General features: G+C 41.3%; 2 protein-coding genes across 2 annotated transcripts; both read left to right on the plus strand.

Annotated features, from left to right (window-relative positions):
- The first annotated feature begins 25776 nt into the window (after nt 1-25776).
- On the plus strand, nt 25777-88487 carry CNGA1 (cyclic nucleotide gated channel subunit alpha 1). The gene is made up of 9 exons (XM_089690121.1): nt 25777-25792; nt 59719-59835; nt 62491-62607; nt 64526-64588; nt 66713-66748; nt 70846-71037; nt 73091-73198; nt 74902-75008; nt 86206-88487. The coding sequence occupies exons 2-9, from the start codon at nt 59732-59734 to the stop codon at nt 87615-87617; spliced, it is 2139 nt and encodes a 712-aa protein (XP_089546247.1). The 5' UTR covers nt 25777-25792; nt 59719-59731; the 3' UTR covers nt 87618-88487.
- A 39858-nt stretch (nt 88488-128345) lies between these two features.
- LOC149451837 (NF-X1-type zinc finger protein NFXL1-like) lies at nt 128346-143935 on the plus strand (the record flags this gene model as incomplete). The annotated part of the gene is made up of 5 exons (XM_089690103.1): nt 128346-128478; nt 132602-132852; nt 134119-134295; nt 138968-139077; nt 143802-143935. Coding segments are annotated over exons 2-5 (644 nt in total), but the record flags the coding sequence as incomplete, so codon positions are not given.
- Nucleotides 143936-144179: the final 244 nt, after the last annotated feature.

A 144179-nucleotide genomic window follows, 5' to 3' on the forward strand; every position in this document is an offset into this window, starting at 1 on the left:
TTCGACCAGTAGGAGAAAAAACATGTATATTAAGTATATGACTAAAAGGCCTGTGGTTACATCTAGGGCTGCAATACTCTTAATATTTGCAATCACCTGTGTGTACAGTAGAGATGAGCGAATCGAACTAGGCGAACCGGAATTCGAGTCGAATTTCAGGAAATATTCGATTCGTGTCGAAACCGAAATTTTGCCTACTTCGGGTGCGCGAATCGAACATTTCCCGATCAGCCGGCAAAAGTGTCCCTGCAGTGAGCTCCGCTATTTCTGACAGTTCTCTGACAGAAGGAACACATGTTTAGCGGTTGAAACATTGTATCTATTAGTTTACATTTAGGATACAGATGTTTCAACCACTGTACATGTGAAGAAGTTGTGAGAGAACTGTCAGAAATAGAGGAACTCTGCACATACACTTTTTGCCGGCTTGGAATTATTCTTCTTTTCATCCTACTTCTTCTTCTTCTTCATCCTCAGAAGAAGAGGATGAGGATGAGGATGAAGAAGAAGAAGAAGAAGAAGAAGAAGAAGAAGAAGAAGTAGGATGAAAAGAAGAATAATTCCAAGCCGCCAAAAAGTGTATGTGCAGAGTTCCTCTATTTCTGACAGTTCTCTCACAGCTTCTTCACATGTACAGCGGTTGAAACATCTGTATCCTAAATGGAAACTAATAGATACAATTTGTATCTATTAGTTTCCATTTAGGATACAGATATTTCAACCGCTGTACATGTGAAGAAGCTGTGAGAGAACTGTCAGAAATAGAGGAACTCTGCACATACACTTTTTGCCGGCTTGGAATTATTCTTCTTTTCATTCTTCTTCTTCTTCCTCATCCTCATCCTCATCCTCATCCTCTTCTTCTGAGGATGAGGATGAAGAAGAAGAAGAAGAAGAAGTAGGATGAAAAGAAGAATAATTCCAAGCCGGCAAAAAGTGTATGTGCAGAGTTCCTCTATTCTGCAGATACACTTAGAGGAGCTCTGCAGATACACTTAGAGGAGCTCTGCACATACACTTTTTGCCGGCTTGGAATTAATCTTATTTTCATCCTACTTCTTCTTCTTCTTCTTCTTCTTCTTCATCCTCATCCTCAGAAGAAGAAGAGGATGAGGATGAGGATGAAGAAGAAGAAGAAGAAGTAGGATGAAAATAAGAATAATTCCAAACCGGAAAAAAGTGTATGTGCAGAGCTCCTCTAAGTGTATCTGCAGAGCTCCTCTAAGTGTATCTGCAGAATAGAGGAACTCTGCACATACACTTTTTGCCGGAAACCGCTGTATGGAGTGAATGTCCCAGAACTGTCAGAAATAGACTATTTATGACAGTTCTGGGACATTCACTGCATACAGCTGTTTTAACCGCTGTATGGAGGGAATGTCATGGAACTGTCAGAAATAGACTATTAATGACAGTTCTGGGACTGTCCTTCAATGCAGCGGTTGAAACATTGTATGTATTTGTTTCCATAAATGGATCCATTTATGGAAACAAATACATACAATGTTTCAACCGCTGCATGGAAGGACAGTCCCAGAACTGTCATTAATAGTCTATTTCTGACAGTTCCATGACATTCCCTCCATACAGCGGTTAAAACAGCTGTATGGAGTGAATGTCCCAGATCTATCAGAAATAGACTATTTATGACAGTTCTGGGACATTCACTGCATACAGCTGTTTTAACCGCTGTATGGAGGGAATGTCATGGAACTGTCAGAAATAGACTATTAATGACAGTTCTGGGACTGTCCTTCCATGCAGCGGTTGAAACATTGTATGTATTTGTTTCCATAAATGGATCCATTTATGGAAACAAATACATACAATGTTTCAACCGCTGCATGGAAGGACAGTCCCAGAACTGTCATTAATAGTCTATTTCTGACAGTTCCATGACATTCCCTCCATACAGCGGTTAAAACAGCTGTATGGAGTGAATGTCCCAGATCTATCAGAAATAGACTATTTATGACAGTTCTGGGACATTCACTGCATACAGCTGTTTTAACCGCTGTATGGAGGGAATGTCATGGAACTGTCAGAAATAGACTATTAATGACAGTTCTGGGACTGTCCTTCCATGCAGCGGTTGAAACATTGTATGTATTTGTTTCCATAAATGGATCCATTTATGGAAACAAATACATACAATGTTTCAACCGCTGCATGGAAGGACAGTCCCAGAACTGTCATTAATAGTCTATTTCTGACAGTTCCATGACATTCCCTCCATACAGCGGTTAAAACAGCTGTATGGAGTGAATGTCCCAGATCTATCAGAAATAGACTATTTATGACAGTTCTGGGACATTCACTGCATACAGCTGTTTTAACCGCTGTATGGAGGGAATGTCATGGAACTGTCAGAAATAGACTATTAATGACAGTTCTGGGACTGTCCTTCCATGCAGCGGTTGAAACATTGTATGTATTTGTTTCCATAAATGGATCCATTTATGGAAACAAATACATACAATGTTTCAACCGCTGCATGGAAGGACAGTCCCAGAACTGTCATTAATAGTCTATTTCTGACAGTTCTATGACATTCCCTCCATACAGCGGTTGAAACCGCTGTATGGAGTGAATGTCCCAGAACTGTCAGAAATAGACAGAAACTGTCACAGAACTGTCCTTCTTCTCATCCTTCTCCTTCTTCTCATCCTTCTTCTCATCCTTCTTCTCATCCTTCTCCTTCTTCTCATCCTTCTCCTTCTTCTCATCCTTCTCCTTCTGCTCATCCTTCTTCTCATCCTTCTCCTTCTTCTCATCCTTCTCCTTCTCCTTCTTCTCATCCTTCTCCTTCTCCTTCTTCTCATCCTTCTCCTTCTCATCCTTCTCCTTCTCCTTCTCATCCTTCTCCTTCTTCTCATCCTTCTCCTTCTTCTCATCCTTCTCCTTCTCCTTCTTCTCATCCTTCTCCTTCTCCTTCTCATCCTTCTCCTTCTTCTCATCCTTCTCCTTCTCCTCATCCTTTTTCTTCTCATCCTTCTCCTTCTCCTTCTTCTCATCCTTCTCCTTCTTCTCATCCTTCTCCTTCTTCTCATCCTTCTCCTTCTTCTCATCCTTCTCCTTCTTCTCCTTCTTCTCATCATTCTCCTTCTTCTCATCCTTCTCCTTCTTCTCATCCTTCTCATCCTTCTTCTCATCCTTCTTCTTCTCATCCTTCTCCTTCTTCTCATCCTTCTCCTTCTCCTTCTTCTCATCCTTCTCCTTCTTCTCATCCTTCTCCTTCTTCTCATCCTTCTCCTTCTCATCCTTCTCCTTCTCCTTCTTCTCTTCCTTCTCCTTCTTCTCATCCTTCTCCTTCTTCTCATCCTTCTTCTTCTCATCCTTCTCCTCCTTCTTCTCATCCTTCTTCTCATCCTTCTTCTTCTCATCCTTCTCCTTCTTCTCATCCTTCTCCTTCTCCTTCTTCTCATCCTTCTCCTTCTTCTCATCCTTCTCCTTCTTCTCATCCTTCTCCTTCTTCTCATCCTTCTCCTTCTCCTTCTTCTCTTCCTTCTCCTTCTTATCATCCTTCTCCTTCTTCTCATCATTCTCCTTCTTCTCATCCTTCTCCTTCTTCTCATCCTTCTTCTTCTCATCCTTTTCCTTCTTCTCATCCTTCTTCTTCTCATCCTTCTTCTTCTCATCCTTCTCCTTCTCATCCTTCTCTTTCTTCTCATCCTTCTCCTTCTCCTTCTTCTCATCCTTCTCCTTCTTCTCATCCTTCTCCTTCTCCTTCTTCTCATCCTTCTCCTTATTCTCAGCCTTCTTCTTCTCATCCTTCTCCTTCTCATCCTTCTCCTTCTCATCCTTCTCCTTCTTCTCATCCTTCTCCTTCTTCTCATCCTTCTCCTTCTCCTTCTTCTCATCCTTCTCCTTCTCCTTCTTCTCATCCTTCTCCTTCTCCTTCTTCTCATCCTTCTCCTTCTTCTCATCCTTCTCCTTCTTCTCATCCTTCTCCTTCTCCTTCTTCTCATCCTTCTCCTTCTCCTCATCCTTTTTCTTCTCATCCTTCTCCTTCTCCTTCTTCTCATCCTTCTCCTTCTTCTCATCCTTCTCCTTCTTCTCATCCTTCTCCTTCTTCTCATCCTTCTCCTTCTCCTTCTTCTCTTCCTTCTCCTTCTTATCATCCTTCTCCTTCTTCTCATCATTCTCCTTCTTCTCATCCTTCTTCTTCTTCTCATCCTTCTTCTTCTCATCCTTTTCCTTCTTCTCATCCTTCTTCTTCTCATCCTTCTTCTTCTCATCCTTCTCCTTCTCATCCTTCTCTTTCTTCTCATCCTTCTCCTTCTCCTTCTTCTCATCCTTCTCCTTCTTCTCATCCTTCTCCTTCTTCTCATCCTTCTCCTTATTCTCAGCCTTCTTCTTCTCATCCTTCTCCTTCTCATCCTTCTCCTTCTCATCCTTCTCCTTCTTCTCATCCTTCTCCTTCTTCTCATCCTTCTCCTTCTCCTTCTTCTCATCCTTCTCCTTCTCCTTCTTCTCATCCTTCTCCTTCTCCTTCTTCTCATCCTTCTCCTTCTTCTCATCCTTCTCCTTCTTCTCATCCTTCTCCTTCTCCTTCTTCTCATCCTTCTCCTTCTCCTCATCCTTTTTCTTCTCATCCTTCTCCTTCTCCTTCTTCTCATCCTTCTCCTTCTTCTCATCCTTCTCCTTCTTCTCATCCTTCTCCTTCTTCTCATCCTTCTCCTTCTTCTCCTTCTTCTCATCATTCTCCTTCTTCTCATCCTTCTCCTTCTTCTCATCCTTCTCATCCTTCTTCTCATCCTTCTTCTTCTCATCCTTCTCCTTCTTCTCATCCTTCTCCTTCTCCTTCTTCTCATCCTTCTCCTTCTTCTCATCCTTCTCCTTCTCATCCTTCTCCTTCTCCTTCTTCTCTTCCTTCTCCTTCTTCTCATCCTTCTCCTTCTTCTCATCCTTCTTCTTCTCATCCTTCTCCTCCTTCTTCTCATCCTTCTTCTCATCCTTCTTCTTCTCATCCTTCTCCTTCTTCTCATCCTTCTCCTTCTCCTTCTTCTCATCCTTCTCCTTCTTCTCATCCTTCTCCTTCTTCTCATCCTTCTCCTTCTTCTCATCCTTCTCCTTCTTCTCATCCTTCTCCTTCTCCTTCTTCTCTTCCTTGTCCTTCTTATCATCCTTCTCCTTCTTCTCATCATTCTCCTTCTTCTCATCCTTCTCCTTCTTCTCATCCTTCTTCTTCTCATCCTTTTCCTTCTTCTCATCCTTCTTCTTCTCATCCTTCTTCTTCTCATCCTTCTCCTTCTCATCCTTCTCTTTCTTCTCATCCTTCTCCTTCTCCTTCTTCTCATCCTTCTCCTTCTTCTCATCCTTCTCCTTCTCCTTCTTCTCATCCTTCTCCTTATTCTCAGCCTTCTTCTTCTCATCCTTCTCCTTCTCATCCTTCTCCTTCTCATCCTTCTCCTTCTTCTCATCCTTCTCCTTCTTCTCATCCTTCTCCTTCTCCTTCTTCTCATCCTTCTCCTTCTCCTTCTTCTCATCCTTCTCCTTCTCCTTCTTCTCATCCTTCTCCTTCTTCTCATCCTTCTCCTTCTTCTCACCCTTCTCCTTCTCCTTCTTCTCATCCTTCTCCTTCTCCTTCTTCTCATCCTTCTCCTTCTCCTTCTCCTTCCTCATCTCCAAGGGCATTTAAATTAAAGGTACAGTGTTCTGCACTAATTTAAAGGCTCTCTGAAGCCTAGAAACCCTTTAAATAAGTCATCTTCGTAGCGGAGAAATTCGCATCGAATCGAATTTCACACTGGAATTCGCCGAATCAGCCGAATCGAATTTTTCATTTCTTCGCTCATCTCTAGTGTACAGTTATGACATTGTCAGGTGACTGTTGAAAAATTCCCTTTCTAGGGCAAGGCACAAGAGTGGAAGTCTGTATCACTGCACCAGCTTTACTTAGATAAGAGTAGCAATGATAGTTATTTAACCCTTCATATGTCACTCAGGAGAACAGAAAGTAGATGGTGTCAGACTTCAGTCTGTCTCTCAGTGGGCCCCAGTAAAATTTAGCATTCATCTAGAAAAATGAAAGTATTTATAGCCCAATCTTTTTTTTTATAGTTGGAAAGAAGTAGAGATCCCAGTCCAGCAATTTTTTGCTGTCTGTGTATCACTGGAGAACTGTCACTTAACCTTCTGTCTGACAGATGAAACAGGATGTTTGTCAAATTCTCCCAAAGTGCGAGGAATTTCCTCTAAGATGGTTGCGCCTGGGACAGGTATCTCCACTGGAAGATTTATTTATTCATCTATTGTTCTGTGGGCAACTCTAAACTTTTAGATTTCCCCCTCACTTTCTTTGTCAGTAACAATGGTTACCAGGAAAAATAGGGGTCAATCTCTCCAATAAAGATGCAGACTGCAATAAAAACTTGGTATAGGGTCTAACCCTTCCCCATTCTGGCCAAAATAAAAAAAAAGGGGGGTTTTGCCAATAAATAGTCTTTATTCTTTCAGAGGTCACCCTTGGGTCGACAAAAGGCTGTCACCAAACTTGGATTTTTGACTGCAAGACCATATCTAAATTCCCCTGGGCTCTTTTGCAAAATGTTATCTTATGCTCTTATGTTAAATATTATAATTGTTAACATACAGGGGTTTATTTAAAGCTGGAGAGTGCAAAATCAGGCTTGCTTCTGCATAGAAACCAATCAGCTTCTAACCTCAGCTTGTTCAATTAACCTTTGGCAATCAAACCTGGAGGCTGATTGGTTTCTATGCAGAATTGAACCAGATTTTGTACTTTCCAGCTTTAGTAGATAAATCCCACAATGTCTTAACATTATGACAGTCTTGAAGTAGGCATAAAAGCTTTTCTCAACAGACAATCATATCATAATGAAGAGAAAAGAGATAAAAAACAAACTTTATGTACGAGAATCAGAAAAAAGCTCACATTGAACAGTGGTGGAGGGTGTATACCCCAATCTTTCTCCTTTAGCAAGCTGTTCCTCTGTTGTTAGAGAAGTACTATAAAAGCTGTAGTGAATGGCTTGAATTCAGCTTTGTCATCACCACCTGGCTTGAAAAAAGTTGGTTGTTCAATTGACTTTTGTTGAATGAACTGGGTAAAAAATGTCTGACTAAACAGCGCCTTTATTCAAGCAGATGAAGGAACTGTTTGGGTTATTCTGACATCCATCTGTCAGAATTCAATAGCTGGCAGGGGATATTTATCTATCTACCCTGTTTAGCTTTTCGTACCAAAAACTCCAGTGCTCAAGAAGAAAACAATGTAATTCCTTGGTTAATTTAGCAGTGTTAGGCTGGCTATATATGATTTTTTTTTTTCATTCAACCAGTGGGTTGAACTAGTTCCAAATACTCAGCTCTCTCTTTCCCCAGGCTGCAAGCTGGGAAGGTGCTGATCTGTCAGGACTATAGCCTTGTAGGCAGGCGCAGTGTGTCCTCCATCCAGTACACATGGCCCTGTCCCACTGTCCAGATGTAATGAAGGCTTAGAGGAACATTGTTCCTTTACAGATTCCATAGGTGTCTCTGGGAGATCAGCTGTCTGATTGGATTCTGCAATCCCTGGTAACCTTCTGTGGCTATCTTAGGTGGGGCAGTGCTAATAAATAGCATTGTCCTGATGGGTTTGGCGCACATCTGCAAATGGAATAGGTGAGGGAGAGATTCCTGCCCGTAAGGGGTCCCCCCACAACAACTAAAATAGGCAGGTGAGTAGGTAGGCACAAATTTAGTAATGCATTTGGGGACCAGATACTACTGTGTAAGTTCTTTCAATAGCGGATATGGTCTGAGAACAGAACTTGGTGGCCTCCCTAATTTCCATCCACTTCTCGGCCTCTAGAGTTTCAATTAGTCAGCTGCCCACTTGTTTATGTATGGGGGAGTTTGGTTAGGTCTTGTTGTTTATACAATCTGGAAATGAGTCCTAGGCAATGTAAGTCTTTGGTACGCATTTCTTCAAAAAACAAAAGTTGATCAAGAGATGTCCTCGATTGGACCATGGAGAGATAGAAGTGCTTAACTTGAAGATACCAAAACACTTTTGGGTCGGATTTTCTGGGAAGTCCTTGGTGTAGAGTTCCGATGTGCGTCCAGTGAGATTTTCTGCTCAGATTTTCCTATCATCTGTATGCGACTCTGGTGACTATTCTTAGTCTATGCTCACCAGCTCATTGGTTATTATTTGCTGTTAACGCAATTTATAGGGTCTCATTCCATCCCTTTTGAGATTGTGTTTTTGTACTCCGTTTCTCTCCCTGTCAATATTTCAGTGCATTTGTTATGTCCTTCACTAACAGAATTGTACACATTACTTTTTTGTATCAAGGAGCTTGTCTCTGACTGTTTCTTTGTTGTTGTGTTGTCTATAATAAAACTAATTGTAAAAGAAGATACCAAAACACCTCCGAATGGGGAAAGTTACAATTCTGCTGAAGAGCTGTAAATGGCAGAATCCTGAAAGAGCTGGCAAGTTGATATTTCAGGTGATCCCATAAGTGAAAGGTATGACAAGTAACAGAATTGACTAAGCATGAGTGTACTGAGGAGCTGAGCCAAAAGACATTATCAATGGAAAGAGGCAATCTGTTGCCTCAATGCCTACCCAGAGCGGGATTTCCCATGAAGCATGGTGTGTGGTTAATAGGCTAACTGTGAGGCAAACTAATATGTGGGGAAGTGGGGATGGCCCAGACCACCCCTCAATCTTTGTAGAAATAGAGTTTTCCTAAGCAATCTGGGTTTTAGAGAACCCCATACGAACTGTACTATGTGTACTATGTGAGAGACTTGTAAGAACTGTGCCGATATCGGAACTTGGAGCATGGAAAAGAAGTACAAAACTTTCAAATGTGATTTAATTTTGACTGCAGTCACTCTTCTGAGCCAGGATGTGCGCAGAGGGGAACACTGGGTAAGGAGAGAGGTTAACTTGCAAAGCATGGGTAGTTAACTCAGAAAAGGGTGACATGTTTTAATAAGATTAACACTTAGGTAGGGCATGCAATAAGGTTGCCATGTAAATTTAAACAAAATTTGTAATGACTGACGTTCCTGGGGGAAGACAGGGATATTAAGCACGCATGATTTAGCTTGGATGACCTCCAGACAGTACTGAAAGATTTTCAGGCACAAAGTCGTGGCTCTTTTTGTTAAAACGAGTGACCTGGAAGATAGGCATCTTCTGACTCACAACCTCTTTCCCAAGAAAAGAGGCATAAGTAGAGATGTCATTACTGTGGTCACAAAGGTTATGTCAAAGCAAGCCCTCCCCTGACATGAACTAAATGAAATTTCAGGCTCTGTATGTAGGGGGAAAATTCCTTTAAAAGTTTGTCCTTTGTCTGCTGCACTTGATTTTCCAGTTCAACCACAAGAAAGATTGTTGGCTACTAAAGGATTCCACTTTGTACATAGAGACAAATTACTATATTATGAAAAGTAATGACAACAAACATTATGTAATAGAAGGCTTTTCAAATGATTACAATAGTGGATAACCAAAAGCAAACTCAAAACAGATGTTATTGTCAAAGGCAATAACTAAGAAAACTTTATTCTGTAAATCATAATATCATGTGATTCTTGGCTGCTACTCACACTGTGAACTTTTTTATGTCCTGTAGTTTAGTTAATCCTGATTGTGGATGATAGCACAGATGTCAGATCATAGACAAATCTGCAGTTTATTGTGTTCAGGGTTTGCTAGGTAACAATTAATCTGAGAAGCTTCACATTTCACATATGCATACATACACTAGGTTAAGTCAGGGCTGGGCTGAGGAAGACGTGCTGCAGGGACTCAGCTAGGGTGGGAGCTTTTCCTGCCTCTGCATTGCATGGCTGTCTCTTGCATTGCCCAGATGTAGGTTGTCAAACTGATAATTTAGCCTTTCAGATTACACTGGGATTGCAGTAGGCAGCAGCAATCTGCTTCACTGTCAGTATGCCAGCCATCCACTCTACAGGTGAAACTCGAAAAATTAGAATATCGTGCCAAAGTTCATTTATTTCAGTAATGCAACTTAAAAGGTGAAACTAATCTATGAGATAGACTCATTACATGCAAAGCAAGATAGTTCAAGCCGTGATTTGTCATAATTGTGATGATTATGACTTACAGCTCATGAAAACCCCAAATCCACAATCTTAGAAAATTAGAATATTACATGCAATCAATAAACATAGAACAATATCGGACCTCTGAAAAGTATAAGCATGCATATGTACTCAGTACTTGGTTTGGGCCCCTTTTGCAGCAATTACTGCCTCAATGCGGTGTGGAATGGAAGCTATCAGCCTGTGGCACTGCTGAGGTGTTATGGAAGACCAGGATGCTTCAATAGCGGCCTTCAGCTCTTCTGCATTGTTCGGTCTCATGTCTCTCATCTTTCTCTTGGCAATGCCCCATAGATTCTCTTCGTGTCAGGTGAGTTTGCTGGCCAATCAAGTACAGTAATCCCACTGTCATTGAACCAGGTTTTGGTGCTTTTGGCAGTGTGGGCAGGTGCCAAGTCCTGCTGGAAAATGAAGTCAATATCCCCATAAAGCTCGTCTGCGGAAGGAAGCATGAAGTGCTCCAAAATCTTCTGGTAGATGGCTGCGTTGACCCTGGACTTAATGAAGCACAGTGGACCAACACCAGCAGATGACATGGCTCCCCAAATCAACACAGACTGTGGAAACGTCACACTGGACTTCAAGCATCTTGCAGTGTGTGCCTCTTCCTCCATACTCTGGGTCCTTGGTTTCCAAATGAGATGCAAAAGTTGCTCTCATCAGAAAAGAGGACTTTGGACCACTGAGCACCAGACCGGGTCAGTTTTTCTTTAGCCCACGTATGACCCTTCTGACGTTGTTTGTTGTTCAGGAGTGGCTTGACAAGAGGAATACAACATTTGAAGCCCATGTCCAGAATCCGTCTGTGTGGTGGCTCTTGATACACTGACTCCAGCCTCAGTCCACTCCTTGTGAAAGTCCCCAAACACTTTTGAATGGCCTTTTCCTGACAATGCTCTCCAGGCTGTGGTCATCCCTGCTGCTTGTGCACCTTTTTCTTCCACACTTTTCCCTTCCACATAACTTTCTATTAATGTGCTTTGATACAACACTTTGGGAACATCCAACTTCTTTTGCAATTACCTTTTGAGGCTTTCCCTCCTTATGGAGGGTGTCAATGATGGTTTTCGACACAACTATCAGGTCAGCAGTCTTTCCCATGATTGTGATTCCTACTGAACCAGACAGAGAGACCATTTAAAGGCTCAGGAACCCTTTGCAGGTGTTATGGCTTAATTAGCTGATTAGAGTGGGACACTTTGAGCCTAGAATATTGCACCTTTTCACAATATTCTAATTTTCTGAGATTGTGGATTTGGGGTTTTCATGAGCTGTAAGCCATAATCATCACAATTATGACAAATCACGACTTGAACTATCTTGCTTTGCATGTAATGAGTCTATCTCATATATTAGTTTCACCTTTTAAGTTGCATTACTGAAATAAATGAACTTTTGCACAATATTCTAATTTTTCGAGTTTCACCTGTCTATCCAGAGCTCTGTATGCTCCTGCTAAACAGTATATGGTTCCCAGCTGTCACAGAGTTCTGATGATAACACAGGTAGAGCCGGATTTTCCTTGTGTAATCTGTAAGATTGAGCTGTCAGTTTGACAGCTCAGGTCCTGCTCTGCATTCATTTAAGAATGAAGTCTTCATTTATGAATTAGTTATGTGTAAATAGGACAAACAAAAAAAAAATGTTAACAACATTTTAGCACATTAATAATCCTAAATTAATCCTAGTTAATTTCTTTATTAACTCCTTTATTCCCTTATTTCTTTGGCTTTTTTATCATTTGTATATAATCTTTTTCAGTTTGCACTCTTTCATGATTGCAGCATCAAAAAAAAAAATAAAAAAATAAAAGCTTTGAACCATAAACATGATTCTGGTGGCTTTATAAAATGAACAAATCACTGACTCAAACTTATAGTTAACCCTAACTAGTTATTTTAACCCTAAAATTTGTGAGTATATTTTTATTTAAACTTAATTATTTTATTAACTTCTTTTTTCTCAAAACATTTGCAACCATTTTAAAATTGTGCACGTTTCACATTAAAAAGCGGCTGTACTCTTTAAATAAATAAATATGTGTAGCACTACCCCTGTAGGGGTTGCTGTTGAATTAGGTCCTCCTATAGTTCTGCACAGCCAATCATTTAGCATTTCCCACACAAGCTTTCATCCAGAGACAGAAATCAGTCCTTGGTTGTGGGTTTTGTTGTTTATTTAGAGGATTAGAACTTGGATAGGGTAAGGGGGGTAAAGGATGCCCAAGGGAACCAAAATTTAAGGACAACTTCCTTAATTATTCTCAAGCTTCTCCTTCTCTGTTGCAATCTCTGTTGGAGTGCTAGTCAGCAGCTCTAAGTTGTACCACCCCATACCCTAAATGAAGTCCTCTTCACCCAGCAATCTGGAAACTTTCCCTGAGCAGGGGATCTGGTTCTTGTTCCTTTAAATGAGTAACAGTTACTAACGGGGCTAATCTGATTTCCCACCAGAGTGCTCCTTCCCCTATCTGCCCAGAGGGTGCAGGTGTACTCACTCAGATCCTCTCTTGTACTGCTTTCAGGATGGCTGCTGCTACCAGGCCTATCAGCTGGGCTGCTCCTTCCCTGCCATATAGGTGGTCCTCGTTCAGGGGGCCAGTGAGTCCAGAGTTTTCCTCCTTTTCAGCTCCATACTCTCAGGCAGGCCCCATCTCACCAGGCCTCCTGGCAGCCTTCTCCAGTCTCACATCTTCCTGCTCTTACACTTTTAAGGGAGTCCCAGCCCCTTGCCAAGACTTCTGTTGGGGATTGGCTAGGATCCCTCAAGAGTGCAACCAACCACTCCTTCGATCCACTCAATGCCTCCAAGGCCCTCTTCCAAAAGCCTCAGAGCAGGGGGAAATTCCAGAAAGGCAGGCCTGCAGAGTCTCTTAGTCCTGACCAGAATTTGACCCCTCTGGCTTTCTCACCTGAGCTGCTAACCAGCTCCTGATTAACCATTAGGGTCTACCCCCCCCCCTAGCCAAACTAGGAGGGTGCTATACATGTAGAAGTTGTATACTAATTGTCATTTAGTTGGTTATTAATCTATGTTTTCCACAGTCTAGTTGTATGGCAAATCCTGTGTATTCTTGGTAGTTAGTCTAGTTGAAGCATCTCTGTTCATAATACAGTCACTAATAAGGCTCAGTTAGTAAGCTTGGCTATGTATACAGTGCAATCATAGACAATATACGAGAAGTGTAGTAGAATAGGGTAGACAAAATATTGCACCGGTGACTCTTAAGCATCTTCCCAGGCCAATGTTTCCTTAAACAAGAACAGTCACATAGGGTTACTGTCTGTGTTTAGCATATGCAAAGGTGCTGGGACAACATGTGGCAAACACCTAAAGAATTTGCTTGAAGGCGGTGTGTGCAGGTACCAGGGATGAGCAAATCTGCCTGGATTTATGTCAAGCCAGGTTTGGCAAACCCAGTGGGAAGTCTATGAACTCCAAACTTAGCTCTGAATCTCCTTAAAGTCATTGCAAGGCAAAACTAGCTATTTTTTCTGGTTACCCTCTAGGATAATAGGCAAACTATTGTTGAAAAATGGACATGGGGAGCTGGGCACTGCTACAGGGAAACATGCACCCATGTAAACAATTACATAGAAATGCTATAGTGGGGAGAGGATCTTATCATGTGGCTTAAATGTTATTTAAACTACTACCACTTTTCATTAAAACAAGGCTAAAGTGTGTTACCCCAACATTTCATATTCCTGATATGTGTCTGTGTTACCATGTACTTGTGTTAAAAAGAGGTATCCTGTTCTCTTTGTATTTCTTCATCTGTGTGAAATACCTGGTGATCCTGCCAGTCCCCCTGGTTTCCTGTTTCAAACTGACCATACTAGGCATAGATGCACATCCTTCTCAGAATTGTCAGTTTTCTGGCTGTACTGGGAGTGCAGCGTGCCTGTACTTCAGTGGTCAGACTTGTGTTTAAGCCCCCCCCTGCGCACAGCTCTTCACTGGGTAGATCATTGCAATGCTCTGTCTCTTCCTCCTGTTGGCAAGCCTAGGTTAACCAAACTGCAGTCTCGACCTCCACCTCTCCAAGTCTCTTATGCAGCTGAGAAGAGAGATCATGTGATCATTTATAAAAAAAAGTATTCATAATAATATATATATATATATATATATATATATATACGCACAAACCTTTTGCCTTACATTTCTTATTTAAGTTTAATGGGTTCATATATAGTTTAATTAAAGATTATGATAGGCCATACTGTGATAAATGTATCAAAAACTGTGTATGTATATTTACTAAATAATAGCAATAATGTATAAAGAGCTTCCCTAGACACTGTAGTTCAAAGCAGCATGACAAGCAAATGCACAGCTGAAAACATCAAATACTGTATGTATCTACATATTTATATATAAAACACCAACTGATTTAAAAAAATCTATTGTTTTACTTTTTTACGGTTCATTATGGGAAAACGCGTATGCAGTACTTTGTCCTCTGTTTCTAAATGATTACTAACCCTAGTTATAAGGTCCGATCTCACCTCCTGCCACAGCTCATCCAACAATAGCTATGAAAGACGTTTAAGCTACAGCTTGCCTCAGCTATGTGCAGATTCCCAAGAAAAGTGATGGCGAGAGAAATGCAGAGGCTGGCCCTTCTCCCCCCTCCTGCATTCCTCTTGCTGTCGCCTTGTCTGGGGAAAGTGCTCACAGGTGAACTAATCGCAAACGTCCTACCCTCCTGATGAGATTTGCAGAAAGTGTTTCTGGGCGTATAAAGTACTGATTGTCACAGTCCCAGTCAACATGGAGCAGATGAGGGTAAATTCTACTATTTCACGGTGCAGTAATCCACTATAGAGGCATGTGTACAAGTACAGGAGAAGATCCACTACAAGATCCACTACAACAGTAACTTTCAGCTTTAGGGAAAATCTAATAAACGTCAATTAAAAGTCAGATGTATACCAAATAGGAATTGATTTAAAAAAAGGTAAGTCGACTGTGCACTTTGCAAATGCAATTGCACTCTGCAAGTGCAGTTGCTCCAGAGCTTAATAAATCAGGCAAAGCTTCATTTTGCAAAGAATACCCAATCACATGCAAAGAAAATAAAAAACAGCATTTTTGCTTGTACGATGTAAGTCAGCAAACCGTCCTCTCATTCACTAAGCTCAGAAGTAACTGCACTTTAAAAGTGCATAGCCTGTTTGCCTTTAGTAAATCAATCCCTATAGTCAGACATAAAATACAGGAATGCCATGTTCAAGCTATTATCAGTTCTGTTATCAGACCTTTTATTTCATTCAGTCATGTTTTTATGTGATAACAGAAGGATAATAACAGTTATTTGAAGTTCATTAGCGTGTAGACTCATACTGAAGAAGGACAGAAAGGAAGATGGGGGCACTCCTTTTTTTAAAGTTTCCTTTTTTTTTCACATGGATGTATTTATGGTCATTTGTGTACATTACCTGAGCTTTCCATGTAGCTGTTTAAAGCCAAATGGAAGCCATTTTCTATAATTTGTGTTAGTCATGCAGTTTTTTATGTATTTAGGTTTATTCAAACTATATTAAGCTGCTTGTATCGGCAACACAACAGAGAGTCAAACTGCTCCTCTGCATGTCAGGCCACAGGCATCCAGAACTGCTACACTCTGCAAGATGCTCTGTGATTGGTGAGATAAAGGGGAGTTTGTGACATTCATCCTTTCCTTCTCCAATCATAGATCTCCTTGCATTTACCAAAAAGAATGCAAGACTTTAGTGAATGGAGGAGTTGGAGTGTGAGACCCACTATGACTTCAGCACTCCAGCCAAAACTGTAACGCTAGCCATACATTAGTTGAAAAATCGTTTGAACAGGTTTCCAAAAAACGAACACACGGTCATGAGAGCAAACTATATTTCATCATGTAATGACCGAATTTCGAATGATAAATTGTTCAATGGATATAAAAGAATCATTTTTTTCGTCCGTTTTTTGCTTCTGGGTCACATACGCGCAGTACCAACAGTTTTTAATGGTTTTCCAAACATTTCCTTTGATTTTTTGGCTCAATAACATCCCTACCGATTTTAAGTTTGTGCCCATTAACTGGATGAAAAACAAACAAACTGTCCAAATGACAGATTTGCAAACGATTTCTCGTCTAGTGCATGGGCAACGTAAATCTCAGTGCCTAATGCTTGGTGCTGACTGCACTGTTGGGGGTGAACAAAAGTCAAAGTTATACATAACACTGAAAACTAGACACATGGGTCATACTTCATTAGTGTGGGTTTAATTTTATAGTGCACCTATCAAAAAATAGTTATTGGCCAGACTTCAACTTTAAAGAAATGTAATTGGTTGTTATAGAAAACCAAAGTTTTACTTCTATTCACTTTTCTCAAATCTACCCCCCCATTGGCAGATAGTACTGTCTGTTTTCTATGAGTAATTGGCACATAATAGAAAAGAGGAAGAGGAGGAATGAAAGGATTTCCTAATCCAACATTTAAATCTCTTTGAAGTCTCTGTTGTACAGGTGTTATGCTTCATCTTATCAGGCACTTAGGTTACAAAGTGTTCATTGTAGGTCGATACAGTTTAATCAATGCACCAATATAATATTGACCAATACAGTGGAAAATATATATAAGATGATTTATAATATGAACTAATGAACTCAAAATTCAAAGTCCATTGTGGTGATGACTTGCACAACCTTAGAGATCCACAAGCTATTGTGCAAAAATGAAATTTTGAATTCCTAATCTAGTAAATATCTGATTGAATAAAATAGAATAGAAAGTTTCAGCTTTCTAGTACTTGTCATAAGGAAGCCAATAGAAAAACAGATTTTTGATCAATTCAAAAGGAAAGTCAATCTCCTATTATCTATGAAATGGCTATAATCCAAAACTAAAGGTAATACACTGTATGAACTATTTTTACACAACCCCTTAAGGTCTTATGTTACCCTCTAATGTTAAAGAATTAGTCCAACCAAAATTAATATTTGGGAGGGGTACCAATAAGACTTATCTTTTCTCCTGTTATTTTCATAGCTTTGTCCCTAATGAAACACAAATACAAATCACCAGGGATGCTACTTTACAATGGCTGAGGCACATAGGGATCTATTTACTAAAGCTGGAGAGTGCAGAATCAGGCTCACTTCTGCATAGAAACCAATCAGCTTCTTACCACAGCTTGTTCAATTAAGCTTTGGCACTAAAACCTGGAAGCTGATTGGTTTCTATGCAAAAGTGCACCTCATTTTGAACTCTGCAGCTACAGTAAATAAACCCCATAGGGTTGATTTATTAGTGAGTGCTAAATCTGGTGCGGCTTTGCATAGAAACCAATCAGCTTCTAAAAAGCTTAATTGAACAAGCTGAAGTTAGAAGCTGATTGGCTACAATGCTCAGCTGCACCAGATTCTGAGTGCTTCAGTTTCAGTAAATCAACCCCCATAGGTAGAGCCAGGAACAAAAACACCGAGACGACGTTGGTGGTTGATACATCCCATCAGCATCCATTCCCATGTGAATGTTAGTTATATGGGGGGCTGACTATTGAAGGTAAAGTATTTTGAGATTCTAAAAAATTATTAAACCTTCAAAATGAGGTCTAAATTAGATTCATCCAGAAGACACCATCAGATTTAAATCATTGCGCTTAGAAGTAACATATGGAAACTTAAAGTGGGTGCTGCTATTACAAAACCACTGTAACTTATAACAAAGATTGTGATAAATAAATGAATTAAATATATGCGCCACAAATAATAGCACAACCCTTGACTATATAAATGATATAAATAATATTAATTCATATAAACACCACCATAAAGTACAATATTATTCAAATGAATCTGTTAAATCCTCATGAAGTCCATTCAAAAAAATCCATATCATATATGATCCTCAATTAATGAAGTAAACTTTCACCAATGTAGTTATCAGTGCTCGAAACATCCCATCAAAACGCACACTCACCAGAATCTGGTGAAAAACCAGCGTATCTGTATAGATCCAGCACTCCACCACTGAACTCCAGCTTATGGATATCCAAAATACTCCATATAGTGCATGCAGATAAAAAGAACACTCGTCAGCCACTTCCTCAGAAGAAGTCATATGACGAAACGCGTTAGGTAGTGGCTCGCCGGTGACGTAATCACAAATGCCAACCCACGTGTCCAGACCACGTGATCGCAACAACGCCATCTTGGTTGCAGGCAGGCTGGTGAGACGCTGGATTGAGAGCTCTGTGCGCCTAGTAACAATACGCTTGTTTATTTTGACTTTGTTATAATTTTGAGATTCTGTTGAGGTGTTTTAGCTGTTTATGTGCTTGTGCTTTCACCATGCGGTTATTGCATGTTACTCCTGGTTCACACTAGTGCAAGCCGTGCACCCCACGTTTGCATGGGCATAGCAGCCCATTGATTTGAATGGGCTGCTGTGCCCACGTTTCACGCAAGAAAAAAGGTGCATTCTCCTTTTCCAAAACACATCTGCTTGGAAACTGCATGATCTTTTTGACCATGTGGTTTCTGCACTCGTAATGCGGGATGAGATGCATTCATTCTGAATGGCACCCCCACTCTTCTCGCAAGAAGCTGCGAGGTGGTTGCAGGTGCAGGAATCACATTGATTCCCGCAACCAGCCAACAGGGTGTGGGCTAGTGTGGACCTAGCCTTATGTTAGAGATTTTAAGTTATAGAGCCACTAAGTCCCCGTTCTAACTGTTGCGCTGTAGTACCATACGATAATGTGCATTACACACACCAGTGTTTTGTGGGGTGACTAATTCTGAATGGCATCCCAACACAACTTCTCAATGAACTTGCGCTTGCACTTGGAGGATTGCCAAAAAGGCTACATGCATTTTTTTGGTGTGTTTTGGGGCAACACACATCAAATGTGTGTGCGCTTATGTAGAACAACAGTTTGAATTCAGCCTTATGGCTAGGAAGATAAGCCATGACTCTTTGTATAGTTTTGTTCACAGTGACCCTATTGGATATATTTATTGGATATATTTACAAAGAGGTATGACACGAAAAAAGGACCTTCAATATCAAGGGATCATACAAGTATACCTTCAGTAGAGTTATGCACCTCATCCAATGCAAAAAAGAACTTACATTGGACAGAACAGAAACAAAACAGGACAGAAATTGCAAACAAGTTTGAATTTGCACAGGCACACCAATAACCACTTGAAATCTAGAAGCTTTTACCTCCTTCATAACCAGGTCATTTTTTGCTATTCAGCACTGTGCTCTGATAATTGCACGGTCATGCAACACTGTACCCAAATGACATTTTAATAATTTCTTTTTCCCCACACAAAAAAAAAGCTTTTTTTGGTGGTATTTGATCACTACTGGGTTTTTTATTCTATAAATGAAAAAAGACAGAACATTTTGAAAAAAAAACAATATTTTCTAATTTGTTTTAAAACATATCCCATAAAAAAAATATTATTTCTTCATAAATTTAGGTCAAAATATATTTTGCTACATGTCTTTGGTAAAAAAAAATCCCAATAAGTGTATATTAATTGGTTTGTGTAAACGTTATAACATCTACAAACTATGGTATATACACTGCAATTTACGCAGCTATGATGCTATACTGGTAATGGCGGTGATCAGCAACTTATAGTGGGACTGTGATAGTGTGGCGGGTAATCTGGTACTAGCTGACGCTGGCTGGGAGGTATAATAACTGGCAATGATATCACCAGTGACATTAAAACAGTGATCAGATATAGTACTGTACACTGTCACTGTACTAATAACACTGGCTGGGAAGGGGGTAACATCAAGGGCTTAACTATGTGCCTATTAAGTATAATGTGTGTAATATGTGCTGCTTTTATTAAAAGATCTGGCTTTTTATTCTCCTTTCATTGCAGGGATTGGAAACAGCCAGATCACTGATCTGTGTACAATGCCCTGTGTGTTTATAAACACAGGACTCTGTTGTGATTGGCTGACAAAATCATGTTGTAACCAGCAACAGCACACACATGCGTGCCCCAAACCCTGAAGAGGCTGAATGACGTATATGTACATGATCCAGCCTGGCTGTGCCAACCGTCCACAGTAAATGTACTGTGGGTGGGTGGCAAGCAGTTAAGGAACATAAGGAAGATAATTTCTGCACACCTGAGGGACATCATTTCTCACAACCAGATCAAACCATGAAAGACATTAATGTTTTAGATCCTAAAGGGATCTTCAAAACTACTCAGGAAAGGAAAGCCTTTGAACTAAGAATGATAATTTTGTTTAACACAAAAAAATATTGGTCTAAAAGTGGACCTTGGTTTTTTAAAGCCTGCTACATACAGATAGATTTTTTGTAGTCAACCCAGTAGGCGGAATGAAAAAAAAACAAAACAAAACAAAACCTGAGGAGCTGACTGTACTAACTATGCAATGTTAGTACAGCTATATCCTCTCTGAGCTATTGTGTTCTGACTGCACCCCCCCCCCTTCCCAGCCAGAACACACCGGTCGGATGCCGATCGGCTGGTGGTTTTCCAGCATGCTCATTCAACAGAAGCCCGATATTAGGCTGGCTTTTGCCGGACAAGCTGCTATACACATGGGCCAAATGGTGGTTTCTGTTGGACTAGCCAATACTCGCTGATATTTGGCCCATGTGGCTATTTGACCCATGTGTACCAGCCTTTAATCATTATCCAACAGTTTTATGCCCCCCTTGTCACCTCTGTGACTAACTGTTAAGCCGAGTACACATGGCTAGTTTTTTTTTTTTTTTTCAACCCAGCATGCCGAACAAAAAAAAAACAAAAAACTGACAGATCACCATACCATCACAAGCATTGTTGGTGCAGCGATCTCCCCTGCTTCCTACTTTTGTATTCTGACAGGGGGACTCCCCCCCCCCCCGCCACAACACACTGATCAGGGCTGGCAGACATTGGCTGCAAGTACTGATCAGATGCTGGTTTCCCAGCCTGTCCCTTCTACAAAAGCTGGTTGATAGACCAGCTTCTTTCGAACAGACAGCTGTACACACTGACAAAATGTCAGTCCTGATGAAACAGCCGATTTTCAGCCCATATGTACCCAGCGTTACTCCTGCTAGTCTATAGCACTCTCCCTGCCTTATCTCACTAACTATCCAAGTATAATTACCATTACTGTATACGTTTGTTTGTGTGTGTTTTTTTTCCAGAGATTGTCTAATTAACAGTCTGCTGACACTTTGTGTTTTAGTACTGCTTGGACCTTAAAGAAGGAGGCACACCCTGAAAGCTTGTCCTGAAAATGTGGGCGTAGGTGCAATTAAAAAAAGCATCATGGTCTGTACTTAATTGTTCTTGTGACATTAACAAAACATTTAGTGTTTTTTTAAAGATATAATTTTAATAAGGTTATTATAATATGTAATAAAACAAAGATTCAATTCAATACAATATTAGAGGCATCTCATAAAATTGAAAAATATCAACAATTGTTCAAGTAAGTGTCAACAGAATAGTACAGACAGAGATGTATCTGTCAATGTAATTAATTGTGTTTTGTATGTTCTCTAGTGTTAATGACACTTTATCATTTTGTGGAATTTAAAAACATTAGATAGTTATGTCATTAATTACAAAATAGGATAATAGAGCCCCCTGCTGTTCAAACAGTGAAAAGTAAACACACATAATATACACTATGCAGTATTGCCAAAAGTATTGGGACACCCCTCCAAAACATTGGATTAGGGTGTTCCTAACACCTCCATGGCCACAGGTGTATAAAATCTAGGCATGCAGACTGCTTCTACAAATATTTGTGAAAGAATGGGTCGATCTCCGGAGCTCAGTGAATTCAAGTGTGGTACTATGATAGGCAGCTGCATCCAAACCTTACATCACCAAATGCAATGCAAAGCATCGGATGCAGTAGTGTAAAGCAGACTCTGGAGTGACGAATCACGCTTCTCTGTCTGACAATCTGATGGATGTGTCTGGGTTTGGAGGTTGCCAGGAGAACGGTACTTGCCTGACTGCATTGTGCCAAGTGTAAAGTTTGGTGGAGGAAGGATAATTGTGTAGGGATGTTTTACAGGAGTTGGGCTTGGTCCCTTAGTTCCATTGAAGGAAACTCTTAAGGCATCATGACTGCGCACGAGTGCACAAAGAAAGGTCCATAAAGACGTGGATAAGTGAGTTTGAGGTGGAGGAACTTGACTGGCCTGCACAGAGTCCTGACCTCAACCCAAGAGAACACCTTTGGGATGAATTAGAGCGGAGACTGCGAGCCAGGCCATCTCATCCGAAATCAGTGCCTGATCTCACAAATGTGCTTCAGGAAGAATGGTCAAACATTCCCAAAGACACACTCCTAAACCTTGTGGACAGCCTTCCCAGAAGAGTTGAAGCTGTTAGAGCTGCAAAGGGTGGGCCAACTCAATGTTGAACCCTACGGACTAAGACTGGGATGCCATTAAATTTCATGTGCGTGTAAAGGCAGACGTCCCAATACTTTTGGCAATATAAAGTATATGTGTGTGTATATATATATATATATATATATATATATATATACACAGTTGTGTTCAAAATAATAGCAGTGTGTTGAAAAAAGTGAATAAAGCTCAGAATCCTTCTAATAGCTTTTATTTCCATACACACAAATGCATTGGGAACACTACACATTCTATTCCAAATCAAAACATGAAGAAAAATATATCAAATTTGTGTTGTTCCTCTAAAAAAATTGAAGAAAAGTGAATGTTAGACTGTTCAAAAAAATAGCAGTGTTTGTATTCTTCTTTGCAAACTCAAACATTCGCTATATAAACTGAAAAATGTTTGAAGATTTTGCTTTCCTTTGAATCACTTAATGAATATTTAGTTGTATAAGCACTGTTTCTGAGAACTGCTGTACATCTGTGTTGCATGGAGTCAACCAACTTCTGGCACCTGTGAACAGGTATTCCAGCCCAGGATGATGGGACTACATTCCACAGTTCTTCTCTATTTCTTGGTTTTGCCTCAGAAACTGCATTTTTGATGTCATCCCACAAGTTTTCTATTGGATTAAGATTGGGCTGGCCACTCCATAACGTCAATCTTGTTGGTCTGGAACCAAGATGTTGCATGTTTACTGGTGTGTTTGGGGTCGTTGTCTTGTTGGAACACCTATTTCAAGGGCATTTCCTCTTCAGCATAAGGCAGCATGACGTCTTCAAGTATTCTTATGTATTCAAACTGATCCATGATCCCTGGTATGCGATAAATAGGCCCAACACCGTAGTATGAGAAACATCCCCATATCATGATGCTTGCGCAACCATGCTTCACTGTCTTCACAGTGTACTGTGGCTTGAATTCAGTGTTTGGGGGTCGTCTGACAAACTGTCTCCGGCCACTAGACCCAAAAAGAAGAATCTTACTTTCATCAGTCCACAAAATGTTGCACCATTTCTCTTTAGGCAGTCAATGTGCTATTTGGCAAATTGTAACCTCTTCAGCACATGTCTTTTTTTCAACAGTGGGACTTTGCGGGGGGCTTCTTGCAGATAGCTTGGCTTCACATAGGCGTCTTCTAATTGTAACAGTACTCACAGGGAACGTCACACCTTCTTTGATCTTCCTGGAGCTGATTGTTGGCTGAGTCCTTGCCATTTTGGCTATTCTTCTATCCATTCGAATGGTAGTTTTTCGCTTTCTTCCATGTCTTTCAGGTTTTGGTTGCCATTTTAAAGCATTTGCGATCATTTTAGCTGAGCAGCCTATCATTTTCTGCACTTCTTTATATGTTTTCTCCTCTCCAATCAACTTTTTAATCAAGGTACGCTGTTCTTCTGAACAATGTCTGGAACGACCCATTTTCCTCAGAATTTCAGAGAGAAATGCACTGTAACCAGCATGTACATTTGCTACCTTTCTTCCTTAAATAAGGGCAATAATTGCCACCTGTTTTTCAAAGAATGAATGATCTCACTAATAGAACTCCACACTGCTATTATTTTGAACATGCCCCTTTCAATTAGTGATTCAATTACACAGAATCAGCAGCATGCATTTCATGACTGTTGGGTCTGTTGGATTTCTATTACTCTACTACACCTGCTAGTAAATTATTTGCCATGTAGAAATATCATTTCTACCAAAAACAGTGATTGATCAGGTTAGTGATGTCTGACTGCTATTATTTTGAACACAACTGTATATGTATGTGTGTGTATATATATATATATATATATATATATATATATATATATATCTTTTTTATAACTGCCATTCTGAGTGATGAGTTACTTTGTAATGTTTGCTTTCAAATTTTATTTAAAGGGTTTCCAAATTTTGTATAAAAATATTTCTGCTCATCGTAAAGACATTTGAATCAGCAAATTAAAAATGATAATATTTAAATTTAAATTTTTCAAATTTTAGGTTTTAGTCATTTGATCATTTGAACCTGTTCTTATTGTATAGCATTTTATTGCTATATTATAGTGTTCACTGGAATAAACTGCATGCTTTATCTAATTCTATGAACAATTTAAGAAGAAATATATGTCTGTTTGTGTGTTATTTCTAATAATGTGTATGCTCATACTTCATTTCATATGTATACTTTCAATGTCATGATGATGAGAATATATAGCGATGGAGAGACTTAATAGGATTCTGCAGCATTACAGGAAGCTGACCGAGCAAAATAAAGGAACAGATTACTGAACTGGTGTAAGCATAATCCAAAGTTAGTGCAATTCCTGTCTGCCAAGGTTACATGCCAGCAGAGGTAGTCAACAAGATAAGATTTTTGCATATTACATTTATTAAATCTTCAAAAATGTTACTCTTTTTTCTTTTTTTACATTTGGGATTTTATTATGGTGCACAGTGAAAGATGAGATATAAAATTTAGTTACTCTTTTTTTTTTTTAAATTGGGAGGTCTTATTATCGTATTATAACGAAGTATGGGGTATGTAATGTAGCTTAATACTCTAAATACTTTTCTTAAAACACAAATAAAAGTTCTCTCCAGATAACATCAGCCAAATGTCACATACATCAGAAAATGGGGTATAAAAATGTTACTAGAACTTGCAATTAAATAATTAAGCAAAGTTTAAAAACATACAAAAACATTTTTTCCTTGCAACAAATATTTCCATTTTAATGTTTAAAGAGTAACGGAAAAAAATATAATGTTTATATTAAAAAAATAAATTATTGATTTTAATGAAAAAATATACTAGATAATAATGCATATCTCGGGTTGGCACTTTTTGGCATTTAAATGGTATTTAAAGTTCCCAGGTATAATTTTTTTTATTTATATATATATATATATATATATATATTTATTTTATTTTTTTATAAGATCCCAGGTATAAAAGTATAAAATCAACTCATAGACATGTTAGTATTCTGCCCCCTCATGAATATTCATATATGTGGTAAGCCTCTTCTCAGGTGAAAGGATAATGGTTTCTCTGACAGTGTGAGCTGCATCAATCCCCCAAATCCTAAATTAAACTCACTGCTGTGTCAGGGAAATTTTTGCTCCATTGCCAGATAGGGGCAATTTTCCTGTTCTAGGAATTGTACAAGTTTTTAATGGGTCTGGACCATTTTGTGAATTTTTTGGCTATGGTAAAATTTCATTTGAAACAGAGTTTAATTGCAGTGGATTTGCTGTTCGATGAGGGTCACAGCTTTCTCTAAAATAGGATTACACTACAGTGAGGTGAGTACCTTGTTTACAGCATATACCTTTTGTCTGACAAATAATTAGCAACGTATTGAAGACCACATATATGTGTAATGTATGTTGTGGGGGAATATGTATTTTACAATACAAAATGCTAAAATTACAGATACGAGAATAATGAAAATGGTGTTAAAAAATAAAACCTGTAAAAACAATATAGGAAGGGAGCTAATATATTTAATAATTTGAGTGTTTTATGCAGGTTTTATTGTTCCAGAATATGCATATGTCTATTAATATCTTATTTCATACTAAATACTATGTTTTTCTTGCAAGTAATTTAAAAATTTTGATACAAAAGATAATTTGCCATTGTGTATTTCTTATCTGATATGTATAAAAAAACACTAAAAATAACATTGTATAAATTTGTGTTTCTATGTGCTGTAAGATTGTTTCTCAGTTGTATGTGCTAAATCTCCAGATTAATATATAGTAGTTGGCGTTATTGCAAGAACGAAACATGGTAGGAATCAGGATTTTTGAAGAATGGTTAATGCACTTATAACACTTGTGATGAAACATCAGCATTGTCAACTTTTAAACTTTTATCCTGGGTTCACACTGATGCGGTGCGGAATTCGCAGCGATTTCTGTGCGAATTCCGCATCGCATTACAATTGCACCCTGTTCATGCGAACCGCTGCGGGTGTGTATGTTAAGTTAACAACACCCCGAAATCGGTCCTCAAAATGTGGTGCAATGTGCAGAATCGTATTGCATGGGTGTGACTGCCCAAGTGATCTGATTCTAGCGTGAACCAAAAAAAGGAAAAAGGGTCCTGCACCTTTTTGGTGTGGATGCGATGCGATTTGAGCCATATGGCGCAAATTGCACCGCACAGAATTTGCATGTGATTTGCACAGGAATGCAGTGTGGCTCCTGTGCGAATCACATGCAATATGCCACACCGCACAAGTGTGAACCCAGGCTTAAAGGGTAACTCCACTTTCGTGGGAAAAACAATAGCAAATGAAAAAAAATATATAGCATATACAGTTTCAACACAAGTCATATTGTAATTGAAGATGTTCTGTATACAGATGGTGTACAGAATGCCCCCCAGCAACACAACATCATTTCCAGCTTATGTGATTGGCTCACTGATTTTCCTAGAAATCTGCACTAAGCTGCAAGTCAGATTTCAGGCATCCATTGCAACAAAAATTTAATTTTGGTGAGATACCCCCAATAGGAAATCATGTGTAAGGGGATGCAGGCCCTGCAATTTTCCTCATTAGAGCCAGGCAGGTGCAGCAGCTGACTGCTAATTATGAAACCACTCCTATTAGATTCACTTTCCACATGGACACACAGGAACAAACAACAATTTCTTCAGAATAACAAAAGGTAGGAATCTGCAACAAAGTTTGTTGTAATCCTTGCTATGTACATACTGTAGATCACCCAGAGGGGAAGGTTTGTTATGTCAAGAAAAGTGGAGTTACTCTCTAAGGTGTTTCTGTAGACAAAACCTTGTTTTTAGTTTTGGATATAGTAGGGAAGGCTTAGACATTTTTTAGGCTGTTTTTCTACTCGTAAGAGTCACCCCTCTATTTTTAATGGTGAGAAAATGGGGGCAATACAATTTTAATGTTGTCATCAAATAAGAGGTAAAGGAAAATCATCTCCTGGTGAAAAGCATTCTATGGAGAACTGTCTAAGAGGGAATTTCTTTGACTTTGGGAAATTTGCTTTAACTTCCCGTTGCATGTCTGGGACAGAAAATTAGAATAATAATAATAATAATAATAATAATAAAATTTTAAAAAAATAACCTGGTGAATGTTTTAAACCTTCCCTTCTCTATCCAAAACTGCAAAAAACATTGGCTATACATACATTTTAACTTTACATAAACTTACCAGAAATATTCTTTATATTAAAAACCTCCCCATGAAAGTGAAAAAGGACTAAAACAAAGGCCCTGGGGAGGAGAGTTGTGAGTTTTACACCCCTTCTAATCTCTGCCCACCAGGTTTTTAGCATGGGCAGATCTTGGTATCAAGAATACAACAATGCTGTCTTTTGCTCATAACATGTATATACACCAGACTTGGGCAAATTGCAGCTCCAGGGTCACATCCAGCCTTATGGCTGCCCATATCTGGCCCCTGATGTCTCTACTGTCAGCATGCCTATCTAAGCCTAAGTGAGGAAGCTGATAGGCTTAGAGAGGTGCGCCGACAGATGTCAATGTTGAGAGTAAAACTGGAAGGAGAGAGCCTGAGGAGCTGATCAGTACAGCGGGGAGGCTTAGTTTTGGTGGGAGAGGGGTGCTTAGGAGACCTCCTGACGCGCTCCTGCTACTAGGTTGCCTGGCCACGTTTTTCCTGTGTTAGCATCTGCATGCTCAAACCCCAGGAGCTGTGCGCTTGTTCTTCACTCCAGTCAGGATCTGCAGAAATCCCTGCTGTACCAATCTCAGGCCATCTCCTTCCAGTCACAGTGCTTTTCAGAAAGCATTTGACAGGCAGTGATGCATCGTTATATGGCCTCCTTACCACCTGATTTAACCTTGTAATGCTTCACTTTCATGCTGCAATTGAGTGCTTTGCACATAGTTGTGGTGCAGCTCAGTGAACTCAATTAGTGACTTGCCGCTTGTCAAATTCTACACCCCGGGTTAAAAATGCTGCTACTGTGACAAGTGAACAGCCCAGTTCAACTGTTATTTTACAGTTCAAGTGAGTCGTGGGGGGCATTAAACCCACAGCTCAGCTGCCTGTTTTTACCACCTCCCCCCCCCCATCCCTCGACTGCCTGTCTGAAGAGACCTATTTTGTACCTATTATTATTCCTAGCACCAGGTGTTTGTTTTCTGTATGTTTATGTAATTACGTACCTTCCCAGGTCAAGAATTAATATTGAGCAGAGTTACGGTTGGTTCTTCACAACAGTCCCAGTTTCTCATGTGGCCCTTTGGGAATTTGAATTGCCCACCCCTGATATATACATTGCTACATGCACTGAAAGATTCAGAATGGGCTGCATCCTTTTCCCTGGGCCTTGTGGCTAGAAGGAAGGTTCCATTTTGTTGTAGATTCCATGAACTCCTAGCTCCTGTCCATATTCTCAAATACAATTTTCAGGGCATGATACTACTATGATCTTTTATGAAATTTCCATTCATTTGTTTTTTCTTGTAACAACGATTTTTGTCTGAGAAATACAATTAGCCCATAAAGTTTCAATGTATGGAACCACTGTTTATAATCACAATAAAAATGGAAAGAGGTTGGGAAAGGTGGGGGCTTCACAGATGGTAAAATAGGATCTTCTGTTTTGAGAGAAAAATATATATCTGTTGTGTTTGTAAGGATGCAGGGCTCAGTTGCCCATAAATGGATTTAGAAAATATTTTGAGCTTTGTATTTGCTAATTTGGTCATACAAAATCAGGCTCACTTCTGCATAGAAACCAATCATTTTCTATCCTCAGCTTGTTCAATTAAGCTTTGACATTAAAACCTGGAAGCTGATTGGTTTCTATGCAGAAGTGAACCTGATTTTGCACTCTCCAGCTTTAGTAAATAAACCCCACAGTATTAAATGTAACTGTAGTACTTACAAACTAACATTTCTATTCACTAAAGCCCTCATGTAAGTGTGATTCCAGTTGCATGTTTTCACAGTAGGCCTCATTTTGACAATATAGAGACTAAGCAAATGAGCAGAAACAGAAGTAATGAAAAATAAACTTTTGGTTTGAAAAACACTTGAACCTAAGAAAACCAGTTATTGAGGAGGAATTGAATCCATAAATGCCCACACCCTAGATTTCTTCATTCATATAATGAGTAGAACACACCACAAGCTCTAGTCAATTTGTAATTCATTATTTTGTAAAGGTATTTTTGGAGTTCCAAGTGAGATAAAAAATAGTCCCTATGAGAAATCTGTAAGATGGGAATTTTGCTTGCTTTATATTTTTCTCCCATTTCCTGTTGCGTCTCCAAGACAGAATGTGAAGGGAAAACTTCCCAGCCAGATGTATGCAGCAAAAAAATAACCTGCCAGTTTTAATCCATCTCTACTTTTTAAGTATTTTCCTCTTTAAAAGTAATACCATTATCCAAGCAACTATTTAACTGTTTCAGTTTTTTGGGGATTTTCCTTCACTTACTCATATGTTTTACAGGGTAAGGCCTTTGTGTTTTTCTGTGACACTTGGTAGAGTGGCTTTGCCAAATCACTGCCACATTTGTATACTTGTAAACATTTAGTGAACATTTGAGAAAGCAGTAATACTGGATGGTGGTCTATAGGCAATTGTGAATATGAATTCACATTTTATGAATTAATTTCCATGTTTCATCTCAGTAACTTAGACTGTTTGAGCAGTCCAGTTTAATTTTTTTTGTCTGTATAGAATGTGTTGTTGTTTGGACTAGGGGCCACACAGGGCCCTTCGGAAATTTCTGTGCCGCTCTTGTGTACTCTGCATACTTTATCTGCAGTATTGAGGTGTTTACAAGCTAGTAATGAAAAAATACTCTTTGGACTAACTTTTCATAGTTAAAGGGTTTGATTTGTTCTTTCATACTGTCTTACTTTTTCTTTATCCCTTTTCTTGTTTTGTGTGTGTGTGTACACTATATTGCCAAAAGTATTGGGACATCTGCCTTTACACACACATGAACTTTAAGCGCAATGCAAAGCGTTGGATGCAGTTGTATAAAACAGATTGCCACTGGATTCTGGAGTGACATGTCACGCTTCTCTGTCTGACAATTCGATGGCTGTGTCTGGGTTTGGCGGCTGCCAGGAGAATGGTACTTGCCTGACTGCATTGTGCCAAGTGTACAGTTTGGTGGAGGGGGGATTGTGGTGTGGGGATGTTTTTTAGGGCTTGGGCTTGGTCCCTTAGCTCCAGTGAAGGGAACTCTTAAGGCATCATGACTGTGCACCAATGCACAAAGCAAGGTCCATAAAGACATGGATAAGCGAGTTTGGGGTGGACGTACTCAACTGGCCTGCACAGAGTCCTGACCTCAACCCGATAGCACACCTTTTGGGTTGAATTAGAGCAGAGACTGCGAGCCAGGCCTTCTCATCCGACATCAGTTCCTGACTTCACAAATGCGCTTCTGGAAGAATGGTCAAACATTCCCATAGACACTCCTAAACCTTGTGGACAGCCTTCCCAGAAGAGTTGAAGCTGTTATAGGTGCAAAGGGTGGGCCAACTCAATATTGAACCCTACGGACTAAGACTGGGATGCCATTAAATTTCATGTGCTTGTAAAGGCAGGCGTCCCAATACTTTTGGCAATATAGTGTGTGTATATGTATATATATATATATATATTCTTTCATACTGTCTTACTTTTTCTTTATCCCTTTTCTTGCTTTGTGTGTGTGTACACTATATTGCCAAAAGTATTGGGACACCTGCCTTTACACGCACATGAACTTTAATGGCATCCCAGTTTTAGTCCATAGGGTTCAATATTGAGTTGGCCCACCCTTTGCAGCTATAACAGCTTCAACTCTTCTGGGAAGGCTGTCCACAAGGTTTAGGAGTGTGTCTATGGGAATGTTTGACCATGCTTCCAGAAGCAAATTTTCCAATATCCAAAAATATATAAACCCCAAATTCTTCTCTTACATTTAACATATATAACAGATGGTAGGGTCATAGTGTTAAAAAGTCTGATGCTGCAGCAGGTCATTCACTCACTGTACTTAGTCTATGATCTGGATCTGTCAACCCTAAATAATAAATGCTGGCTTGGCTTAAAACATGTTCTCATGGATCCTGACAGGAGATGCATGGCTGTTTTGGATGTTAGCCTGCAAAATTTTGCCATAGTCAACCTCTACGTTCCTTCAATTCCTGATTCAACCACATGCTCTTGTATACTATTTATAAGAAACTGGTGCAATATCTGCCAGTTAATATTGCTGTCTATACCAAACACACCACTCGACCTGCAAAATACATTTAGCATTTTGCTGCTCCAGTACCCTGCCCCTCCTAAAGAATGCCACATAACCCTGAGGGTTGGAGACTGAGCCCTGGATGGATCCGAAAGGACAAAGAGGGAGAGCATATTCAATCATACCTCAAAAACTACTGGCAGGAAAATAACCAATCTACCAGTCCTGACATGGAAAATTATGCTTTTAAAGCCTCTGTGAGGGGGCTGTATTTTGGCAATAAAGGCAGTTAGGTATAACCATAACACTGTAGAAGAAGATGAAAGAATGAGCGCACAAACCTTGCGCATTACCTCAATAAATAGTGACTAATTTTATTATTAAGGAAATATACTCACAAAGTGATGGTATAACAGGCATAAGTAACCATAATCCAAACAGGGTTACAGGTAAATCCAAAATGGGGGGGAATGAAGTCTAACGCATTTCGAAGGATGCGCCCTTCTTCATCAGAGCTGGGTTGAGCAGATAGAGACTTCAGTATGGCAGAGTTCCCATGGCAAGGAGATATTCAGCCACTGAGTGCCAGTATTACAGCAGTTCAGCCTGTTTAGTCAAAACTGATCAAACCAGTGATACTGACATAATTCTAAAACCATTTTCAAACTATCTATGAAAACCTTTATGTGGTCATCCCACCCTATAACCCATAACATCTTAAAAATATTTTTGTCAAATATCCTTACCAACTATGACCAACCTAGAGAGGGAATAGCTTGAATTGGACATCTTCTCATTTCCAAATAGCAAAAGTCTAGGTCCTGAGGGCCTACTACATAAATTCTATAAGTCATATGCGACTGAACTCATCTGTAGAATCACAGAACTTTTTAAAAGCTGTCACACCGTTAAAACCCTTCACCCTAAATGTATGGGGCCCAAATAATTTTTAGGTGGACAAGGTCCCCCCTTTTTGCTTTATGAACAGGTCCATTTCCTTAGTGAACAGTGACTTGACAATCCTTACAAATAACCAATAGAGTAGCCCAAATCATAGGTACTGTCATTGATGTTTTTTATCTTCTGAGGTACAAGACAGGGAAATCCTTTTTACCCAGCTTTATTATTATGATGATAAAACGCATTGCCTCCAAGAAGCATGCCTCCACAAACATTCAGGATATGAAGGTGAGAAACGCCAGATGAACATTATATGAAACCTTACAATGCAATCCTAATAAAATGGTCTAGAACCAGTTAATCCCTTTCAGCTCCATTGAAATCTATGAATAGAGCATGGACAGTAATCAAGGAATCCCATCTTGGCACAGAGACAGACTAGTCCCTCCACATTCCTTTATGTGAGGAACCAACAGCTTCTCCATTTTGACTCCTTTCTAGATCCATCATATAGCAGAAAATAACTCAAACTTTTCAATGATCTCCAAATCACACATATTCTAATGTGTGGTTTCTGAAAAACTACACACTATTTGCAGCTGCATCATACATACTGTATAAAGGCAATTGGATTGCCGATATTGCCCCTCAAACAGAGTACAGATAAGAATCTCTAGGTACCAGAGCAGCACAAATCCTGCATGTGAAATCCTTGGTCATAGGCTGGGCAAACACCAAAGATCATCATCTGACCAAACTAGTTGTTTTAACTGGGTTTGTGGGTTTATAAACTTGGTTCATTTCTGTGGAATGACTGGGGCCATGGTTTGGGAAAAGGTAGATTCATGATTTAATGTTTGCAATAGCAACCTAAAGTATCAGTAAGAACCCAAATCCCTCCTCTACCCAAAAAAGCATTTGGTAACACCAGGATCAGTGTGACCAAATGCTTTTCTTTTTTACAAATGGCACAGTTTATATCCGAGTAAACCAGAAGAGATGTAAGGTCATTGCTTTTGGTTCCCTATATCATAGAGCGGAACGGAGTGCTTCTGCTCTTTGTCCAGTTCTATGATCAGGCGGCAGAAGCACTGGCTAGTGGATTGGGTATCCAGGTGGAACATGGAAGGTGGTGGGAGGGGGGGATGTCATCTCCTGCTGCTTGTAATAGCAATTCTGCGGCTAGTTAGCCTCTTGAATTGCTATTACAAGAGACCTCCACTATCAGCTCTAAAAAACAGTACTGGGATGATGCCTTTAGCTGCAGGCATCAACTAGGTATAACCAATTGAAGTCCAGTGACGTACAAGTAGGTCGCTGGTCGTCAAGAGGATCATTTTGATGTGGCTTAAGTATTTTATTGTGACCCAAAAAAAGACAAAATTAGGTGCCGCTCAGGTGGGGAGGTGAAATCCAAACTAGACTGCTGTGAGTGCTGGCAAGGATATGGAACTCTTCCTAGCTCCAAACTACAGCAGTGTCAAAAGGAAGGATCCAAAAGCCACACATCTAAGGTAGACCCATGTGCATAAGGTGAGATGCATGGCAGACTCAGCCCAGACTCCAGCCAGGCCACGCATCCAACATGTTTCACTCCACCCCTTGAAGCTTAATCATGGAGATCTCCTTATGCACATGGGTCTGCCTTTGATGTGCAGCTTATGGATCTTTCCTTAAGTAATTTATTATAGTTATTTTTTTCCAAGATGACTCTACATAATTTTACATGTAAACTAGGAAAAGCCCCCCGAGCACTAAGATTATAGAGCACAATGGTATAGAAAAGAAAGCCACCTATTAGCAATGATTTACAGCAGCTTCCCACATGGAAGAAAATTATATTTGAAATATATTTTTAAAATATTCTTCCCAAATATATTGACATATATTTGAAATACTACAATTATGGCCATATTCAATATATTGAATAAGGAGGAGCCCTGCACGTTGTGACATCACGCCGCCGGATCACGGAGGTCCGGCAGCCATCTTATTTACCAGCTGGTCAGTTTGAATTCATGCAATTTTCATTACATTGCTTCGTTTTTCGCACTGCAACAAGTGTATGTTTCTGGAATGTATTCCTTTACTAATTAGTACCGTTAAAGTATCATTTTAAAAATACTACACTATGGGAATATCCCTTTTCTTTGCTCCGCACCGAGCATTTTAATTCCCCAGCGATCCCCGGGGACCACCCCAGTGCCTGGAAGAGGTTGATCCATATATCCTGGCTTGCCACTATCCTATAACCTAAAGGAAGGCCACCCATTCCCAGGCTACACCCTGGACCACCCTAAGAAAGGATCCCTGACCAACCACCATTATACCATACAACGTGCTTTATATATGCGCATCTGGTGAGTGCGCATTTTATCTGTTTATGAGCACACCCACCTGAGGATTTTCTTATATACTGGGATTAAGCACAGTCACCTGGCGATCACTTTGAGGAATTTTGTATGTGCGTTTCTACCAAGAACTATATTACATGATAGGATATTCCATGTGTTTATGAGTATTTTTTATGGTCCAAATGCACCTATAAGATTTTATCTGGTATATTAGTCATTAGCGCTGCATTACTTTTATAGAGTGTCCATACTGCACACTCAGTGTTCTCCCTCCGGGACGGGACAGCTATGCATCTGTCAGTGTGATGGGCACAGTGGATAGGGACTATCCACTGTGCACATCACACTGACAGATGCATAGCTGAGGAGTTTTAAGCTAGAGGTGGGCAGTGCCTGTTGGGGAGCTCTGAGACTAGTTCCTATCAATCTGCTTTACTTTTGATTGTTAGTGCAAAGAACTGGCTGGATCCATAGCTCCATGGCCAGTTGAAAGCAGCCTTGGAATCTCCAGACTGCTGTGCACTGTCAATCACAGGCAAGATAGACCTGATGGGGAACTAGTTTCAGAGTTCCCCATCTGTCTCTGCCCACCCAACAGGCGCAGTGACCATGAAATCGAGTTGTTGGGTGAATGAAGCCTGATGGGGAACACTTAGTCCAGCTCCTCATCAGGTCCACTTGGTCTCTGCTTGACAGTGGATATCAGTGGATACCAGGGGCGGACTGACAACTCAGGGGGCCCCTGGGCAATAGGAGATCATGGGGTCCCTGTATCCTTGCCCAAAATCAAAAAGGCCTATGAAAAAGGTACCAGGGGCATCTCATGGGGCCCCCTACTGACCCTGGGCCCTCGGGCAGTGCCCAAGTTTCCAAATGGTCAGTCTGCCCCTGGTGGATACAATAGTGGCTATGAAATCCACCCACTGCCATCAGCTGTCTTTCACAGACCAAGCAGACCTGATTTGTAGTCTCTAAGACTTCCCCATCAAGCTCCATCCACTGTCAGTTTATTGTAACTTGTATCATTGGTTCCAAGGACCTGGGCGACCTTCGTCATACCAACTAGTGAAATAAATGTTAAACACATTGAAACATTTCAATAAAGTAACAGACACACAACCCCTCCCTTCTTTGTATGGAAACTTTGAGTTTGTCTTAATTACTGCCAGTTTGCTTATCCAAGAAAAACAACTTTAATTATTTTAGAATCTGTAGAAACCATAGAGATAGATTTTAAAAGTGGCTGTAGAAGGAACTACGTGAATCTGGTGCACATGTCGGTACTTATATCGAAACAGGGGCAAGGCTTTCATGAATTGGGTGCAGGCCATATGGCCAGAAGAATAAGGTTACTGTTTTAATGAGTTCCCCTTATTGTTTGTAGGGTAATACTTTTGAGTTGGTTTTGTTCTGAGGCAGTCATATAGCCTGTACAGCTTTTGTTATCTGATATGGGCCCAAAGGAGCAAAGGGTGGCCAGCAAGAGAGCACAAGGAGGGGGGATGTGAGGGGACACGTGGTTTGGCTAGAGGAGAGCCCTTCATTTCCCTGCTATTCATTTTGGTCCCCATCATAGAGGGAAAGATGCTAGAATTGTTTAAAGTGGTAGTAAAAGCTAATACTAACTAATATTAAAAATTATCCCTCCCTTTCCACTTGCCTATCTTGCATACCCTGTGTAAAAAAAATCGGTGTATTTCCCTTTTTTAATATTTGCTCCGTTTTGGTAATGTGATCTTGTAGCTCTAGCTCCCCTGTGTAAGGAGAAACACAGATCTCATTTTACACAGGGTATGCAGGATAGGTAAGATGAAGGGAAAGGGAACATTTTTAAGATGAGTTAGTATCTTCCACTTTAAGGACTCTATATATGCAATACACATAGTTTTCCTGGTGCTAATAAGGCAACAAAAAGTGATGTCAGTGTTGCTGGTGAAGGAAAACTTGGAATAAATTGGTTAAAATAAGGCATGAAAAAAAGTAAAGTGTGCTTGAAGGCAGCTTCTATTGTTGATAGGGCTGTGACCGACACAGGCTGCAAAGCTCATCATGGCAAGAAGGCATGTATGTGTGTGCCTCAATAAAGATGAGAGTCAAAGGAAGTAGGGACACTGCTTCTTTTACTCAAGGACCCTGTGCCATCTACATACACTAATTGTTTTGTAAATCTGAATAAAATAGATTAAAATTGGAAAATGTATTTATCAGCCTTGTTATTAGGCTAAACAAGTGTTTTCAAGCTGTAATTTAAAATAATTTACTTGAAATGCAATTGTTTGAAAGCAAGGGTTTGGGCATTTTCTTTCTCATATTTAATATGCCTATTTTTCATTGATGTGCTATCGATTCCAAGAATTTATTCAATATAATATATTATATATTATAAAACATTTTATAATCTGGAAAATAGTATCTAGTTTGTTGATATGGGCAACAACAAAAAAAGAAATATGTATTGGCACTGTCTACTCTCCATTTTTTATGTCATTGATCATCTGTAATACTATCAGAGAGCTCCAATCATAAAAATGCCACCACTTTAGTATGCCCACTTTTATGCGGTCCTTCATGGGCTTGTGTAGTCCCTCCTTGTGTAGTCCCTTTCAAATGATTTTCACAATCCTCATACTCCCCTACTTTTTCCTTTCCATATCCTGACCTTTCATTATGGCAACATATAAGTGGGTTCTATCCTACGATCTGTACATTGGTTTGTATTGTGTTATCAGGTACTTTATACATTGTCTATCCATAGCACAGTTATGATATCTTTTCCATGCATGATCTGCATTGAATGTGCAATATATTTTGGAATGTTGCTCACATCCGCATGTATGTTTGTTCCCTGAATTTTGTCTGAATATAAAGTTATTTCACTCAAAAATGTCACCACTTTGTTGGCAGGTGCAGTTAGCTTGCCTGCCACTAGATGGCTCTATTACCCTTTTAGTATGGTGGGGGAAAGTTGAAATTAGGTGTTAGCTCCCCTTTTAGAAGTCCCCCCTCAGTGATATCATGGAAATAGTGCCCATCTAAATGCCATGTGGGAGGAGCCTAGATGTAGACAGGCATGGGTGTGAGATAACCAAGGGTCTCCTGCAGAGGTGATCTAAAGGACAAGTAATGGTGAACTCTCAGGGCTGGATTTACATTTATAGGAGCCTATAATTCCGAAGACTCCCCCCCCCCCAAAAAAAGAGAGTAAGACTGACTTTTTTTTCTTGATAAAATAAAATATTTTTATATAAATACTTTTATATGTGTAACAGGGAATGCTGCAGACTTTGATGTAAAGGGGAACACTGCGGATTATGATGTAAAGCGGAATTCTGACATAAGAGGGTCTCTGGTCATAAAGGGGGTAAAGTCTTCATGGAGGTTAATTGGTTAAAATTCTGATATTGTGTTCACTGACACAAGTGTCAGATGCTGAAATAATACATGCAAATTTCATCCACAGCATTTAATTTATTTGTTGTGATCTGGAAAATGAACAGAGGATTTTTAAAATATAATATATTATTATATATCAATATAAATTGATTTATTAATGTTTTATCTGCATGAAGTGGGGGGAGGGGGAAGCTGCATAGGATGAGTTGAAACCTGATGTAGCTCTGAAAATAGGCCAGCAACAGATCACCATAGCAGGTATCAATTGATGAAAACCGAGCACATATTAATTACACAGGTTCTGTGGCTGATTAAGGTGGTAATTAAACTCACTTGGTGCCTTATCTGCATTAAATTAGCCTCAGAACCTGTGTCATTAATATGTGGTCGGTTTTAAAGGGATGAGGTGGCAACCCTACTTTCCTTCCACCCACAGCCTATAAAGAGCAGACGGGAAGCAGTGCTGGTGCGGGTTAATGTACTCACAGAGTGCGCACTCATGAGCCTGTTGATCCATGTGTCACATTATCTGTGCTGGTCCAATCACAGCAATCACATTTTAAACATGCCAAATTGAAAGTAAAGATTGGTTGTCTCTGCTCTCACACACATCAGCTGTGAGAACAAAGGCTGCAGGCTACAGCCTGTCAGTGCCGGTTTCCCCAGTGCCCCTGATCACTGTCCCATGTAGAAATAATTAACAGTGTAGCCAACACCTGTCACCTGCCCCAATGTCACCAGTGCTCACAATAACACTGCTATACACCATACCAGCATACTGATCACCGCCATACCTCATAACAACGTCCTGATCACTACCATACCGCATACCAGTAACCTGATCACTGCCATACCCCATACCAGTAACCTGATCACTGCCATACCCCATACCAGTAACCTGATCACTGCCATATGGCATACCAGCGTCCTGATCATTGCCATACCGAATACCAGCGTCCTGACCACTGCCATACCACATACCAGCGTCCTGATCACTGCCATACCGCATACCAGCGTCCTAATCACTGCCATAATGCATATCAGCATCCTGATCACTGCCATACCGCATACTGCCATACCGCATACCAGCGTCCTGATCACTGCCATACCGCATACCAGCGTCCTGATCACTGCCATACCCCATACCAGCGTCCTGATCACTGCCATACCCCATACCAGCATCCTGATCACTGCCATAATGCATACCAGTGTCCTGATCACTGCCATACCAAATACCAGCATCCTGATCACTGCCATACCGAATACCAGCGTCCTGATCACTGCCATACCGCATACCAGCATCCTGATTACTGCCATACCGAATACCAGCGTCCTGATCACTGCCATACCGCATACCAGCGTCCTGATCACTGCCATACTCCATACCAGCATCCTGATCACTACCATAATGCATACCAGTGTCCTGATCACTGCCATACCAAATACCAGCATCCTAATCACTGCCATACCGAATACCAGCGTCCTGATCACTGCCATACCGCATACCAGCATCCTGATTACTGCCATACCGAATACCAGCGTCCTGATCACTGCCATACCGCATACCAGCGTCCTGATCACTGCCATACCCCATACCAGCGTCCTGATCACTGCCATAATGCATATCAGCGTCCTGATCACTGCCATACCGCATACCAGCGTCCTGATCACTGCCATACCCCATATCAGCGTCCTGATCACTGCCATAACCCATACCAGCATCCTGATCACTGCCATAATGCATACCAGTGTCCTGATCACTGCCATACCAAATACCAGCATCCTGATCACTGCCATACCGCATACCAGCGTCCTGATTACTGCCATACCGAATACCAGCGTCCTGATCACTGCCATACCACATACCAGCGTCCTGATCACTGCCATACCCCATACCAGCGTCCTGATCACTGCCATAACGCATACCAGCGTCCTGATCAACTGCCATACCCTATACCAGCGTCCTGATCACTGCCATAATGCATACCAGTGTCCTGATCACTGCCATACCAAATACCAGCATCCTGATCACTGCCATACTGCATACCAGCATCCTGATCACTGCCATACCGCACACCAACGTCCTGATCACTGCTATACTGCATACCAGCATCCTGATCACTGCCATACCACATACCAACGTCTTGATCACTGCCATACCCCATACCAGTACCCTGATCACTGCCATACCTAATCACTGCCATAACATCCTGATCACTGTCATACCCCATACCAGTAACCTGATCACTGCCATACCCCATACCAGTAACCTGATCACTGCCATACCCCATACCAGTAACCTGATCACTGGCATATTCCATACCAGTAACCTGATCACTGGCATACCGTATACCAGCGTCCTGATCACTGCCATACCCCATACCAGTAACCTGATCACTAGCATAAAGTATACCAGCATCCTGATCACTTCCATACCGCATACCAGTAACCTGATCACTGCCATACCGCATACTAACATCCTGATCACTACCATACCCCATACCAGTAACCTGATAACTGCCATACCGAATACCAGCATCCTGATCACTGCCATACCGCATACCAGCGTCCTGATCACTGCCATACCCCATACCAGCGTCCTGATCACTGCCATAACGCATACTAACATCCTGATCACTACCATACCCCATACCAGTAACCTGATAACTGCCATACCGAATACCAGCATCCTGATCACTGCCATACCCCATACCAGCGTCCTGATCACTGCCATTTCAAATACCAACGTCCTGATCACTGGCATACCACATACCAGTGTCCTTATCGCTGCCATACCGCATACCAGTGTCCTGATCACTGCCATACCGCATACCAGCGTCCTCATCACTGCCATACCGCATACCAGAGCCCTGATCACTGCCATACCGCATACCAATGTCCTGATCACTGCCATACCCCATACTAGCGTCCTGATCACTGCCATACCCCATACCAGCGTTCTGATCACTGCTATACCCCATACCAGTACCCTGATCACTGCCATACCTTATCACTCCAATCAGCTCTCAGAGCTCTCCTCACTAATTTAACTTCAGCTCCCCGCCTCCTGCTTTTCAGAGTTGAGAGATCCCGTGTAAATTCTGCAATTTGAATGGATGTAGGGGAAAGATGGATGTAGATAAACAGGTACAACATATGTAGGAAGATCTGTTTAATCTCTGTGTATCACCTGAGGCCAGTCACTTCACTGGGTATATGTAAGAGTTTACAACCACCTTAAATGTGGAAGTGCTGCTATAAGGAGACAGTAAGAACCCTGAACACTTGTATCAGAGATGGTGAACTTCATAAGCTGCCATTGTCATCTTCAGTAGCAGAAGGGTAGCCCGCTTACACAAGCCTGCAGATTAAAAGATTGATGTTTGCTCTACATTTTGAGCTGCAGAGCCATTTGGCAGGGGGCAATGTGCGCATGTTATCACATCACACAGCTCCCTTTTTGCATTTTTTTACTGAACTTTATTTGAAGTGTACAATGTGACACTTCATACCCCTCCACAGCAACATAAGCTCCCTTAAGGAGGGAACCCAAGAAGCAACCCCCTTGCTACCGGAGGATACCTTGCTTTGTACAGGTACCACGCTTCACGACTTCACGACAGGCTGCTTATACTGGTTACTAGTCTCTCGTTACTCTTGGCAACTACTTGCTACTACTTTGCACCATGTTAACTCTTGCAGAGTCTGACTTCATGCCCCACTGTGCTTTAACTAACCCGAACTTCAGATGTCTATGTAAAGTGTGCCAGGTACTTTCAAATACCCCTTCAGAATAACTTCAGTCCAGGACCTTGAAACAAAGTTTCAAAGGCTTTACTGATAAAACTCAGCAATGCAGTTTTACACGCAAAGAGTCTTTCTCATAACTAACCTTAACAAGTCACAGTCCCAGCATACCTCCAAAGTCCAGTACTGGCAAATCTATGGTGGGGGTAGTCCATGATGATGGTGTCCCGGTTCTTCAGAGTGGACTGCAAGTCCCACTAGCCCTATCACATGGTGGCAGTTAGAGGGCTTTTAGAGCAGGGTTCAGCAGAAAGCTTAGGCAACTCTCTGGAGATCCTCTGGACTAAGAACTCTCTAACCCCCTGGAACTCTCAGAATGTAAACCTTTGTCCCTTTTATATACACACACAAGACAGGAGGGACAGACCCAGACAAGCCTGCAAACTTAGCCCAGAGAAGATGACAAAAGCATTAACCCTTTCCCCTGGCTAGGGCAGCCAAAACTAAAATAACCTACCTACAGGCTGCGTAAAGCCTAGATGTCCAAGCTGGGGACTGTGCATGCACAGTGGGTGGAGTGATTTACCCTGGTGGTCAAAAAAAGAAATAATCCACATGGAGCCCACAACCTGGAAAGGTTGCCTTGAAGGGTTGCATTGAGGAAAAATGGGAATACTTTAGAAACATATTAAATAAAGGTATTATCCAGTGTACTCCAATGGGCAATACATTTAAAAGAGCAAAGATTAAATCTGGGTAGCTTAACTTTACCGTAAAAGGACATATCAAAGAGAAAAGAATGGACTTCAAGGAATATAAGGCAGAGGGATCAATGTCTGCATACCAACAGTACAAGGAATACAATAAAAAGTGTAAGAAAGCAATCAGGGCTTCTAAAGTAGACTACGAGAGACACATAGCAGAGAAAAGTAGCAGCCAAGAAAATGTATAAATATATTAATAGTAAAAAAGCGAGGGCAGAACATATTAGCCCCCTAGAGAACGATGACGGGAAGCTGGTTACAAATGACAAGGAGAAGGCAACTGTACTAAATACATTCTCAGTTTTTACAAAAGAAAATGAGGGGTACAGTGATCAAGACCAGGGGTGGACTGACAACTCATGGGGCCCCCGGGCAATAGGGGATCATGGGGCCCCTGTGTTCTCGTCCACACCCAAAAAAGCCTATGAAAAAGCCAATGAAAGGTACCAGGGGCATCTCATGGGGCCCCCTACTGACCCCGGGCCCTCGGGCACTGCCCGAGTGCTCGAATGGTCAGTCTGCCCCTGATCAAGACTGTATCATTAGTAACACATCACAGAATGTACCCTTGCGGCTAACAGAAGACAGTGTTCGAAAAAGACTAGAAAATATTAACACAAATAAATCACCATGACCAGATGGGTTACACCCTAGAGACCCCAAAAGAACTCAGTCAAGTTATAGCCAGACAGCTTACTGACAGAAATAGTGCCAGCTGAGTGGTGAACGGCCAACGTGGTATCAATATTCAAAAAAGGGCAGAGATGTATACCTGGGAGCTACAGACTAGTCTAGCATTAATAGTATGCAAACTAATTGAGGGCATGATAAGGGACTATATCCAAGAATTTGCTGAAAAAAAACCCAGTATAATTAGTAGTAATCAGCATGGATTTACAAAAGGTCGATCTTGCCAAACCAATCTGTTAACGTTCTACGGGGAAGTGAGCGGCCATTTAGACAAAGGAAGGGCAGTGGATCTGGATTTTGCAAAAGCATTTGATACAGTTCCACATAAGCTCTTAATTTTACAAACTAAGATCTATAGGCATGGACCATAGGGTTTGTTATAAATAACGAGCGCTCGGACTGGACTGAAGTGGTAAGTGAGGTACAAAAAGGTTCTGTCCTGGGACCAATTCTGTTATGTTTTTCAGAAATGATATCAAGGTTGATATAAAGTGCTCAATCTCAGTGTTTGCTGAAGATACAAAGCTAAGTAGGGCAATAATTTCACAACAAGATATAGAAACTTTACAAGAAGACATCATTAAAATAATGGGGTGGGCAAATACATGGCAAATGAGGCTTAATGTTGAAAAATAATACACTTGGGGACTAAAAATACGAATACTAATTACTCACTAGGGGGAGAAACTCTAGGGGAATCTAGGATGGAAAAGGATCTCCGGGTCCTAGTAGATGTCAGGCTCAGCAATGGCATGTAATGCCAAGCTGTAGCAAGCAAAGCAAACAAGATATTAGCGTACATTAAAAAGGGAATGTATTAAAGAGATAAAACTATAATCCTGCCACTTTACAAAACATTGGTTCAGCCACATCTGGAGTTTGCTGTCCAGTTCTGGTCACCAATCCTCAGAAGGGAGGTACGGGAACTTGAGAGAGTCCAGAGAAGGGTGACAAAGTTAATAAGGGGACCAGAGGAACTCAGTTATCAGGAACGATTACTAACACTAAACTTATTCTCCCTGGGGAAGAGATGCTTGAGAGGGGATATGATAGCAATATACAAGTATCTTAATGGCAGTTCTAGTATAGGGAATAAATTGTTTAGTCTAATGGAGTGTAAGAAGACACAGGGCCACTCAATGAAATTGGAAGAGAAGTGGTTAAAGCTTAACCACTTGGCAACCGCGCTATACCCGAATGACAGCTACAGCGCGGTTGTCCAGTTCTGGGAGGGCGTTCTATGACGTCCTCCCAGAACATGCCCTCAGCGGCGCACACCCAGCGATCTCCGTGATCGTTGTGTCCTGTAGACACAGCTGATCACGTGATGTGGTAAAAGGCCAATCACAGCGGCCTTTTACCACATGATCAGCTGTGTCCAATGACACACCAGATCACTGAGTAAATACAGTTGCCGGTTATCGGCTGCACTTTCCTCACGCTGTCACAACATGAGGAAAGTACTGCCGATAACCAGCAATTGTCAGAGAACAGATCGGCACTGATCATCATGGCACCGGTGATCAGTGCCCAGCAGTGCCACCCATCAGTGCCTAGCAGTGCCACCCACCTGTTCCCATCAGTGCCATCCACCAGTGCCTAACAGTGCCACCCACTTGTGCCCAGCAGTGCCCCCCCCAGCAATGCCACCCAGCAGTGCCACCAGTCAGTGCCGTCAGTCAGTGCCCATCAATGCCGCTTATCAGTGCCCATCATTGCTGCATATAAGTGCAGCAGCATCCGTGCCGCCTATCAGTTCCCAGCAGTGTTGCCTATCCATGCCACCTCATCAGTGCCCATCAGTGCTGCCTATCAGTGCAGCCTCATCAAAGCACATCAGCGAAGGAGAAAAATTACCTGTCTGCAAAATTTTATAATAGAAACAAAGAAAAACTTTTTTTTCAAATTTTTTACTCTTTTTTTTGTTTATAGTGCAAAAAACACGTAGTAGTAATTAAATACCACCAAAAGAAAACTCTATTTCTGTGAAAAAAATAAATAAAAAAACTTCATATGGGTACAATATTGCATGACCGAGCAATTATCATTCAAAGTGCAACTGTGCTGAAAGCTGAAAATTGGCCTGGGCAGGAAGGGATGAAAGGTGCCCGGTAGGCAAGTGGTTAAACTGCGTAATGTGTTTTCCACTGTCAGAGCGGTAAGGATGTGGAACTCACTTCCACAATTGACGGTATCAGCAGGAAGTATTGATAGTTTTAAAACACAATATATACAGTATGTGATGAACACAATATACAGGGATAGGGGAAATGTTTTTGACATGAACACACACACACCCACACAGGTTAAACTGGATTGACTGGTGTCTTTATTCAACCTTACCGACTATGTAACCATGTAACACATGTTGGCAGAAAAAAACATGCACAAATGTAAGGAGTCCCAAACCAAGGAATAAAAGTGTCTAAATTCCTTTATTAGTTTATACTGAGGTCTTGCTCCCCCGGATATTGCTGTCCAGTAACTCTCATGATATAGCAATAGGCGTTCCCGTGTGAATCTGTGTAGGGAAGCACTATTTTGAATCCATTCACCTTTCTGATTTTAACTGAAGCCTTGATGAAGGGGGTGTTTTATCTGACCCCCAAAACACATTGGCTGTTTTTAGTACAAACTAATTTGGACACTTTTATCCTTTGGTCTGGCACTTCTTAAGTTTGTGCATGTTTTTTTCTGGCAACCTGCTGGGGTACCCACTGGAGGGTAGCCTTGTCTATTGTAAACAACCTCACCAGAGGTATTGAGTTTTTTTAATGTTTTTGTCCTCTAACTACTTTGTATGAACTCACATCAAAATGCCAGCACCTCTTGGATGCTTTTTTCTTCATTGAACTCATGTTGGGACAGCACTGGGGTTTTTCGTAGCTGTAGGGTGACTGTGATGCATGACAATGCTCCTGTGAGGGGGATAATGACGCTATTACAATAATTAGGGCCGGTGCTCCCACTAGGTGAACTAGGCAGCCGTCTAGGGCGCACTGTCGCCTAGGGCGCAGCCATGGCCACTGGTTTGTCTACTCTCCTGCTTGCTGAAAATTGTATCACATAGAGTGTTTTTTACCTCTGGTTTTATGTTCACTTTGCTTTTTCTACTTATTTCATTGAATTGTTGCAAAAAAATGTCATGCTGGTATCTGTAGTCCGCCTAGCCGTTGCTGTGCCCATAAGTAGTGGGATACAGCAGTGTGCTTCCAGGCAGCAGCCCTTCCTCCTCATGTGTGTTCCAAGCTGGCCCAGGAACTTTCGGTTGTCCGGCGGCATCCTAGCACCTCTCCGTCTTTCCAGACCCACACTGGCTGATCCTTAGACCTGGAAGGACTGACAGTGACCATAATTGATGATAAGCAACATTTTATTTCTTTCTTGTGAGTGTTTAACACCACTTGCTTATTATTGGTCTTTTAATACGGCACTTTGAGGTGCCTCCCCCTTCCTTTTTCTTGTCTTCCACATACAGAGATGGCATACTCTGATGATGGCTGCCGCTGATGTTGTTGGCTTTTAATGGTCTTATGGAAAAAAAAAATTTTTTTTGGGGGGGGGGGGGGGGGGGGGGGGTGCAAGTAGCTGGTCTTGCCTAGGGCACAAAATATGTAATGATCCTGAATCATGCCCTCTTATAAAAAAAACTCAACTCATCATCACAATAGGAAAAATAAACATTGTCTGTAATCTCTATTATTTACCCCCTCTACTTCTATAATGCTGCAGAGAGAACCATATAGAGTAGTGGTTCTTCCTAATGCTGCGACCCTTTAATACAGTTCCTCATGTTGTGGTGACCCCCAACCATAAAATTATTTTCGTTGCTACTTCATAACTGTAATTTTGCAGTGGGAGGAGTAGTGCCACATCATTGGTGTCAGTGAGAGGAGTAGTGCCCCATCACTGATGTCAGTGGGAGGAATAGTGTCCCATCGTTGGTATCAGTGGGAGGAATAGTGTCCCATCATTGGTATCAGTGGGAGGAATAGTGTCCCATCATTGGTATCAGTGGGAGGAATAGTGCCACATTGTTGGTGTCAGTGGGAGGAATAGTGCCCCATCATTGGTGTCAGTGTGGGAGGAATAGTGCCCCATCATTGGTATCAGTGGGGGGGGGAATAGTGCCCCATCATTGATACTAGTGTGGGGGGGAATTGCACCCCATCATTGGTGTCAGTGGGGGGGGGATAGTGCCCCATCGTTGGTGTCAGTGGGGGGAGGAACAGTGCCCCATCGTTGGTGTCAGTGGGGGGAGGAATAGTTCCCCATCATTGGTGTCAGTGGGGGGGGGAGGAAATAGTGCCCCATCATTAGTGTCAGTGGGAGGAATAGTGCCCCATCATTGGTATTAATGACACCAATGATGGGGCACTATTCCTCCCACTGACACCAATGATACTTACCTTGCTGACTCCTACTCCAGCTTGGGCTCGCTCCCTCCCTCTCCCATCTACAGCCAGTATATCTGGCTGCAGCAGAACCATCTGCACGCTACAGACGCTTACCTGTCAGCTGTCTTCCTTCTCCGGCCGCTCCCTTGCTCGATCTTCTTTGCACTTCGCGCTGCTGCTCGGCTCCTCCTCTCCAAGCTCCACCTCCTCGCCGGTGATTGGCCGCCTGTGTGCCTCTCCTGAGCTACAGTTGCGGTGGCCAATCACTGGCGAGGAGGCGGAGCTGTTGAGTGATCCCAGGGATGTGGCTAGATGACAGGGGCGGCATGTCATCCCGCGCACACATCGCGGTCCAGGGAAATGTGGACGTATCTGCATGTGGGTGGACCCGCCTGGAGACTGATAGAGGAGCGGTGTCTCGGTTCCTAAGACCGTCGGAAATATGTGTTTTCCAATGGTCTTAGGAGACCCCTGTGAAAGGGTTGTTCGACCCCCAAAGGGGTCGCGACCCACAGGTTGAGAACCGCTGATATAGAGGATCTGTTTCAGTAATTGCCCATCTGCCATGATGATCACCGTCCCTGCCCACAACTGATTCATCCAGCTGCCCAGGTCTTCCTGCTGACCTGGGCCCTGTACAGGAAGACTGGTGGTACCCCATTATCCACTGCCCTGCCTAGAGCAACTGAGAACTTTGTGGGGAAGTAGCAGAGAACACAGAGTAAGGACACATGGGAAAATATGAGACAGCACAGGCACAAAGTAGGAGAACACAGATGTCTGTTCACTGCAATGTGTTATGATGCTGTGTTTTTAAATAACAATCCAGAAATCTTTATTATGGATGCGTTGACCTAAAATTTGCGATACGATCAATTCAAATTATTCAAAAACACGGCATCTTTGCCTGTCAAAACAATGTGCTTTAATGTTGTCACATACCTGGCAGGGGAGCCTGATGTGATGAGGATCTCCAGCCCAGGTTCTCCCAGGATTTCCATGCACAGTGAGTTTCTATGCTAAGCATTGCCTCCCTATCACTTCTGAATAGCCCATGTGACTAGTCACACATGTTGGCATATACACAATGGTAAATGACAAGCCACTCCCTCCCTCCTCCTCCATGCACACTAACCAGCTAAACAAAATTGGGGGTGGGATATTACATTTTGATTGATGGAGGTTTCACCTTCCTGTTGTTTTAAGAAACAGGCTGGAGCGGCATAACACAACCTGTGACTGCTAGAAATCCACCCACACTACGTTATTGCCAAAAAATAATAAAGGTTTGATTTCAATATTTGTATATATATATATTTGTATAATGAGTTAAAACAGTTTATTGATATTCATTATTTATTTTTACTCTGTATCCAAAGGGCTGTTTTTGTGGGGTATTTTTGAACGTGTGACCAGCAGCAGCAGACTAGAAGTCCCTCTTGCCACTGTTTCCCTGCAAGCAGGCTGGGAAAGAGCTGGGTTATGTGACAGCTCTATGTTGATTAGGAAAACGGTACAGTGCTCTGAAAAAGTAACTGCCCCCTTCCTGATTTACGCTTTTGTATATTTGTCACACTTAAATGATTCAGATCATCAAACAAATTTTAATATTACACAAGTTAACCCAGGTAAATACAAAATGCAGTTTTTAAATGCCGATTTCATGCGAAAAAGTAATTGCCCCCTAAACTTAATAACTGGTTGTGCCACCCTTGGTGGCAACAACTGCAACCAAGCATTTGCAATAACTGGCAGTGAGTCTTTCATATCACTGTGGAGGAATTTTGGCCCACACTTCTTTGCGGAATTCTCACCAAAACCTTAATTTTTTTTTTTTTGAGCCAATCAGAGGTGGACTGGTGTGTTGTGGATCATTTTCCTGCTGCATAACCCAAGTGCACTTGAGGTCACGAATTGATGGCTAGACATTCTTCTAGGATAGGATTTTCTGGCAGAGCGCAGAATTCATCGTTCCATCAATTATGGCAAGTCGTTAAGGCCCTGAAGCTGCAAAGCAGCCACAGACCATCACACTACAACCACCATGTTATACTGTTGGTATGATGTTCTTTTTATGAAATGCTGTGTTAATGTTATGCAAGATATAACAGGATGCACACCTTTCAAAAAGTTCATCTTTTGTCTCATCGGTCCACAAAATATTTGCCCAAAAGTCTTGGGGATCATCAAAATGTTTTTTTGGCTAATGTGAGACAAGTCTTTGTGTTCTTTCTGGTCAGCAGTGGCTTTTGCCTTGGAACTCTCCCATAGATGCTATTTTTGCCCAGCCTCTTTTGTATTGTTGAATCATGAACACTGACCTTAACTGAGACAAATGAGGCCTGCAGTTCTTTAGATGTTGTTCTGGGTTCTGTAATGACTTTCTGGATGAGTTGTTGTTGTGCTCTTGGAGTAATTTTGGTTGGTCGGTCACTCCTGGGAAGTTTCACCTCTGTTCCAGGTTTTTTCCATTTGTCGATAATGACTTTACCCGTGGTTCACTGGAGTCTCAAAGCCTTTGAAATGGCCTTGCAACTCTTTCCAGACTGATACATGTCAATTACTTTATTTCTGATCTGTTCTTGAATTTCTTAAGATTGTGGCATGATATGTTGCTTTTTGAGATCTTTTAGCATGCTTTACTTTGTCAGACAGCTTCTATTTAAGCGAATTTTTGATTCAACAGGTCTGGCAGTAGTCATGCTTGGGTGTGGCAGGTGAAATTTAACTCAGTTTTCCAAAAATGTGGTTAATCACAGTTCATTCATGTTTTAGCAAGAGGTTAACGGTAATTACTTTTTCACACAGGGCCAGGCAGGTTTGGACAGCTGATTTCCCTTAATAAATGAAATCGTCATTTAAAAACTGCAGTTTGTATTTACTTGGGTTATCTTTGTGTAATATTAAAATTGTTTTGATGTTCTGAATAATTTAAGTGTGACAAATATAAAAATTAAAAAAAAAAATGGGGGGGCGCAAATACTTTTTCACAGTACTGTACTTAGATAATTACAGAGCCATCATCCACATACAGAAAGAGAAGAGATGATGTAATGTAAACAGTGTGTGTTTGGTATCACTTTAAGCACAGCACAGCCAAAGCCCAGTTCAGTGTTTATAGCAAGGAACAGTGAAATTTTGTACTGACTATGAATGTTGAACTGAATGTATTCCTATGTATGAAAACTTCTGCAGAACTGTAAATAAAGTGCTTCAGTAAAAGAAGTTACTGGTTAAGAGAAGTCATGTGGTCTGAATTACTTATAAAGAGGAAGAGAGTGTGCTTTCACAGTGTATTGGAGAACTGGGGGACCAGTGTACAATACTAGTTAACCTTCAAGGTTATGATGTGAGGAAAGACAAGAAAGAGCAGCCAGCTTGGGAGAAGAAGCAGTGGTAAACCTGTGATGGACGTTCCGTATGTAGATGTGGCTTAGTACTTAGTGCACCCTGTTGAGTGTCTGGGTCCCTATCTTATGGCCCGCTGCAGAATGGAACTCTTCTAGGAACTGGGGCCTGGAACCACATATTGCAAGGTCTTGCAAATTAAGTGTGGTGGCTTCCCTCTTTGCCTTCAGGCTGAACAGGAGTGAGAAATTGATTGTGTTGTGAAAAGCTGGTGGATCACAATAATTGTTCTGTGCTATTGCCATCAAAATTCCTCTGTAGTCAGTGCTGGGACAGTTGTCACTGGCAGGTTTATAAGACATGATCTTTTTGTTTGTGTGGTCTTGGGAAGAAATTTGAGGTGGTGCTGAACCCACATGTGAAATAATACAAATCAATCAGCTTGCAGCTCCTACATGATAATAAAGGTAGCTCAAGGACAAGAAGTGACACAGATGCTTCAATGATCTGCTGGATACTGGTATAGGTGAATGGGAGCCACTGGCCAGGTCCCTGGTGTGTGAACTCCCCCTGGAAGATGAAAGGCAGGGAACCAGTCCCTGGAGATGCAGATGCAATGGTAGAATACAGAATCAGCAGACAGGTGAGCAGGCAGGTGAGCAGACAGGTGCATATAAGTGGAATTGCAGGCAGGTAAGCAGAAGACATGCAGAAGCTCAGGTCTGGGTCAAGGTTGGGCAGGCAGGGTCAGCAGCTGGTGGGCAGATCAAGTACAAAATCAGTAGCAGATCTGAGGTCAGGTTCCAAGTTGGGGTTGGTGTCAGAGGAGCAGATCTAGAGCAAGTGGAACAGGCAGAATTGTGGTCCTGGAATAAGCTGGGATCAGTATAGACAGAAAGCAAGAGCTGGTCAGGAAAAACCAGGCTGAGATCAGGAAGACAGTCAGGAAGTACTGGACACAGGCTGCAGGTACTGCTGGAGACAAATCATCTGTGGTCATATGCAGCTATGCAGTTTAAATAGTCCGTTTGACACCAAGAATAGCAGAATGTGTTCACACACGTTTTAACGTACATAGTTATGCAAAAGCCAACTTGCAATTACACATGGATGCTTGTACAGAAATGCCATCTTCCTTACTGGCATTACCTTCCTGACAAATGCATACATTTTGGTGTGAATGAGCTCTCAAATAGCAAAAAAAGGCCAAAGGAAGAAAGCTGGGTCCCAGTGGTTGGGAGGACAATACTTAGGATGAGGAGGAAGAGAAAAAAGTGGAATTAGAACACTGGGAAAGACAGCAGAGAAGGAGGTGGTGCATGATCTGTAAGTGCATACAGGTGACTGTGCATAAGAGTGCTCCACTAACACTCACCTAAAACTGTTCTTTACTTATGTTGTACAGGTATTTGTACAATAGAGGCTATTCAATATGTTGAACAGGCGTAAATATGCTGTAAAAGAGATATATGGTATGTTACTGTTTCAATAATTTGGGGTTTTAATTTGCAGCTGCTCGGCCATGGAAACCCATTCCATGAAGCTCTCTACGCACTGTTGTGTGCTAATCTGAAGGCCAGATGAAGTTTGGAGGTCTTAGCTATTGACTCAGCAGACAGTTTGCGACTTCTGCGCACTATGCGTATCAGCATGCTCTATCATTTTACGTGGCCTACCACTTCGTGGCTGAGTTGCTGTTGTTCCCAGTTGCTTCCAGTTTGTTATAATAGCACTAACAGTTGACTGTGGAATAATTAGTAGCAAGAAAATTTCACGGATGGACTTATTGCACAAAGTGGCAACCTATCACGGTACCACACTTGAATTCACTGAGCTCCTGAGAGTGACCCATTCTTTCACAAATATTTGTAGAAGCAGTCTGCATGCCTAGGTGCTTGATTTTATACACCTGTGGCCATGGAGGGGATTGAAACACCTGAATCCAATGATTTGGAGAGGTGTCCCAATACTTTTGGCAGTATAGTGTATGTATATCAACTGTGTACTGTGTGTTTTTAGAGTTCAGCTTTTAATGGTATTGAACTCTTTTTTTTAATGTTGTCCTACTGGTAAGCTTATAAATCTTACTTGTAGGTACTGTGAATATTTCCTACACTTGCGCTGTTTAGTGTATATTCACATCAGCTCTCTACAGTGTTTTCTGCATTCAGGGCACTCTGTGCATGTGCTGCGATTGTGCTCTCATGTACATGGGCAGGAGTGATGTTATCATGGCCCAGCCATTCAAATGGCTTGGAGTGTGTGAACTTGGAAGGAAAACAAGCCTGAGATGGAAGCACTAGCAGTGGGTGCAGTCAAAAGAAAAGTCAGCGGGACATACTGCTAGCTGGTGCCTGGGAGCTCTGGAGCATTCTCTGGCCTCTGGCTGAGAACCGGTAAACTGGGAGCTTGTATTGCCATTTGGGTCAGGGACAACAGTGCTCACTTTGCAAGCTAAAAGGTTATGTACAATGACCTGTAATGTAATCTTACATAGGCAATGAACTAGGTAACATTAGATGAATGAAGCCCACTAGCATGCACTAACAGACTTTTTCTGTCTCTCCACATTCTAGCCCCCTCTTACTTTTTGTCTGTTAATATCCAGCCCCCTCCCTTTTTTTCATCTCTCCAATGTCCCATCCCCTCTTAGTTTTTGTCTCTTAAAAGTCCAGCACCCTCCCTGTTTTTTTGTCTGTCCAAAGTCCAGCCTTAACCCCCTTCCTTAATTTTTGTCTCTCCAAAGTCCTGCCCCCTTCCCTAACTATTTCTTGTTTCTCCAAAGTCCAGCCCCCCACTGATTTATTGTCTCTTCACAGTCCAGTATTCCCTCCTTTTTTTTGTCTCTTCAATGGCCAGTCCCCTTCCCCCTCCCTGTTTTTTGTTTCTCCAAAGTCCAGCCCCACAACACCCCTCTCGTTTTTTTGTCTCTCCAAAGTTCAGCCCTTCTTACCCTCAGCACCCCCCCCTTCATTTTTTGTATCTGGCCCTCCATTGCCTTCTCTTGCATCTGTCTTTGACGCCGCTGGTACTTAGCATCCATAGCAGGCACTGGTACTACTGGCAGGGCACTTACGTGTTGTATCCTGCATGCCTGTGTGTGTATAGAAGATCAGCAATTCAACAATCAGCCTTGCACATTCAAGCTAGCCAATGAACATAGCCCCTAAGATCTATTGACTAGAGTGCCTGCTGCCATCTGAGGCAGTATGTTCACAAATATTATGAAGCACCATCATGAGATGATAGTCATCCGATCTCTCTGTGTACATTTAGACAAAGTGATTCATTTCACTTAAAAATAATAAAAAAATAATATATATGTTTATATATATATATATATAAATATAGATATATATTTATTTATTTTTTTCCCATTTCAAAACATTTAAATGGTATACAGTATTTGAAAAATGGGTGTGTTATGTTCACAAATATTATGAAGCACCATCATGAGATGATAGTCATCCGATCTCTCTGTGTACATTTAGACAAAGTGATTCATTTCACTTAAAAATAATAAAAAAATAATATATATGTTTATATATATATATATATAAATATAGATATATATTTATTTATTTTTTTCCCATTTCAAAACATTTAAATGGTATACAGTATTTGAAAAATGGGTGTGTTATGTTCACAAATATTATGAAGCACCATCATGAGATGATAGTCATCCGATCTCTCTGTGTACATTTAGACAAAGTGATTCATTTCACTTAAAAAAAATAATATATATATATATATATATATATATATATATATTATTTTTTTCCATTTCCAAACAACATTTAAATGGCATACAGTATTTGAAATATGGGTGTGTTATGCATCTGTGAACTGATCTGCGTATAACAATCTCAGTGGCACCACAATGCTAATCCAGTTAAAGTCTAACCAGATCACTGTCAGACATGCCTTTAAATCCGGTCAGGAGATGACTGCTGGTTTTCCCGACAAGTGCCCATGTGATCACTTGGTCTAATGTGACACACTTATAAAATCCAGTATCATACCTCCCAACTTTCTGAGCCGAGAAAGGGCGACACCTTTTTGTCTAAAGTATTTAAGTAAATGGCACACCCCTGTCATGCCTCCAGAAAAAATGATATGCAAAAAATATTGCCTAAACCCATGTGTTTTTCACCACAGTTTTCTCCTTTATATTGGTCGTTTAAAATAATGAATGGAAACATTTAAGTCTCTTTCACAAGGTCAGCCCCCTGATACCACTTCACTAACACACTGCCAGGTGCTGGCCCTGTCCATCACAGATTCCACGATGCAAAGAAGGTTCTGGCTGGCCACATGTCTGGTTAAAACACCTTTATTAAAGCATTTTCATAAAAGCAACTCCAAAACACAAATATGGGGGAACAGTATCACCAACACATTTCATGATTCCTTAGCACTTAATCATATCTCACTATAGCTATAGCATAATCTGTAGTTTAATCATAGCTGTGAGCTGTGACTATGGACTAAGGAAGTATGAAATGCACAAATTTGTGTTTTGGAGCTGCTTTTATGAAAATACTTTAATAAAGGTGATTTTAACCAGACGTGCGGCCAGCCAGAACTTTCTTTGCATAATGAAAACAGGCAGTCGTTCCACATTTTTACAACCCCCGTATTGCCCACTGGTGAGTTAACAATGCCAGTAACTGGCTCTGAAAAAGGATTCACTACAGATCTGAGCTGTCAAAAAATCTGCCGCTCATGTGAACAAGGTCAGAGAAACAGAGGGAGTTGGTTCCAAAAGAAGGATAGTCCTTCCAAATGAGGGACAGCTGAGATGTGGCCAAAATGGGAACATTTTCATTATCCATTTTAATGTTTTTTTAGTGTAGATATGAAAGAGAAAATAGGATATCAGGAGGGAGAAATATATCAGAAGAAAAGGGAAAGGTGAAAAAAGTCGTGTGGGGGGATTTCGGGGGAAGGGAGAATTAGATTATAATGGGGCAGACAGATCAGACAGGTCAGTCCCTACTGGTGGGTGGAATAGGCAAAGAAGGGGGGAGGGCTATGGCAGGAGATAAGAAGGTGCCCATGTTACAAACAACCATTGGAATTGGTACCATTTGTACAAAAGTAAAAACATATGCAAAATGCGCATGAAAAATGAGACAATTAATTAAAGTGTTTGTTCACCAATATCAGAAGTCTGCCGAGCAAATTAGGTGAGTTGAAAGCTTGGGTGCATGAAGAGAACTATGATTTAATTGGTATTGCTGAATCTTGGCTTCGTGGGCTATTAATATTCCTGGCTATGCTCTCTTTTGGAGAGACAGGGTAAAACGGAAAGTTGGAGGTGTCTGTTTCTATGTGAGAAGTGATCTCAGCGAGTGTGAAAGAGGACCTAGTTGATGGAGAGTGTGATGAGGATGAAGCGTTATGGGTGGAACTGTTTTTTTTTTTCTTTGGGAGGGTATATGTGATCATCGCAGGGCCAATCAGCACTGTCCAGACAGAGGGTCGGGGACCTCATAGGACAGTCAGAGGAAAATTAAAACTCTTCCTACAACCCTTAACCAGTGCTCAGCTGGACACTGATAGAAGTCACAAGACCTGTCAGGGCAGGGGCCGAGGAATGGACAGGCAGGCCTAACAATGTAACGCACTGGCTGACGACAACCACCACCCACAGACCGAAGTCCCTCAGGGCGCGGAGTCTAAGTCCCAGGCTGCCCTTCACCAGGGCCCCTGATGGTGGGGATGGACTTGACGCAGCCAGGAACCAGGTTGCAGCCCCCGAGACACCTCAGCTGCGGTAATGGCCGCCGCCAATGGCGTGTAGCTAGTGGAAGAGACAAAAGAGTAGTCAGACAAGCCGGGTCAACAACAACAGGACAAAACAGTACAGGACAGCAGACGAGAATCACAGGTCACGAGCCGGGTTCAGCAACAGAGGGTCAGATCAAAGGAGAATACAAAGAATAGTCGAGTCACAAGCCAAATCAGATACCAGGAGAGTCACGAGAGTCAGAACAGAGTAATAGCGACACAAGGACACAAGACACAAGTGCAAAGAGCATGTGCGGGCCACAGGCTTATATGTCATCAGCCACACCCCTCTGGGGGATGGACCACAGAGACCTGAAGGCATAAAAGGATTCCCACCATGCACAGCAGAATCCAAGATGGACGCCAGCACATGGAGTAACATAACCTCAGGGAAAAGGTAGGACCTTGACAAGACCGCTCTATCTGCTGATAAGAAAGTGTATTTAGCAGTTTATATTTACTAAAATAATTGCATTTCCATGTTCTGTGTACTGTGGGAGACCAGATATAGTGAATGCAGGGTCCTGGGTTTAGTAATACTCTAGTAACAAAGTCAAATAAGTAAAAGAAAACCATTACAATTATAGCATGAGAATCAGGTCTTTGAAATCTCTTAAAAAAGTATTTGGCACTAAGGATGAGCTAAGGTTCACATAATAGCAGGCCGCTGGCCCAAGCTGCTGCATCCAATGAATTCCCACCCCATTGGCACATGCAGGTGTAGGGCAGTGAAAAATACAGTTGCAGCTGGTTAGACTGGCAGCCTCCTGTTATGTGACAGTTCAGCCCGAGCCTTAACTTATTCTTATTTTCCAGCTTGGGATTGATTAATTGAAATTTAATAAAGTAATGAACACAAAATTTAAATAGTTAAATCTTATCTTCATGTTTAATATCCCTTTAAACAGTTTGGGGCAAGCTGGCTCAAATTAACTATCTACTGCACTAACAGGTGATCTTGCTGGGCATGTTGTATTAACTGTATATAGCCTCAACTACATACAACAATGGGATCTTTTCCTCCCAGATATGATTGAGGAATTAGAAATAGACTCCAATTGGATGTTGGGTGGGCATACCTTTAAAGAGTTTTTGTTGTTCCGATGCTGAAGATTTCGTACTGTTTGAAAGCTTCAGAAAGGTCTAATGAGTGTTCTTCTAGTGTCCTCTGTAATGTTTACCTGGTTCTGAAGACTTAATTTCCCTGTAATGAACCAAAAACGTTTTTGATCTAGTGCTTGTCATGGATGCCTCGGTTTCCAGGCTACCATTATTAAAACCTCAGCATTGGTCTGTCACCTTGGTGATGAAAGAATCTAAGTAACTTTGAAACTATTTATTACATTAAAGGCATCAATTCTTAGAACAGGAGGAATTCACATGTCTCGTTCCTTCACATATTCCAAAAATATAAAATCAGGACTAATACTCTTATTTTTGAGATATGTGTTAATAAAAAAATGTGAATACTTTCTGTTCTAAAATAACCTTTATTGTGCTACACAGACTAATTCAGTGGAGGATACCTACTAAAGATAACCTTCTAGGTAGCTTATAAGCCATTTCTAAAACTCCTATATACAGTGTGTGCTTTGTTGCATGGCTATGCATTCATTTATTTTCTAGCTTCTCCACCAAAAGGGACCTATTTATTTACTAGTTGTATGTATTGAGACCCCATTCTTTATTTAATTTTAATTCCATGGATGTCAATTACTGCCCATTTAAAGAGAACTATAATGTTTTTTAGGATTTTTTTTTTTTTTTTAAAGCGCACTGTGGTTAGCTAAAGAGAGAATGTTTAGCAATAGCTGCCTGCTTGAAGAAACCATTTGCTTAAATGAAACCAAATTAAGCAAACGGGTAGTACAGTGGCTAAATGGTTAGCATTTCCGCCTGGCAGTACTAGGGTCATTGGTTCGGATCCCAACCACAGCACCACCTGCCTGGAGTTTGCATGTTCTCCCTGTGCCTGCATGGGTTTCCTCTGGGTACTCCGGTTTCCTCCCACACTCCAAAGACATGCTGGTAGGTTAATTGGATCCTGTCTAAATTGGCCTTAGTATGTGTATGTATGAAGGTAAGTTAGGGACTTTAGATTGTACGCCCCTTGAGGGTTAGGGACTGATGTGAATGTACAATATATATATATGTGTAAATTGATGGCACTAAGTAAGCATATGATGAGGGTTAAATCACTCCTTATCTACTTCTGTGTGTCAATTTTAGGCTTAAATCACTGAGCACTGTAAACAATGAGAGCATACGGCATAGAGAAAAGCATGTGAAAGGGTGCCAAGAAGCTTCACTTGTAGGCTAAAATGATAAATGTGGAATATTTACTTTACTTAAAAGAAAAAATATGTTATTCCTGACTGTAATACAAAATATGCAAATCCACTACATACTTTTTCATATTTCCCTTCTGTCTTCTTTTCTCAACCCACCATCTCATCCTTTTTTTCTATCATTTCTTTTTTTTAAGCCAAGGTAATATTGAATTACTATACCCGACAATTGCCTTTTTCAGATTTATATTTTGTTTTAACATGGTGTATGCCTCGTAAATTATAAAAATTCCACATTTATGTTAGGATATAACTTTATCTATTTACTGATTTTTTTTCTTTATTAGAAAGAAAATTACAATGGCCAAGTTAATTAATACTCACCATACGTATGGTGCAGTACCAAAAGTATCAATACAAGATATGGATGAAGAGATCATACGAATGGAAAATGGTGAAAGCAGGTACAATACGCATGAAATGTATTCCTTCATATTCAATACTTAAAAGTTAGGAAGTGCTTAATGAATCTATATCATAACAACAAATATCAATAACATTTTTTGCAATGAGATGGCGGGATATTGTGTACAGTACTGTCTCTGAACTATAATGACAATGCTAAAAGTGAATAGTAGTGCAATATATCTGTAATCAGCACAGGAGATACAAACATGGAACAATACATTGTTTAATATTCATCTTGGCTAGTCAGAAAAAGGAACGTATTAAAACCTATTTGTAAGATTTGAATTGTACCAAGCAAAAAAAAAAGACTTGTAGTTTTCATTGCACTATGAGTGTGGTAATCAGTGCACTCATAGTCTGTTGACTTTCTAGCAAAAAACCTGTGCAGAGATATAGGCAGAAAGCTGGAGATAGAGTTTGCAGGAGCCTGATTGCACCCAATAAATATTGGTGCAATGATTTGCAGGTTCCTGTGTAAAAAAATAATAAATGCACATTTTTATCCTCCAAAATATGTGCATTTATTACTTTTTTTCTTAAAGGCGAACTTCGTCTTTAAAATCTACCATAACTCCATGTTTAATGTCCCTTTAAATAGTTCCTTTGGGTCAAAGAGGTACACTTGCTGAATGTGCTGTATTAACTGTATGCAGCCTCAGCTACATACAGTATACAGCGCTATATTCTGGCATTTGGATAGACTTGGAATAATAGGAAAGAAGAAGAGCTCGATGTCCAAAAGAATGCACTTTTTATGGTAGATTAAGAGGCATTTATTGAAAATATTGACAAGTACATCAAACCAACGTGTTTCAGGAGAAAAGACTCTCCCTTATTCAGGGCTGTAGCTGCATGCTATTAAATGGGAAAGATTCCCATGCTGGTTGGAAACAACCTTAAGGCTATACCAGCAACCCAAACCGTGAGAGGGTTTACCACCAGTATCTACCATTGGGCACAACCTACTGGAGGGACTTCTCCCTACCCACTCATACAACCACCCATCTATGACCAGTGACTGATCCAGTCAGTCCAGCATGTTCTACAGCAAACAAGTGGCATTGGGATAAAGACTTCCTTCCCACTCCCTGAACAAAATAGAGTTTGGTTGTGCACTGCTTTAGCCATTCATAGGATGCTTTGTATTCTATGAAAGAATACAAAGCTTTCTCTGACTGGCTGAGGCGGAGATTGTGATGTCATCAGCCCAGCTCTCCACTTCAGCTAACTAGAGGAAGCTGTATATTCATCCGTAGAATGCAAAGCTCCTTGTGAATAGCTCTGCAGCACTCCAGACTCTACTTTGTTTCAGGAGTGGAAAAAGACGTTCCCATCCCACTGCTGGAACACAACGTTAAATATGTTGTTTATAGCTGAGGCTGCATACAGTTAATATGCCCAGCTAGTGCACCTGTTAGCAGTTTGTCCCAAATTAACTATTTAAAGGCACACAAAGGGGCAGTTCACAGCAGAACTTGGTGCAGGAAAGGCACATTTATTGCATGATTCCTGCACTGTATTCAAAATGCACTGCATTTGCTTTCTGCTGTGGGTGTCAGTACATCGTGAAAAGTACCCCAAATGCAGTGCATTTGTGGGCACCAGAGTGTACGGTACCACAATACTATGCAATTTGGTGTAGCGCTCTTCAAAAGTAGTGCATGCATTCATTTTTGATCCAGTGCAATTTCAGCAATCCACCACCTCTCAATAGAGCTTCTTACCTCTATGTATGACCTCCACAAGAGTACAGTCAAACAGCGTTTTCCCAGTGATCTTTGACTGTATCCTTGTGAAGGTCAGATATAGAGGTAAACGGCTCTGAGAGGTGGTGGATCGCACTGGTGGAACATACCTTTTCTTTTTGGAATATGCACGGCAAGCATGCATGTAAATAGAGAAGAACACATCATTTATAAAGTAGACTGTGTTGGTTTTGAGGATTTGAGTTTCATATTGATTATTTATAGTGTATATAATATATCTAGTGATTATTCCCAATTGATATATTCTTTATGTTGTTTGTTGCACATAAAAGAGATTTTGAGGAATATTGATGGTGATTTGACACAGTGGGATTGAATTACTAGTATTTACTTGTTGCGCTGTACTTTGGAGGTTTATATATCTTATGAGGTGTTGCAATGCATAACAGTAACAAGCTGCAACATAGCAATTTTATTATAAACATATTTGTTTGCTGAGCGCGGTGATCTTGTGATATATATTTCAGTAAGAGTTTTTGTGCCCGAAGTTTAACCTTAGTAGAGGGCAACAAAAACTTGACAGAGTTTTAACTCTTCCCTGCTCTATCCAAAGCAAAATAATTTTTTTTGGTTGGAGTTGTGCTTTAATACCAGCAAAGGATATGTACTGTATATACACCTCATCAATAAAAGAAAACAAAACATTGTTTGTGTGTTCTGATCTTATAATGATAATAAGCTGTAGTGAGTGCTCCTTGTAAGCACCCCTTGCTGTTCCAGCAGGGCTGAAATAACTACAGATCATATTTGGTCCACTGTTATCTTAAACAGTAATGCAAACCCTGCCTTGCATGAAGGACAACTGCTTTTTAAATATCCACATTGCTCGACCACAACATGATTGATGCAACAGCGGTTTTTATTTTTTGTCTTGTTCAAATACAGATTACTAAATAATCAAGAAGTAGACAGTGGTGGTTTACATACAGAAACACATACAAAATGCTACAGTATATATTCAACCAAGAACCGGGTACACGCAGTGACTGCAGCACTACATAGGTATGTATAATTAAGACTTTATTGCAAATTCCTACTTATAATCCTATACATATTATTACCTTAAACAGACTGCTAAGTGAAAGCATCTGTTTGTAATATCATCACATGACCAGCCAGCATTGTAGCTGGAAAAACTGCACCCCTGCCATTCAGAAGATTTTGAAAACTACCAAAATTGAAATGCCTATTGTAAGGGATGTCTGTAATTTGACTTTAAAAATTGTTCTTCAGCATCCAAAGTCTCAATTAATCACCATGTGTGCTTAATTAATTCTTCATGATTTATTTATGTCCTTATTCAACCAACCTTCCAAAAAGAAATTCTCCTCTTCCTCTTTATACCTCAAAAATATAAACTACACATAGTGCATTACCTTTATCACATAACTGACTACAAAACTAAAGTGCACTCACACAATAGTGTTCAAAGCATGCCCAGAATTAAACCAAGTGTCATTCCACATATGGTATCTGTAATTCCTACTCTTACCCTTAGTGAATGGATAGCTTGCTCTGAATAAATTATTGACTCGTGAATTCCTCCTTCAAAAATTCTTCCCCATGTGAAATCAAACCCAGACTGACAAGGGACAAAAGCCTTTTTCAAATAAACTTCACTCCAGGAAGTGTTGCTCTTATCGCTCCAGCCACAACAGTAGTTAATGACCCAAAATGGAATAAACAACCATCCTGTAACAAATGCTCTGATTTATTGAATTAAAAAAGCGCTTACATATGTGAGATATACATCAGCGTTGTGTAATCCTTAGACCGGATCTCATCCAAAATGGCCGCCGCTACATTACAGTCGTAATGACAAAACGCGTCAGCAAGTGACATCAAATGTAGCTGGAAGTGTAGTGGTGGCCATTTTGGAAGAGTTCCAGTTCTCCTCCTCCCTGACGGAGATAGTTGGAAATCACCGGGAGTCGGTGAATAATCACAGGCCTGGGATCCGGTGATTGACAGCCTTGGCTGTGAATGGCAGCGCAGGTAGGGCGTGTGCGCGCCTCCTTCCCGGAGATGCAAAATCACATATATATACGTGATCTTGCGCACCCGTGCCGCCCTGTAGCAGTATTTCTGTTATAGGTCGGACGGAAAGATGTTAATAACGCTGGGAGCATTAGCTGTGTAAAGTCACGTTAACAACACAAGTTTTTCTGTGTTTTTTGGCATTTGTGGTTTTTAGCGTTTTTTTACCAAAAAATCCAGAAACGCCGATTTGCCTCTAGAAACCCACTAGTTCAGGGGTTTTTTTGCCAGCCAAAAAACGCTGATTACAGCCTATTTGTGTATGGACACATAGGATAACATGCTGGGTGGTTTACTGGCTGTAGAAAAAAATGTCAGAAGCCAAAAACAGAAGCTGTAAAAACATCCAGTGTGCATGACGACTCATTGTCAAAGCTTAATTGAACAAGCTGAAGTTAGAAGCTGATTGGCTGCATCAGATCCCGAGTGCACCATTTTTAGTAAATCTCCCCATTTGTCCCTTCACTATTATCCAGAAGCGAGAGTCATGTTTATATCTTTAGCTAGATGAAGATAAGAAGAAAAGGACAGAAGTTTAACACATAATTACTAGGTAAGGCTAGTGTTAAGGAAAATAAACTGGGCAAATTCCCATGGTCCCAGTTTTTTGAGGAGACTGATCAAACCCTCTGTGATTGTATTTGTGTGTGTGTGTGTGTGTGTGTGTGTGTGGGGGGGGGGGGGGATCACTTCTCTACAGCAAGAACATTTCAGCATAATAACGTTTAGTGATACTAGATGCCCTGGCAGCAACCCCTGATAGAATGCACTAATTTAATGTGGAACAAAAAAAGGTCACAATATGGTTGGATAGTGGATTAGAAGAGAAGAAGGTGTGACAATAAGTACAGTATGTTAACCTCATATAATATTCTATCCATAGGGAGCAGCACCTTCCTGGTCCTACCGCAGGCTGCAATGCCAACAACAACAACAACAAAGATGAGTGAGTATCCTGATGTGGTCTTCAACGGTCACAATGATTGTAAGGATGTGAGCAATATCAGGCTGTCCATACACAGGCCAAGTCTTCACTGGATTTGAAAGAAATTGAAAGTGCAATGAACCAAATGACAAGTATAATACCCACTTGAAGACTAAGACCTTTCTGGCACCTTTTGCTTACATGTAACAATCAGTATTTTTTGCTAGAAAATATCTAGAAATCCAAACATTATAGAATAAATTGGTGGGTTTTGCAATTTTCTGTCACACGGTATTTGCACGAGGGGTAACCTAACCTTGTTGTCCCTGCTCTCTTGTTGTCTCACCATCCCCCCTGTACCCCTCAGATTCTGCCCACTCCATGACCTCTGTATGCAGGGAGAGGCAATCACAGGGGCCCCCGTCCTTCTCCTGGAGCCAGCCAGGCAGGGTATTTTACACAATTATTATTATTATTATTACACAGGATTTATATAGCGCCAACAGTTTGCTCAGTGCTTTACAATATAACGGGAGACAATACAGCAACAATACAGTTCAATACAAGAGAGATTTGAGGGCCCTGCTCCTTGGAGACAATCTATTGGGAGTCTCCTTCTCCCCTTTTAATACATGATACCTTTGGCAAAACTTATAATGAGGAGCATGGTAGATTGACTTACTGGAGTGGTGGAATCCATACACACAAACAAGCGCATATAGATCAACTTTTAATTGAGAAGGTCATGGCTGTCTGGTGAATTCTCTGTGATGGTGGTACATGCAGGTGGAGTGGAACACAAGAATCAGGAAGTGGTGGATTTTGCCTGAAGCACTTTATTTTACAGAAGTTTTATATTATGTCACTCCATTGTAGAACGGTTGCACTTTATGGATGATGGACTAATTTGTATCATATAAATGTAGTCTCTCATAAACGTTATTGTGTTTTATTAATAGGACACATGTGGACATTTGTTGGTTTACACCATATTTATAGGAATCACATGTGGATATTTATTACTTTGTACTTTTTGTTTTGCACTTTTTATGTATATCTTTTTTTAATTATTTGTTTATTTTATTTTTACAGTGTTGCTTTAAAAAATTTTTTTTACCACTTTTATTTCCTTCACAAGGAATGTAAACATCCCTTGTGAAAGCAATAGGCCTACGACAGGTATTCTTTATGGAGGGATCTGGGGTTAACAAGAACCCAAATCCCTTAAAACATTCAATCAAACCAAGATTGGTGAATGCTTTTCTTTTTTAAAAATGGCGCAGTGTATTTCCAAGTAAACCGGAAGTGATGTCAGGTCACCGCTTCCAGGTTACTATGTAACAGAACCAAACAAAGCCGTTCTGTCTACGTTCAGCTCTGTGACTATCCGGCAGTAGCATCAGCTGGTCAGTTGGGACTCCTGGTGGGATGAGAGATCAGCTAATTAGCCAATCTGATTGCTATTACAAGAGAGCCAACCATTAGCTCTAAAAAACGTTACTGAGATGATGCCTGCAGCTGGAGGCATCATCCCGGTATAACAGCTTAAAATGAAGTTGATATTGTAGGTACTAAAATGATCATTGGCAACCAACAGAAAGGGGACAATCAGCTGAACCTATTTTACACCTTGTGCATTTGTTTTCTGAAGACAATCAGTACATAAAATAGTTTATAGGAGAGAACAATTACAATACAAAATGATAGAAAACAATATCCCATACAATTATTCATTTTTACTTCGGTAAATAATTTACCTTAAATTAGAACTAAAGGCAAAACATTGACATTTTAGACTTAGTACATTTAGTAGTGGGAGCAAATATATACCATATATGCTGGCACCAATGTGTAATACTTGAGCTGCTGTGTTAAACACCAATGGTGTGAAAGTATTCTTTCTCTAATTACACAGCACTTGTGTATTTTAATATTTTAAACTTTTATAACAATGTTTGATATAGGTTATTTGTGTAAATTTAGAAACGTAATGCATAATTTGTGCAGGGTCCATGAGTATGTATGTGTAGTATTGTAATCATGTTTTTGCTTATGTGCATATAATGTTTAAAATATTGCAGTATGTATGAGATTCCACTGTTACATCAAAGACAGAGGATTCTTACAACTCTTAATGTTTTACAGAGAGGAAAAAAAGAAAAAGAAAAAAGAAAAAAAGAGGTATGTATAAAAATATCTGGATGTCTTCTCCAAATTTGTTGTTTGTAGCTTTCTCAGATAGTCACTCAAACGGCAGCTCTTTCTGAATTCTGTCATCTGATATCTGTGATTGTGGCAGTATCAAGAAATAACTGGACTTTCAATTGGGCAGTCTAGACCAGGGGTGGGCAAACCTTTTGACTTGAGGGCCGCAATGGGTTCATATATTGGACCCGGGGGCCGGACCAAGAGTAGATAGTAATTCATCCCCCATAGTAATTCATCCCCCATAGTAATTCATCCCCCATATAGTAATTCATCCCCCACAGTAATTCACCCCCCATAGTAATTCATCCCCCATAGTAATTCATCCCCCATATAGTAATTCATCCCCCATATAGTAATTCATCCCCCATAGTAATTCATCCCCCATAGTAATTAATCCCCCATATAGTAATTCATCCCCCATAGTAATTCATCCCCCATAGTAATTAATCCCCCATATAGTAATTCATCCCCCATAGTAATTCATCCCTCATAGTAATTCATCCCCCATATAGTAATTCATCCCCCATAGAAATTCATCCCCCATAGTAATTAATCCCCCATAGTAATTAATCCCCCATATAGTAATTCATCCCCCATAGTAATTAATCCCCCATATAGTAATTCATCTCCCATAGTAATTCATCCCCCATAGTAATTCATCCCCCATATAGTAATTCATCCCCCATAGTAATTAATCCCCCATATAGTAATTCATCCTCCATAGTAATTCATCCCCCATAGTAATTCATCCCCCATATAGTAATTCATCCCCCGTATAGTAATTCATCCCCCATAGTAATTAATCCCCCATAGTAATTAATCCCCCATATAGTAATTCATCCCCCATATAGTAATTCATCCCCCATAGTAATTCATCCCCCATATAGTAATTCATCCCCCATAGTAATTCATCCCCCATATAGTAATTCATCCCCCATAGTAATTCATCCCCCCATAGTAATTAATCCCCCATATAGTAATTCATCCCCCATAGTAATTCATCCCCCATAGTAATTCATCCCCCCTATAGTAATTCATCCCCCCTATAGTAATTCATTCCCCATATTAATTCATCCCCCACAGTACTATTCCCCCCCAAGTAGTAAGCCAAGTCCCCCCTGTGTCAATTCACTTACCTTTGCTCCGCGCGTTCCTCTCGCCGTGTTCCCGCGCCGTTCCGGTCTTCAGGGCGGACTGTGAGAGGAGCCTAGCTCCCTTCATGTTCGTCACGCTGCCCCGCCTACACACATCCTGACAGCCAATGTTTGCCTGCCCTGGCTGTGTTTTTTTTTTAGCACGCTCCGCGGGCCGGATTAAAAGGTCCTCCGGGCCGTATACGGCCCACGGGCCGTAGTTTGCCCATTGCTGGTCTAGACCATCGGAATGAATAGTTTATCAACCTTTGGCATATAAATGTATAAGAAAAGTATATATATATCTGTATACATATGATTTTAGAGTCAGAATGTTTCCTAAAGTTCAGATTCCATAGCATGCCTATAACCAAATCATCTGAAGATCTGTTCAGCCAGTCTTATGTTTTTCACACCTGTCAATGGCTATATAGTCAGGGGGTAACATTTATATATAATGTACTCCTGTGTCATCTCATCTTCCCAAGCCTTCTCCATCACTATGGCCATCTCCTCCATGATGAGCCCTCCTGTGATCTCTACTCATATAATCCTGCCATATGAAAACACTGTTCAATGCACTAAACTAGAACCTGATAGTCAAGCAATACATACCTCTCACTCAATTCTTGTATTCAGGTGATTACAGAAAAACAATATAAATACAAATATTAGGTAATTAAACATCAGAGAAACTTTTACTTTGAAAGAACATTTCCTTACATATTTTGTTTCTTAACAGTGTAGAACTAAACAAAGGCAGAGACATATACTGTACACAATGTGGTTTAATTAAAGAAGAAATTGGCTTACACTCTGGAAGTAAAAGAAAATGTGATCTTAAATAAATAAAGCAAAAAAAGGGAAAGTAGCAGGACATATCTTCCATATACTGTATGTATGCATTCGTTAGCAACAATATGCTGTATGTTGTTAATGCCGAATGGGCCAAACTGCCTATGCGCATAAGGCCAAAGAGTGAATATTCTAGATATTAATTCCATGACAGGAACAAAAAACAATAGGAATAACAAAAAAGGAATAAATATCTTTCAATAAATTCATCTAATGTGAGTGTCAAGTTAGAGTCATTCTGTAAAGTACTGCCTCCAAACAATACTTCTAATATAAATGATGATGGTGCATGGGAACTCAAAGCCACTCTTTCAAAATATTTTCAAATTTCAAATTTGTGTGCTCTGTCTCCTCACTGGTATGTCAGATATAGTAGCTATCAGTGCTGGGACAAGGTAATCTAGGTCCCAGGGGGAAGATGCCAATTGGCATCCTCCCAAAATGTATGAGCCTTATGTGTCAGCCAAAATCCTCTCCCTCCCCCCACCGTCCAAAAAAAAATTCAAGCACTACGAGGGGGGCTATAGAGGGCTATCTGACCTCAGCATTGGGGCTCTGCACTAAAGATGCCACTGGTTGTCAGATTGCCGCTGTGCGGTGTTTGCTTACTGCCCCTACCCATGTTCTTTGCTGGAAGGAAGCAAACATTGCGCAGTGGCGATCCGGCAGTCCAGATCCAGGAGAGCTGCAGTGGCAGAAGGAGGAGCTGGAGGAGAGAGAGAGCACAACCAACCACTTCTCCTGGCTTTCTCCTCTCCAGATCTGGCTTGTCTCCTTTGGTGCTAAGCTGACTGGAGTAGGGAAGCTGATGTCACTAGTCCTGTCAGCTTGTAGGTAGGAACTCATACAAGGAAAATTATCGTGCTTGTCCGTTCAGATAATTTCACATGAGCTATCATGATCGGCTCTTGAAAGCTGTCTACTAACGATTAGATTATTGTACGATCACTTTGAGAGCAGTATTTTTCATCCAATTTTCTGATTGCGTGTAATAGGCATAAAGATGGATAGATATACAGTAGATGATCCAGTAGAGACCTGGATTCCAAAGCTAAAATATTGACTTGCTAGCCAAGAATTAAGGCAGTTAACATCTAGTTTGGGCTGTCTGGGAGAGATGTACCCCAACTTCCAAAGTGTTACAATTGCACTGACAAGACATACAGCCATAGGTGGGCCCCTTATTCCCAAGACACTTGCAGTTTCACAGTTTCAAATTTAATTCTAGAAGGCTTTTTAGCCCAAGTAAGTTCTCAGTAAAGAGTATCAATTTCTTGTTTATCCAAACTGGTGAGTTGTGCATAATATATAATAGCTGGGACATTCATATCATTTTAATAGGGTTAGTCCTTCCAGTTATAGATAAAAGAAAGTCTAGCCTTTGAGTTTCACCAAATATTTAGTCAGCAGAGGGAGTAAAAAACATTTTACATTTTTTTGTTCGCTTGTTACTGAACCAAAGTTTTTTTACTTCTATTATGCAACTCTGATTTTAATGCAAAGTTTTTTTTGCTGGCTAGCTGATAAGTCAGCTGAGAAGTACATTTTGTTTTGTTTGCTCTGTGCAAAGTACTTATATGTGCCTTACTCTAAAGCTATTTAAAAGTCAGGGTGTTTGCCTTTTGTTTTCTTATATTTGCCTGTAGTTTAACTTTAAGGGATGTGTTTATTAAGAAAAAAAAAATCTGCATACCAATACATTCAGTGAAAGTGCATGTATATTTGTTCTATGGAAATGGGGGCAAAAATAAATGTTATTAAGCTATTTCCTGTGCTGTTCAAGTTTTCATTGATTTAAACCAGGAAATACTGCACCTGTCCACTAAATGGCAATTAATATCATAGATAAATCCAACAACACAGAAAATAGCATAATAACATAATTTTTTTTTTTTTTTTTTGCCCCATTCGCTCATAACAATTATATATGCACTTGCGCTGAAATTTTAAAAACCAACACCATCCTAGGAAGAGTCACTGTAGATTAGCCATATTGATTGTCCTGTGTATAAACCTGCATCACTCCAGTTGAAAAGACAAAGGCTGGCATTCTACTTACTTTCCTTTTAATTCCTATAACAGTAAATCTGAGCCCAAAAAGGAAAAGAAAAAGGACAAAGAAAAGGACAAAGAAAAAGGTGCAAAGGACAAAAAGGAAAAAGAAAATAAAGATAATGGAAAAGAAAAGGATAAAAAAGAACCTGAGAAGGAGAAAGAAAAGACAGATAAAGACAAAGATAAAGATAAGGATAAAGACAAAGACAAGAAAGACCAGTAAGTTCTTAAACATTTAGAAAATGCTAACACACTGTATATTACCTCCCCATCTTCATAATAGAAACCTTACCACATGTTTTCTGGGCACTTTTACCCCCTTCCTGCTCAGGGCAAACTTCAGCTTTTAGTGCTGTCGCACGTTGAATGACAATTACATGATCATGCAAAACTGTAATTATCTTTTTTTTCACACAAATGGAGTTTTCTTTTAGTGGTATTTAATCACCACCGGGGGTTTTATTTTTTTTCTAAACAAATGAAAAAAGACCGAAAATTCAAAAAAAAAAGTTTTTCTTAGTTTCTATTATAAATTTCTGAAAATGTAACAAATTTTATCATTGATGAAGTTGCACTGATGGGCACTGATAGACTGCATTGATAGGCAACACTGATGAGCACTGATAGGCAGCTCTAATGGGCACTGATAGGCTGCACTGATAAGGCGGCACTGATGTGGCGACACTGGTAGACATTGATGAGGAGGCACTGATGAGGCTGCACTGATATGCGGAAATGATTGGCACTAATAGGCAGCATTGACTGGTGTCACTGATTATTGGCAATGACTGGCGGCACTGATAGGCACAGATTGACAGCACTGCAAGGCACTTTTGGGGCTGCACTGATAATCATCGTGAGGAAAGTACTGCCAATAACCGGCAAATGTCTTTACATGCTGATAGGCTGTGATTGGACACAGCTGATCATGTGGTAAAAGGCTGTTGTGATTGGCCCTTAACATGTCATATGATCAGCTGTGAGAGCACAGAGAGCACTGGGTGCGTGCCACTGGGGGCACTGTTCTGGGAGGATGTCATATGACGCCCTACCAGAACTGAACGTCCGCGCTGTAGCTGTCATTCACTATAGTGCGGTCAGGAAGTGGTTAAAGATGATCTATGATTATTTTTGTATTTTACAGTTCTGTCCTCCATAGGACTAAGCACATGCAGTACTTTGTCCCATGGTGCTTTCCACCATTCTGACCTGCTCAACTCCCCCCCCCCCCCCTCAATGCCATGACTGATCCAACAACAGCTTTGAAGGAGTTGGGTGATTCATATCTGCAGTTTGTCCTGGCTGTGGACACTTTCCCAAGACATGCAATGGCAAAAGATATGCAGGGCTGACACATCCCTTGTCCCTTTTTATTGAGGTTGCTTGTCTTGGGAAAGTGCTCACAATACAGACAAGCTGTATCTATGAATCAGCTGTCTGCTGCAAAGTGTTGTCAATTCAGCTGGGGCAAAATAAGGTGGGGAGGGGAGTAGGTGGGATATAAAAAAATTGACAGTGTGATCTTGTTCTGCCAGCCATATTCTTCTATTTTTCCATGTTACTACAAATTTTAGGAAACATTTAAAGCTGAACTTCGACCTTACCTTCAGTCTTGCACAATTGTACAGGTTCCTGTTTCTGTACTTCTGTTCTGTCATTTTACTGCACGCTGTGAGCCTCTCGCATTGTGCATTACATTTTGCAGTAAATCAGATAGGGCTCATTTATGGCTGAAGGAATCATCTAGCGCTTTCCTACCTAACATGACTGTCACTGGCCCGTTTCTTGCATTTGTGGATTTCAGTTTTTTTAATCATGGAGGCTCAGAATCATATATGGGTGTTCCCTAGGGCTTTCTGCATGCACATACAGCCAGCCTAGGAAAGCCCCCTGCTCCAAACTGACCCCCACCAATTAAGGCATTCTGATATTTGCATAAAACCTACTAAAATCCAGCCCACTGCATTAGGGCTGAGGGCTCTTGAGAGGAATACTGAAGCAGGATGCTGTGATTATTTCAGTAAGCTACAGTATGTACGGCCCTGCCTGCCCCCCCATCAGCAATACTCTGCCAATATAGAGAAGCACAGAGATCCATTACATCACTGAGTCTAAACTAAGGTATGTTTAATATATGCAGATTACACTTCAGTTTAAAAGTTGTCAAATTGTTTGTTTTAACTAAATATGTGCCATTTTCTTGTTTGCTCACTTCAGTTTAGAAGATATTTGGATGTTTAATAGATTTACCAATTTTCTCTTTTCTCTCCAGGCCAAAGAAAGAAATCTATGTTATTGACCCATCTGGGAATGCTTATTACAACTGGCTATTTTGCATTACAATGCCAGTAATGTACAACTGGACCATGATTATTGCAAGGTGACCTTCAATTTTGTTATTCAATCTTTTCTATTCACTGCTGAGAAAAGAGTTACAATGGGCTTTGTCTGAAACCCTACGTTTTTCTACAAAGCACATTTCCTGTCAAAATCATTTTTTCAAATGTCGTCGTATCAGTCAACCTTTTAAATAATCCCTGCAGTTTACTATGTACCCCTGAAATGAGTTTACACCTAAAACATTGGGCAGATGCATACAAGATTAGTACATCTTTAAAATCATTCTCCAGATTCGGATCCCTCACTACATACTCCCCCCAGGTGCAGAAAATATGAGAGTATGCCCCATATGATTAAAAGAGCTACTTTTGGTTATATCCTCAGATACTGTACATGTAATTCTTTTTAGATACTCTTTTGCTGAACTACAGAGTAGGCTATAAAGCCCTAGGGCACAATTATTGCCTTGGCCTTGTACCCTCATCTAAATAACTGATCTACCTTTGGATCAAAGATGACCATAAAGATTAACTTATCCTTTAATATGATATATATATATTTTTTTCTGTAGTCACTAGCAGGCATTAACCACTTCCCGACCACCCTATAGCAGAACTACTGCTACAGGGCGGCAGGGCTATGTAAAATCACGTATATAGATGTGATTTTGCATTACTGGGTAGAGGGTCGCCCTACCCGCGCCGCCATTGATGGCTACAGCTGTCAATCACCGGGTCCTGGCTGGAGATTCCCCGCTGGCACCCGGCGATTGCTGAGTAACACTGACAGGGGAGAGGTCTGTAAACAATACAGATCTCTCCCCTTTCAGCACCAGCATGCTGCTTTGTATTGCTCTGCATGGATGCACACAAAATTAAGCTTTGACATGTTGGGTATCTATTTACTCAGTGCAACCTCATCTTTTATATATTACAAAAAATGTGGGTAATGTATTGCATTTCTTTGCCCTATAATTCACTTTAGTGTGTTTATTGTGTTTCCTAGACCTTTGCAGTAATATCGCGTGACATAAAAAAATGGAACTACCACTACTGTGTTCTCTACGGTGTCTGCTTTCAGAAAATATATAATGTTTTGGTGTTTTGTGTAATCTTCAGGCCTAAAATGATTTTTTAAACATGCGTGCAAAAGAAATGCAAAAACAGCAAAAGGGTTAGTTAATAAATAAACCCCATATATATGATTAAAATAATCAAACTTAAAAAATGGAGGTTAGAAGAAAGGAGGTTTAAGCTTAGAGAGTGTCAACGACTTTAGAAAAATGTAAACCTCTTCCTCACGAAGCAGAACAAGCAGGGTTCTGGGAATGTTAGAGAATACAAATCGAATACACACACGCATGCATTGGTTGAACTGGATGCATCTATGTCTTTTTTCATCCTTATAAACCATGTATTGTAAACTAACATTTCACATGTCCTCATTAATATTTTTGGAAGCACAGTCTATGATTGTGAGAATGAAACGCATAATAACTGACAGGATGATAAGTGACAGCGCTGCCTCTAGGATAGGCCTGGTCAATTGTCTTATGCTGTGAGTACATCCTCCTGAAGCATAGTCCCTTTGCTTAGTATACGGGTGTTCAGCAGCAATCTGTATGATATTATTACAGCCCCAGTAATGATGAAATTTAACTTATGATGCACCAGTATGAAATGCTGTAGTATCACAATATAGAGTACCGAAGTATTAAACATTCATTTATTATTTTTCTTGCAGGGCATGTTTTGATGAACTTCAGCAAGACTATTTGGAAGTATGGTTCGTACTCGACTATTTGTCTGATGTAATTTACATAGCAGACATGTTTGTGAGAACAAGAACAGGTACATTTGTATGTAAATCTATGAAGCTCAGTACTTGCTACCATCAAGGGATACATTACCACAGTGAACTGCAACACATTTTTAGCAGGAAAAGTGTGTTACATTCATGTGTATTGTAGACCCTAAAACAATTTTTTAGTCAACATGTTTGTCAACATGACTTACTGTATACAGTTTACTTTAAGCAGTAGTAAACCGCAGATAAAAAAACAAATGTCATATTGTACTAGTATGCATCGAATACTAGCACATTATGAAGGACTTACCTTAAAACAAAGCCCTCCAGCAGCTGTAGAGGCTTCCATCTTCTCCTGGTATTACTTCCAGGTTCGTGAGCTTCAGCTGTCTGAATGGCTGAGCTGCGATGACGTCACTCCCACGCATGCACTCAGGAGTCCCGAGCTACGACACAGTACTCAGCAGGAACGACACTAGTATGCCGTTCAGGGGTGGACTGACCATTTGGAAACTCGGGCACTGCCCAAGGGCCCGTGGTCAGTAGGGGGCCCCATGAGATGCCCCTGGTACCTTTTTCATAGGCTTTTTTGAGTTTGGGCAAGGACACAGGGGCCCCATGATCCCCTATTGCCCGGGGGCCCCATGAGTTGTCAGTCCACCCCTGATGCCATTCCTTCCGAGTGCATGCGCTGGCTCAAAAAAAGAGCAAATATCTCCTAAACAGTGCACATTTTATAAGATATTAATTCTAACTACATGTAAGCTTTATTATAAGCTTACTGGTAGATAAAAGTTTATAAAAAAGAGTTTACTACCTCTTTAAAGTGTTTCTAAATCCACAACAGTAAAATCAGTCTGTATATGCAGTAAAGCATACTTTTTATACTCATTATGGAACCTAAGGGGTTAATCCACATTGTGCAAAAAGGATGTTTGAGCCTGTCTTCTCTGATCCTCCCCTTCTTCTACTGTCCCCAATCCATCTCCTGATAGAACAGAGTCTTGGGGGCAAGCTGCTGTGCTCAGTTTGGTGTGTATTGCTAGGAAGTTTTTTTTTCTTGAAATCTTGTGATCAGCACATGGCCAATCAGAACTGTCCAGACAGAGGGTCAGGGGTCCAGCAGCCTTGTAGGACAGAATAAAAACTCCTCCTACCAGCTTTAACCAGTGACCTGCTAGACACTGATAGAAGTCACAAGATTGTTCTAACTTCTGATGAGTAAAGGTATTTAGCAGTTTATATTTACCAAAATAATTGCATTTCCATGCTCTGTGTACTGCGAGAGACCAGATATAGTGAATGCAGGGTCCTGGGTTTAGTAACATTTTAAGCAAATATTTTTTTGTGAATCTGTTGCAAAGCTTCTTTTCTGGGGAACCTTCCATTAACATAATTTCCTGTTGCAGGGTGACATTTAATCTATTGTCTCACAATTAGCAGCAGTCTTGTCAGCATGCCATTCTCCCTGCTTCAGTTGGCTGCTGGGATGTCTATTTTACCGGTCTGATAGGCAGCTCAATCAGATAGGCAGTGAAATAAAGGAGCATATATGGCAGACTGACTATGCTGCTGCTAATTGTGAGGCATTGTCTAAAGCCGGCCATAGATGGTTTGAATCCCGGTCAGTTCAGTCCATCTATGAGCAGGCTGATTGTGGTTACAGGAAATAAAATCGCATCATCTGTAGCCAGCTTAAGGCAGCCCATAGATGATTTTATTTTCCTTTCTCCCACCATAGGTGGAAGGAAAGAAAATCACTCAATTTCCCCATCAGCACAGTCAATGTTGATGTGAGAATGTCTCCTGCAGGGATATTGTGTTCTGCCGACTGAGGGAGCCTTCCAAGCCAGCAGAACACATTGATTACTGCTAGCAGCTATAGCCGCTGGCAGTAATTACATGTAAAAAAATGTTGACAGGTTGGTTGTACCCAAGTTGATTAATAGATTGACTTGGGTAAAATCAGCCTGCCCATACATAGATCAAATTTGACACTGGTGAACTGGCTGAATTTTGATTTCATGTATGACCGGCTTTAGTGTTATCAGCCTGCAACTGGTGTTGGCAGGATCTTCAAGTACCAAACATTGCAAAAGTTTAAGAAAAAAAATTTGCTTAAGAAAACTGTATACATTGAGACAAGTTGCTAACATAGCTGCAAATATTAAAATAAAATCCAAAGACACCTTTTTTTTCTTTATTTCTTTTTTGCTGTGCTTCTAGCAAACACTGTGCATAGAGAAAGATTCATCAAAATAGGACCATAAACAGCTAGTAACGTATTGTTCAAAAGGGTTTGTGAATTTCTTTAGCTAACTACAACTTTTAAACTTATCATACACAGCTCATGCCAAATTATTATTATACAGGATTTATATAGCGCCAACAGTTTGCTCAGCGCTTTACAATATAACGGGAGACAATACAGCAACAATACAGTTCAATACAAGAGGGATAGGATGGCCCTGCTCCTTGGAGCTTACAATCTAAGAGTCAAATCACGCAGAGTTTGAACCATGGGTTACCCTGTCAGCACCACTCAGCTCAACAAAAGCCAGCTTCATTTGAAGGACCTGGGTGGAAAGTTATTGGATGAATTGTGACTGCATCCTAACAGATATACACTATATTGCCAAAAGTAGTGGAAAGCCTGACTTTATACGTACAATATTGAACCCTACGGACTTTATAAGTCTGTAGGGTTCAATATTGAATTGGCCCACCCTTTGCAGCTATAACAGCTTCAATTCTTTGGGAAGGCTGTCCAAAAGGTTTATGAGTGTGTCTATGGGAAGGTTTGACAATTCTTCAAGAAGCGCTTTTGTGAGGTCAGTCGCTGATGTCGGATGAGAAGGCCTGGTTCACAGTCTCTGCTGTACATTATCTCAAAGGTGTTCTATTGGGTTGAGGTCAGGACTCTGTGCAGGCCAGTCAAGTTCCTTCATCCCAAACTTGCTCATCCATGTCTTTATGGACCTTGCTTTGTGCACTGGTGTGCAGTAATGTTGGAACAGGAAGGAACTATCCCCAAAATGTTCCCACAAAGTTGGGAGCATGAAATTGTCCAAAATGTCTTGGTATGCTGACGCCTTAAGAGTTCCCTTCACTGGAACTAAGGGCCAAGCCCAACCCCTGAAAAACGACCACACACCATAATCCTTCCTCTTCAAAACTTTACACTTTGCACAATGCAGTCAGGCAAGTATGGTTTTCTTGGCAACCACCAACCCAGACAAGTCCATAGGATTGCCAGACAGAGAAGCGTGATTAGTCACTCAAGAGAACACATCTCCACTGCTCTAGAGTCCAGTGGCAACGTGCTTTACACCACAGCATCCGACGCTTTGCATTGCACTTGGTGATGTAAAGCTTGGATTCAGCTGCTCAGCCATGGAAACCCGTTCCATGAAGCTCTCTACGCGCTGTTGTGCTAATCTGAAGGCCACACCAAGTTTGGAGGTCTTTAGCTATTGACTTTGCAGACAGTTGGCGACTTCTGCACACTGTGCACTTCAGGATGTACTGACCCCGCTCTGTCATTTTACGTGGCCTACCACTTCGTGGCTGAGTTGCAGTTGTTCACAGTTGCTTTCACTTTGTTACATTATCACTAACAGTTGACCGTAGAATATTTACAATCAAGGAAATTTCATGGATGGACTTGCACAGGTGGCAACCTATCAAGGTAGCATGCTTGAATTCACTGAGCTCCTGAGAGCGACCCATTCTTTCACAAATGTTTATAGAAGCAGTCTGCATGCCTAGGGGCTTGATGTTATACACCTGAGGCCATGGAGGTGATTGGAACATCTGAATCCAATGATTTGGAGGGGTGTCCCAATACATTTGGCAATATAGTGTATCATCCAATCAGAAGCAGTCACTGCTTGGGTATTCGGATAACCATAGCTGTCTAAACACAATAGCTACCATAGGAGATTCCTCCATCCATGTTTAGTGTGGATGGGGGAATCAAGTGATTTCACATATTTGCCTTAGTCGGTATAATCGATTTAAAGTGCTACAGTCCAACAGCTGCTGCAGAGAATACATTGATAAACAATAATGGCAATGCAAACACATTTATCATAAAATATTTAGAACACATTTCATTACTGACATTTCTGCTGTGTACTGTGACACCTGTTGTGATTTCTGATGAGTTGTAGGTTTTTGTAGGTAGTAAACATCCTGTGTAATAAAACAAGCTACGAGGCATTACACTGTGGCAAATTCTGAATTCTGTAGTGGGGGATTCTACACTGACCACCAACATGATGAGAAATATACACCGACCACCAATGTGATGAAGAATTTACACTGACCACCAACGTGTGGGAAAGATACACTGACCACCAATGTGATGGGAAATATACACTAACCAACTATGAGATGAGAAATTTACACTGACCACCAATGTGATGGGGAATTTACACTGACCACCAAAGTGATGGGGAATATACACTGACCACCAATGTGATGGGGAATTATTTATTTATTTCAGGTACTTATATAGTGTTGTTAATTTACACAGCACTTTACATATATATTGTACATTCACATCAGTCCCTAACCCTCAAGGGGTGTACAATCTAAGGTCCCTAACTCACATTCATATACATGCTAGGGCCAATTTGGACAGGAACCAATTCACCTACCAGCATGTCTTTGGAGTGTGGGAGGAAACCGGAGTACCCAGAGGGAACCCACTCAGGCACAGGTAGAACATGCAAATTCCAGGAAGGTGGTGCTGTGGCTGGGATTCGAACCAATGACCCGAGTACTGCCAGGCGGAAATGCTAACCATTTAGCCACTGTGCTGCCCAATTTACACTGACCACCAGTGTGATGTGGAATTTACACTGACCACCAATGTGATGTGGAATTTACACTGACCACCAATGTGATGAGGAATTTACACTGATTACCAGGGAACTGGGAATTTCACACCAACCACCAATATAAGGGAGAATCTCTACTCTGACAACCAATGTAAGGGGGAATTTACACAGACTACTAATGTAAGGAGGAATTTACACTAATTACCAGTGTAAGGAGGAATTTACACTGTCAGCCTGTGTAATAGGGAATTTATGCTGACCACCATTCTAAGGAGGGATTTTATACTGATCATCAGTGTTTGGGAGGATTTCTACGATGACCACCAATGTAAGGAAGATTAGCACTGACCATCAATGTAAGGAGAGTATTTATACTGACCACTGATATAATGAAGGGATTCTACACTGCAATAGTTACATAGTTAGTCTGGGGGAAAAAAGGCAAAAGTCCATCCAGTTCAACCATAGAGAAAAAAAAAGAGTTATAATCCTATACCCACAGATGATCCAGAGGAAGGCAAATAAAACCAGCAAAGCACAATCCAATTTGCTCCTGCTGGGAAAAAAATGTACAAGAAGATTTACACTGATCCCAACGTAATAGGTATATTTACACTAAACACTAGTGTAATTTTGTAAAGAGCTGAGCAAACTGTTGGCGCTATATAAATCCTGTGTAATAATAATAATAATAATAACTGAGATATTTACACTGACTAAAGATGTAAAAGGGGTATTTACAGCGACCGCTCTTCTCCCCTCTGCTCACTTCTGTATCCTTTTCCACCACATCGCAGTTCACCTTTGCATCCTAAATCCCTCTGCTATTCTCTGCACTCAAACCCCTACTTATTTCTACATGCCCCCTCTGCTCACCTTTGAACCCCAACCCCCTTTAGCACTGCACATGCCCCTGTGTTCACTTTTGCACCCCAACTCCCCTGTTCACTTTTGCACCCTAACTCCTCTGTTCACCTTTGCACCCCAACCCTTCCTTCTTCACAACCCTCTTTGCTCACCTTTGCACCCCAAATCTTAATCTCTTCTTAGTTTATCTGTACACCCCCTCCTTTTCTCACCTTTGCATCTCAACCCCCCTTGCTCACCTTTTCCAACAAAGGATACCCCCTCTCCTTACTTCAGCACCCCTACTTTGCTAACTCTTGCACTCCAACTCCCCAATTTTCACATTTACACCCCAAATGGTAACCTTTCCCTTCTGCTCACCTCTGCGGCAGCACTGTAGCACTCTTCAAGTTCAGAGCCAGGTGGCAGGCTCTGTGGAAGCAGTTGCAGGCAGGATTTCCAAGTCTGCCGCTGAATGTTTACATCCCCCACGTAGGCAGCTGAATGTTTACATCCCCCACATAGGCAGCATTCAGCAGACCTGCTCTCTGACACAAATGAGCCGGAGCTTCGGGATCACATGACCGGACTGGACAGGAAAAAAAATATATTTACACAGATTTTTCTGTACAGTATAGGCTATACAACATACAGTCAGGTCCATAAATATTGGGACATCGACACAATTCTAACATTTTTGGCTCTATACACCACCACAATGGATTTGAAATAAAACAAACAAGATGTGCTTTAACTGCAGACTGTCAGCTTTATTTTCAGGGTATTTACCTCCAAATCAGGTGAACAGTGTAGGAATTACAACAGTTTGCATATGTGCCTCCCACTTGTTAAGGAACCAAAAGTAATGGGACAGAATAATAATCATAAATCAAACTTTCACTTTTTAATACTTGGTTGCAAATCCATTGCAGTCAATTACAGCCTGAAGTCTGGAACGCATAGACATCACCAGACGCTGGGTTTCATCCCTGGTGATGCTCTGCCAGGCCTCTACTGCAACTGTCTTCAGTTCCTGCTTGTTCTTGGGGCATTTTCCCTTCAGTTTTGTCTTCAGCAAGTGAAATGCATGCTCAATCGGATTCAGGTCAGGTGATTGACTGGGTCATTGCATAACATTCCACTTCTTTCCCTTAAAAAACTCTTTGGTTGCTTTTGCAGTATGCTTTGGGTCATTGTCCATCTGCACTGTGAAGCGGCGTCCAATGAGTTCTGAAGCATTTGGCTGAATATGAGCAGATAATATTGCCTGAAACACATCAGAATTCATCCTGCTGCTTTTGTCAGCAGTCACATCATCAATAAATACAAGAGAACCAGCTCCATTGGCAGCCATACATACCCACGCCATGACATTACCACCACCATGCTTCACTGATGAGGTGGTATGCTTAGGATCATGAGCAGTTCCTTTCCTTCTCCATACTCTTCTCTTCCCATCACTCTGGTACAAGTTGATCTTGGTCTCATCTGTCCATAGGATGTTGTTCCAGAACTGTGAAGGCTTTTTAGATGTCGTTTGGCAAACTCTAATCTGGCCTTTCTGTTTTTGAGGCTCACCAATGGTTTATATCTTGTGGTGAACCCTCTGTATTCACTCTGGTGAAGTCTTCTCTTGATTGTTGACTTTGGCACACATACACCTACCTCCTGGAGAGTGTTCTTGATCTGGCCAACTGTTGTGAAGGGTGTTTTCTTCACCAGGGAAAGAATTCTTCGGTCATCCACCACAGTTGTTTTCCGTGGTCTCCGATTCTTTTGGTGTTTCTGAAATCACCGGTGCGTTCCTTCTTTTTAAGAATGTTCCAAACAGTTGTTTTGGCCACGCTTAATGTTTTTGCTATCTCTCTGATGGGTTTGTTTTGTTTTTTCAGCCTAATGATGGCTTGCTTCACTGATAGTGACAGCTCTTTGGATCTCATCTTGAGAGTTGACAGGAACAGATTCCAAATGCAAATAGCACACTTGAAATGAACTCTGGACCTTTTATCTGCTCATTGTAATTGGGATAATGAGGGAATAACACACACCTGGCCATGGAACAGCTGAGAAGCCAATTGTCCCATTACTTTTGGCCCCCTAACAAGTGTGAGGCACATATGCAAACTGTTGTAATTCCTACACTGTTCACCTGATTTGGATGTAAATACCCTGAAATTAAAGCCGACAGTCTGCAGTTAAAGCACATCTTGTTCGTTTCATTTCAAATCCATTGTGGTGGTGTATAGAGCCAAAAATGTTAGAATTGTGTCGATGTCCCAATATTTATGGACCTGACTGTAGGTAGGAGGAGGGGAAGGCAACATTTTTAAAGCAGTAGTAAACTCTATTTTTTATCTTGTGCTATTGGTAAACCTATAATAAGGCTTACCTGTAGGTACAATGAATATCTATTAAATGTGTACTATTTTGGAGATACTTAAATGTGTAGCAGCCAGTGACATCAACGACGCACCTGCACTACACTCTCAATGGAAGGCATGCCTTCCTTTGAGAGAGTGGTGCAACGGTTTTGACGCCAGCATGTGCACGGGAGTGACATCGTTGCAGCTCGGCCATTCAAACGGTTAATGCCCACAAACCTGGAAGGAAAACCAGATGAAGATGGAATCCCTGTCAGCCCTGTCAGCATTGACAACATCCCGCTGGAGGGATCTGATTTTAGGTAAGTCTCCTATAAAGTGCTATAAGACCCCAGATCTCTTCTCTACCTTGAAAAGCATGAGATGAATAAAAAAAATCCATTTATCTCATGCTTTACAAAAAAAAGGCAATGTTTACATCCACCTAGCCGGAAGATATGTAATGACGTCGCTTCCAGCCTCCTAGTCCATGGAGACTAGAGGGTCCCTGGCCAGCTCTGTGTTCCCCCGGAGACATTTCCAGATCAGATACCGAGCTCCCTGATCGCACAGGTGCGAGCTGGTGGGTGGCGGGAGGGGGGTCTCTCCTCCCACTACCTGTAAAAGCAATCAACTTGCTAAATAACCGCTAGGATTGATTTTGCTTGAAACAGCATCACATCGGGGTTATAGCATACAGCTCCACATCCATGGTATAACCACTTGAACCCAATCACTTACATGTACATGATTTGGTGTCAAATGGTTTAAGTCCACCCGCTGAGAGGCTGTGTATATGCGTACGGCCAGCAGGATGTGTTTAACAAGGTTTACTACCAATTTAAGGATAATTGTTTTTAGCCTTGTCTTCCATTTTAAAGTGATGTTAAACCCTTGCCTTGTAAAATGACCCATTTAGTTTAAAGTAGAAAAGAAAAGCAAAACATTTACTGTATACAGTCAGGTCCATAAATATTGGGACATCGACACAATTCTAACATTTTTGGCTCTATACACAACCACAATGGATTCGAAATGAAACAAACAAGATGTGCTTTAACTGCAGACTGTCAGCTTTAATTTGAGGGTATTTACATCCAAATCAGGTGAACGGTGTAGGAATTACAACAGTTTGCATATGTGCCTCCCACTTGTTAAGGGACCAAAAGTAATGGGACAGAATAATAATCATAAATCAAACTTTCACTTTTTAATACTTGGTTGCAAATCCTTTGCAGTCAATTACAGCCTGAAGTCTGGAATGCATAGACATCACCAGACGCTGGGTTTCATCCCTGGTGATGCTCTGCCAGGCCTCTACTGCAACCGTCTTCAGTTCCTGCTTGTTCTTGGGGCATTTTCCCTTCAGTTTTGTCTTCAGCAAGTGAAATGCATGCTCAATCGGATTCAGGTCAGGTGATTGACTTGGCCATTGCATAACATTCCACTTTTTTCCCTTAAAAAACTCTTTGGTTGTTTTTGCAGTATGCTTTGGGTCATTGTCCATCTGCACTGTGAAGCGGCGTCCAATGAGTTCTGAAGCATTTGGCTGAATATGAGCAGATAATATTGCCCGAAACACTTCAGAACTCATCCTGCTGCTTTTGTCAGCAGTCACATCATCAATAAATACAAGAGAACCAGTTCCATTGGCAGCCATACATGCCCACCCTATGACACTACCACCACCATCCTTCACTGATGAGGTGGTATGCTTAGGATCAGGAGCAGTTCCTTTCCTTCTCCATACTCTTCTCTTCCCATCACTCTGGTACAAGTTGATCTCGGTCTCATCTGTCCATAGGATGTTGTTCCAGAACTGTGAAGGCTTTTTTAGATGTCGTTTGGCAAACTCTAATCTGACCTTCCTGTTTTTGAGGCTCACCAATGGTTTACATCTTGTGGTGAACCCTCTGTATTCACTCTGGTGAAGTCTTCTCTTGATTGTTGACTTTGACACACATACACCTACCTCCTGGAGAGTGTTCTTGATCTGGCCAACTGTTGTGAAGGGTGTTTTCTTCACCAGGGAAAGAATTCTTCGGTCATCCACCAGAGTTGTTTTCCGTGGTCTTCCGGGTCTTTTGGTGTTGCTGAGCTCACCGGTGCGTTCCATCTTTTTAAGAATGTTCCAAACAGTTGTTTTTGCCACGCCTAATGTTTTTGCTATCTCTCTGATGGGTTTGTTTTGTTTTTTTCAGCCTAATGATGGCTTGCTTCACTGATAGTGACAGCTCTTTGGAACTCATCTTGAGAGTTGACAGCAACAGATTCCAAATGCAAATAGCACACTTGAAATGAACTCTGGACCTTTTATCTGCTCATTGTAATTGGGATAATGAGGGAATAACACACGCCTGGCCATGGAACAGCGGAGAAGCCAATTGTCCCATTACTTTTGGTCCCTTAACAAGTGGGAGGCACATATGCAAACTGTTGTAATTCCTACACCGTTCACCTGATTTGGATGTAAATACCCTAAAATTAAAGCTGACAGTCTGCAGTTAAAGCACATCTTGTTCGTTTCATTTCAAATCCATTGTGGTGGTGTATAGAGCCAAAAATGTTAGAATTGTGTCGATGTGCCAATATTTATGGACCTGACTGTATATAAATAGCATTATGTACACCTTTTTCCCTGCTTTATAAGTGATTCTTATTCTTATAACTCTTCTCAGCTGTATACGAGCTGGGGGAGGAGAATTGCAGCACACTCATCTTCCCAGTAAATGGCTGTGCAGGAGGGGGGTGTCAGCAGAAGTCTGATCATTGGAGGAGATCAGGCTGAGTTCCCAGCACAGCTAGTGAACAAACCACGGTGTGCTCTCTTGCCTAGTGTGGTCAGTTTTGAATTGGAAAGAAGAGAGACTGACAAGAACACCAGAGATTACACACAAAGGAAGCAATACAAAGAGAACAAGATACGTTTGCCTGAAAGTACACCAGGCACATATCAGGAATATGAAATGTTGGGTTTACATATTCTTTAAGCCCAGTAGGGAGGAATTCTAAGAATCGGGTTAAAGAAAGAAGTGGTGAGTTTATGTTTCCGTGCTGGTAAGCAGTCCAAATAAATATATAATTAAAAAAAGGTGTAATGATCTGTGCATACCAATAATATATTTTAACATTATAATATCTGACAATTTACATATATATTTTCACTGATTTTAATTTTTTTTTATTTTAAGGTTATTTGGAACAAGGTCTATTGGTAAGAGATGAAGGCAAACTAAGAGACAAATACAAAAAGACGTTACAATTTAAGCTTGATGTTTTGTCAATCATACCAACAGACATACTGTATTTCAAATTTGGACTAAACTACCCAGAGCTCAGGTTAAATAAATTATTCCGAGTTGCTCGAATGTTTGAGTTTTTCCAACGAACTGAGACGCGGACCAACTATCCAAACATCTTTAGAATATCTAACCTCATCATGTACATCGTAATCATTATCCACTGGAATGCTTGTGTATACTACTCCATTTCAAAAGCTATAGGGTTTGGAGAAGATACGTGGGTCTACCCTAACACCTCACACCCAGAATATGGCCGTTTGGCTAGAAAATACGTTTACAGTCTCTACTGGTCAACACTAACCCTAACAACCATCGGTGAAACACCACCACCTGTGCAAGATTCTGAATTCTGGTTTGTGGTTGCTGACTTCTTAGTGGGAGTATTGATTTTCGCTACTATTGTCGGTAACGTTGGTTCCATGATTTCAAACATGAATGCTGCTAGGGCAGAATTCCAAGGCAGAATTGATGCCATCAAACAGTACATGCATTTCCGTAAAGTCAGTAAAGATTTGGAAAAAAGAGTAATTAAGTGGTTTGACTATTTGTGGACAAACAAAAAAGCTGTTGATGAAAGAGAAGTGTTGAAATACCTACCAGACAAACTAAGAGCAGAGATTGCTATCAATGTCCATCTAGATACATTGAAAAAAGTCCGTATCTTTGCAGATTGTGAAGCTGGACTTTTGATTGAATTGGTCTTGAAGCTGCAACCTCAAGTATATAGTCCTGGAGATTACATTTGTAGGAAAGGTGATATTGGGAGGGAAATGTACATCATCAAAGAGGGTAAACTTGCTGTTGTAGCAGATGATGGTATTACACAATTTGTGGTTTTAAGTGATGGCAGCTACTTTGGAGAAATTAGTATTCTTAATATTAAAGGCAGTAAAGCTGGTAACAGAAGAACAGCAAATATCAAAAGTATTGGATATTCTGATCTCTTCTGCCTGTCCAAAGATGACCTGATGGAAGCTTTGACAGAATATCCTGATGCAAAAGCCATGCTAGAGGAAAAAGGAAGGCAAATTTTAATGAAGGATGGCCTTCTTGATTTAGATGTTGCTAACTCTGGCATTGACCCCAAAGACATTGAGGAGAAGGTAGCTCACATGGAAGGTTTGGTAGATAACTTGCAAACCAAATTTGCTAGACTGTTGGCAGAGTATGACTCAGCGCAACAGAAACTTAAACAGAGAGTTTCCAAAATTGAGAACATGTTAAAGCCTGAGCCTGAAGTTTTGGAGGCTGCAGATCCAGAAGCAGCAAAGCAAGAAACCGAGCCACCGCCAAAAGGATAAAGTGATTTACTAACATTTCTGAGTTGAGTTAATTGACTCTGTTGTTATCTGACAGTGGATTGTTATCAATCCTTTGTTTGTAAGAAACACATAAAGACAACACCAACCAGTCACATAGAAATGGAGAAGACTACTTCTGTCTGCAAAATAAATATATATCCTATACTATATTAGGATATGTATAACATGGACAAGCAGTGCTCTTTAAGTTAATCAGCATCTTGGCTGAGGTTATTTTGGCTATGGAGACTTTACATAGAACTGAACTGATATATTTGGATAATTATTTGGTGTACAATTGTTTAATTTATTTTCTGCTATTTTAGCATGATGATCACAATTAATGTTTTACTATCACACACTATAATAATCATGGAGAATATTTAATAGGAATTTAAAATGGTCAATAAACAGTGGTATTTAAACAAAAAGTTAGAATCCATACATATTCTTTTATTGAGATTTCCAGGAACATCCCAAGGATACCTTCACACAACTTTGAGGGAAACAAAATGCAGTCAACACAATATTAGATAGCAACACATAATAGGTGTGGTTATTCTTAATAAGTGGGGGTTATTCATGATGATCAATTATCTGCTATTGGACAGTAATTTGATTGCCAATTTCTCTTGGCACAATATACATTTAAGTTAAAATTTGTGTCTTACAAATTTATCTTATGCTACTCTTACCAAATTTTGTTTATTGTGCCCTCATTTCTGTACAGTTTCATTTGTGGCTTTTTTCCAGTTAAGTTTTGCAATAATTTGAACACCATGCATTGCCTGATTATTGCAATGATCTGTTTAAATTGCAGATATACAAAATAAACTAATCTAATCCTAAATACGCTTTCGGACATATTTAAAAACAGTAAATGTGACTTTTACCAAATATTCACTGGGGGTGACTCAATCAATCAGTCACACATGCGCCAGGAAGATTAACCTGCGAAGAATGTTTGTTGAATGTCAGATTCACTGCTTTATAAATATACTTTTATATATATATATATATATATATATATATATATATATATATACAGTTGTGTTCAAAATAATAGCAGTGTGTTGAAAAAAGTGAATAAAGCTCAAAATCCTTCTAATAGCTTTTATTTCCATACACACAAATGCATTGGGAACACTACACATTCTATTCCAAATCAAAACATGAAGAAAATTATATCAAATTTGTGTTGTTCCTCTAAAAAATTTATAGAAAAGTGAATATTAGACTGTTCAAAAAAATAGCAGTGTTTGTATTCTTCTTTACAAACTCAAACATTCACTACATAAACTGAAAAATGTTTGAAGATTTTGCTTTCCTTTGAATCACTTAATTAATATTTAGTTGTATAAGCACTGTTTTTGATAACTGCTGTACATCTGTGTTGCATGGAGTCACCCAACTTCTGGCACCTGTGAACAGGTATTCCAGCCCAGGATGATTGGACTATATTCCACAGTTCTTCTCTATTTCTTGGTTTTGCCTCAGAAACTGCATTTTTGATGTCACCCCACAAGTTTTCTATTGGATTAAGATCCGGGGATTGGGCTGGCCACTCCATAACATCAATCTTGTTGGTCTGGAACCAAGATGTTGCACGTTTACTGGTGTGTTTGGGGTCGTTGTCTTGTTGGAACACCCATTTCAAGGGCATTTCCTCTTCAGCATAAGGCAGCATGACCTCTTCAAGTATTCTGATGTATTCAAACTGATCCATGATCCCTGGTATGCGATAAATAGGCCCAACACCATAGTATGAGAAACATCCCCATATCATGATGCTTGCGCAACCATGCTTCACTGTCTTCACAGTGTACTGTGGCTTGAATTCAGTGTTTGGGGGTCGTCTGAAAAACTGTTTCCGGCCACTAGACCCAAAAAGAACAATTTTACTTTCATCAGTCCACAAAATTTCTCTTTAGGCCAGTCAATGTGCTCTTTGGCAAATTGTAACCTCTTCAGCACGTCTTTTTTTTAACAGTGGGACTTTGCGGGGGCTTCTTGCAGATAGCTTGGCTTCACATAGGCATCTTCTAATTGTAACAGTACTCACAGGTAACTTTAGACCTTCTTTGATCTTCCTGGAGCTGATTGTTGGCTGAGTCCTTGCCATTTTGGCTATTCTTCTATCTATTTGAATGGTAGTTTTTCGCTTTCTTCCACGTTTTTCAGGTTTTGGTTGCCGTTTTAAAGCATTTGCGATCATTTTAGCTGAGCAGCCTATCATTTTCTGCACTTCTTTATATGTTTTCTCCTCTCCAATCAACTTTCTAATCAAGGTACGCTGTTCTTCTGAACAATGTCTGGAACTACCCATTTTCCTCAGAATTTTAGAGAGAAATGCACTGTAACCAGCATGTACCACATTTGCTGCCTTCCTTCCTTAAATAAGGGCAATAATTGCCACCTGTTTTTCAAAGAATGAATGACCTCACTAATAGAACTCCACACTGCTATTTTTTTTAACATGCCCCTTTCAATTAGAGATTCAATTACACAGAATCAGCAGCATGCATGTCATGACTGTTGGGTCTGTTAGATTTCTATTATTCTACTACACCTGCTAGTAAATTATTTGCCATGTAGAAATATAATTTCTACCAAAAACAGTGACTGATCAGGTTAGTGATGTTTGACTGCTATTATTTTGAACACAACTGTATATATATATATATATATATATATATATATATATATATATGTGTGTGTGTGTATTTAGCTAACCAATATATGGCATAGGCATACAGTATGTCCACATGTACAGAAAAACTGTATATATTAATTGTTTTTTTCTAATTAATACTCAAATGACTAGTTATTTTAATTCAATTTAATTTTTAAGAAAATTGATAGAAGACAACTGTTACAGTTGTAGTTATACAACTCTTTTGCAGAACACCATGACCTTATTGTTTTATTATCTTCACTGAAAAAATAAAATGTACTTGGTTTAGCTATGGAGCAATTGTATTGAGTACTACCAACACATTTAATAATGAGTTTGTCTACAGCTGGTCATGAGTATAGCATGCAGCTTTCATACTTGGTCTTTTTTTTCCACTTATTCTAGGTTTTCCAGTTTTTTCAAAACAATTTTGAAAATGAATTTTAAAGAATATTTTTGTTACATGTGAATGTAAAGCTAGATTGTATTGCATTTTTAAAAATTAAATTTTAAAGTCCTTCTTAAGGCCTGGTTCACATTATTGGACGTACGTGTCAAGGGGAAGTCTTCGATCCTTTTTAAAAATCCTGCTGCACCAAAATTCATGGTGCTGCAGTACCATGCAGTTTGGTGTGAGCTACAAATGCACATGTTTGCCAATGTGTGAGTTTGCCAATAAGAATTAGTGGCACCCTTGTGCGTCTGTAATGCAATGCTGGGTGCAATAACTAAAAGCATGTCATGTACACACAATAGTCACACACAAAGGTACATTTAACGAGCATTTACACCATTAATTATTCTAAGCATTGTGAAAGACCCACTACCGGAACACCTGCCCTGGCACATTATAGCATTCACTCGGCACTCCAAGAATTAACAGAATCCAACTGCAATATTCTTGCACTGTCAAAACCTTTTATTATCACACGACACGCAGGAGAATATATCTTATAGTCATCACAATCTGCATAATAACACACACCAATAATAATGTGAGCATTACAGCATGAAATAGACACATCCTTGACAACGTCACCGCATAGAATTAATACATTACCAAAACTATGGGAAGACAGGAAGGAACAGACCCCATTGAAACCATAATGCACAGGAGGTCACGGGGAAGCCGTAAACACAACCAATTGATGAGCCCATATACCTTGGCAAGAGTCCCAGCATCAGAGCGTCCTCATCTGCATAAGAAAACTGCTCCCAATTGATCCCGCTTAAGCTCCTTGTTTTTAAACCCTTTTTCTGGCAGCTTTCCTGAAGTGGGTGGGCGCCACACTCACTCTAGGAAGAGCGAGCATAAAGGTTCCATGAGTATAACAGAGTCACGCCCAGTCACTACACCTAACAAACAATGTTATCTAAGAATATCACACTTTTGCTTCAGATCAGCTTCTTATCTACCCTAAACTTAAAGATTTTTAACTTCACAAGCAAGTAGACATCTTTAATTGCACAAACAAGTTCTTATCTAATTTAAGCAGTCTGATGTAACATTTCTAGATGTCATAAACACGTTTAATCCCACAAACAAGTTCTTATGTGCTTTAAGCATTTCATAGGCATTACAGCGTCTGCTATAGAACACCGCATTTCACTGCGTGTCAGGAATGCAAGTGATTTTATGCAATTTCCTGACACAGAGTTATATGAACTTAGCCTACAAGATGCCTGCTTTTACCTTTATCAGCAAGAACCCCCTCCTCTGTAAATCATGCTGATTTACTTTTACTCTGTTACTAGCAACTTGACTACCCTGACTTCTGGAGTAAGCCCTGCTCAACTGCTGTTCCCCTGTCCAATGAGAACACTCAGGATGATGGGAGGGGCTACCTGCTTAAGGATTTCCTTTTGAAGCAAAACAAAAAAACACTCTAACAGCTCCAAAATGTCAAGAACTTTGAAAAAATCATAAAACCTGTAAGAGCTAGCCAATTCCTGCCGATACCTAACTTTCATTAAAATGGTAGTAAAGGCTCAAGGTTTTTTACCTTCATGCATTCTATATATGAAGGTAAAAAACCAGCAATGTGCACAAGAGCTTCAGCTTTCCCGGGTCTCTCCCTTCTCATAGGTTGAGACAGCAGCAGGAGCTATTGACTGTCAATCACAGCCAGTGAGCCAATAAACAGAGAGCGGGGGTGGGTCCAAGCCACAGACTGGTTTAGGAGGGAGCCTGCTCAGGTGTCCCCATAGCAAGCAGCTTGCTGTGTGGGCTCTTGGCAGAAAGGAGGGGCATGAAGCACCGTCAGGGGAACCAAGAAGAGGAGGTTTAGGACTGCTCTGTGCAAAACCATTACACACAGCAGGTAAGTATGACATGTTTGTTATTTAAAACAAAAAAATCTACCTTTACAATCACTTTATTATCCCAGGGTAAATAAAAGCATTCAGAGCACTTTCTGGCCTTATGGTTATTATGCCAAAATCTTAAAGCAAGCTTCAAATATGGGTAATAATTCCTGACAAATGCTGTTTTCATGGGGAAAATGAGCACGTTTTATTTTGAATATATAAATAGCAAAATGTTTATATAACAAAAAAAAATTAAAAGGACCTAAATGTGGAAGCTTACAAATTTATCTTATGCTACTCTTAGCAAATTTAGTTTATTCTACTCACTTTTTTTACAGTTTCATTTGTGCGTTTCAATCATTTGAACCCCACGAATTGCCTGATTATTGCAAATATCTGTTTGAATTGCAGATATACAACATAAACTAATCCTCAGCACATTTTTGGGCATATTTAAAAGTAGTAAATGTGTTCTGTATTGTGTCTCTGTATGAAATATAGCAGGAGCAGGGAGATCAGGTATTAAGGTAAAAATTTCTCTCCATCCAGTAAGCAGCACAGTAGTGACCTCACCAAAAAAGCACTAAAAATCACATAGGACTAGCAGTCAGAAGAGGCAGTGCCTTAGATGATCTAGCACTGCAGTTATATAACTTTTAAACTACAGAGCATGAGTGCCTATGAAATGCAACGTTATTTTTCAGAAGGAATTAAAGACACAGGTTCAATTTTTAGAGCGATGCTTGGGTACAATTAACATTCCTAGATGTTTCCTAGATGATAGCAAATCTTCACATTTTGGAGATCCATTTTGAAAAAAGAAAAAAAGGAACATAATGGGACTTTACTGATACAGTATCGGACGGACTCATATTTAGGAGCAGCACAGTGGATAAATGGTTAGCACTTCCGCCTGGCAGCACTAGGGTCGTTGGTTCAAATCCCAGCCATGGCACCACCTGCCTGGAGTTTGCATGTTCTCCCTGTGCCTGCGTGGGTTTCCTCTGGGTACTCCGGTTTCCTCCTACACTCCGAAGACATGCTGGTAGGTTAATTGGATCCTGTCTAAATTGTCCTTAGTATGTGTATGTATGAATGTGAGTTAGGGACCTTAGATTGTACACCCCTTGAGGGTTAGGGACTGATGTGAATGTACAATATATATGTAAAGCGTTGTGTAAATTGATGGCGCTATATAAGCACCTGAAATAAATAAATATTTATAAATGTACATATATATTTGAAATACATCTTACAATTACATCATTTAAAAAAAATACATGGCTAACCAGCCCAAAAAGTATTGGCATTATCTTCTATAGCATTGCATCCTCCAAAGATCGATGCTTTTTGCTTGTTAGCTTCTTCAGGACCCAAAAATTGGAGGTGAAGAGATCAAATACCTTAGCCAGGAAAATATGCATATATGCACACGTAAATCATAAATCATACAATATAGATCCCACAAAAAATCCATAAACCTTAAAAAAGAAACTGTCACATAACGACATAGACGGTGATGGTGGGCATCAGCATCCACACACGAAGTCAACAGAATGGTCTCCAGTGAGCATCCATATCCAACGCCCCTCCCAATGTTCCAAGTCAAATGGTATCCTCAGAAGACAAGTAACGGATATGTTCATATGTAGATTAATCCATACAGGGTATATTCCATAGATGCGTTCATAGATATAATCTAAATACAACAATACATGAAAATCAATATAGAATTGTCAGTTTCTTAGGGATTTAAAAATAAAATCCAGCACGCCCTTCCCAAACACCTACCTAACACTCCTACCATAAAGGCAAGAGAAGGTGCATAGAAGGTCCAATTCCCAGCCTCAATATTTCGTGATATGAACCCGCTCCTTTAGGCAACCACATATATCAATGCAAGATATCTTCTTTTATCAGTGGCTCCTGTAATAGAACAAAGAGAGCCATGCTTAAGAGTCCCCCAATATCTCCTCTGTCTATTTTGTCAACCAATATGTATGATGCCTCTAGATCACTCCATATCATAATCTGCCCGCCGTATGTGCTTTCCAATGGCGCCAAGAGCAGTGTGCGGCGGGGCACTTAAATGGCATCATCCGCCGGAAACACATCATTAATCCCTTACATCACTTCTCACTGCCCTCAGACACAGAGCGGAAGTAAACCACATCCACAATCAAAATCATGCACCGTGCATGCGCATACAAAACCTTACATCACCTCTGCGCTAATCAAACACAGAACGGAAGTGCAGCACATCCATAATATTAACAGCGGTGAAACAGAGGATGCCAGGCAGCCACCATCTTGGCTCCACCAACTCGGGAGACCCTGGACTGGCATTGAATCTTCTATGCACCTTCTCTTGTCTTTATGGTAGGAGTTTTAGGTAGGTGTTTGCGAAGGGTGTGCCAAATTATTTTTAAATCCCTAAGAAATGGACAGTTCCACATTGATTTTCATGTATTGTTATATTTAGATTATATCTATGAACGCATCTATGGAATATACCCTGTATGGCTAAATCTACATATGAACATATCCATTACTTGTCTTCTGATTAAGTAAGTGACTTATTGTTGCTTGTGTTTTGGGTTCACCATCTTTCTCCCCTTCTTTATCTCCCCTTTCATTAGTATTTTATCTCTTTGTTCTTTGGAATAGGATACCATTTGACTTGGGACAGTTGGATATGGATGCTCACTCAAGACCATGCTGTTGACTTCCTGTGTGGGTGCTGATGCCCCGCATCACCGTCTATGTTGATATGTGAGTTTGCGGAGAACAGATTATTTTTTAAGGTTTATGGTTTTTTTGTGGAATCTATATTGTATGATTAATGATTTACGTGTGTGCATATATGTATATTTTCCTAGTTAAGGCATTTGAACTCTTCGCCACCAATTTTTGGGTCCTGAAGAAGCTAAAAAGTGAAACGCATCGACCTTTGGACGATACAATGCTATAGAAGATAATGCTGTTACTATTTGGGTTGGTTAGCCATGTATTGGTTTTAAATGATGTCATTGTAAGATGTATTTCAAATAAATATGTAAATTTATAAATACAAGTCTGTCTGATACTGTACTAGCAAAGTCCCATTATGTTCCTTTTTTTCTTTTTGCTGAATTGTTTATTAGGGATGAGGTACACATGCAGTCTAACTTAATATTCATGGAGATCCAATTTAAAAGCAAATAATCATATGTTACAATGACAATTTAACTGCAAATGATACAAACAAAATATGATGCACTGTTTGTGTGTAGTTAGTGAGTTACCTTTTTTAGGTTCCCTTTAGAAGATAAGGCTGGATTGGTCCATGATTCAGTGTTTACGGGAAAGCATGCAACAGTTTCAAACAAAACAATTAGATAGCTTATAAAACTTCATTGTTGTCATAAACAGGGGTACTTGTGGGATTAAAACACCCCAATTGAGCAGAAAAAGTGGCCCAGAAGTTGTTGTGAGATGGTTGGATCTCACATAAAGGAAATAATGCAGAGAACAGAGAGGGGTCTCAGATGCAAAGTTGAACCTTCTGAAATATAATGAAAATTGATAAAACTACCAGAGGTGGAAAGTATCAAATCTTCTCCAGCAGAAAAAAAGGTAAACAGCATTTAGAAGAACATAAAAAGAAGACTGGAGTGCCCCCAATGTACATAATAAGGTAAAATCAAATGGCATATAGAAATATAGAACAAAACAGCAAGGTCAAGAGGCAGATTTCTTGGGCAGCACACCTTAGCCTTTAAAGCAGCTTCCATTCAACCTATCCTTTACATCCCACCCACTGGTGTCTTTGGGGTGCTGTAGGCCCCCAACTGGGCAGCCAGCAGTCTGCTTGCCTCTTTCTGGTTACCAATAGTTTGTTGCTGGGCCAGCACTCTCTGCTGTTGGGTTAATATAGCCTCTTGTCAGCTTTCTTGCTGGTCTCTTGTTATGAAGCACTAGTATCCTCCTGTATGTTTAAAGCTGAAATTTAATCTGCTGATAAAAAAATCTAATAAAATATATAATAAGAAAAAATTGAAGGGCCCCATCCCCCATTATATGCCAACATGCATATAGGTCTTGCATGCATATGTAAGCGGTGACGTATCACATGTGAGATATCGCCATGAACGTCATTGCATGAGCAATAGTACTAGAGACAGACATCTCCTGTGTAACTTCAAACTGTCAGGCTGTAAAGGCTTTTAAAGCATCGCCTATGGAGATTATTAGATACTGTTGTTGGCTGCCGTTCCAAGGGCATATGCAATTTTAAAGTGTGACATGTGACGTACAGTTGCAAGAAAAAGTATGTGAACCCCTTGGGATTACGTGGAGTTTTGCATGAATTGGGCATAAAATGTGCTCTGAACGTCATCTAAGTCACAACAATAGAAGAACACAGTCTGCTGAACATAATACTACACAAACATTAGATGTTGCCATGGTTTAATTGCACATAACATGTAAACATTCACAGTGCAGGGAGGAAAAAGTATGTGAGGCCCTAGCTTAATGACTTCTCCCAGAGCTAACTGGAGCCAGGAGTGAGCCAACCTTGACTCCAATCAGTGTGATGATATTGGATGTGTTGCTGACAGCTGTCCTGCCCTTAAAAAACACACACCTGTTTTGGGTTTACTGGTTTCAAGAAGCACTGTCTGATGTGAACCATGGCTCGCAGAAAAGAGCTCTCAGAAGACCTACGATCAAGAATTGTTGACTTGCATGAAGCTGGAAAGGGTTACAAAAGTATCTCCAAAAGCCTTGATGTTCATGTGTCCACGGTAAGACAGACTGTCTACAAATGGAGAAAGTTTAGCACTGTTGCTACTCTCCCTGTGCGTGGTCGTCCAGTAAAAATGACTGCAAGAGCACAGCGCACAATGCTGCATGAGGTAAAGAAGAATCCCAGAGTGTCAGCTAAAGAACTACAGAAATCTCTGGTACATGCTAACATTTTTGTTGACACATCTACAATAAGGAAAACATTAAACAAGAATGGAGTACATGGGAGGACACCACGGAGGAAGCCATTGCTGTCCAAAAAGAATATTGTAGCACGTTTGAAGTTTGCAAAAGAGCACCTGGATGTTCCACAGCACTACTGGCAAAATATACTGTGGACAGATGAAACCAAGATTGAGTTGTTTGGGAAGAACTCACAACACTATGTGTGGAGAAAAAAAGGCACAGCACACCAACATCAAAACCTCATCCCCACTGTAAAACATGGCGGAGGGAGCATCATGGTTTGGGGCTGCTTTGCTGCCTCAGGGCCTGGACGGATTGTTGTCTTTGATGGGAAAATGAATTCCAGAGTTTACCAAGACATTTTGCAGGAAAACGTACGACTATCTGACTGCCAACTGAAGCTCCGCAGAGGATGGGTGATGCAACAGGACAATGACCCAAAGCATACAAGTAATTCAACAAAACAATGGCTGCAATAGCACAGAATACGCCTTCTGGAGTGGCCCAGTCAGAGTCCTGACCTCAACCCGATTGAAATGCTGTGGCATGACCTTAAGAGAGCGATTCACACCAGACATCCCAAGAATATTGCTACACTGAAACAGTTTTGTGAAGAGGAGTGGTCCAAAATTACTCCAGATCGTTGTGCAGGTCTGATCTGCAACTACAGGAAATGTTTGGTTGAGGTTATTGCTGCCAAAGGAGGGTCAACCAGTTATTAAGTCCAAAGGTTCACATATTTTTTCCTCCCTGCACTGTGAATGTTTACATGTTATGTGCAATTAAACCATGGCAACATCCAATGTTTGTGTAGTATTATGTTCAGCAGACTGTGTTCTTCTATTGTTGTGACTTAGATGATGTTCAGAGCACATTTTATGCCCAATTCATGCAAAACTTCACGTAATCCCAAGGGGTTCACATACTTTTTCTTGCAACTGTATATATTTACTCACCTTTTATGTTTACCAAAAACAGGGGATTATATTGTGTTTGTGTACACTAAAACTTAAAAGTCTATTTTTTCCTGAAAATGTGCATTGGATAAACTGCTGTGCAAATATCATACCAGCACAGAAAAATTGCAACAACAAACATTCTATTCTCTAGGGTCTCTTCCTGCTTGAAAAAAAAAAAATTATGTTTGGGGTTTCCAGGTAATTAGAGATGAGCGAATCGAACCAGGCGAACCGGAATTCGATACGAATTTCAGGAAATATTCGATTCGCGTCGAATCCGAAATTTTGCCTACTTCGGGTGCGCGAATCGAATATTTCCCGATCAGCCGGCAAAAGTGTCCCTGCAGTGAGTTCCGCTATTTCTGACAGTTCTCTGACAGAAGGAACACATGTAAAGCGGTTGAAACATTGTATCTATTAGTTTCCATTTAGGATACAGATGTTTCAACCGCTGTACATGTGAAGAAGCTGTCAGAGAACTGTCAGAAATAGAGGAACTCTGCACATACACTTTTTGCCGGTTTGGAATTCTTATTTTCATCCTACTTCTTCTTCTTCTTCTACTTCTTCATCCTCATCCTCAGAAGAAGAAGAAGAGGATGAGGATGAAGAAGAAGAAGAAGAAGAAGAAGTAGGATGAAAATAAGAATAATTCCAAGCTGGCAAAAAGTGTATGTGCAGAGTTCCTCTATTCTGCAGATACACTTAGAGGAGCTCTGCAGATACACTTAGAGGAACTCTGCACATACACTTTTTGCCGGCTTGGAATTAATCTTATTTTCATCCTACTTCTTCTTCTTCTTCTTCTTCATCCTCATCCTCATCCTCAGAAGAAGAAGAAGAGGACGAGGATGAGGATGAAGAAGAAGAAGAAGAAGTAGGATGAAAATAAGAATAATTCCAAGCCGGCAAAAAGTGTATCTGCAGAGCTCCTCTATTCTGCAGATACACTTAGAGGAGCTCTGCAGATACACTTAGAGGAGCTCTGCACATACACTTTTTGCCGGCTTGGAATTAATCTTATTTTCATCCTACTTCTTCTTCTTCTTCTTCATCCTCATCCTCATCCTCAGAAGAAGAAGAAGAGGACGAGGATGAGGATGAAGAAGAAGAAGAAGAAGAAGTAGGATGAAAATAAGAATAATTCCAAGCCGGCAAAAAGTGTATGTGCAGAGTTCCTCTATTCTGCAGATACACTTAGAGGAGCTCTGCAGATACACTTAGAGGAGCTCTGCACATACACTTTTTGCCGGCTTGGAATTAATCTTATTTTCATCCTACTTCTTCTTCTTCTTCTTCTTCTTCATCCTCATCCTCAGAAGAAGAAGAAGAGGACGAGGATGAGGATGAAGAAGAAGAAGAAGTAGGATGAAAATAAGAATAATTCCAAGCCGGCAAAAAGTGTATGTGCAGAGTTCCTCTATTCTGCAGATACACTTAGAGGAGCTCTGCAGATACACTTAGAGGAGCTCTGCACATACACTTTTTGCCGGCTTGGAATTAATCTTATTTTCATCCTACTTCTTCTTCTTCTTCTTCTTCATCCTCATCCTCAGAAGAAGAAGAAGAGGACGAGGATGAAGAAGAAGAAGAAGAAGAAGTACCTTCTTCTTCTTCTTCTGAGGATGAGGATGAGGATGAAGAAGAAGAAGAAGAAGTAGGATGAAAATAAGATTAATTCCAAGCCGGCAAAAAGTGTATGTGCAGAGCTCCTCTAAGTGTATCTGCAGAATAGAGGAACTCTGCACATACACTTTTTGCCGGCTTGGAATTATTTAAATTTAAAGGCTCTCTGAAGCCTAGAAACCCTTTTTATAAGTCATCTTCGTAGCGAATAAATTCGCATCGAATCGAATTTCTTCCTGAAATTCGCCGAATCAGCCGAATCGAATTTTTGAATACTTCGCTCATCTCTACAGGTAATTTTATAGCAAAAAAATTTAAATTTTTACATGTATGAGATAAAATTGCCCTGACTGGAACTAGTTAAACTCTGATTAAATGTTATATAACTTTGTGTGCATAGTTACAAAGACACTAAAGCAGGGGTGTTAAACTAAATTTCATTGTGGGCCGCATCAACATTAAAGTTGCCCTCAAAGAAGCGGTTGTATCTGTAAGACTAAATGTCTAGAGCAACCCACCCCGTCCTTTAACCACTTCCCAACCGCGCTATAAAGTGTCCAAATACGTCAAAAAAACTATCAATCTTCATGCATGTGTCACACGTGTCCACACTGTGTGAATCCAAACTTTGGCCGTGATGGCTCCTCACCTCCTTGCCAAGACCCCACAGGGTCAGCTCGCTCAACAACAGGACACCCTTTAGATGACTCACCAGGACCTTCCCCGCCTCTTACACTCTAACAGCGATCTCCTCCTCGGTTTATATGCAAACAAAAACTCACATAGTGTAATCCTGTTTATTCAATCAATAGATATGTAGAAAAAATTGCCCACTCACATTTAAAATCGTCTTGTAACAAGCCTTCAGTGCCCCATGCTATGAATCTCCTCCATGGGTATATGTATACAGGGGTTTCAAGTATGGCCGCCACGCCAGAAATGACGTCACCGCGCTCCCAGAATCCTCCTCGCGTGGATTTCCTGTTGTTGAGCGAGCTGACCCTGTGGGGTCTTGGCAAGGAGGTGAGGAGCCATCACGGCCAAAGTTTGGATTCACACAGTGTGGACACGTGTGACACATGCATGAAGATTGATAGTTTTTTTGACGTATTTGGACACTTTATTTTTATTTCATTTGAGATTGATCATCAATTTAATAGATGATTGGAGTGAGTTTGATTGCACTTTATTCTCAATTTTGCACTTTATTTTTACTTTCAAGCACATGATTTGCACAATTTTTGTTTATGCGCATATTTGTATATGAATTATTTTTGCACATATGTTGAGTAAGTTGTGTTAATATGTAAAGTATTTCTAATCAAGTGTGCACTTTATTTAAATGTATTTATTTATATTTATTTAAATTAGTTTAGGGAGAGCGCTGCACTTTATATTTATATTTATTCACTCATTTTGGTAAAGGAGTTTGGTGTCAGCTGCTTGGTGAATAGGGCCCCATTCTTAGCGCAGGAAGTTCTCGCACTTTGATTTCTAGTGCATCATCAGTGCCTCCTCATCAATGCCCACCAGTGCCGCCTCATCAGTGCTACCTATCAGTACCGCCTTATCAGTGCCCATCAGTGCTGCCTATCAGTGCGCATCAGTGAATGAGAAAAATTACCTGTTTGCAAAATGTTATAATAGAAACAAATAAAACCATTTTTTTCTCTTTTTTTCATTTACAGTGCAAAAAATAAAAACTCCAGTGGCGATTAAATACCACCAAAAGGAAGCTCTATGTGTGTGGAAAAAAATGATAAAAATGTCATATGGGTACAGTGTTGCATGACCGCGCAATTGTCATTCAAAGTGTAACAGCGCTGAAAGCTGAAAATTGGCCTGCGCAGCAAGGGGGTAAAAGTGCCTGATAGGCAACAGGTTAATTAGATGTCAAGAGCCCTTATCTTGTGCTGCTGCCAGAAAGAAGTTGGGGGTGGAGCTGAGAAGCAGAAAGTGCAGAGTTTGGAGGAGGACCAGAGGAGGGCTGGAGTCACCTGCCAGAGTGTGCTGAGACCAGGGGAGGTGGAGGTGAGAGGGCACTGTGGCTGCACAGAGAAGTGCAGGATCTATAGGACGAGTTCTCTCCTCCTCTCTGCTGCTGACTGCTAAGATGGTGGAGGGGAGAAAAGACAAGCCACTCTGCACAGAAAAGGGGGAGAAGAGACGAGTCTCTCTGTGGCTGCACAGAGAAGGGTAGGATCTGGCAGAGGAGTTTTGTCCTCTCTGCTGCTGGGACTGGAGAAGGGGGGGGGGAGAACAAGTCTCTCAGTGGCTGCACAACGAAGCACAGGATCTGGCAGAGGAATTCTGTCCTCCTGTCTGCTGCTGACTGCTAAGACAAGGTGGGGGCAGAGATGAGGAAGGTGCCGCAGCTACAGGAGAGATGCGAGGGCCGCAGGACATGTCCTGGCTGGCTGCATTCAGCCCATGGGCCTTGTGTTTGACACATGTGCACTAAAGCATTCATTTTGTGTAGAGGGAAATATAACTGGGTGATCCTGGCCTCATCAGTCCCTCCCAACTTCTTTATGTCCCCACTGCAGCTTGAGATTGTGTAGACCAGCTGGTGTCCTCTACTTAGCATGCTCCAATTTCAGTTCCTTTCTAAGCTCTTCATCTCCTCCTTTTTCTTATCTGTACAACCCACATAACTATAGAGTCACACGTGGGTGTATACACAGTGGTAAATGACACTCCTCTCCCTCCATGTCTTCCAACTGCTAAACACTGTGGGGGCAGAATATAGTATGCTGATTGATTACATTCACTTACCCTCCAGAGGATTTACCCCCCCCCCCCCCACTTCCTGACCAGTCCATTTTTTGCAATACAGTGCTGTGTTACTTTAACTGACAATTACGTGGCCATGCAACGCTGTGAATGAGTGAAATTTATCAAATTTTTTCCCCACAAACAAAGGTTTCTTTTGATTGTATTTGATCATCTCTGCATTTTTATTTTTTGCACTATAAACAAAAAAAGTTCGACAGTTTTGAAAAAATAAACAATATTTTAGACTGTTTGCTAAAAAACATCAAGTAAAAAAAGTTAAAAAATAAAATTTCTTTATAAATTTAGACCAAAATGTATTCTGCTACATGTCTTTGCTAAAAAAAATCCCAATAAGTGTATAACAATTGGTTTACGTGAAAGTTATAGCGCCTATGAATGGCGGTATATATACTGGAGTTTTCATTTATTTTTTATATACTAGTAATGGCAGCGTTATATTTATAACATTTGTATCATGTTTTTTTCTGGATTTTTGGTTACTATTCTGTCTCTAGCATTTAAAATTCACCTATAATAAAAAAAATATAGATCACCTATAATAAAAAAATATAGATCCTTCATTTCCTTGTAAGTGGGCAAACTTAAATCTGCAGGGGATCAATTAACAGAAAATTTCCTATCAAATACTTACCGTAATTTCCTTTCCTGATGGACTCCATGGCAGCATACATATGGGTTAGTCCCACCCTCTCTTCTCCTATAGGACCCTACTCCCGTAAATCTTTGCTCCTCGCCAGAGTCCGTGTTTCATAACTTGCACACTCATAGCATTGGGAGGGTACTCCTGCTGCCATGGAGTCCATCAGGAAAGGAAAATTATGGTAAGTATTTTAAAGGAAATTTTCCGTTTTCCTGACAGACTCCATGGGAAATAACTAGCCATACACACACGGGTGGGCAGATGCTGAAAGACTTTAATTTGCCCCGTCGACCGACAGGACTTTCCCACCAAAATTAACAGAGGATAAGGAGGCAGGCTCTACACAGTAATGAGCCATAAAAGTGTTCATTGAGGACCATGAGGCCACTCTGCAGATCATCTCAGGGGCGACATGCCGGGAAGCCGCCAAGCACATAGCTACACTTCTGGTTGAGTGTGCGGTCACTGCCTCCAGAGGCGCCAAGTCCTTAGCTCTGTAGGCCATTTGGATGGCCACCATTGACCTAAGAGATGACTGGTCTCTTTTACTCTTCCCGTGGAAATGGATGAATAGACGGTCTGACCTACGGAAGGATGCTGTGACCTGCAAGTATAGCCTTAAGGTTTCACCTACGTCCAGGGGGTGAGTGTCATTGACTCCCGAGGCTCTAAATGTTGGCAGGACAATCTCTTGGTTCTCATGGAAGACCGAGGTCACTTTAGGATTAGAACCTAGCATAGGGATGAGGGCCACTCAATCCGGGAAGAATGTAAAAAACGGCTCTTTACAGCCAAGATTCCCGATTTCGGAGACTCTTTTTGCCAATGTAACTGCCACCAGAAAGGCCGCCTTGATGGAGAGCTCCCTCACTATGGGTGATTCTGGCACGCCTCCAGAGAGGAAGTCGAGGACAAGTGGCAGATCCCATTTTGGGAACCTCGGTTTCCTCTGGGGCCTCAACCTTACTGCTCCTTTGAAGAATTGCCAAACCAGAGAGTGGTCAGCCCATGATACTCCAGTGAAAGCCGAGATGGCTGACACTTAAACCCTGAGGGTGTTAACCAACAGAGGCAGGTCCAGGCCTGACTGCAGGAATCCCAGGACATCCTGAACCCTCGGATTACTAAAAGATCCATCCACGGTCGAGATATAGTCCACGAACTTAGACCAGACTCTTCCATAGTCCCTGTTGGTACTTGGTCTTCTGGCATTCATCAGGGTAGGGATGACTTCAGGGATAGGGATGACGTTTGAAAACACCCGAGTTGACGTCGAAAGCCTAAAGGGGAGACACGAACTGGAGATGCTGATGGTCCACAGCGAACTGGAGAAATGTCTGAAAATCTCTTGCAATGGGCACATGAAAGTAGGTGTCCTTCGGAACTATAGACAAGAGCCAGTTGCCTGGTTGAATTGCTTGTTGAATTGTGAACAGTGTCTCCATCTTGAATTTTGACTTCCTGATAAAGGAATTTAGATGGGTGAGGTCTATAACTGGCCTCCAGGCCCTGTTTCTCTTCTGGACCAAATAGAGGGGCGAGCACATGCCCTGCAATTCTTCATCCTCTGGAACCGGCATGACAGCACCCTGCGCCAGCAGAGAATCCACGTAGGACAGCAAGATTTACCTCCTTTCTTCAGAATGTTGAAGGGCTGTAGGGGTGAACCTGAGATGAGGAGAGCTCTTGAACGCCCAAGCATGCTCTAAAGATATCGTGTTGACGGCCCAGTTGTCCCGGAATGAAGCTGCCCAGACATGCCGAAAATGGCGAAGGCATGCCCCCACCTGGCCCAATCTCAAATGGACTTTGTGGCCTCACAACCTCCAGATGTTGAGCCCTTGGAGGTTTTCTGAAAAGATGATCGGCTTCTCCTCCAGCTTCTCTTGAATTCACGGCCCGGCTTTTGGAGGCATTAGTCCCTAGCTCGTTCTGAGCCTTGACTTCTGGGCTGAGCCCTCTTCTGGCCTAGCAGACACCAATCCTGGGGCAGGAAACTGGACCTCTCGCCTGTAGCCTGGGCTATAGCGTTGTCCAGTTTGTTCCCAAACAGGGAGGAACCCTCAAAGGGGATCTTGCATCATGCCTGGTAAGAGGCTGGATCAGCCAACCAGGGTCGAAGCCACAACACACGCTTGGCTGTCACCAAGGATAGTATAACCCAAGCCAGCAGATGCCAACCTCAGCTCCCAGCAAAAAAGAGACCCAAATTGGGCAAGGGCACTACTTACCAACCCCGCACAGCCACCTGCCTTGGAGACCGCCTCATCCATTTGGGGTGCTACATGGCCACCCACTATTAGCAGTTTATCTGGCCCAAGTGTCGCTCGCCCGCCAGTAGCAGACCTGAGCTCTTCCAGGCATAGACTCTTGCTTTCCCATTTCCACCCCGCTATTTGCTGGGGAATGCTGGAATTTGATGAGGGGACTCCTGCTCTTCCACTCCCAGCACTGCATCCATCCACCTCATCCAGTACCCCACCTTTAGCTGCGGACCCTCGGAACTGACAAGCGTCGCGTCACCTCGCATCTTCCGCAAAGGCTCGCCGGGCCTTTGTCACGGACCATCTTGTATGAGGTAACCAGGTAAGACTTGCACTAGGTCCATAGGAGGAGGACAAAAAAGGAACACGGCCTCTGGCGAGAAGAAAAGATTTTTGGGAGTGGGGTCCTATAGGAGAAGAATATGCTGCTATGGAGTCTTTCAGCAAAATTATTTTCCCCACTGTAGATATCCAGCATATTTTTCCCCACTGAGATCTGATGTGTTTTCAAAGTGTTCCTTTAATTTTTTTGAGCAGTGTACAAAGCAGCATATCCTTGCTGACTGGAGAGAGACCTGTGTTGTTTACACACTGGTCTCTCCCCTGTCAGCTCTACCGACGATCACTGGGTCCCGGCTGAGAATTGCCGGGCGGGACCCAGTGATTGACATGTCTAGTAGCCAATAGCGACGCAGATAGGGTGGTGCACGCGTCCCCTAACCGGAAATGCAAATCATATATATATGTGTGCTTTTGCGCAGCCCTGCTGCCCTGTAGCGGTACTTTTGCTATAAGGTGGCGGGAAAGCGGTTAATATAAATCAGTATTAAATCTATCACATGCAATTGCTAATACCTGTAAAAAAGGAGCTTTGGATGCAGATGTCTGAAAAAAGTGAAAACTAGTATCAATCATCTTTAACTCCACCTACACCATATCAATGCACAAAAAATACATATTTGATGTTCAATAGAGATTTAAAGGGAGCTGTAACACTGCATAATTTAAACTGAATTGCTCTTCTGAAACTGTGTTGTTTTTAGTTAAGTGACCAGCACAGCACTAATCAGGGCTATGCAGACACAGACTCATACAGAGCATGCATCAGAGTAATAGAAGACTCTCCCAATGATCTTTCCCCACAAATACCAAAGAGCAGGGCAAGATCATGTGACCACAAATAGCACTGCAATAATAAGTTACTTAGAGGCAGGGGCGGACTGACAACTCATGGGGCCCCCGGGCAATAGGGGATCATGGGGCCCCTGTGTCCTTGCCCAAACTCAAAAAAGGCCTATGAAAAAGGTACCAGGGGCATCTCATGGGGCCCCCTGCTGACCCCGGGCCCTCGGGCAGTGCCCGAGTTTCCAAATGGTCAGTCCGCCCCTGCTTAGAGGATTAAAACAAAACAGTGGCATGATATGTATGCTTTATGTGAATGAATTATGACAAATAACACTTCTCTGTTTAGTATCACTTTAAGCCTAGGTTTACACTATGAATTGCACAGGAATGTGTGCCGCAGTCCTGTGCAATTCACATGCGATTCAGCTCAGTGTGATGTGAGTCCATTCAGAAAGAATAGACTCAAATTGCAGAGCATTGCAACAAAGTAGTGCATGCATGAGTTTTAGAAACACACCGCAACCGGATCGCATAGTCATTTTGTAGCATGCAATCCATAATGACTTTGCGACCTGAGTCTGGGGCGTCACTAACATTGCACTAACGCCAGTTGCAGATCGCAAGGCAGTGCAATCTGAATGAGGCGCGGTGTCCACGAATTGTACACGGATCGCGAGTTAGATAATGTAATGTGTGACAATTTACACATAATAAAAACATCACAATAATTATTTCTGACTTCTGCACAAATCCTGAGACATTTACAAAGCAATTAAAAAAAAATAAACCCCACAGACTTTACTAAATGAGAGGAAGCCCGAGGACGACTGATTTGCATTTAAAATACAGATTTTAACCTCTTCATGCTGGCAGTGCACAAATATGGCGTTATTAGCGGCTGGGCCTTCACATCGAGCAGCCTCATACTTGCGCACCATTTGTAAACAAACATGTGCTGAGAGCAGGAAGCGCCCTACACGCTCCCAGCACATGTGTTGGCGTCCCACGGAATGGTCCCGATCTCTCCTTGTGATCAGGACCTTTTCGATCATGTGACTGCTGTGACAGCCACACATGACTCTAAACTCCGCCTCCCGGTGTCAGAAACCCCTTAAAGGGCCAGGAGGTGCCAGCGAGAAGGGGTTAAAGAGTCCTGAACATAAGTTTCAAATGTAACCTCTAAAATGCCCAACCAGTACCAGACCTACTTTTGGGCTGTTCGTAACAATAAATAGGAAAGGTAAGAAATTGATCAAACATTGACATAAGACAAATTTAGTCTGTGCAGCAAAAGGCAGATAATATTATGTTTTCAATCGATATTCGCTAGAGAGTGGTCTATATTTAAGTTAGAGGTAGAAGGCTTGTTAGGAAGTACAGAGCAGTTGACCAAAGGCCTAAGACAGTTTCAGTAGGTGTGCAGACATTTACCCCACCATTATAATGTGGGTGGATGGAATATAATAAAGCACAACTAGGTAGAGTGGAGAGGGATCACAACACTTGTCAGATTCGTATTACTGTCGGCTCCCATTAAAGAGACTGACCCTCTCTATTTGTCCTGTTTACTGTTATCACTGAGGGTAAAAGTGAAAGAAAATTCCAAATTTCAGGAAGTCCCCAGAACAGAAATAGAGGGGACATTTTCCATTGGGGACACTAGTTAAGGAAAAATTTGCTCACACCTTCCGATATGACTATGGGACAGGAAAGAAGACTGACAGGGGTTATAATAACACTCTCTTAAGCTAGGTTCAAATATATGCTGGTCACGGTTGATGCATTTGCTGGAGCATTTTGTGCTGTGTTTTGTGTTTTTGAATATGCTTTTTTTGATGGGTTTTGTAGGTTTTTTTAGCTAATCGGAAAGTATGACAGTTCTGGTCATGTAGCATGACTTTGATTCAACTTTACACTCTCTGGCACTCAAATAGCATCAAAATCACACAAGCAGTGCAGGAACCTTTATGTGTCCAAAGTTGCATGTTGAGGTTAGGGTAAATGTTAGGGTTAGGGTTAAGGTCTATTCACTATATCTGGTCTCTCACAGTACACAGAACATGGAAATGCAATTATTTTAGTAAATATAAACTGCTAAATACCTTTTCTGATCAGCAGTTAGAGCAGTCTTGTGACTTCTATCAGTGTTCAGCAGAGCACTGGTTAAAGCTTGTCGGAGGGTTTTCTTTCTGCTCTAGGAGGATGCAGAACTCATTGACCTCTGTCTGGACAGTGCTGATTGGCCCTGTGCTGATCCATGGAAAAAAACCTCTATACAAACCAAACTGAGCATGTGACAAGCGACTGCACATGATATGTCTTATCAGGAGATAAGAGGGGGGCACTGGAAGAAGGGGAGGGTCAGAGAAGACAGGATCAAACAGCCTTTTTACACAATGCAGAGGATTAACCCCTTAGGTTCCACAGTGAATTTAACAAGCATGTTTTACTGCATATACAGTTTGATTTTACTGTTGTGGGTTTCGTAACACGTTAAATGTTAGGGTTAAAGTGGTAGTAAACTGCAAAAAATAAAACAGAAAAATATTCTCCCTGGAAGTTAAAGCGATTCTAATGGTTCATTTTTTTTTTTTGTAAAAAAAATTCTCAAGGGAGCACTGTCATGCATGGCCGGATCTAGGTGGGTGCTGGGGTGTGCTATGCCATCCCAGATTTTGGTTGTGCCTCCCCAAAGCCAACCCTAACCTGCCACTATACTGCCCTAACCTGCCACTATACTATCCTAAACTGCCCTAAATTGACACAATACTACCATAATCTGATACTTTACCGCCCTAGTTTGACACCATAATGCCCTAGCCTGACACTATACTGTCCATGACTGACCCTATACTGATCTCAGTATGCATTGTGTGGGGAGGAGGAGCTCTGCTGCCTGTACCTAGGCTGTGTGCAGTGCAGGGATGGGAGAAGGAGCTGTGCTCCTGTCCTCTGCCCTGCCAGCCGTGACCCCTGTCCTCTGCTCCCTGACATTTTTTACTGCAGCCCCACAGGCTAGATCCGGCCCTGCTGTCACAGCTTCCCGGGGCTTTCATCTTCACCTGACCTTCTTTCCAGGTTCGCAGGCTGCAGCCGTTTGACTGGCCGAGCCTCTATGATGTCACTACCATGCTTGATCGCTGGAATTTCGATCACGGCTCTCTGAATGGATGGCATGCTGTCCATTAAGAGTGCAGTGCGCATGTGCTAGTAACATCGCTGATGCTGCTACAGTAAATATCTTCTAAACGGTGCACATTTAGGATATATTTACTGTACCTACAGGTTAGCCGTATTATAGGTTTACCTGTAGGTATGAATAAACAAACAAAACTTTACTACCACTTTAAGGGCTACCCTTAACCCTAACCCTAGCCCTTAACCCTAACATTTAACCCTAACCCTAGCCCTTAACCCCTTACTAACATTTAAGCCTAGCCCTAGCCCTTAACCCTAACATCTAAGCCTAACCCTAGCCCTAACCCAAATATTTAACCCTAGCCCTTACCCTAACATTTAAGCCTAGCCCTTAACCCTAACATTTAAGCCTAACCCTAGTCCTTAACCCTAACCCTAACATTTAAGCCTAACCTTAGCCCTTAAAACTAACATTTAAGCTTAACCCTAGCCCTTAACCCTAACCAGGGGCGGACTGACCATTTGGAAACTCGGGCACTGCCCGTGGGTCTGGGGTCAGTAGGGGGCCCCATGAGATGCCCCTGGTAACTTTTTCATAGACTTTTTTGAGTTTGGGCAAGGACACAGGGGCCCCATAATCCCCTATTGCCCGGGGGCCCCATGAGTTGTCAGTCCGCCCCTGACCCTAACCCTAACATTTAAACCTAACCGTAGCCCATAACCCTAACGTGCGACTTTGGACATATAAAGGTTCCTGGATGCTACTTGAGTGCCAGAGAGTGTAAAGTTGCATCAAAGTGGCACTACATGAACAGATCTGTCATAATATCCTATTAGCAGAACAAAAAAACACAAAGGGCATAAAAACAAATTATTTGCATTTTTGGTGTGGGTCCATTAAAGTCTATTACACGCAAAATGCAATTTGCTATGGGAAACCCTTTCCAAAAAACACACTGGCTGAAAACACACAGATGTGAACTAGATGTGAACTAGATCCATAGGAAACCACGTTCAATGGACTGTAGTGTGTTTCTGCAAACTGGGAAACACACTGAAGTCCGCATAAGTGTGAACCTAGGGTTATTCTATCCAAAATAAAATAAAATTGTCTTTCGTTCTACTGTAAGACTAATTTTTTAATCACTCTTAATTTTACTATGTAGATTTTTTCAATGGCTTGACCTGTATACGTTCCTTGTTAAACTCCATGGCTTTGGTTATTGAAGGAGACTTCTAAAAGAGCTGAGTGAACCTGAGTGAACTTTCCATGTCATTGAATGATTGAAGATAATATAGCGTCACTGAGCTAAGTAAAAAAAATGTACTCTTTTAGGTAATCAATGTTATAACTCTTTCCAAACATCAAGCTTTGATGTGGATCATGTGGTCTCAGCAAACATTAGTTCAGGGAGGCTTTGCAGATTTTTGGTTAAAAAATGGTGGGATTCTTAGCCATAATGTTTTGAATTTTAAAGTTGACACTACTTTGCTGTAATCATCAAGATCAAAGTAAAGTGTCAAATCATGGAACATTTTAAGGGGTAAAACACACACTAAGCTAAGGAGACTCTGCCTTGTCTTATGCTTCAGTCTAATTTTTGCTGCTATTTCTAAGTTAGTCAATTACCTGTATACATGATTTCCTTAAAAGGTTTACTCTATTCATCCTTGCAGGCCAGGAACTAGGGGAGTACTGGGGTGTGCTATGCACCCCCAGATTTTACTTGTGCCCCCCTAGATCTCTAAGAGTGTATCCAACTACGGTTGCCACTTCATCCCTTTAAAACCAAACACATATTAATTACACAGGTTCTGTGGCTGATTTAATGCAGCTAAGGTACTTGTTGAGTTCAATTACCACCTTAATCAACCACAGAACCTGTGTCATTAATATGTATTCGGATTTAAAGAGATGAGGTGGCAACCCTATATCCAACTGATTCATAAAATTTGATAGGGACAGTTGATGTAAGGGGGCACTCTGATGGGGAGAGTTGATGTAAGTAGACATTCTGATTGGGACAATTGATGTAAGGAGGCACTCTGATTGGGACAATTGATGTAAGGAGGCACTCTGATTGGGACAGTTGATGTAAGTAGACATTCTGATTGGGACAATTGATGTAAGGAGGCACTCTGATTGGGACAATTGATGTAAGGAGGCACTCTGATTGGGACAGTTGATGTAAGGGGGCACTCTGATTGGGACAGTTGATGTAAGTAGACATTCTGATTGGGACAATTGATGTAAGGAGGCACTCTGATTGGGACAATTGATGTAAGGAGGCACTCTGATTGGGACAGTTAATGTAAGGGGGCACTCTGATTGGGACAGTTGATGTAAGGACACATTCTGATTGGGACAATTGATGTATATCATACATCAATTGTCCCAATCAGAATGTGTCCTTACATCAACTGTCCCAATCAGAGTGCCCCCTTACATCAACTGTCCCAATCAGAGTGCACTCTGATTGGGACAGTTGATGTAAGGGGGCACTCTGATGGGGACAGTTGATGTAAGTAGATATTCTGATTGGGACAATTGATGTAAGGAGGCACTCTGATTGGGACAATTGATGTAAGGAGGCACTCTGATTGGGACAGTTGATGTAAGGACACATTCTGATTGGGACAATTGATGTATATGGAGGCACTCTGATTGGGACAGTTGATGTAAGCGGGCACTCTGATGGGGACAGTTGATGTAAGGAGGCATCCTGATGAGGCGGACCTGATCGAAATGTTCGTGTGAAATAGCCCTAACTTTCACACAGACCAAAGAGTATACACTTATTTGGGTTATTTTTACCAAAGAAATGTAGCAGTATAAATTTTGGTCAAAATTTATGAAGAAAACATACTTATTTACAACATTTTATAACAAAAACGAAGAAAAAAATCTTTTTTTTTCTAATTGTTCTATTTTTTTTGTCTATTTAGTGAAAAATAAAAAAAACAAGTGGTGATTAAATACCACCAAAAGAAAGCACTATTTGTGAAAAAAAAGATAAAAATTTCACATGGGTACCGTGTTGCATGACTAATTGTCATTCAACATGTGAGAGCTCTGAAAGATGAAAATTGACCGATCCGCCAAAAAGGGAGGGATGGGGATCCAATTCCACTTCCATCCGTCGGATTGGATGAAAACGGACAGGCGGTCCGTAGTCGTCCAACCGTCCATTGAGGAGAGCATGCAGCTCTGTGTCTGCTCTGCAGCAGTGGAGGGGACACAGAGCTGTCATCCGCTTGCTCAGCAGGGATCAGTGGAGAGATCCCCCACTGAGCAAGCAGATTCGCCAACTGGGTCCGTCCCGCGTGAAAGAGCCCTTATTGAGTCTACAGGCTATGGCATGTATCATTGCAAATTGATCACACCTGAAGCACTGACTGCCTATCTTATTTCTTGAAGCCCTAACATGCCAGGATATTACATATACCCCCTCCCCCCCCCATGACCCCTTTTTGGAAAACAGTCTGGTGTTTAGTAAGAGGCTTGGTGAGTTTGAAGTTGTAGTTTTTTCCCACAATTCTTTGGAAAATTAAGAAATTAACCACTTGCCCTCTGACAGATTTACCCCTTTCCTGACCAGGCCATTCTTTGCTATTTGGCGCTCCGCTATTTCAACTAATAATTGCACGGTCATGCAATGCTGTACCCAAACAAAATTTATGTTTTTTTCACACAAATACCGTATTTTTCGGACTATAAGGCGCACCGGATTATAAGACGCAGTATTAGTGAACGGATCTATTTTCATATATAAGACGCACCGGATTATAAGGCGCATAAAGCGAAACAAAATAGTCGGATAAGTCAGACTTTATTCAAATCATTAACAATACCTGTCAATATTACACAATAGATCCAGTCAGACCACAATATTACACAATATTAAAGCGAAACAAAATAGCCGGATAGGTCAGATATTACACAAAAGAGTATGCTCACTTTTTCAATCATTCCTATTCTACGAATCCATCAAATTCCTCGTCTTCGGTGTCGGAATTTAACAGTTGGGCGATAGCTGCATCAAGCAAGCCCGGATCCCTCTCGTCATCATCCGATTCAGTCTCATTGCTGTTGCTTGGCTGTTCATTGATGATTCCGGCCTTCGTGAAAGCTCGGACGACAGTTGAAACCGATACCTTAGCCCAGGCATCGACGATCCATTGGCAGATAGTGGCATAACTAGCCCGGCATTGCCTGCCTGTGTTGGTAAATGTGTGCTCACCTTCTGTCATCCATTGCTCCCATGCGGCTCGCAATTTAGCCTTGAACGCCCTGTTGACACCAATATCTAGTGGTTGGAGTTCTTTGGTCAATCCTCCAGGAATGATGGCAAGCTCCGAATTGGTTTTCTTCACTTGGCTTTTGACAGTGTCAGTGAGATGAGCGCACATAGAGTCGTAGATCAATAAGGCCGGAGACTTGTGGAAGAAGCCATCTGGTCTCCTGACGTAAACTTCTCTCAGCCACTCACTCATTTTCTCCTCGTCCATCCAGCCTTTTGGATTGACCTTGACGATGATCCCAAGAGGAAACGTTTCCTTTGGCAAAGTCTTCCTCTTAAAAATGACCATGGGTGGTAGTTTCTGGCCATTAGCCTGGCAACCGAGAACTACAGTGAAGGATGATTTCTCATTCCCTGTGGTGCGTATAGATACAGTAGACGTCCCTGTTTTTTCTACAGTACGGTTCGCGGGGATGTCAAAGGTGAGAGGGATCTCGTCCATGTTTGTGATGTGGTCTGACTGGATCTTCTTTTCGATGATCTTGTCCTTGCAGTAAGTGCGGAAGATGGCCATCCTTTCTTCATAATCCTTTGGCAGTTGCTGCGAAGTGGTAGTTCTTGTGCGGATGGAGAGATGACGCCTTTTCATAAAACGGAAGCACCAAGAAGGACCTCCTTGAAATTCGTTGATCTTCATATCTCGTGCCATCGCTGTTGCCTTAAGTCGAATGGAGACTGTAGAGACGCTTCTACCTGCTGTTCTATGTTCAATAATCCACTGCTCAATTTTGTCCTCTAATTGTGGCCATCTTGCCTTGTTCCCTCGGAAACTCTTCTTCGTCTTCTTTACTTGACGCAGGTCATCTTCTTGTTTCCTCCACTTCCGTACCATTGATTCATTAATGTTGAATTTTTTCGCTGCTGCTCTATTCCCATGTTGTACTGCTTGGCTGATGGCCTTGAGTTTGAAATCCGCGTCGTAAGCATGTCTCTTAACAGGTGCCATTTTGGGGTCCTTAATTACCGGATTTGGAAGCACAGTACATATCAGGAAATGTAGTTTTCGAATAAGCAAGGGGAGTGGCTTCGTCGCTTACCGAAGTCATAATAAAACATTTTGACAGATTCTTCAGCACAGTGTGAACATACACTGTTCATACATAAGGCGCATCGGAATATAAGGCGCATTGCCGATTTTTGTACAAATATAGATATTTTATGTGCGCCTTATAGTCCGAAAAATACGGTAGAGCTTTCTTTCGGTAGTATTTTATCACCGCTGTTTTTTTAATTTTTTGCTCTATAAACAAAAAAGACAGAAAATTAAAAAAAAACATTTTTTACTTTCGATTATAAAAAATGGTTTAACTTACAATTGCGCGGTCAAGCAATTCTGTACATATATAAAATTTACATCATTTTTATCACACAAATAGAGTTTTCTTTTGGTGGTATTTGATCAGCTCTGAGTTTTTTATTTTTTGTGCTATAAACAAAAAAATACCGAAAATTTTGAAAAAAAAAACATATTTTCTCATTTCTGTTACAAAAAATATCCAATATACTCAAAGTTCTTCATAAATTTAGGCCAAAATGCATTTTGCTACATTTCTTTGGTAAAACAAATCCCAATAAGTGTATATTATTTTGCTTTGTGTGAAAGCTATAGCATCTACAAACTATGGTATGGATAATGGAATTTATACAGCTTTTACTTTCTGACTGCCTTTTATATTTCATGAGGTACTAAAATGCCAGGGCAGTACAAACACCCCCAAATGACTACCTTTCGGAAAGTAGACACCCTAACCTATCTGCTGAGAGTCCATGGAAGATTTATTTTTTTCCACAAGTTTTTGGAAAATTAAAAATTTTTTTTTTTTACACAAAGTTGTCATTTAAATGGTATATTGCTCACACATGCCATGGGTATATTTTGAATTACACCCCAAAATATATTCTGCTCCTGCTATGGGGATATCACATGTGTGAGACTTTTTGGCAGCCTAGCTGCATACAGGAGCCTGAAATACAATGGCACTTTGAAAGCCTGAAGGTGCGTAACTTCCTCATTTCACTTCCTCACTACCTATCACAGTTTTGGAGGCCCTGAAATGCCAGGATAACACAACCCCTCCCCCCAAATGACCCCTTTTTGGAAAGTAAACACCCCAGACTATTTGCTGAGAGGCATGTTGAGTCAATGGAATACTTTATTTTTTGCCACAGTTTTTTGGAAAATGACACAAAGTTGTCACTTAAATGATATATTGCTAACACATGCCATGGAAATATGTGGAATTACACCCAAAAATAAATTCTGCTACTTCTACTGAGTATGGGGATACCACATGTGTGAGACTTTTTGGGAGCCTAGCTACATACAGGAGCCCGAAATCCAATGACCACTTTGAAAGCCTGAAGGTGTGAAACGTTCACATTTCACTTCCACACTGCCTATCAGTTTCGGAGGCCCTGAAATGCCAGGATAACACAACCCCTCCCCCAAATGACCCTTTTTTGAAAAGTAGACACCCCAAGGAATTTAATTAGAGGAATTTTGCAGATCCCATTTTTTCTTGCAAGGTTTTGAAAAAGAAAAAAAAGAAAAGAAAAAAATAGGTTTTCTGTCTCTTTCTTCATTTTCCAAAATGTTTTGGCAACAAACGAGATCTGCAAAATACTCACCATGCCTCTTATCAAATTCCTTGGGGTGTGTAGTTTCCAAAAAGGGGTCATTTGCGGGGGGGGGGGGGGGGGCTGTACTATTCTGGCATTTCAGGGATTCCAAAACTGCTATAGGTAGTCAGGAAGTGTAATGAGGAAATAAAGCTCTTTGAAAACCTGAAGGTGCTTATTGGATTTTGGGGTCTTGTACATGGCTAGACTGCCAAAAAGGTATCCCCATACTAGGGAGAAGTATCTGAATGTATTTTCTCAGTGAGGCTTCCCCTTCTCTCTCATCTGATATACTCAGAATCCTGTAGGCCTCTTCACTAGAGTACAAACTGCCCAAAGGATGGGCAACAAGTAGTTACTGTGCTGACAGATATCATATGAATTGAAAAATTCAGAAAAAACAGTCTTTAGTACCAGGCATTTTAAAACATCAATTTTTATTACTTTGTGATAAACTGAGACTTCATTGTGGATTTGAACATCTTACACTGCGAATTCAATTCGTAAAGACAATGCAAAGCATAACATTAGTGAATTAAAATATCCACATCCGGACTCCTGTTTAGACTCATATGCGAGTGGCATACCGCAGCAATATGTTGCCTAATAGTGTAACAAACAGAGATTAAGGTAGCCCTCATATATGAGTCTGGGATCCCGTGAGGCCCTGAAACATCAATATGCAATATAATGCATCAAGAGCTCATAAATAAGCATAAAATTGCAAGTGATGATTTCCCATAAGGGCCAGGCCCTATGTTAAGCAGTGAGGCAAATCTACAAAAATGTGATGAATGAAGGATTGAGTCCCATTCAATTAGTTAATAAGGCCAAAAGAAAGGGGTAAATATCCCTGGTTTTCTTGTTGCAGGTAATAAGGACCGCAAATAGACATAAGGTTCAAATAGGACACATCAAATGGTATGGAGATAGAGGCATGAATGCAGCAATAAAGTTAATGAAGAATGATATGATATGATATGGATAGTGTAGTTCCAAGGTATAAAGAACACTATTGACACTTGACCTTTTTAACTCCAAATCTCTTCTGCTCCTCTGGACCTATGTTATAAAGGAGTATAAAGGATCCCAGTGTCTCCAAATAAGTGTAACACGGCAGAAGGCAGCCCATACATTAGTGCCACTTTGCTGCTGCTTCACTCATCCAGATCATGAAGTGAAATACTGCTTCAAACAGGTGATGCCTGCCAAATTGGTCTCCATGCAGTAAAATAACTGCTGCTGAAAGGCGTGTGAGTACCACCTCCCCCCGTGTTTCCTCCGTCACTGACACACAGGGCACCAACTCGATGGAAAGATGGCGTCACTGGACGTGACGTTAACGCGTTTCGCTAGATGATAGCGTAGCTTTGTCTGGACATCGGGCGGTATTCAGGTGGTCCCTCTTACGTATCTACATTCGCTCCACCTACAAACCTCCTCTTAATGATTAAAGGGAAAATGTCATGTTTGCCATTTAAATAGTAACAATGTTAAAGCCTCATGGCTTATCAAGGCAAAAATCAAAATCTAATTTTGGGTTTTACAACATAGCTATATCAAAATATATATAAAAAAAGTCCCACCATTCAGTGGATACTCAGGTGGGAAGAATGATCAGGAATAAAGCTAATATATCCAATTCACACCTTACTTTACTAACTTATTTTTCCAAAAAGACTTGCAAATTCATTTCAACCTTGAGCCCCAGTGGTATTAAAGCTTGTAACTTATAGATCCAGCTTTTCTCCTTTTGTAACAAAATGCGGTCAAAATCCCCTCATCTTTGGGGAATCATGAGCACATAAATACCTTTTGCCTTCATGCCAGTCAATTTGCCCTTATGATAAAGAGCAAAATGTCTGGCTAGAGGTTTTTCAGGGTTCTGTTCTCTTATTTCCTTCATGTGTTCACCTATTCGGACCTTCAGGGGACACTTTGTTTTTCCTATATAGCATTTATTGCAAGGACAGGTTATCATATATACAACTCTTGCAGCATTGCAAATAATTAAATCTAGAATATGGAATATTCACTAGAGTACCTTTCGTTGGACATTTTGACCACTAAATTTCTTTGTAGCTAGTGCGACTCACGAGAAAAAGAGCACCTGGCTGTCAGGGATTGCTTGAACCACTACAAAAAATTTACCTGCTTGTGAAAGCAGAGATCAGGTCTGATCTTGCTAACCCTGCAGTTTTGTGTGCAATGTATCAAGTGACACTTGTTGGGGGAGAGGGGGGGGGGGGGGGGCTAAGCGTAGGGACTAAATGCAGGTGCTGGCTGATCCTGCTAACGTTGCATTTTTGGGGACACTATACTAATGTGAATGTTGGTATAATGCTGATCTGATCAAAGATATTGATCCATTCAGACACTATACTAGCAATGGAGGTTTATTGTGTATGTGAGCATGTTCCTGGCAATCAAAGGGTTAAATTTGATGACTAATGTAGTGCCGGGCAATCTGACACTATCCGGGAGGAGCATTAACTGATGCTAAAGCTATCTGAAGTCGCCTGTGACACTAATACAGTGATCAGTAAAAAAAATCTGTACACTGTATTAATGGCACTGGTGACAGGGCAGTAAAGGGGTTAACTGGGTGCGATCAGGGGGTTAAATGTGACCATCAGTGCTTTTACTGTAAAAGTGTACCACACGTCTGAGACTTTTTCACAATATAGCCACATAGAGAGGCCCAAAATCCAAGGAGCACCCTCAACCATTATAAGGGCATAAATTACAAATCCAATATCCTGACTGCTTATTACATTTTTGGAGTACCGCTGGGGACACCAACAGATGTTGACAGTCCATAAGCGACAATGACAGATGTTGACAGTCCACTGGAACACTGACAGATGTTGAAGGTCCAGTAGGGACACTGGAAAATGTTGATGTTGCAATGGGACACTATTGCAGATGTTGATGGGACACTAGTATACTGTGACAAATGTTGATGGGACACTGACAGATGTTTTTGTGCACTGGTACACTGTGACAGATGTTGATGGTCCATTGAGGACACGGAAAGATGTTGACAGTCCACTAAGAACACCGACAGATGTTGATGTTGCAATGGGACACTGACAGATGTTGATATTGGAGTGGAACACTATTGTAGATTTTTTTTTCATAGGTACACTGTGACAGATGTTTTTGTGCACTGGGAGAGATGTTGATGGGACACTGGTACACTGTGACATGTTTTTTGCACTGGTACTCTGTGACAGATGTTGATGGTTCACTGGGGACACCAACAGATGTTGATGTTGAAATGGTACATTGACAGATGTTGATATGGGACTATTGCAGATGTTAATGTGCAGGAGACACTGGTACAGATGTTGCTGTGCACTTGCACAGGGACAGATGGTGCTTGGTGCACTAGTGTGTGTAGCTGCACAGTAAAATCAGCAGCTTCACCAGGGGTGCTCAACCTGTGGCCCTGGGAGCCCTCTGATGTGACCTTTGACCTCAAACCAAGGAAGCTCACTTCTATTATATAGTGGGTTTGGTGCACTTTCAGAAAGTGCATCACACTCGCAAGATATAATAGAAGTCTATGGCAAAGCCCTCTAACCCACAGGAAAGCTGCAGGTGCACTGCGCTTAAACCACAGCTCGTCAGTGCGAAAGCATCCTTATAGGGGGCTCAGGACAATAAGGGCTTGTTTACATTTGCGGTTTGGGGGTGTGGTAAACCTCCATAGTTGAGATTTTTTTTTAACAAAACACAACAGAATGTGGATGGTGCATAGGATGGGAAGTTATTGAATTCTGCAAAAGCAAAGCAAGCAGTCCCAGCAGTAGCAATAGGTGAAAGACATGGGCAGCACTCAACAGTCAGAATGCAGCTCCTCGGAGCTATGAAGAGATATCTGCAGCAACGATACAACAAAGAAGGCCACCAGTCTGGGTGCAGCTTAATACATATAACACCGTCCAGGTTAGTTTTTTTTATACAGAGTCTGAGTAACAGCTTGGGGATGAGTCAGCCTGGGAGTGAGGTAGTGAGTTCACCTCAATACAGACTGGGAGGCTCTAACAGGTCAGGGCTTCTGGAGCCCTCCCACCTTTCCAGAAACCCGAAAGCTTTCTGGAATAGGGGTAGATGAGGCCCAGATCTGCATGTTTGAGGGACCTTGGCCAATCCCCTGGCAGGAGGCTGGGCATGGTGACTAGGGCAACCCTCAAATGTGGCAGAGCTTGGGGAATGGGGGGGGGTGTGCACTGTCAGGTGGAAGATGGATTGAGGAAGGATGGAGTGTGGAGCATGGGAGGGGGCCCCAGGGAGGGAACTCACATTTGGGAAGAAAAAAAAATCACTTTTCATATTAGCCAAGTCAGAGGTACTGCTGTCTCACAGTGATGCAGGGTCTGCTGTAGTTCTCTCCTCCGGGTGTGTCTGGAACCACTCACCTCAGCTGTGTTTCCGGGTGCCAGGAAGCCTCCTGGGACTGTGGTATGCCAAACCCATGAAGGTGAGTTGCCAAATATCTTAATACATTTTGTAGAGTGTTGAGCTGCACCCTGAGTGGCACTCTTCTTTATTTATGTCAGGTACTTATATAGTGCCATCAATTTACACACTTTACATACATATATTGTACATTCACATCAGTCCCTAACCCTCAAGGGGCGTACAATCTAAGGTCCCTAACTTACATTCATACACACTAGGGACAATTTAGACAGGTTTCAATTAACCTACCAGCATGTCTTTGGAGTGTGGAAGGAAACTGGAGTACCTAGAGGAAACCCACGCAGGCACAGGGAGAACATGCAAACTCCAATTAACCTACCAGCATGTCTTTGGAGTGTGGGAGGAAACTGAAGTACCTAGAGGAAACCCACGCAGGCACAGGGAGAACATGCAAACTCCAGGCAGGTGGCGCCGTGGTTGGGATTCAAACCGACGACCCTAGTACTGTCAGGCGGAAGTGCTAACCACTTAGCCACTGTGCTGTCTGTACTTCTTGTTGTATCGAGATGTGTTGTTACTACACCGCCCAACCACTGGTGTAGTGTCAGTGGTTGTAATGGTGACCCCACCCCATGCTCCAGGGGTCCTGTGTAACCTATCTGTCACATTCTGTTTTATGCTTGGTCAGGAGGGGCGGCATATACAGGAACTGATCCTTTCCATTTTCCGTCTGCAAATGCTGAAAGTGGCTTCTCCCCCTCTCCCTCTTGCTGGCATTCAGTGGCTGCAGGAGGAAAATGATCATTATGCTATTCAAAATAAAAAATACTAAATTCTGAACCATTTAATTTCATTTAGTTATCAAATCATTTAGGTGGTCCTCGTCGCGATAGCTGACAAGCTGCAGTAATCCCCCTCCGCAGTGAGCTCAGAGGGAGAGCAGATACAGAGGCACCTGCCTCTGTTTTTATTGTGTTATGGCTGTGATTGGACACAGCCATCATATGATCGGGAAGGCCAGTTAAAGAGCCCATGTCCCAATCTGTGAAATGCTGTATCCAAGAGACACAGCCATCACAGGATCGCACCCCTGTGCAGCCAGGAGATCGTAGACTAGCCCAGAATCTGAGATGTTCAGATACATTCATGCAGAACAGCGCTTGTCTTGCCCAGCCATTTATTTACAGTGGCTGGGTGAGAACCGGTTATACATTTTACACAGCGACTACAATAGGAAAGTAGACGCTGTTAGCATAACATGACCTAATTTTTAAAATGATAGCCAGGGATGACCAGCTGACCACACCCACTTCTATTGGGGGTGGGACAGAGCAGGGGGTGGGATAATAGTGGCACACAAAGTACACCACACCAAATGTTGGGTGTGGCCAAATTGTGCAAACAGTGGGAGGGGTTCAAAGGGGTATGGCTTAATGACACTGAGCCTACTTCACTCTGGGTCAATAGTGCATAGCACACAGAGTGTAGAGGCCAAAAGTAACCAAAGCCTGCCAAACAAACAGTCCTCCTCCTCCCAATATAATCCTCCATGACAAAACCACCTGTAGCACCATTCCCCCTCCCTGAATTGTACTCACCGAACCTTGGCATGGTGATGCTGGGGAGGCCCCAGAGTCCGCCATTTGCTGGTGAGTTATCTCTCTGAATTGTACTCACCGAACCTTGGCATGGTGTTGCTGGGGAGGCCCCAGAGTCCGTCCTTTGCTGGTGAGTTATCTCTCTGAATTGTATTCACTGGACCTTGACATGGTGTTGCTGGGGAGGCCCCAGAGTCCGGCATTTGCTGGTGAGTTACCTCTCTGAATTGTATTCACTGGACCTTGACATGGTGTTGCTGGGGAGGCCTCAGAGTCTGCCATTCTCTGGTGAGTTACCTCCCTGAATTGTATTCACTGGACCTTGACATGGTGTTGCTGGAGAGGCCCCAGAGTCCGCCATTTTCTGGTGAGTTAGCTCCCTGAATTGTACTCACTAGACCTTGGCATGGTGTTGCTGGGGAGTCCTCAGAGTCCACCATTTGCTGGTAAGTTCACTCCCTGAATTGTACTCACTGGACCTTAGCATGGTGTTACTGGTGAGTCCTCAGAGTTTGCCATTTGCTGGTGAGTTACCTCTCTGAATTGTACTCACTGGACCTTGGCATGGTGTTACTTGGGAGTCCCCAATCTACTGGTGAGTTCCCTCCCCTCCTATCCAGTGGTAGCACCTGTACAGCTACATAAGGCACCATATACTTGCAGGACGGAGAGGATTCTGTGGCATTGTATGGAGCATGTTACCTCTCCAGCATCCCCCTTCCTCTCCAACAGGCCATCACCAACACACTCATGTAACAGGTCATGTCCTAAGCCAAATTGCCTGCCAGCAAAGGGATCTCCAGTCACAATCCAGTTCAGTAAAGTAATGGCAGATAGGGGTTTATTTACTAAAGCTGGAGAGTGCAAAATCAGGCTCACCTCTGCATAGAAACCAATCAGTTTCTAACCTCAGTATGGTCAGTTACGCTTTGGCAAAACAACCTTGAAACTGATTGTTTTCATGGCACCCCCACCTTTCCTTCCTGTGCATTGGGCAGTTGCTGCTTCTGGATGCCCACTCTCCCCCTTGTTCTGGCCCTTTATCTGTACCCTAGTGTAGTGTACTTACCAGTTCCAGGCCCAGATGTGCACTGCAGGTCATCATCACAAGCAAGGCAGCAAATAATCCATATCCTTACCAACTGCAAAAAAGTTTACATAATCTGAAAGGGGAGAGACTTGGAAGACTTTTGTGATATCAGGATGTGACATAATCAATAACCCTGGACACAGCTGGAAGCAAGCATATCCTTCGCTTCCCTCCTTCTGCTCCAGGCTGATCATAGAAACATTGCTAAGAATGACTACCCTGCAGTTTCCTGGGCCAAAGACACCATTGTTAAAGCTGGAAAGAAATTAGGGACATTTTTAACCAGGAACAGAATCAGGGACAATTTTTAAAAAGGAAATCCCAATAAAATCATGGACATCTGATCACCTTATCTTAGGCAGTCCATCATCAGATTGAGCAGCAACAGGAAAAGTTTACAAACAAGCATTGTGTGACTTGGCTTTGTCATGGGATGTCACTCCAAACTCCTCTAGTGACTTCTGGGCATGTTAAAGGGTTTGTATGTGTATACAAATACCTTCACAATACTCAGGTAAGTACTGTATGTTGGTCACTCACCATTGTCCTCACTTGATCTGCTCACATTGACATAGAATATGAAGAGAACTGGAGGTAGTGGATCTCATTCATATCAATCTGATCTTTTTATACCTTTATTTTATTAAATCATGTGTGATCATGACCATGCATTATGGAATAACAAAAACACAAGTATTCTATGTTGTTCCAAAGGTTCGTAGTACAAACTAAGTTACATTTTATTATTATTATCTCCAACCTTCCCGATCTAGAATGGCCACACTTTTGCTGGTAAAATAAATTCAGAAAAAAAGGAACACTGACAACAGAAGCCAACATATATTTTATTATTATTATTATTATTGTCTTTATGTATGTGAATGCGTATACTTCTGTTCCTATCATATAGCACTTTGGTTACACAAAGAGTCCTTTAGTTTAACCACTTCAATACCGGGCACTTTTACCCCCTTCCTGCCCAGGCCAGATTTCAGCTTTCAGCAGTCTCACACTTTGAATAACAATTGTGCAGTCATGCAACACTGTACCCAAGCTAAGCTTTTATAATTTTGTTCACATAAATGGAGCTTTCCAGTGGTATTTAATCACCACTGGGGTTTTTATTTTTTGCTGAATTAATGAAAAAAACTCTGAAAATTTGAAAAAAAAAAACAAGTTTTTCTTTGTTTCTGTTATAAAATTTTGCAAATAAATAATTGTTCCTCATAAATTTAGGCCAAGATGTATTCTGCTACATTTTTTTGGTAAAAATAACCCAAATCAGTATTTATTACTTAGTCTGTAGGAAAGTTATAGAGTTCACAAACTATGGGATATATCTGAAAATAGATCATTCCTGAAGTTCTGATGGCCAATCTAATTTCTTGAGGTCCAAGAATGTCAGAACAGTACAGATATCCCCCAAATGACCCCTTTTTGCAAAGTAGACAGTCCGAGGTATTTACAGTAGTAATAGGCATGGCGAGTTGTCATTTTTTTGTCATAATTGTTTGGAAAATAAATAAATTAAAAAAGTTTTTTTTCACAATTTTCTTTTTTTTTACATACTGTCACCAGTGCAGTACAGCATCATCATATAACTGGTGTGATGGCGATCAGGGACACTGACTGGTAACGGTATGGGAAAAAAAGTATAATTTTTTTCCAATTTTTATTTATTACATTTTTTTAAGATTTTTTTTTCATAATACACTGTGACCAGAGTAGTATAATATTACCATAGTAACATTGTACTACTTTGGGGAAGTGATCAGTATTTTTTATTTTTACACATTATGATTGCTTATAGCATAGAATTTCTTTGCTATAAGCAAGAATTTAACTTAATGAAATTGATTCATTCAGTTTTTTTTTGTTGTGATTAGCTGTGATTGGCCATGGCAAATCACATGACACAAATGGGCCGTGACTGGCCCAGTCTGTACATGTGATCACTGTGACCAATCATAGCTAGTGACACAATTGTATACAATGGATGGCATGAAAGGAAGCCATCCATTGCTTTCAATTGTCGTGTGACCTGCTGTGATTGATCACAGCAGGTCATATGGTACTGGCAATGGGCCATTACACAGATCTGTCATCGGCTGTGTCAGAGGTACACACCTAGTGACAGATCTCGCCACAACGCAGCCCCGCAGGCACGCGTGATCCGGGAAGGACGTCATATGACACTCACCTGGATCAATGAGAGTCCCGCTCAGCCATCATTCTGCTATTGGTCAGGTGGGAACAGGTTAATCATCTAGTCAGAAATGAAAGTCTCCATCCAGAAAGGATTCCATCTCTCATTTTTGGCCAGAAGATGACAAGCCTTTCCACCACAGCAAGGTAGACTCTTCTTGGGCAGGACCTACACTAGACTGTGCTAACCTAACCTACTCGATGCTGGTCATCGTTGTTCTGTTGATGGCTGTGTGGTTGTAGGAGGCCTCATTTTAGAACCCATGTGTGTTCTGCTCTATGCTAAAGTGGTTACAACTGGACGTCTGTGTTGGTGCAGGTCAATGAATGCCAGTCATTGTGTACAAGGCAATGCATGTTTGTCCAGTAAAATAGGGCAGCACAGTGGCTAAATGGTTAGCACTTCCACCTGGCAGTACTAAGGTCGTTGGTTCAAATCCCAACCACAGCACCACCTGTTTGCATGTTCTCCCTGTGTCTGCATGGGTTTCCTCTAAGTACCTTGGTTTTCTCCCACACTCCAATGACATCCTGGTAGGTCTATATTGGACCTAGTATGTGTATGTATGAATGTAAGTGAGAGACTTTAGATTGTACTCCCCTTGAGGTTTAGGGACTGATGTGAATGTACAATTCCTTAATTGGCTTCTACTAACCCAACATATAAAATTCAAAATACTAACCACAACAAACAAAGCCATCCACAACACTGCCTCTAGCTACATCACCAACCTCATCCGCAGATATTGTCCAAATCACTCACTCCGCTCCTCCCAAGACATCCTGCTCTCTAGCTCCCTTGTCGCCTCCTCCCACACTCGCCTCCAGGACCTCTCCAGAGCCCTTCCCAGCCTCTGGAACTCCCTACCACAGTATGTCCAGTCAGCCCCCACCTTCTCTGCCTTTAGGCGATCTTTGAAAACTTACTTATTCAGGGAAGCATCCGCACCTCCACCTAAGAACTGAACTTGAGCCACCTCCATTAGATCATCCCCTGCACCTATCGCCTCCCCCTTCCTTTAGATTGTAAGCTCCATGAGCAGGGCCCTCATATTCCTTCGGAACTGAAATGTATTGTAATTGTACTGTCTCAATTATATTGCAAAGCGCTGCGCAAACTGTTGGAGCTATATAAATCCTGTATAATAATAATATATATATATATATGTAAGGCACTGCGTAAATTGACAGCGCTATATAAGTACCTGTAATAAATAAAAAATGTAAAATCTCTTCATACTTAGCTGTCCAGCGCCGGCATCTTCTTCTGAGTGCCGGTCTTCGGGCCTCATCATTGGCTGGCGAAGGATGATGTCATTTCTGTGCATGCGCAGGAGGCCGTCATATAAATTCTGCATAATAATAATCAAAGCAGTGTAAACTGGGCTGCGCCTGTGCCTGAGTAGACGGTGAGCAGGCAAGTAGGAGCATTTTATTGCAGAAGAGACAGTGCATGACCAGGGGCGGACTGACCATTTGGAAACTTGGGCACTGCCTGAGGGCCCGGGGTCAGTAGGGGGCCCCATGAGATGCCCTTGGTACCTTTTTCATAGGCTTTTTTGAGTTTGGGCAAGGACACAGGGGCCCCATGATCCCCTATTGCCGGGGGGGCCCCATGAGTTGTCAGTCCGCCCCTGTGCATGACTCTTCTGCAGTAAAAGCTTGCCTGCTTGCAGTCTCTGGCAGCGAAAGGGTTACAGTTGATTAAAAAAAACTATGGAAGTCACATGCTTCCTGCTGAGAGTGGAGCTCCAGTTTGCAGCCTGATACTCTTGGGAAATGCAGATGTGGCAGGAAACATGTGACCTCCACTTCCACGACATGTGTCTATTGTTTATTTGTTACATTAAAGTTCATTTAAAAAAAAGTTGGAGTGGAGGTCACATGCTTCCTGTCGAGTGGAGCTTCAGTCAGCAGCCATTGGTTGTTTGTTGGATTAAAGTTCATAAAAAATAGATTGGAGGTCACATGTTTCCTGTTGAAAGTGGAGCTCCAGTCTGCTGCCAGACTCCTCTCGCTGATTGTGCAGCATGTTGTGAGGCCCGGGGCTGGGAGTATTATCTCATGGCTTCTCACCGGGGGGTCCGAGATATGTAGTGACCGCAAGTGACTGACAGGTAATCAGTGTGTATGGCGGTGCACGGGTCACATGATGGTGTGTGTGATACCTGGGGGGCTGACAGCTGCTCCTAGGAGACTGTGTGTGTGTCCTGTACATATCTCTGTGTCTGTAGTGTGGGAACAGATTCTGCATGTCTTCTTCATTCTCTCCTCATGTCATGGAGGTTGCTTTGAGTGGATGTAAAATAAACATGTGCTCTCTGCCTTACCTATGGAACGTAAAGTCTGATTTCCTCCCTCTGCTCATTTTCATCACTGTTCTGTAATAATGACCAAGCATGGCGCTATACTTGATGGTGCACCTGAACTCCATGAACCTTCAAGTAGAAGTAAGTTTTCAGATTTGTGCTTAAACTGCTGCACCTTTGAAAAGCAATCTGCTGGAACTAGTGTAGTTTACCTTTTATAGAAAATATGTAAGGTGACCTTACTGATGGTGCGGACCAATCAGAATCCTTCTAGCCCGTCCATTCAGCACTGCGAGGAGAGAACACCAGTCTGAGGATTTGAACCCCTGGATAAGCAGCGTCCAGTGCCTGTCAGTGGGTAATGGTGGGACACTGGTACAGCGGGAGAGGGGTCGAGTGTAAGGTCACCTTACAGATTTTCTGTAAAGGTGAACTTACACTTTAAAATGGTTGTATTCATCCGACATGATATATGAACAAAGCATATCCCTCTATAGTGTGTACTTGTCTCAATCCAGAGCATTAAGTGTTATTTCTGTCTGCCTCTTTCCTCTGCTATCAGCATAAATCACTTCTGAAGAGTTTTCCTGACCCCAAGAGAAAAATGGTGACGGGGAGGGATCTCCAGTAGATTCACAGCCTCAGCTCTGTTCCTGTGTACTCTATGAAAGGGGGGGGGGGGGGGTCCCTTACCTCCAATCAGCTCTTAGAGCTTTGCATTGTGTAATTTCAGCTCTCCGCTTTTTTTTTTCTATGAACTCTCAGACAAACTTTATAAATTTAGCGCTTTGAACACGTAGAGAAGAGAAGACTGCAGATAAACAGGTAAAACTTATGTTGGAGGATTTGTATGAACTCTATGTATTACCTGAGGTCAGTCACTTCAATGGGTATATGTAAGGGTTAACTATCACTTAAAAAAAAGACCCTGTCTTTAGGTGCTTTAAGGCATTGGTCTGCACAATGTGGCCCTTTACTTGTCTTCGGGAACTATTCCACTGACATTAACAATGGGGCATAATTCCTGCCACTAACACCAACAGTGGGGCACTTCCCTTACTGACACCAATGATGGGGTGCTACTATCCCTCTCACTGACTTCAATGATGGGGTGCTACTATCCCTCTCACTGACTTCAATGATGGGGTGCTACTATCCCTCTCACTGACTTCAATGATGGGGTGCTACTATCCCTCTCACTGACTTCAATGATGGGGTGCTACTATCCTTCTCACTGACTTCAATGATGGGGTGCTACTATCCCTCTCATTGACACCAATGATGGGGCTTTGTTGCCGACCCCTGGACAATTTCTGCTTCTACTGGCCACAGGCTGTCCCTCCTAAAGTCTGAATCATAATTATCTGACACTTTGTTTAGAAAATGTGGAGACCCCTGATTTACCCTCCGTTCACATCAAGCCCGACTTTAAAATCGTGTGACTTACAGTGAAGTTGCACGATTTCAGAGTCGGGGGGCATGCTGAATTCAAGTGCGATTTGCAAGACGTGATAACAATGTATATGCAAATCACACCAAAAGTAGTGCATGTACTACTTTTGAAATCGGTGCGGCTCCAACCAAGTCGGAACCGCACGGATATGACCACTCCAATTGTGGACAATAGGGTGCGACTTGACATGCAATTTGCAAGTCGCAGGACATGCAAATCGCATGCCAAATCGCATCCAGTGTGAACCGGGGCTTAAGGGTTGGCTATTTTAGGCCGTGTCTTTTTGTTTTGTTTTTTTTTTTTTCTTTCCATTCATCTTAAAGGAGGCAGCCCTACCCTACATACAACAAATGCGCCAAAGCGTTTTTTTGTTTGTGTTTTTTTTGCAGATAGCCTCATGCATTTTTGCCATGCACGTTTTAGTGCACAGCAACGTTCGTGGCTGTTACCCGCATTTGGGGCCCCATTAAGAATTAATGGCACTACAAGCTCAAGCTGCATTATGCTGTGTTTTTCAAAGTGAAGTCTTATAAAAATAAAGCATGGAGATAAGGATGGATGGGAGAGTTGGCTTTGAATATTGGTTTGTGATGCTCAGATGCAGTGTAGTTCTACGTTAAAGGATAAGTTTGACTTTAGAAACGTTTCATGCAACAGCCAACCCCCCCCCCCCCCCCCATTTCGATCCCTCACTGTGGCAACAGGCAGAGGATCTTCTCCCCACATCTACTGTCACAATTTAAAACCAGCGGGGCTCCACCCGCACAGCCCTGTCCCTCATTCACTGTGTTCTGTGAATGAATGAACTACAAGTATCATCTTCCACCATGGCAGAGAGCCTGTACGTCTCAATGAGCTGTGAGCACCCTCATAGTTCATTGAGATTTTGGAAACTATCGGGAGGTCTGGGCAGACATCTGTACTGAGAGTCTGCAAAAGCCTGACATTGCACCAGCAATCTGCTGATTACAGGTGCAATACTCTGCAGGCACATAATAATAAATAAATATATAAATGCTTTTTTTTTTTTTTTTTTGCCTGCAGAAAATGTGCAAATAATAATATATATATTACATTTTATAAGTGAACCTGTCCTTTTAAAGGTTGAGGCTTTGGTTTAGGAGACCTTGCCCTTTCCTATCAAAATAATTCACCATATTTACTTGTTTATGCAGTAGTCTAAAATATGTATAAGCCTGGAGAATCTCATGTTGTCCTCTGGGAATTAACACCTACACAGACTTCCTGATACCAAGGATGGAATTCTGTAACTTTCCACAACTTTTACACCTCCCATTCTGTTCTTGGGCAGTCAACATCTACATAGTCCATGGTGACTGGATAAACGTGCCTGTGCTAACTGTGTGGATATCAATGACTGGGCATCTTCCTGACACTCATTGGAACTGAAGAAAAAAATGACAGAACAAATCCAGCTGAATGGAACGAACAAATACTAGCTATACCATAAACAGACTAAATGAGAACCTTCACAGACCCTGAACTCAGTGCTGCTTTTCTATGTTCAGAAGTTCCAGTCCTCATAAATCTGATGGTCCCCACAGTGTCTGTCCTCTTGTCTAACTGGAGCAACATATTCACCATAGCACTTCCTGATAGTATTCGATATTTAATATTTAGCGCTGCACTTTTTTATTTATACCAAGTCTTGTGAGTCTTGTTACCTTTGGCCAGTTTGTGCTAGCAGCTTTAGACATTCAGCGCTTGCCATATATCTTGTATTCTAACTGCTGCAACAACTTGGGGTGACAAGATTAACACAATAGGATTTACAGCAATAACCGTGCAATAAATTGTGCGACATTCGAGACAAAACCGCACTGTGTTTTAGGTGCCTTTGAAAATAATGGTTCTTGAACCTGCATTTTGCGATTTGTGCATTTTGAGATCGCAGACAGAATCGCAGTGGTGCTGCCACAATCCCAAAATGCTTTGGTCCCAGTTCACACAGATGCGGATCAGATGCGATCTAAAAGGTATAGATTCACATGGCATCTGAAAATAATTTTTTTTTCTTTTGAATGACTTTCACATGTGGTGTGATTTAGATACAGTTAAAAAAGCATCCTATGCAAGTTTTGGAGTGATGTAGTCCAAACTTGCACAGCATCGAGTATAGTGGCATTCTGAGATAACTGTTCATATAGGATGCGATTCATATCTGGTTTCGCGTAGAAGTGACTGGAAGACAGATTTGAATCACACCTGAACCAGTGAACAACTACTTTTGACAATTGCACATGAAAATCGCACCGCATAAAGTAAACCCTGCTGCTTTCCTGCAGCAGAGCTAAATGTAAAAAGTAAAACCCCAAACACCAGCCTGGCGCCCAGAACCACATGTGTCAGGCGATATGATTTGCACACCCCTGATGTAAACAGGCTCTAAATCAGTGTTGGCACTGTGACACAGAGTTTGTCATTTGAAGAGACTAAAGAGTGTGTTTTATTTTCTAGAATTGCACCTTTTTTACCGCTAACAGAGATGGATGCTCCATGGCGTCAAGGTGGCCGAGGTCGAGCAAGAGGTCGAGGTAATACTGTCAATGGAGGACCATCTCCAGCTCCAGGCCCAGCAGCTGCCAGAAATGCTGCTTATTCAAGAGAAGATGTAAATAGTGTATCCAGACCTGGTCCTGGAAGAGGGAACGTTTCCTATGCTTCCGTAAGCAAGCCCTTGAATGCACTGCACACAAGTGAAGTTAATGGTAAGTAGTACTGTATATGCGATACAACTGATCAGTCCCCTACATACATTAATCAATTGTGTAAATCCAGATGTTATGTATTAGTGGCTTGCCAAGAGGCCAGTATGAAACAGCTTGTACCCCATTGCCTTAGACAAATTGGACAATTCTAATATGAAATGGATTCTCTATACAAATGTGTGATGGGGGTGCAGAAGATAAATGTTATACATTGGTTCTTCCGTTGAGAAGTACAGAGACCTTGAGAAGACATATTTAACTATCTAAAAGATGATACCTAAAATAAGATATATAATGGAAACGGGGTTTATGAAAAAAAAATAGCCTGCTGCTAAGAGAGAGAGGGCCTGTTTGTATTAAACAGACTCAGTAAAATCGCACTAGTCACTGAACTAGTGTGAATTGGCCCAAAAGGAGGCAACAGGAAAGCAGAATATAAGCAGAATAACCATTAGTTATATGGGCTCATGCACATAGCTGTATCTGACCATATAGCATGATTTCCCACGTATTCCCAATCAGGGAATCCACAGGTGCTGCAAACAGCTGTCTATAGAAGCCAATAGCTGTTTGCAGCTTTATGTGTGTTGACAGAAGTAGCTGTGTAGACAAGCATATGCCTACAATGCTGGCTGCAGAAATTTGTATCCAGAATCGTCTGCCTATACACATACTTGTGTTCATGTAAGTATACACTGGAATTTACACTGAACATCCATGTGCATGAGCCCAAAGGGTAATCCATAGCGGTTTTGGATATACTTTATTATAGTCGGGACTACAAGTTTTTTTAACCACTTGCCACCCGTAGGATGTCATATGACGTCCTAGAGCGTCAGTGGTGATACCAGGATGATGCCTAGCTATGACTCAATCACATGTACAGGCTGTGGAAGGGAGGCCACACAATGGAAGGGGGAAGTGAGGATTTTGTCACTTCCATTTCCCATTTGTTTGTTGAGGAGTCCTCACCAGCATCTGTTTGATCAAATGCTTTGGAAGCCAGAAGAGAGATCTGGAGTCTAAAAGACCCAAGATCTCTCCATTAAGAGGACCTGTCACAGCCCATGATATAAGGGAGGTTGTTCATCCCTTGTGATAGCAATATAGTTAATATAAAATAAAGGTACAGTGGTAAAAAAAAAAGTTTAAATGTAATAATTAAAAAGAAATACTTGTTCCGGTATCTGTCAGATACATTTTTTTGTGAGAAGTTTGTCACAACTGTGGTATGTTTGTTTTTTTTGTTTTTTTTTTCTTTTTAAGTGAATAGCTCTAAGAAGAAGTTTGAAGAGATCCAGAGAGCCAACCAGGCAGTAGTAAGAAAGATTGTAGAAGACAATTATAGCTCATCAGATGAAGATGATGAAGGAGATGAAGATGCTGAAGGGAAACAGAAAAAAATATTAGATTTAACATTTACAACCTATACTAACCAAACAGGTAATTCTATTTCTTAGTCACAGTGTGGTATGGTGGTAACTCCACTTTGTAAATGGTATGACTCTATTGGTATTAGGGCAGAAAAAAAAGCTGTAATTGCTGTACATAGTCTATCAAAAACACTTTGGAAGAGTAAAATATTGTTTGGCTCAGGGTGATGTGTCACAACAGTAGGTAAAATTTCTGACTTGAAGAGCTGTTACTAGTTCACATTAGTAGATGGTAGTGTAAGTCAAATTGTAGCTCCTTATAAAGTGGAGCGTTAAAAGGAGAGAGGGTGGTCATTTAGGGATCCTTTACATCTGTGTGTATGTTGACATCTGGTATTCCACCCATTCCCTTGCTTTGTTTTAAGGCAACCAGTCAATTTTTATGCCTTGTCAGTGCTTTGGTGTTCTGCAGTGCATGTGCATTGGTGTACCTTTCAAAATGAATGGCACCACAATACTGATCTTATAGTTGTGAAGCTGGACTTAAAGTAATTGTTATTTAAGAGATAAATTCCCTGTACAAACCTGTCATACATACCTGCTCTGTGCAGTGGATTAGAACCTGATCATCCTCTTCTCAGGTGCCCTGCCAGCGCTCCTGGCCCCTCCCCCCCTGCTGAGTAACCACTTGCTATGGATCACTTGTGAAGGCTCGCTCCTGAGCTGCACTGTGTGTCTGTTGAAAAACACAGTGCGGCTTGGCCCTGCCCACACTGCCTCCTCACTGGCTGTAATTGACAGCCAATGGTTTCCACTGCTGCCTCTGAGCTAGTGAAGACAGAGCGCGTGTTTGTGTGTTTCCGGGTAGGGGGTGCACATGCGTGCGACCTACCCATGCCGCCATTCACGGACTCGGCTGTCAATCACAGGGTCCCGGCCGGTGATTACTCGCCAGCACGCAGTGAACGCTGAGTATAAACACAGATTTCTCCCGTCTCTTCTGCCCACTGCTTTGTATATATGGCTCTGCATAGCAGAGCCATACAAAGCAGTGTGCTTACAGTGAAGCACACAATGCCTGCCGCAGTCCCACTATAAGTCATTGATTGCCGCCATTACTAGTTAAAAAAAAAAACAATTACAGTATATATACCTCCATTTGTAAACGCTATAACTTTCACGTAAACCAATTAATTTACAAATATTGGGATTTTTTTCCTTAGCAAAGACATGGAGCAGAATACATTCTGGCCTACATTTATGACTAAATTTAAATTTTTTTAAATTTTTTTACTGGACATGATTGATAAAAAAATAATTTTCTTTTTTTTCTCAAAATTCTCAGTCTTTTTTTGTTTATAGTGCAAAAAATAAAAAAACGCACAGGCTATCAAATACCAACAAAAGAAAGCTCTATTTGTGGGGAAAACACTATTTTAAATTTAATTTGGGTGCAGCGTTTCATGACTGCACAATTGTCAGTTAAAGTAACTCAGGGCGGTATCGCAAAAAATGGCCTGGTCAGGAAAGGGGGTGAATCCTCAGGAGTAAAAGCGGGTTAAAGTCTTTTTATAATCATTTTTAGATTTATGTATATGAAACAGATCTTTCAATAAATTTATGAATATAATAACCTCTACTCACTGCTGAAAGTAGACAGCAAATAGGTTACACTGTAAAGCTGCCCTGGCTGTGGTAGGTTTTCCTACGTATGAAAAATCTGATTGGTACATTCGATAATGCCTATAATATTGCTTTTAATATTTGATTTTGGAAGTTCCTGAACAAAAACCACATACACTCTCTTAGAAACTTGTTCCTTCGAGAACAATTTTCCATCCTGCTTCTTTTTCGTTACTATGATCAAAAACGAGCATTGATTTGACACCATTAATAATTAGAAAATTTAAATTTTGTAACAAAATCCTACTAGTGTGTGGCCAGCTTTACTATGTTTCTTTTGGCTTGATGGCCAAAATATTCCTTACATGTGTTCTAACTTTGACATGGGTTAACCTTTTCTATATGAGGAGGCAAAAGAATTGTGTATTTCTGTCACAAATTACCATTTTTAAAGTGCCCAAGCTATTTAGAAATCGCTGGAATCCTTATTGCAATACACTCTTGCATATTATGCGTGAGAAAATGCCCCACCTGAAAGTGAACCTGTGCCAAGATCATGCACACTAAAGAATATACATTTTCTGAACAAGCAGTAAAATCCTCTTGACCCTCATCCATCTCTGTATCTATCAATCTGTAAGCATTGTGAAGAAAATTAAAGTTCCTTATCTAACAGTCTGGATCTCTCGCCAGCGATGGCATCTTCTACCTAAGTGCCGATTGTCTGACATCTCCGTTGGCCAGTGCGGAATGACGTTACTCTTGCGCATGCGTCAGTCATTCCAGCACACAGGGATCCATGCCAGCGATGTAAGCTGTGGGACACATGTGCAGCTCCGTTTACTTTTCGCAGAAGATCATGAGCAGGAAGGTTGGTGTATTTTATCACAGAAGAGACCTTTTATGTCTGTCCTGTGATAATACCCTGCCTGTTTGCAGTCTGTTCCCAATAAGCCTTTGGTTTCATTTATATCCCACATACCCCTATCCCCTCCCACATTTCCTCCAGTTCCGAGTCTTCTCTCTTCTCAACTTTACATAAGGCGAGAATCATTCTTTGGGTGTCCACGTGGCTTGCTTTTGGCTGTCCAGTGGCAGGGTTCTCTCAGTATTCAGAAGAAGAGTGATGTCCGAACAAGGGGAGGGGCAAGTGTGGGGACATCTGCAGCGCAGAATTAGTAGTCCCCCACACTGGGAAACTGCGCTGGCAAAGGACCTGGATGGAACACTCAAGTAGGTTTTTATCTTGCATTATGTAAGAAGAATAAGGCAGGATGGGTTAAAGGAGGATGGGCGGGGGGTTCATATTTTACCCAGAGATGGGCTTTAATTTTAAAATTCATGACTGCTTACAGGGATGTTGAATTCCTGCCACCCAGGACATGCAGTTCCGGGCACCAGGCAAGACTTCTTCCCTTTTTTTTTTTTTTTTTTTTTTTTTTTTTTTTTTTTTTTTTTTTTTTTTTTTTTACATTTAGCCCTGCTGCGGTCAAGCAGTAGGGTTTAGAACTGCCCTTCATGGGCTGTCCCCATCAACTAGCCGGCACTTCTGCTGGCTGATAATAGAGGTGGCAGTGACTGAACCCACTGCAGAGCATGCCAGGGACAGATCAGTACCTCCTCCACCAGCTGATATTAGGCGGCTCCCCAGTGTCCTACTCACTACTTCTTCTACTTCTTCCTCCTTCCTTCCTCTTCCTTCTTCCTCCTCCTCTTCTTCTTCCTCCTCTTCTTCCTCAAAATCCTCATAGTTGTGACCTACAATCAGCAGCTCCCATGTTCTGCATTTTAACCACTTCCTGACCGGCCGTTGCATATAAACGGCCGGACGGTGGCAGTGCAGAGTCGGGTGGCCGTTTATAAACGGCCTCCCCGCACCCTGCTTGTGCGCGCTCCCTCGGAGCGCGCAGTACCACGATCCGGTGCCCGCTGTGTCCTCCGGGCACAGTGAAACACCGATCGTCGGACGGGACCTCTGTACGAGGTCCCGATCATGTGATCACTGATTGGCCAATCACTGATCACATGCAAAGTAGTAAGCAAGATGTCACTTGTGACATCATTGCTTACTACGTGTGAAATCTGTGAATGATCACAGAGGTCACATGGTACAAGGCTATTCCCAGCAGCCTTGTACCATGTGACAAGCTGTGACCAATCACAGCTCACTCAGTACTTCTCAATGAATGCAAGAATGCACACAGAGAGAGAGAGAGAAATGATTGCTTTTACATCTTATATGGGTGTAAAAGCAATCGGTGTAAAAAAAAAATAAAAAATCTTCATCACCCCCCACAAGTAGTACAGTGTCACCATGGTGACACTGTACTGCTAGGGTGACAGTATGTAAAAAAAAATAATAATTTAAAAAAATAAAAATGTAAAAAAAATGTTTTCAAAAATTATAATTTTTGGTTATAAACTAATTTGGATTTTTTTTTTTTACTAAAAAGATAACGGAATAAATTTTGGCCAAGATTTATGATGAAATATTATTTATTTGCAAAATTGTATAAAAAAACACTTTTTAAAAATTTTTGGACTTTATCATTTACATAGCAAAAAAAATTAAAATCCCAGCAGTGAATAAATACCACCAAAATAAAGCTTTATCTGTCTCAAAAAAATGGTAAAAAATTCATTTGGGTACAGTGTTGCATGACCGCGCAATTGTCATTCAAAGTGTGATAGCGCTGAAAGCTGAAAATTGCCCTGGTCAAGAAGGGGGTAAAAGTGTCCGGTCTGGAAGTGGTTAAATGCAGATAGGGTTTAGAAAAGTAATTTAACTGGTTTGTGGCCCATGAGATGTATATGAATGTTGCTGCCTGATGAATTATTGACCTGGGAAGTGAGGTAGTCGTTGATGTCTGAAAAGTTTGCCCTGCACGCTTGTTCCAGGTGTATCACTTACTAAGGAGTGAAGCCTGGTTAAGAGTGATGGCTCTGAAGCCTGTACCTGTTCCAATAATTCAGGAATAGCACCCCTCATTTTTCTATGCTCACAGGTCTCTTTTAAGGTATTTGGAACACTAGGTGTCAGGTGAAAGGCAAGAATGTGTATGACAAGTTTTTAAGCTGGCATAATGTATTTTTTCATTGTGACTATTTTACCTTCACAGATGGCGATGTCAGTGAATTGGCACGCACCAAACAGTACATGAGCGAGGCTTTTCAGTCTGGAGCTGTGACTTGCTTGATATGCATTGCTTCAGTGAAGAGAAACCAAGCTGTAAGTGCCATGTTATTGTACATACCTATACAAATTGCTGCAAAGGAAAAATGATATTGCCTGTGGCATCCATTTAAATGTTAGCCTCACCTAACAGAAGATGACAGTTGTTTTGGTTATTATGGGCAGTACCGTGTGTGTGTGTGTGTGTGTGTGTGTGTGTGTGTGTGTGTGTGTGTGTGTGATTATGACATAGTATAGGGATCTAACTTATTTTCTGGTAAATTTGAATAGATTTGTACTTGTATATGACACAACACTCAGGTTAAATTGCCTGAATTTTTAGGTACATTTTCTTTTGTCTCAGTTTAAAATCTTCTTAGTCCCTGGTCACTCGGGTGTGAATTGTCATGCAATCTGATCGATTCAGATTGTATGACAAGTCGCACCCTATTGTCCGCAATGGAATCGGTCTGACTCCGGATTTGCACCATTTTGAAAGTTGTTCATGCACTACTTTTTGCAAGTTCAGGTGCGACATGCATAGACCTCTGTGCATGAAGTCACATGGATGTCTTCCAAGTCGCATCCTTCTTTGAAATTGTGACCGTGGCCTTACTGCCAAAGTGTAACTGCACCTTTCAATTAGATTTAAAGTCTGTAAAATAAATATATGTATAATATTATATTTACTCCTGAAGACTTTTATCAAATTTCAATACAGCTTCTCTGTTGAAACTGACACCTAACTAAAAGCGTCTGCTACAATGCTCAAAAAAATTAAAGGAACACTTTTTAATCAGAGTATAGCATCAAGTCCATTAAACTCCTGGGATATTAATCTGGCCAGTTAAGTAGCAGAGGGCGTTGTTAATCAGTTTTAGCTGCTTTGGTGTTAATGAAATTAACAGGTGCACTAGATGGGCAACAGTGAGACTACCCCCAAAAGAGGAATGGTTTTACAAGTGGAGGCTACTGACATTTTTTTCCCTACTCATCTTTTTCGACTGTTTTTCACTAGTTTTGCATTTGGTTAGGGTCAGTGTCACTGAGGCGATTCCTGGACCCTACAGAGGTTGCACAGGCAATCCAACTCTTCCAGGATGGCACATCAATACATGCCATTGCCAGAAGGTTTGCTGTGTCTCCCATCACAGTCTCAAGAGCATGGAGGAGATTCCAGTAGACAGGCAGTTACTCTAGGACAGCTAGACAGGGCCGTAGAAGATCCTTAACTCCTCAGCAGGACCGGTATCTGCTCCTTTGTGCAAGGAGGAACAGAATGAGCACTGCCAGAGCCCTGCAAAATGACCTCCAGTAGGCCACTGTTGTGAATGTCTCTGACCAGACAATCAGAAACAGACTTCATGAGGGTAGCCTGAGGGCTCAACATCGTCCAGTAGGCCCTGTGCTCAATGCCTGGCACCATAGAGCTTGATTTGCCTTTTGAACACCAGAATTGTCAGGTCCCCCACTGGTGCCCTGTACTTTTCACAGATGTGAACAGGTTCACCCTGAGCACGTGACAGATATGATAGGGTGTGGAAAAGCCGTGGAGAATGTTATGCTGCCTGTAACACCTTTCAGCATGACCGTTTTGGTGGTGGGTCAGTGATGGTCTGGGGAGGCATATCCATGGAGGAACGCACAAACCTCTACAGGCTAGACAATGGCACCCTGACTGCCATTAGGTATCGGGATGAAATCCTTGGACCCCATTGTCAGACCCTACTCTGGCGCACTGGTCCTGGGTTCCTCCTGGTGCACGACAATGCCTGGCCTCGTGGTGAGAGTAAGCAGGCAGTTCCTGGAGGATGAAGGAATTGATACCTTTGAATGGCCCCCACGCTCGCCTGACCTTAAATCCAATAGAACACCTCTGGGAAATCATGTTTTGGTCCATCCGACACCGCCAGGTTGCACCTCAGACAGTCCAGGAGCTCAGTGATGCCCTGGCCCAGATCTGGGAGAAATATGGGGCAGCACAGTGGCTAAATGGTTAGCACTTCTGCCTGGCAGTACTAGGGTTGTTGGTTCGAATCCCAACCAAGGTACCACCTGCCTGGAGTTTGCATGTTCTCCCTGTGCCTGCGTGGGTTTCCTCCGGGTACTCCGGTTTCCTCCTACACTCCAAAGACATGCTGGTAGGTTAATTGGATCCTGTCATACAAACTACTAAGTACCATCTTGAGTTGCTGCAATGAAATTTCAGCAAAATGGACTAGCCTGCTGCATCATTTTTCACTTTGATTTTCAGGGTGTCTTTGAATATTCAGTCCTCTGTAGGTTGATAATTTTCATTTCCATCAAACGATGGGGCATACTTGCGCTCCTAACACCTTACCCAGTCCATATCAGTAAAGATATCCAGCATGATTTTTTTTCCCCATTGAGATCTGATGTGTTTTCAAAGTGTTCCTTTAATTTTTTGGGCAGTGTATAAAAGTACTTGATCAGTTCAAATTTTTTTTATTTTTTTAGTAAGGGGCATGTCACACTTCTCACCATCATCCTCACTGCCAACAGCATTACTACACACCTGATTCCACAATGCTACTCTTTCACTGACAAAGTGTCACTGTGTCATTGGCAAGGGATATTTTGTAGTAATTCCATCCTGAAGGAATCGATGCCTCGTTCATACGGCCACCAAGCAACACCATGAAAGTAGGTGAGTATTATTTGCCTTTTCTAGTGATTCTCACTGGTGAATTGTAGCCAGCAACAATATCGCAATTGTGCCATGGCCCAAGAGTAAAACTGGACAAAGCAAGTTAGTCAGTCACCTGACACCTGATACACAGAATTTAGAGTGCCTTTATTGATGCTATACTTACTGTGAAGTGATATTTAAATTTTTTTTTGTTGGATACATTTTAAAGAATATTAGGTTGAAATAGGTATTTTTCAAAAGCAATCATTTACAGGCATACCTCCGTTTACAAATTGAATTTGTTCTGCGGGACTTTTCATATAGCGAAAAATTTGTAAACCGAAACACTGTTTCCCATAGGAATGCATTGAAAACCAATTAATCCGTTCCTGATGTCATTAAAAAGTAAACGCTACTAAAATACCGCATGAGTTTTTTTTTATCAAGTCATGCGGCATTTTTGTAGTGACAACCATGTGTTAAATGTTTCAGCTGCCAGCGGGGTTCCCCACTGACAGCTGAATGTAAAAGAATTGCCGGCAATTAAAAAAAAATCAATAAACTGTGTGGGGTCCCCCCTCCCATCCATACCAAGCCCTTTGGGTTGATGGGGTTGATTTAATAAAAGTGCAAAATCTGGTGCAGTTCTGTATAGAAACCAATCGGTTTCCAGTTTTTCTTTTCTTTTTTTGCCAAGGCTTAAAGCGGAGCTCCACCCAAAAAGGGAAGTTCCGCTTTAAGCCTTTGTCCCCTGCTCCCCATTATGGATTTGCACCTTTGGGGAGCGGTTATCTGAATTTGACAGGTACCTGCTCCCACTTCCGCTGCAATTGCCAAGGCGAAATGTGACAGGTTCCAGAGGACTACGGGGCCATTCACAAAGCGCAGCGCTTCTCGTGCATGTGCAGTGGGCACCCAGCTGTGAAACTGCAAGCTGTCACAGCTGGGTGCCCACACCGAAGATGCCGGCACCAGGGAGAGAAGATGGCCGGTGAAACCAGCGGTGGTGAAGACACCGCTGGACCGGTAAGTGTCTGTATTTTAAAAGTCAGCAGCTACAGTTTTTGTAGCTGCTGACTTTTATTTTTTTTAGGTGGAACTCCGCTTTAATTGAACAAGCTGAAGTTAGAAGCTGACTGGCTACCATGCACAACTGCACCAGATTTTGCACTTTCCAGTTTTTGATCAACGTGTGTGTGTGTGTGTGTGTGTGTGTGTGTGTGTGTGTTCGTGTGTGTGTTCGTGTGTGTGTTCGTGTGTGTGTGTGTGTGTGTTCGTGTGTGTGTGTTCGTGTGTGTGTGTGTGTGTGTGTGTTCGTGTGTGTGTGTGTGTGTTCGTGTGTTCAGCTTAACTTCACTTTTTTTGTTGGGTTGTTGTTTTGTTTTTTTTTTTTCCTTTTTCAGAGATTATATTTGCAGATTGTTTCTTAGCATTTTGTGCATTAATACTCCATGGACCATGAAGAATAGTGTAGATCTCCGCAAGCTTGTCCTGAAATTGTAACTGTTAGTACAAACAAAAGAAGTATTCTGGACAGTACTTAAAGTGGAACTTTACCCTTAACAATGTATTAAAAAAATGTTCATTTCACATTAATAATTATGCCAAAAAATTGTCTCCAGCATTTCTTCTTGCTTGAGGCTGCCATTTTGCTGAAGCCCAGAGAAACTGATCTGTAGTAAATCTTTAGGCTGTCAACAGATCGGCCTTTACAAATTTGGCACAGTGCCAAAGAATAGAGAGCAACTGAGCATGTGCAGAGCACGGTGAGACAGTGTATTACTGGATTTTAAACAGTATAGGCATTTATTTTTAATGTTTTACATAAATATACTTGCAAAAGGGGCCAGCCTGAAGTGATCTAGCAGGACTTAATTTTCTGAGTGAAGTTCCACTTTAAACACTGATCTATAACCTTTTTGATTTCAGTCTTGCTCTGCAGATGTGTTTGAATAAATAACATCATTTAGTGGTACCTTTTATAAATAATCCAGACCTTCGCAGAGAGCAGAGTAGTGGTTTGTTAGTATGTTTTGTTTATTATTGATCTGTCATCCTTTACTGATGTATTTAATGGAACAGTGCGTCCATGTAAGATCAGGAGCTCTAATTATGAATGGCTCACTTGTAGGTTTGGAGCTGCTGTGCCTGTTATTGCATATTTCACATGCCGTGCATCCAGAAGTGGGCCAAGGACAGCATATTCCTTGTGTCTTCTCCACTCACAGATGATGACTTTGAAAAGAAAGATTACCCTTGGCCGTGGTATGTAAAAGTACAGAAATTGGATCATTTGTTTAATGTATGGATTGACTGATTTGAGATCGATCTATCTCATGCACTGTATTTCTTAACTGTATTTTTTAAGTCAGGTCTGTCATCCAGCTGATCAGTGAATTTAAAAAAAAAATCAAAAGGATCAATAAACATATACCTTTTTTTTAATTTTACCTCCTAGACACTTGGCATATATGAATAAAAAGTTAAGTCCCTTTTCTAAGTAATTTGA

The sequence above is a fragment of the Staurois parvus genome, unplaced genomic scaffold, assembly GCF_062004578.1.
Source record: "Staurois parvus isolate SC_StPar_1 unplaced genomic scaffold, SC_StPar_1.0 ptg000517l, whole genome shotgun sequence".
Classification (NCBI taxonomy): Eukaryota; Metazoa; Chordata; class Amphibia; order Anura; family Ranidae; genus Staurois; species Staurois parvus.

What these genes read in the sequence shown, in the direction of transcription:
- CNGA1 (XM_089690121.1), top strand. Translation starts at nt 59,732, where the DNA reads ATGGCCAAGTTAATTAATACTCACCATACGTATGGTGCAGTACCAAAA. An exon ending in AACAACAACAACAAAGATGA is followed by an intron (nt 64,589 to 66,712) that starts GTGAGTATCCTG and finishes AATGTTTTACAG; the next exon opens with AGAGGAAAAAAAGAAAAAGA. An exon ending in GACAAAGACAAGAAAGACCA is followed by an intron (nt 71,038 to 73,090) that starts GTAAGTTCTTAA and finishes TTTTCTCTCCAG; the next exon opens with GCCAAAGAAAGAAATCTATG.